Here is a 144,179-nt window from a genome sequence, read left to right as displayed (position 1 = left end):
TTTTTTTGTTTTTGTTTGTTTTTTTTTTTTTTTTTTGGTTGAGAGGTCTTAAGGACTGAAGGATCAATGCTTCAAACAGAACAAACATCCCTCATACTTAACTCTAAATGACATTTGAACTGAAGTGTTTAGCGATCCAAAGGGTATTTTGTTGAACCAAGATGCAAAGAAAGGTGTTATTGGCTTAAACAATGAATCTTGATTAAGAAAGAGAATCATATTGCACTCCAAATAAGAGTAGAGACCATACCTAGAATTCAAAAAATTTGTGAGGCCCCTTTAACTATTTCATATCCAGTAATCAAACGCATATAAAAATGTAGCATGCATATTAGGTAAAATTGGAACATCAGAAATAAAATTTTAGCATAAAACAAAATCTTATTTTAAAAAAAGGAAGAAAATACAAAGAAGGAAGTTAGGCATTCAGGCAGGCAAGCCTGACCTGCTAAGATCATGGCAGAAGATTATGGTTAAAGGTAAAGAAAATGTGGAATAAAAATAAAAGAAAGAAGTTATATGTATCAAACATATGATAGCAACTTTGTGACCAGATGTAAGCAACAGTATGCTTATTTTCTTCAATGATTTTTATGTCTATCTTTGTATGTACACATATATAAAACATTATTTATATAATATCCATCCACCCATTTTTATGCTGACTTTTGTTTGTTTATACTAAATAGTTTAATTATCTCTCCTACTTTCCCTTACTTTGTCAAAGTTTTGTTGGATGGTAAATTGATAATGCAATATATGAGGAACAAGATATTCTGCTATTTAGAATTTGAGACAAAATTTATACATTTTAGAATTTGATAATGATTGTTGGGATTTGCATCTCCTCATTTTGGGAAGAAAGTATGAATTTTATGAAATGGTATTTACATTTTGTAAGTCAGAAATATTGAACTTGTGTGTTGTTTCATGGAAATTCAAATGTGGAGGAGTGTGCAAACATGTTTTGTACCACAAGAATGCATTGTGTTAGTCACTACCTCTAAGCTTTGAACTCACTCTTCAACATTTAGCTTTTAGATAGATGTTGCAAGCCATGTCCACCATAATTCAGCCTTACCATTCAGACTTACATTGACACTATCAACAGAAATTGCTAGAACAAAATGCTAGAAGAGAAGGTAAGTGCATTGGCAAACAGGTACAATCCTAGTGATTTGGGAAACTGAGGGAGGAGGATGGCAAGTTCTAAACCAGACTGGGCTAGATAGTTAGATCCTGTTTTCAAATAAAAATGGCTACAAAATACCTCTGGATGCAATCCCCAATATTGTAAAAACAAAACAAAACAAACAAACAAACAAACAAACAAAAAACAACCACCATGATTTCATGGTTTCCTGTGGGTGTTCTGCACGCTATTAGAATGGCTGAATTCACCTTACCATTTATTCTACATCTGTCTTCATTTCTAAATACATTATCTTCCAACCAGCATCCTCCTGCAAGACTCCTCAGAGCTTACAGACACCTGTGGAGCTGAGCTCGTCCTTTAGAGTTCTGCTTTTAAGTTCTATAGGATCCCTCCTGTGAACCTCAAAATGTTAATAAGTCTAGATACTTCTTTTTATGAGGGGGTACCAGGGATTGAACTCAGGGGCACTGGGCCACTGAGCCACATCCAAGCCCTATTTTGTATTTTATTTAGAGACAGGGTCTCACTGAGTTGCTTAGTGCTTCACTCTTGCTGAGGCTGTCTTTGAACTCAAAATCCTCCTGCCTCAACCTCCTGAGCTACTGGGATTACAGGTGGCTCCACAGTGCCTGGCAATTCATATATATTTTATCCACCATTTTAACCTGACTAAACTCTCTTTTTTAAAATTATTTCAACCTTTCTTGCAGTTATTATCTTCAAGACACTGTACAGTATTCTTTTTATACTTCCAGTTACCTGGTTAATAATTTTGTACCTTGTTTATAATTCTTTATATTAAGTTTTCTTTGACCAAATAACTATCACTTTTTATGTTTCCTGGATGATATTGCTTATCAGAGATAAAATTTATATTGAGTGTCTCACTTTCCATTTATATAGACTTGGCCTTAGATATATATGGTGGCTTTCAGATCATTTATTGTTCTGCAGAAGGACACTATTGGGACAAACTCATGTTATATTTTCAGTAACCATATGACTTTCTTTGTGACTTTTGATTTTAATAAGATGATAATTTTGTTGTCTGTTATAAAACCTTCACATTATAAAGCTTTGAGAGTTGGCATAAAATTTAGGTAAATGTTATATAGTAAACTAGTAAATATAGAAATATAGGTCAGAATACCCAGTATAGAAATATAAGTCAGAGGGAAGTTGGATCTACATCTTAGGGTTTGAGCATGAATTCTAAAGGGTTTAAAATGGCTTTGAGATGGGATTATTTCCCACATAAAACTGGAAAATCTTTTGTCATTGATCCTTTCATTTGCTGCAGATACAACATTTATATTAATGTTTCCTTAACCCTCAAGAATTTTAATATTAATTAAACATCTTCAAACTACTACAAAAATTGCAGTCCTCATCATTCAATTAAATTCTTATTTGTAAATATTTTAATACATAATAGTATATAAAGGAGTTTTTTTAAAGCACTGGCACACATAATTTTTCTCCTCTAACCTGTTTTATATGTACTTTGGCCATGAGAAACATGGAAAAGGACTACTATGATCATCCAAGACCAAATTAAATTAAGAGTGGTCACATCTGTTTCAATTAATTTTCTTATTTCTTTGCACTATTTGAAAAGCTGGAGACTGTGTAAAATTGTTGTCTTATCAGTGGTGAATTTTTACTCTGTAATTCTTGAATTTGAGATGAAACAAGTTTCAACTTTGAATTCATTAGAAGTTCATTATAACTTATTATAACATTATATAAATAATCTAGTTATAAGTAAGTTTTATGAATAAAAATATTTTAAAGATTATTATGAATAATCTATGCTACTTCAGTATGTAGTTTTATTACAATTTATCATAATTAAAAAATAATTTTGAGGTATAATTCTGTTAGAACTTATCATTATTAAAGATGATGTGCTAGTTGTTATTATTTTGTTGGTCAAAATCAGAGATGTTATATATATGGCTATATATTTTTTTAAAAAAAGAAAAGAAAAAGAAACAGAAATTTAAACAAAGTATATTAACCATGTGTTTCTGATGTTTCAGCATTTGGAGTTTTGCTGACTTTGGAGTGACCACCCCTTCTAGCACAAGATGATTCCTAGAGATAGCAAATAATAATTCCCTTTAGAGAGTGTTATTCATTTACAAAATAACTAATCACAGGGTATTTACTTCCCAACTGCCTCCTTTAGGATACTATTCCCCGGCACTAACCATTCCAGTGCTCAGTAGCAGACAATTAAGTACAACCCATGAACCCTCGAGTTCAGTGATTATTCAAAGTAGTCAATCCTATATCTACCTGCCACTCTGTTCTATTCATTCCTTGCAAAATAACATGTAAGCCATTGCCCACATTTCCCTTTTTCTCCTTATGTCTCCTGACTGCCCCTGGTACTTCTCCCTATGATTCTGCATGGTTTGACATAGCATTTTGTCTCTGTGGAGTTGTAACAAACTGTTTTTTAATGGCAATCATTTACTGATCTGTTGGCCTTACCATGCCTGACTAATAATAAAACAAGTATTTTAAAACATAAACAAACAAACAAAAAATTCCTGCAGTGATATAAACAATGAGGAGTTCCTTTTACTTTGCAAACCATATACTTTCTGTTTTCCTATCATGTAATCTTAAACAATGATTCTGGTGTGTATAATAGCAGTCAGTCTAGGGTTCAAGCAGAAAACCTTAAAAAGTCACAGTGAAAGGGCATTTTTCTATAAACTTCCACCTATAACTCTTTCATTGGAAACATTTTTAATGGATCCTTCTAGGTGCAAAAGAACTCAGAAGATCAAATAATTTTAAAATTAAAAGTGTTTAAATTAAATTCTTTATTTGGAAATAAGTTTATCTTATTGCAGTTAGGACCTTTGTAACTTTTATAGTTTGTCACAATGGTAACATCTTGAAAATCTATGCTACAATAACATACCCAAATATTAGCACCAATATGATAATACACAATATTTCCATCACCACAGGATCAATTCTGATTCCTTTTTATAGCCACACCTACCCTTTCCGTAACTAAGGATATGCACTGATTTGTTCCCCATTTCTAAAATATTGTAATGAAAAAATTTTTATATAAATGGAATCATATGCTATGTAATCTTTTAAGATTGGCTTTTTGCACTATGTAGAAAACTCTTGTGATCTGAGTTACTGCCTTCATTAGTAGTTTGTTCTTTTATCTTGTTGTGTTGCATTTCATGTTAGGACTGTACCTTAGTTTGTGTTATCATTCACCCATGGAAGGACATCCAGGTTGGTTCTAGTTATTAGCTATTATGAAAAAAGTTCCTGGGAGCATTCATGTATAGACTGTATAGAAGCAAAAGTACAGATGGGCACTGAAGTGAGACTTGAGTACATTAGCTCACATTACCACATACATGTGTGTCAAACTGGAGACCAGGCAGCCACAGAAGAGCTAAATATTTCATAGTTAACAAAAAGAAGGAAAACAAAAAATTAGAGTACTACATAGAGTATTAAAATACTTGCAATGATTTTCACTGGTTGCTTCAAGATGACGCCCTCTTCACCTCTAGATGGGAAGAAATGTAACATTTTCTTAAGAATTATAGGAGGCACCACAATGTTCCACAACCCATAGTTCTACTTTCCATGATTTCAGTTATCCATGATCAACCATATACTGAAAATATAAAATGGAAAATTCCAGAAATAAAAAAATTTATACATTTTAAATAATTATTTCAGTATAGTTTGTTAATCTCTAATTTATAGAGCAAGCACCATTATATGTATGTATGCTTAGAAAAAATACAGCATACACAATTTTTGTACTTTTCCTGGTTTCAGGCATCCCCTGGAGTACTGAAATTTATTTCCTATAGATAAAGGGAGACAACTTCATTCTGACCCCTAATGTATTATAGTTTGCTACTACATAAATAATATTTTTTTAAGTTTAAAAAGAAGAGGCTGAAATAATTAGTATATGCAATATTTTGTTATTAGCATTGATTTAGCTGAAGATGGAATAAAGTATTTTGAAAATGTAAAATTTAACAAAATGGATGATCATAATAATGTTCATCAATCAAAATCAATAGGATAATCTATTAATTATTTTAAGCTTTATTAGAAAACATGCTATTACATGCATCTTTGGAAATATCAGTCATAAGGATTCTGTCAATATTTACAAAATGCCTCCTGAGAAGATAATAAAAATGGTGTTACTGTTTATTAAGTTTATTAAAATGGTTGAATTACATTGTATCAGAATGTAGTAAAAAATGAATTCTGTAAGGCTTCTGTGTGAAACAATCACATGAAGTCTAGACACATAATATTTTAAAAATAGTTGAAAAATAATGGGTAATTGTGCATTTTGCAAGTATTTTAGGAAGCTATAATCATTTATTTTGATGTGATATAGCAATTTCTCAATTTTGTACATAAATATAACTAATTCCTTCATGTAATAAAAATACATATTAAAATAATATATTTTAAAAATCCTCATTTACCATGGAAATTTATTAATTTTATTGTGTTTAAGTAGTCTCATGGATTTTTTCATGGATATTTAAAAGATAATGCCTTTTTTTTAGTTTTGCCATGCTTTTTTCCCAAAGTGCTAATCATTTTACAATGACCATAATTTTAAACCAGTCTGTATAGAATAATTCACTAAACTATTATTTAACTTGAAATTGTTATTTATTTCAAATTTATTCATTCACCCTCCTTTTGCATAATTTCTTTTATGTTCAACACCTACTTCTTGAATCAGGAGCATAAATTTTCTCAAATTATGTGTCTGGGCTTCTGCATAAAAAACAAACTGCATCCTAAGAAAAACTCATAGCATAATTTTATAGTTACTGTTCATTTATAAAATACTTATAATAGTTTTTAATCTCATTTATTTGTTTTGTAGGGACAAGTTCTGTATAATGATGTTAATTTTAACAGGAAAAGATAACTATGAGAAAAAGTATTATATATGGTAATTATTCAACAAATGACCTAAACATGTAAATAAATGCTCATCAATCATATACATTTCCATCTTCCATGTTAACATCAAAAGTAATATGCTATGTATTAAAAACAAATTTAAAAATATTAATTATGGTACAATGCTATGGTTAAGTATATAAAATATCTAATACAGTTAAAATAATAAAGTCCTTCATCATGTTAGATATTAGGTATTGAAAGTAGTGAGATTCTAGGACATTTTAACATCTTTAAGGATCTCTGTACATCCCATATTTCCATTTTATCAACTTTATACTATTTCCTTTTATGATTTTAAGATGACTATATAAGTCTCAAACATCAACTTTTCACATACCCTTGCTTTAAGCGAAAAAAGAAAAAGAAAAAGTCTTTACTCAGTCTGTTGATTCAAAGGTTAAACTCATTCAGAAACATTCACACAGACATATGAAAAATAAAATTTAACCAAATATCTAGTAGGAACCCCATGTCCCAATCAAGTTGATATATAAAATTAACCATGACAAATTTTAACCACTTAAATGCATATACTGAAGTCCTAACCTGTAGTGACTCAGAATGTGGACTTATTTGGAAAGAGTTAAGAAAATGTCCTGGAAAAAGGAAGATCATTAATATAATATTACTGGCATCCTTACAGAAGGGAAAGCTTGTCATAAACACCAAAGCAGGTAGGGAATATAAAGTAAAGAAGAAGGCAGATATTGGAGTAAAACTTTAACAAGCCAAGAAATACTTCTGATTATCAAAAAATCAGAATCTAGGAGAGATGCATAGAATATATTCTCCAACACAGCACTCAAACAAACCAAGACTGTTGATATTTTTGTCTTGCACTTTCATTACTATGAGGGAATCGATTTCTTTATTGAAGCTATTTAATTTATGGTATATTGTAAGGATAGTAGCTGAACACAAAAAAGTACACAAGGATATCGCTTCATCAATTCTGGTATTCTCTGTGTAAACTTTTAAAAAGGTTTATTTCAGCTCACATTTTTGGAGATTCCAGTTTTTGATTACTTGGCCCCAGTCCTATGGAGAGCAGGGTATCAATAATGAGAGCAACTCACCTAGGAAAATCTCATGGCAGGGAGCAAAAGAGAGAAAGAAAACAAGCTCCAAATAACCTAAAGACTGCTAACTGGTCCCTGGCTCTTCAAGATTACATTATCTCCTAATAGCACCACCTTGGGGACCATACATTTAACCATGCAGGGTCTACTTGGTCCTTTGTGGGATACTCAAGATCCAAATTACAACAACTATGAGTAAGTGTCAGGCTTCTAAGTTTTTGTTTTTAAATCATATTTTCTGTGTTTATTTTTCCTCAACAGCTTCATATGAAATGACTTACTTTGGACCTCTTGCAGAGTTTGAACCCATTTGGGATAATCTGATATGAAATATAGTCAAAGCAACACATGTAAAATTATCTCTGGAGAATCCAGCAGACACCACGGAAGACAGGTCCTCATCCTCCAAAAGCAGCTCACCCTGCCTCTGGAGGCTCGTGTCACCACGGATTGAGGGGTCTCCTGAGTGCACTTAGAAAATGACAAGGAGAAAACAGTGTCAAACAGTTTAATAATGAAAGTTCAACCAATTATTTAACAGCTGATAAATGTAAGAAACCTGAATTTTTATCAGGTCTTAAAGGAGGAGATTTTAAACCCCCAACAGGGTTTGTTTATGTTCTCAACATACATAATAGTTACAAATAAAAGTAAATGATGATTCTGAATGATTTTGTCTGGAGCAATAGGAAGAGAAATTCACTAAAATAAGAAAACATAAAATTTTCATAGTGCACAAGTCTGTGGAAACAAGGTGCTCATATTTAGACACATTGAGAAGCATATTACACACAAATATTTGAAAATTGGATGGCTAGATATTGTGTTTCAAAATGTAAGGGGAGGTGAAACAGATACTTACATTTTAATTCTGTTTAATCAATAGAAACATGAAGCAGATAAGATTACGTACAAATTGATGGAAGACAGTGAAGCAAAGAGTTTTAAAGATGTTCCATCATTTTGAAAAAGAACCAGTAAAAGTGGCTAAAATGAATGAACAGTGAAGAAAAAAAAAATCATGAGATGTTCTTGAAGTCCAAAGAAAAGGTTTCCAAAAGGAAGGAAAGATAAACAATATCAAATGTCGATCAAGAGCTATGAAAGAAATTTATCCATAAAACTTTCTCATGTAGAAGTCGAATGTGGTATTGTTACGTATACTGTTATAGGGTGAAGGAAACTTTTTTTTTTTTTTTAAATGAAGAGAATGGGAAGAAGCAAAGGCAGAAAGCAAACAGAGAGGTGGGCGCAGTGTCACACCTTTGTCATCCCAATGATTTGGGATGCTGAGGCAGGAGGATAGCAAGTTTCAACTTGCCTCCACAACTCAGTGAGACACTATCTCAAACAAAACAAAACAAAACAAAAGAAACCAATGCAGGCCACCCTACAACCCTTAAAATAATGATGAAATAAAAGGAAAAACTAAAAATAATTGCTTGAATTAAGTATAGAGTATCAAAGGAGTTATTTTTGAGAGAGAGAGAGAGAGAGAGAGAGAATCTTTTTTGTAGATGGACACACACAATGTCTTTGTTTTTATGTGGTGCTGAGAATCGAACCCGGATCCCACCAGTGCTAAGCAAGCGCTCTACCTCTGAGCCACAATCCTTAATATTTCCTAGCAAAGGAAATGGCATGAAACATGCTTTTTAAACAAATTACAAGATGTAGATTCATTGAGAAATAAATGAATTAATATGGAAAAATTTGTTGAACATATTATATTTCATTATACTTTAGATTATTCTACATAAACATATTTGTAATTACACATCATTATTCTTCATATTTTAAATTGTTATTTGAATGTTGTATTCTAAAATTATGTTGGTGATGATTCAAAGCAAGAATATATTCTTCCTATATCCAAAAATTCATTGAATACATAATAAGTTGTTAGATACATAATTATAAGCACCAAACTTATTCATTTTGAAATTCATAAGCAATTAGAACAAGTAACAACTCTACACAGAATATTTTAGAGTAGTATTACAGACTTCTGTTTTCTCAACCTAAGAAAATATCCTTTATATAATTAGGATAACTTTACATCTAATGTTTATTTAAACCTCTGTAACCCCTACCTAGGGTTTTTTCTGTGTCACCAAAGAAAAGGAGGGCTTGGTAAGGGCCGGTCAGCTGTTGATGGAATGCTGATCAGTTTTCCTAACGCTGCTCATGAATAGCTCTGTGCCTGAATGGATGAAAGCATCTCAGTTATCCTGAGCCCTTATAATAATTCTCACCAGTACCCCCTTTTTCTCCTTCTGTCTCACTTCCTTCCTCATGTGATTTCTGACATCTGTTATATAATATTCAGAAAACACATTCCCAAGTCAGGAAGTTGAAGTTTACCTTTAAAACTTCTGAATAACCATTGAAATTCCTCCCTCTTTTTTTATATGTATACAAAATTTTTTGATTTATTCAATATTAAAGAAAACCTAGATGACTGGATGCTGGTGTTTTATATTCTTTTAGACTTTGAAATTCTCCACTGCCTTTCCAATACAATATTTTCAACTCTCTAATTACCCTGTCATTCCAGTTTAAAAATACTAAATGATAGATAGTAGCCACAAATTTCATATTATCTCCATTTCCTTTAACTTGACATTTAAATACTGTTTAAATCATTCAAATTTTTTCTAGCCCTTAACTGTCAATAGTGTGAATGGTTTTGAAGAACAAAATTAGTATTGTTTGCTTGTTCATAAGCAGGGATCGTGAGAAGGTAGCAACAAGCAGATCTGGTTTGGATCACAGACTCACACAACACTATGTTCAAGCTTCATACTCCTGTGAAGCAGATATGCGATTAGCATCTACTGCAAAATTGTACATCAATATTAAAGTTTTCTTTGAAAGAACTATTATTTTTAATGATAAAGAAAACTAACTTTCCTGTGCAGTAGGACTTAGAGTTTTAAATGAGCATTATCCTGACCCACTACCATGAAAGCCAGACCAAATTAGCCTTCAGGATGATGATTAACGTAAGGCTCTTTGCCTCAGCCTTCATAATGCAAGAGATTATATTTGGACATAGACAGTTTAAGAATGTAACATGCTTGTGCAAATGCTGTGACACATTTAGATTTGAAGGAGGAATCAAAGTTCATAAACAAAGAGTGAAGAATACCAATACAAGCCAAAGTCTCAGCTTGTTCAAACACCCCTGAGATAGTCGAGAAAGTATATGATTTCCTGACTAATGTTAGTAGGTGTAGAGAAACAGGGTACAGAAAAATTTGGATATGAGCTTTATTGTTAAAAAAAAGGAGAGAACAAAATGTTTTATAATTAGAAGGATTTTTGAGGTTTTAAGAAAGTGACTATAAAGCTTGTAGTCTCTGATTTTATTTTAAACCATTTTAATTTATTTTGAGGTATAACACAGATGCATAAATGTACAATATAACAAATAATGCAGCATGCATATGTTCACCACTCAGATCAGTAAATATTGCCAGAAGTTACCATGTGTCCCTTGGAGACCATGACCTCTTTCATCATTTAGATACAACCAGTATCTTGAAATTTATGACAATTTAGTGCTTATCTTTCAAGTTTATCATTTAAATATATATTCTTAAATAGACTATTAGAAATTATACTATTTTTAGAAATTTATATAAATGAAATTTAACCATATGTAATATTTTAAATTTTCAGTAATTGAATTTTGTTGTTTGAATCATCCATGTGCTATAAGAAACTTTATTTTACTCACTCTCTTTTATGACTCAAGTATACCACAGTTTACTTAGCCATTCTTTGCAGATGGAGAGATGGTTATCAGTTACAGGTTCTAAGGCTGATACAAACATTCTTGCATATATGTGTGTAAATATATACACATAAACAATTTGAACTATGTATAGAGGGTTACAAACCTATAGGCAAATGTCATAGTTTATTCAAATTTAATATAAAGTATTTCATTAGTTTACACTTCTATTTAAAGTTGATGAGAATTAAGTTTTTGTTATAATAAGTATTGTCAGACATCGAAAGTTCTGGCATCTAATTAGTATCTATTGATATCAGTTATTTGCTAGAGAATGAATTTGAGTCTGCTTTGTTCATTATGTACTGAATACATATAACTTCTTTTATGGCTTAAAAATGGCAAAGTAGCCACTTAAATCCATTTTATCACATCAGAAAAATGAAACTCACAGATGTTCAATAATTTTTGCAAGCTCACATGACTTTAGGAATTATTTTAGTTTGTCAGGTTTAAAATAATATGTTAACAAAATACACTAAACTGGTGGATTATAAACCACAGAAAAAAATTTATTTCTTATACTTGCAAAGCCTGGGAAGTCTAAGATCAGCATGCCAGCAGATTCAGCCTCTGGTGGGGTTCATGTATGCAGAAGCCCTTTTTGCTGTGTCCACACATGGCAGAAGGGGGAATGAGCTCCCATGCCTCTTGTAAAGGAACTAAAGTCACCCTAACTGCCAAGTGCCCAAACTTTTAATCATTACTTTTGGGATTAGGTTTCATCACATGCGTGTTGAGGAACACAAACATTCAGAATTATAATATTAGCTGTTCTGTGTTAGTCAGCTTTTTGTCATTAAGACCAAAATATCTGACAAGAAAAACTTAGAGGAAGAAGTTTGTTTTGAGCTCATGTTTTGAGAGGTCTCAGTCCTCCAGCCACATCGCCACCTGCCTACAGTTACTACCTACTAGTCCATCAAAATTATTAATCTATCAAATTGATTAATCCACCAGTGAGGTTACAGCTCTCATAATCTAATAATTTAACCTTCCTTTGTTGCTTAATACATGAGCTTTTGGGGGATGTTAAAGACTCAAACCATAACAGGTATATATTAGCAATATAAATATGAAGTAAACCCAAATATGTTAAATGCAATATTAGATTGTATAACCCTGATAATCATCTGTTAAATCCAACTTTGTTGAGCTTCAAACCACCAAAAAATATGATAGAACACAGCCATGTGTGCAGAATTCTATGTTTTTTAAACATTTTACAAGCCCTTATATAAAATCATGAAGATAGGCATTTTATTATTCATTTTCCCAGAGCATCAGAATTCACATAAATTTTATTCATCATTCTAACCCAACAAGTACTCCATAAGCATTTAGTGAATAAATGAATTTGCTCATATAAAAATTCAACACTGAATAAAAATGATAGAAAACATGGTAAAATCTTAAATGTCTCCCAATGACATGCTAAATTACTCTTGGGTGAGTTTGGTATTATTCTTCTGTAAAACTATGATATACTGTGATTTTCTAAAGAAAATATCTTGAATTAACTCAGATATAAAATGCCCTCAAAAGCATAGTATAAGCTTTATTTTTATGTTTTTAATTATATTTGAAATATGCAGTTTTGACAGCATAGCATAAAATAAGTATTAAGAAAAAACTACAGATTTTACATTTTATTTTTAATGAAAACATGCAAGTTACACCATTTCACATAATGAATATTGAAAAACAAGAGCTAGTTGATATTGCATATTGCTCCATTTCCCAAAATAAAGGGTACCTTTAAAGTTTTCTGAAAGAAACCTATGCAATTTTGTTATTAAATTCATTTCCACATACACTATTGACAAGCCATTGAAAATCTTATATTGAAAGACATAAGCATACTTTAGATACATATCAGAGTATAATCTTTAATTCTGTAATAGCTTCATTATTTGATGACTGTAAGCATTTTAAAATATTAAGAAAATATTGTGCCTTATTTTTGTGCTAGATATGTGTCCACAATGGAGGTCCTAAAAACATCTTTTATATAGCCCAAACTACATAATTAAAACTAAAGTAACTTTTTGACATAGATACTCTGTATCCATGAAACCCAACACTATATGACTTAGTGTTGTTCTGAGATTGACCTAAAAAAATAAAATGTGAGAAAAATAAATTGTATGTGTAAGTTTACAGGATTTAATGTGTGTGTGTGTGTGTGTGTGTGTAAGGGCTAAGTACTAAATGGGCTGAAGTAGATATGAAGTAAAACAAATTGACTACCAGGAAAAAGGGCCACCTGGGCTAGGATTAACATGGAGTCCTTGTCTTTTTTTTTTTTTTTTAATTAGTTGCTCAAGATCCTTGTCTTGACTGAAGTTTTCGAATATATAGCGAGGTTTGCATTTTGAAATCAAAGTTGCACCCATGCTCTCTTTACCTGGTTGTAATACATACATTAACAAGGTACAAAATAGTGCCTGTCATAGAGCCATGATCAAACAGTGCCTATCACAGAGGTTTGAGCTTCTACAGTTTCCTCTGAAGTATATTTGAAATGCCAAAGATTGAGTGGATATCAAAGAAGTATCTATTCAACTCCTAGATTGATGAGTATTTTAGTAATCACAAATTATATAGAGGAATATAAAAGGCTCTGATAGCATCTTTATAATCCTTCAATCATTCTTTTTCCAAAAATTTTTTAGACCTAAAAAAAATATTTCCTTGGTGCTGGGGGCATAGCTCAGTGGTAGTGCTTGCTTAGCATATGTGAGGCCCTGAGTTCAATGCCCCAAAACCACCAAAAAAAAAAAAAAAAAAAAAGGAGGTAATTAAAAAACGTTTTCTTCATTAGCCTGTCATTTTCTCCTTGATCTTTTTTTAAACACATTTGCGATTATTAGCTTGCTGCTACCTGCCCAGCATAAACTGCATTTAATTAGCTATTTGTACTCTGCTGTGGAAAGCAAACCAGGTAGCTACATATGTTTGATTTGGTCATCAAATCTCAATAGGAAACTTTTATATTAGAACAAAAGGAAATAGTTATTTATGAAATAAATCATATTTTAATTCAGTAAAGAATGCAAAATAATGTATTTCAGGAGTTTAAATATGTAGAAGAAAAGCACTTTAAAATACTCTAGGAAAAAAAGTTTAATAGAAATCATCTAATTCATTTAAATTATCTAAACTTTAACACATATGATAGAATATTAATGGTGTCTGCAAATTATTAAATAAGTATAAAGTAACAAAATAGCACAATATTATGCTTGTTAAAATGATATAAATAATAATAGACTTAATTGATTTAAATGATTTTGTCCAGACATCCCACTTGTCATATAATGCTAAATTTTCACAAAGGAGTTAATACATATAAAAGGCTAAAAGTAATGAATGGTAAGCAGTCAAAAATTATAGCTATGCTGCTTATCCTTATTTGTGGAAACATTGTCCATAAAACTTTTCTTCCTTAAAATAATTTAACATATTTTTCCTATTTGCTATTTTCTTGATTTACCAAGATTAAAAATATATATAATTCAGCAAAAGGTTGTTAAAATATTTCAATAATAAATATTAAATAGCAATCTATGATCACAATAAAAACTGTCATATTATCTATTTAAAAAAGGAGAATTTCATAATACATGAATTATATCTTAATAAATTTGTTTTTAAAAAAGAAACATACTTAGTATGGACACCACAATGATTTTCTACCAATGTTTAGTTTATAAGACTTGGAGAGGCTAGGAAAATGAACTTCAGGAAATAAAGTAAATTCTGAAAATTTGTTAACTTTGAGTTTAATCAATATTTTAAAGTATAATACAAATATTCACTATGAAATATTGACAGCTGAAATATGTCTTAAAGCTTAAAACTATATTGAAAATGTGCTAAAATATTTTACAATAATTATGAAAGTAATAGTGTTTTATTTTTTCATAAAAATTATCTTTTAAATATTAAAATTTAAAGTGGTGAATCATTCTATCAATTTAAAAATAAACGGTGTCAATTTTAATATATTACTGTTCCCATCAACAATGAGACTAACTTTAATTGTCTTTGATAGAAGAGTTATATCTTATATTTCTTTAGGTCTTGTGCTGTTTCTCCTATAAGCCACTGAATACAATAAAATATATGGTACTCTTTAAATACATAATATAAATATTTTGAATAAATACCATTCTTATTTCCTAGTTAAAAAGTAAACCAATCACTTCTTTTAAAAATTTCATTCTCTTTAGTTATACATAACAGTAGAATGTACTTTGATATATCATACATACATAGAGTATAATTTGCCACTCTTGCAAATGAATCACTTCTAAAACTAGATAGTTTTGTAGATAATTTTACTCTGTACACAAAAAGTATTAAGACATTTAATTCCAATGATCAAACATGAAGCAATTCTTCAAAAAATAAAGACATTGACAAATATCTTAAATTATTTTGTATGTTCTATTACTTTCGTTCTGAGTAACAACCACCCTGAAGAAATGACGGACTTGAGATTTCACATATATCACAATGAATACTTTATTATACCACAAACTTTCTCCCTTCTCTCAGGAAATAAATTTTTTAAAATGGCAAAAGAAATCTAAGTCTGGGCGTGGTGGTGCATGCCTGTAATCCTAGGGGCTCAGAAGGCTGAGGCAGGAAGATCACAAGTTCAAAGCCAGTGTCACCAAAACTGAGATGCTAAGCAACTTAGTGAGACCCTGTCTCTAAATAAATACAAAATAGAGCTGGGCATGTGGCTCAGTGGTCAAATGCCCCTAAATTGAATCCGAAGTACAAAAAAAAAAAAGAAGAAGAAGAAGAAGAAGAAGAAGAAGAAAAAAAAACACCAAAATTTGAGGATTATTCTCTGTGAAATTGAAAGATACAACATGAAATTAAAGAATTGAAATATGATGTTTCAATGGTTCATCAGGAATGATACTGTGATCATCTCGTTCAGATGCAAAACTAGAAGCTAGATAGATAGCAGAGTAATAATTTCAATTGTTTTAGTAATAATGAGCTAATATATTAAGAGAGAATAGCAATTAGGTAGGGAGCTTAAGGAAACAATTACAAAAAAGCATAACTTAAATTGATGCCCTGAGCACATTACCAAGAAGAAAAAAATATATAATGTAATTATTAATCAAAGAAAATTAAATTTGTGAGAAAAAATGGAAACTGATAAAAACAGGAAGGACAGGTAGCCAATAAAATATCATTGGAGTTATTTTTATTTTCCTTCTCCTAGAACTAATGTTTATAGGGAAAAACATTTGAAATTCAATAAAATTGAAATTTTAAAACTATATTGCATGTATATTAAATGTAATATTTTAAATAATATTTATAAACAAAAGTAAAAATATATTTAATTAGTTAATAGCAATTTTTAAGCTCAATTTTTAATTTTTCTACAAAATTATTATTTTTAATTACTTTTAGCAAATGACTGGAAAACAAAATAAATAAGTTCTGGAAATCTGTTGAACAATATGGTCCCTATAGTTGAATATATTGAATTAAATACTCAGTTTTTTTATTATGAAGGTGGATCTCATGAGTATTTATACTTCAATAAAATCAAATAAAATTTCGTATGCTACTTTGAGTTTTACTGTCAATTAAATAATCTGAGTATGTTGTAGCCTGTATTGCCTCTTTTTTGTTGTTGTTGTTGTTTTGTTTTGTTTTTTTAGAAAATGTAAATTTTGAGGTAGTAGTACTTTCATACTATTGAAAAAAATGATACAACATGTAACATAAATCGATTTTAATAGGCTGTTGAGATACAGTTGTTATAGAAACAGAAATATTAATGTGTAAAATTGGATGTTTTTGGAATATGCATGTATCTGTGAATTCACCACCAAAATTAAAATTAAAAATATTACAACCATCCTAGAACTTTCCACATGTCCCTTGGTTATTCTCTCCTGATTCTGCCCCTATCACTAGGGAGCCAATGATGCACTTGTCTTACTGTAGACAAGTTTGTATTCTCAAGAATTTTATAGACATGAATCTTATAATATATATGTGCATATGTGTGTTTTGTTTGTTTTGAATTTGACCTTTTCACTCGATGTAATTATTTTGAGATTCATCTATGGTTATCCTTCATCTGCTTAAGGATGTTTGGCCTCACTCAGGTGTTATTATAAATAAAATTTCAGTGAACATATGTGTAAAAACGTTTTTGTGTGTTTATTTTGCTTTCAGTTCTCTTAGATAATACCTACTGGTGGAATGAAGTAATCATATGTAGATGTAAGTTTACATATTTTAGAAACTTTCAACTATTTTTAAAATTGGTAGTAGAATTTTACATGCAATTTCATTAATGATAGCTATTTGTATAGTTGCATGATATTTCTAATTATTCCATATCTCCATTATCAGTTGTACAGTCAGTCTTAAAGTTTAGACAACTTTCTATTAGGTGTTTAGTTTATGCCATTTGTTTAACTCATCCTTTCTAATAATTTGGTTTTAGAACATCTTTTAATTCTACTATTTGCCATTCATATATAATGTTTTGCAGGGGAGATTTAAGTCTCTATTAAAATTTTTATCCAGTTTTATTGTAATCTTTGATATTTATATTGTGTTTAACATCCTATATACATTCTGTATATTCAAAGTTTATACCTCTGCAATTTTATTTTCTTCATTATCCCTGTTCCCACAAAGATAATCACTCTTTTGCATTTGATTTTTATCTTTTCTAGGCTCCTGTATTATATTTTGTGTAAATTTTAGAATAATGCATATTTTCGTCTTATATGTTTCACTTAATTATATGTTGATACAAGTTAAATTTTGTAGAAAATTTGCTGGAACACAAAAATGAACACTCATTTATGGAGTGCACACACACATGCCCTGTTTTTGCTGTATTTGTGTGTGTGTGTGTGTGTGTGTGTGTGTGTGTGTGTGTATGTTGCTGGGGATTAACCCATGTTTTCCCACATGCTAGGCAATTGCTTTACCTCTGAGCTCTACTCAGTTGCAGCTCATTTTCCTAATTCTATGATAGTTCTCTCCTATTTTCTTTTTTGTGTGTTTTGTATGCAACATTTTTCTGTTCTTATCCTATTGTAAGTAAAAACTATATGCTTTCCTCCATTTGCATATTTATTTATTCACATATCATTACAAGGACTTAAAAATTTATTAATAGAATACATATTTATTTCTTCTTATGTTTCCATTTGTTGGTTTCCCAGAGAAACTTCCAGATGGTTCTCAGTTTTTTTCTGACAAATTCTTTCATTTGTAGAACACTTCTTTGTTTTTTTTAAATACACACATATGTATACCAAGAGAAGTATATCTATATATTGTATAGAAACAGACATACACACATTCGTTTATATTATTTGTCTTTCACTATAGAAAATACTGATAAAATTTAAAGGAGGAAAGATTTATTTTGGGTTATGATGTCAGAGGTTTCAGTCCATTCCTCAGCTGACTCCATCATTTCTGAGCCTGTGGTAAGGCTGTACATCATGAGGGAAGGGCATTGCAAAGCAAATCTGTTCAACTTTTGTCAGCAAGAAGTGGAAAAAGAGTGAGAATTTGGGGTTATAGAACAAAAGACTCACTTTCTTCAACCATGTTCCAACTCATACATTATCCACTGCTTCTCAAAGGTCCATTCAGTTATGAATCTAACAATGGATTAATCCACTGATGATTACCAGAATTTAATCACTTTCCAAAGTCTTACCTGTGAATATTATTCTACTAAAGACCAATCCTTCAACACATGAGCCCTTAGACGACATTCCAGTTCCAAATCATAACACATTTTTTATACATTTTCTTCAGTATATCTTGCCCATGTAGTTCTATTACACTACCATACATGACTGACACTCTTCCCCACCCCCCCACCTCTCTCTCTCTCTCTCTCATCTAAGGGAGATAGGGATGAAGTGCAGGAGAGTTAGAAAAGTCAATCTATATTGCTACTTTGTGTGTATGTATGGGTAAATGATAACAAATCCCATCATTATATGTAACTATAACATATCAATGGGAAACTATAACATATCAATGGGAAAAAGACCTGTAACCTAGCATTATTTATTCATAATAGTGTCTGTGTTTTATATATATGGTGCATGTTTTATATATGGGGTGTGTTAGTTATATATAGTGCAATCTTAATTTAATACTTCAGGGTATAAAACTTCTATTTTCAAATTGTTTATTATGTAGCTCCCTTTTCTCATAGTCAGATCTGGCATTTTCCTCAAAATTCTACTCATTTGTTCTTTTCTAGATACATTGAAAGTATTTTTTAAAACACTAACACACACTGTTGCGAATATATGATGCTAGTTTACAAGTCTTTTTCCACATTTTCTATTGTGCATTATAGTTGTATATAATGATAGCATGTGTTATCAGTTATCCATACAGACATACAATGTAGCAATATCATTTGTCCTTTATGGCTCCCCAGCACTTCATCCCTCCCTTCCTGCCTCCCACCTTTGGTTTCTTTTCTCTATTTTACTAACCTCTTTTTGATTTGCATGAGACCTCTCTTCCTTTCTTTTCCTTTCCTCTCTAGTTTCTACAACCAGAAAACAAAGGACACTGACCCTCTGAGTTTGGCTTATTTTTTTCTTAACATAATGTTCTCAAGTTCCATCCATTTTCCTGCAAATGAATTTTTTTTCTTTATTGCTGAATACAATCCCATTGTGTATATATACCACATTTTCTCTTCCATTCATCTGTTGCTTCTTTAGTTTGTCTACTGTGCATTGTGTTGTTATGTTTATTTGCCTTTTTAAATGAAAGTTTACAGTGAATTGCAAAAATCTTAAGTGTACAATTTGATGAGAGAATTTACTCTTGCCATTTTCAAGTATATTTCTATGCCTGTGACTATCTCTATAGTATTTTTCTGATTTTTAATTTTCATTTTTTTTAACTTTTTTACATTTTCTGTACAGTATGTCATTATATATGCACTCTTTTGTGTTCAATTTTCTTAACAATTTAGTTTAATACCTGAGATATTCATGTTGAATCTAATTTTTGTTGATAGCTAATTAGTATTTTTATTGTATGATTAGGTTGCTTCCCGCTTTCCTTTTTTATGATTTATGGTGCAGTAAATAATCTTGCACATTTGCATAAATATCTAGTAGTTTATTTGCTGCTTCCTAGGATGAGTATATATGTATCTTTCTAAGAAACTGACAAACTACAATTGGATCTGCTATTAGAAATATATGAATATTCCAACTGATTCATAACTTCATCAATATTTAATTACTGACAGTTTTTTAAATTTTCATTATTCTATCAGCTATGTCTGGTAGCTCATCATATTTTTAATTTGTATTCTCTTAGTTACTAGTGCTAAACTATTTTTAATGGTCTTTCTGGTCATTTATATATATTCTTTTAGAAAATGTCCATTTTTTTTTCTTTTAGTCTACCTTAAAGACCCTTTGCTTTTTAGTGGGTGTAAGAGTCCTTTATATTTTTCAAATAGATCTTTTGTCAGACGTGTACATTTGGCAAAAGTATTCTCTATTTGAGCTATCTTTTTTGTTGTTGTTGTTCTTAACTGTTAAATAGAAGTCTTTAATAATGAAGAATTATGGCATTATTTGTTTGTATACTTGTTTTATACATCCTGTGAAACAATTCTCAATTCCTAAGTTACAAAAATATTGTAGATTTCCTCAGCAACATATTTTATTTCTTCATTCCTGTATTTGATTTCTTACACACATTTATGTGTCAAGTGAGAGACAAGATTGATGTTCATTAATTCTGCATGCTTTCTCAGTTGGCCCCAATCTTTATCTGAGTAGTCTTTCCTTTTTCACATTGAATTCCTTCTTATGCTTTCTGAAAAATCAGTGTATCAATTCATTATATCACTGTGGGCTTAGTCCTGAACTGATATTATATTCATGTATTTTTCCATCATTGTCAAAGTCCAAAAGATATCAAAATCTATATTTCTATAATAATAATTGATGTAGTGTAACTCCTTAAAATGTATACTTTTAACACATTTAAAACATTGTTTTGGTTATTCCAGATTTGATAAATTTTTATATATACAAAAGAGAACTTTGAAAGATTTTGTCTTTAAGTAAGATAACAACAATTACTTACCATATAGTCTGTTGTTTTTACATTGCTTAGTACATTTATCTTAATACAAAAATGACTTATTTATTTACTTATGACAAAGAATAATAGAAAAATTACCTCCAACAATCCCTTTTTCTATTTTTCCCAAGGCATCAAGTGTCATAAGACATTAATCCCAATCCAGCATTCTTCTGGCATTTATAAAAACATTCTTCCAGTATTTCAAAATACTTTAGTATTTTACACAGTCATTATAGCTAGAGGTAAATGATTTAGAATAGAATTTACTTTCATCTCTTGCATTTTCATTTGGAGTGGTAATTAATATTTTTCTTTTAAATATCTTAAAGAAACACTCAAATGCATTTGTTTGAGCATATATGTTTCATAGAGTGGACTCATTTTTATCAATATTTCATTTTTCAAAATGTATTTATACTGTTTTACATTTAAAATTAATAATATTCTAGTATAAGAACTTTACATGAAGTAGATACCATTAATGTTGTTGGTTTATTTAAGATGTATCTTTATGAGCTTAAATTTTTATTTTCTAGTAGCTGAATCATTTGTCTGTATTAGTCACACTTTATTATTATTATTATTACAAAATACTTGACACAGGCTCCTTAAGAGGAGGAAGAACTTTATTGATCTTACTGTTTTAAAGATTCTAAGACCAAGATCAGGTCATACCTCTGGTTTGGCCTTTGATGAGGGTGGCAGATATGATACATCATGGTGGGAACACATGGAAAGGCAAGAAAGTGATTATATCTCAGACTAAGAGCAGAGAGAGACTAGATTCTCACATCCTTTCCAGGGAAGCCACAGTGACCTAATGACCTCCCACCAGGCCCCTACCCTTAGAGGCCCACACTACCCACCAAGTAGTGACTGTGCACAATGGACTGTTGAGAATCCTCAAACAACAGAACCAACCATTGTTACAAGTGAGAAAGGAATCGCTCTGTTTTTTTAATATATATTTTCAGTTGTAGATGGATACAATATCTTCATTTTATTTATTTATTTGATTATGTAGTGTTGCAGATCAAACCCAGTGCCTCACATATTCAAGGCAAGTGCTCAACCACTGAGCTACAACCCCAGCCCAAAATTCAGCCTTTCTGCAGAGAAAAATGATAGGAAAAAATTAAACCCAGCTTTTTAAATATAAAATTTGTATGTAAATACTAATAATCTTTATAGGGTTTCCATTAAATGATACAATATTTGTGTATTTACACTGCCATGTTTAATCATGATACAAATTATAGTTAGAATGATCATTACTTAAAATACTTGTAAATTTTCTGGTGCTATATAATCAAAAGAATTTGTTATATTAAGAGAAATTGACATTCCATGCTAAAACAGTGTGTTATTTGTCTTCAGCCGAAGGTTTCAGGTAGGAAGAAACCTATGCAAACCAACTTTGAAGCAGTCAAACTTCAGACTTTTAGTAGAATCACTACAGAGATTTAGTAATAATAAATGGCAACACCGAAAACATTAATTACTTGAAACTTACAAAACCTAGATTAGAATTTCTGTCTGATCTTTTAAGCCCTAATATTTACATTTAGGAAAAAAAATGGCTAATGCTATTTTTTTCATGGGATATGAAAACTATATTTTATCACTTTAGTACCTTAAGTAGACTAGTTGTGCATTAGGCTTCCCCCTTTCTCTTCCCTTAAGAAGGAAATTTAATAAATAATATACTGTGTACTAAGAAAAAACAAAAATTCACTCTTTCACTTGATGTAAACTTGTATCTTCTAAAGGAGACAGTAAGTGGACTTGTAATAATGAAGAAGTTTAGGATTAAAATGATTTAATTTTATATGTGAATCCATTAAGTAATGCAGAAGTTGTTAGTTCTTTAAGTTATATGCCCTGAAACTTTATATTTGCTTTAGAATAACATGGATTTTTAGTTTAGTGGTCATGGTCAAGAAAAGGAAATATAAAAAAAAATCTTAGCCATTCAATAAAAATAAATGTAATCTAATTAAGATACTTACAAATCACCAAAAGGAAAGCTGAATAGACTTTTTAACCAGGACGAGTGGGAAAAGATTCACTAGATTTTTTTACTTTAAAATAATATCACTTATTTTGTAATGTATAAGTGAAAAATGAGCTATCATAACACTTTTCTCCATTGTTTCTGCCATGGCCAACTTAAGTTATTGAAGATTGTAACTGAAGAGCATAATGAGAGTACAGCTACTTTGAACACCCATATTCATCAATACTTTAAATTAGCACTACTGGTCTCTCTTCTATTTTCCAAAACTAATACAAATATATGTCACTAGGTTAACAGACATTGGAAAAACAAGTTGGGGCACAGAAAAAATAAAGAAAGGAAACAGACTACCAGTAAAACAATCTAGTTTAGTAGGTGGGAAAGTTATTATACAAAGGCATACAGAAATATAGATTGAACTGAATTCCAAAATCATGAGCTTATTGAATAATAAATATAGCAGTAAAATTATATCATTTATTTTAAAATAATATGAAATCTGTAATTACTTCCATAGAAGATTAGCATTAATTGATGTTCAAAATATACAGATGTAATTTAATTGTAGAACCAATTATCTCAAACAGTATGTGACATTTTTCATTTACATATATAGATACATTTTCAAATAGTGAGTTTAATAAATAATATAGGGCTGAGGCTATTGCTCAATGGTAGAGTGCTTGCTTCGCTATGTGAGACTGTGGGTTCAATCCCACAGTTAAAAGATAAAAAGAGAGAGAAGGAAATAAAATAAGCAATATACAGTGTACTAAAAAAGCATAAAATTTAGTATAAATTGAAAGATATCAAGATTTCTGAAATGGCCAACATGCAATACTGTGAATAAAATAGATAATGTTTACAATAATTAAATGTAATTCAATTTAGGGTTCATTGTCATATAGATGTGACAATCACCTTTTGGGATATTTATTACCTTTCTACAGCATATTTAAGAGAAAAAATGGAACATCTATGAAATTATGTAATTTAATTCTAATTTAACTCAGTACTATGAGTGGCTGACCCAACACCAAACAGACATACAATTACTCCCTTACTAATGGAGTCCATGTCCTGATACAGAAAGTTAAAATGGTGAATCTAATTAATACTCCTTTGCACCTCAGAAATGAGAGCATAGCCAAATTCTAGAGACCTAAAGGAAAGTCCACTAGGTAGATTTTTAAGAAAATACGTGAAGAGGATCTCTTCTTCCTGCCTTGTATGAAATTTGCTGAAGATGTAAAACCCATGAGAACATCTTTATTGATCAGAGTTGGTGATTATTGGGAAATAATTCCATACACCAAGAAAGCGACACAGATTTTGACTGCTTCTTTTCATACCTGGGAAATATTTATGGAACTACCTACTCTCCAGATCCCTTGAAACATAAAATAATAAATTCACTCTTAATTTCAGCCCCTTTAAATTGGGTATTTTACTACTTTTAATACAAACAAACATGAATGATCATAGTCTTTAGAAATGGCTCATGCACCTTGTAATATTAATTGCTAGAATTTCATATCAAAAGATGAAAGATTTAAGATCACATGTATTATCTTCTCTAATAATTATTACTATACAAATAAAAGATATGGACTGTGAATAGTGAATGTTTATGAATTATTATTTACAAGCAAGACTTTGTTTTTCCTGAATCATGACTCATAACAGTAAAATAATAAAATTCAAGCAAGTAGAGAATATATGATCAGGAACAAATATATAAACACATACATATATACATGAATAGAAGTAAATTGGCATATGCATGTATACATACATATTTATATGTATATAGACATGAAGGAAAATCAATTGGCAAATTTGATTAAGAGAGTTTACTAATAGAATTTCAGATAATAAAACTATTAAGATATATCTATAATAACAAGATATATGAACATATCCACAAATTTGGAGAAAAGATATAATTAAAAAATGGGAGGAATAAATGTACTTTCTATTTACATACATAAAAATGAATAAATAGGAAATATTACATAAAAATGAATAAATAGGAAATACATAAAGAATTCTTGAAATGTTGACAAAAATTTGTCATGTGATCTCCTCATTATCAACTGGTACTTTGGCACTTAATATAGCATTGAAAGCCATAAGAAATGATTATAATAAAGACTAGGAACTTTAGTACCTCATATATTCCAGTGATATGGTGACACTGGGATAATTCTCATCAAGAAAAAGCAATTGTTTAGGATGTGACTATGATGGGAACTCTTCAGAAAGTGATCACGTTTTCACTTTAGCCAAGATTAACATAATAATGAGGACAGGAATGTTTCTGAGAGTTTGAAAAGCAAATTTAAAGAATTTCAGATAAAATAATGTATTCAGGGGAAGATATAAATATATTAATAAAATAGTAGACACTAAAATAAAAATGGTGAAACAATGAAACAATGATATAATTAGAATCTGTCAGGGTTTAGAGGATGCAATACGCTTAGACTAGACACAGAGAAGGAAAGAAGAGATGATTTTGATTTGAGATACCAATGGTTTGACCCCAAAAGACAATTCAAAGATTTGTTGACTCGTGGAATATCAGCACATTTAGTTTTTATTTTTAATGCCGTGTTCAGAAAAAAAGAAGGGAGAATGAGTTCACTGTTTGTTAAAAATAGCATGTCAAAAATTGAAAGCCAAAAATGTCATTATTAATTCATTCTATCTTTAGAGCAAAGGGATACAATGATGAAAATGGAAGGTTTATAATAATAACAGAATAAATTAAGCTTTCTTTCAAAAATTGATTTGGAAAAACATTTAACTTGACATAAAACATATCCCTTTCTTAGTTTAGAAATATTTCAGTGTGGTGAGCCGCTTCTGCAGATTATGGTCGCCATTACAAGATGGCACTGGCTCCGCTGTGGTCTGTGACAAACAACTCCTTATTTGGAAGGGTTGGCGCATGGTTTTTCAGCACCCTATGAGAAAGTTCCACGTGGCAGCTTCGCATTGGGGCTTGAGATGCTTTATTAAGGCTGGGAGGGGCATCCGAGAGAATTAGAAGAAATATCAAGGGCCTGAATAAACTGCTGAAAGAAGATTCCTGAGTTGCGTCTTCCTTGCGGGCAAGGGGTCGCGACATTTTAGAATTGTTGTCTTGGTAAAAAGCACAGTGGTTGGACTGTGATCCTGTGCTTGTTTAACCTTTCCCAGTTACTAACGTTGGTACTTGAAACAAGTTACTTATGTGTTTTAAACATTAATTTCTTTGCATGCAAATAAATGTGAAGCATTTAGCCTAGTGTGTGACAAATGGCAAGCAGTTCTTGCTATCAGCAAATATTATTCATTTAGAAATCAAAATTGAGCAGTGTCAAAACAACTATATGAAAATCAAAATTAGACAGACACAGACTTTACCTTAGAAGTTTATAGTGCAAATAAAATGACTAACAATAAATTATACCAGTGCATCCCATGTTTTAAAACATGAAATACTGAGTGAGCAATGGCAAGTTGTCTGGTAATAATGGGTAAGGAAACTTTCTTTAGAAATTTATGTCCAAGTTGATGACAAGATACAGATAAAAGTCATCTAGAAGAAACAGTGGTCAAAGACTGTGATAATTCAGGCAGAAGGTATTTGTTATACATTTGCCTGAAGGTACAAAAATTAAGGAAAAATAATAATGGAACTATGGATGTCAGGTGGGGATTGGCAAATGTGAACTTTAGGTTCCTTCTAAGTTATATAAAAAAGTTTTTCACATTTCCTTAAAGTCAGTGGAAACATATAGAAGGGTTTCAAGCAAAGAACATGGAGAGGTAAGAATTTCCATGGAGATGTGCCTGCAATAATGGTGGAGAAGGTGAAGGAAATGGTAGTATCTGTATAAGAGTCCTGTCATTCAAAATGAGGACAAATGGATGGATGAATTTCATATACTTTTAGAAAACAAATACAGGATTCTTATTTAAATATGATCAATGGTAAAAAATGATGGAGGAAAGCAAGCAGGAAATCTATGTCTTGAAGACACATTGCTAAGAAACAAAGTGTGAAAAATCAGAAAAATTATTTAATATCTCTGACCATCAGTAATCTTATCAGTAATAGAGGTGATGGTACAAAATGATAAATATTTTCCTCTTTTTTCAAATTTCTCTGATATTTAATTCAATACATGTATATATTTATCATTCAGTATGTTCTCACACTGACAAATACTACTGTGAAGCAGATCCATACAACATAATCCTTATCCTTTAGCAATTGTCATATAAATAACTAAATGTAAGAGAATAAATTGCTGAAGTTTAACTTTGAAACACAAGAAGAGAAATGTACTCCAGTGTGAAAATATTATACGGCGTCTGAGAAAGAGCAGCAGCAGTTAAGATATACCGCAAACGAAAAACACAAGTTGAAAGGTGAAATTTACTCCTTAAATATATGCCCTTAAAAGTTGGAGTTTTGAAACTGAGTAAGTACATATATCAAAGAATTCTTCGGGCTGGGGTTGTGCTTCAGTTGTAGAGTGCTTGCCTAGCATGTGTGAGGCACTGGGTTTGATCCTCAGCACCACATAAATAAAATAAAATAAAATAAAGGTATTGTGTTCATCTACAACTAAAAAAAAGAAGAAGAAGAAGATTCTTTACTATAAAACAGTAGCTCAAACTTGGAGCAAAGTGCACTCAAGTCCCTCATCCAGCACTTCCATGGAGTAGCTAAGGTATAGAGATGCCTTCTTACACCACAAATAGTTCTCTGATCCAAATACTAAAAGTGTTAAAAGTTAGAATCACTTTTCTGAAGTTACTTTAATCACGGTGAAGAAGTAAAATTTCAAATTTGGTTAAGCAGCTAGTCTCAGGGTTTTTTTTTGTTGTTGTTGTTGTTGTTTGTTTGTTTTTTCCTGTGCTTCTGCTTCGTCAAATTCTTCCTGCATAGTGTTCAAATATTTCCCCCCTCCACTGTCTTATATATTCTTTTTATATTCTTTTTCAAAGTCTTCAGTCACTGTAGTAGACTTAATGAATTAATTCTAATTATTAGCTGAATAGTCCAAGCCTTTCAAACCTGATCCAGGCAACTTCTTTTTCTATATCAATGTTTATATCATTCGTGTTGATAAATTGGTAGTTAGTAATAAATAAAACAGTGGACTTATTTGTTTGATTAGCCATTTTTTTTTGCTCCCAATAGCACAGAAAAAACAACATTTCAGTTTAACAGGTTTTATATTTACTTTATTAAATCTAACAATTTATGTTTTATAAGTATAAAATGATACTGAGTTTTTGTATTTTCCAATATACTGCTATTATTGACAGGTACATTACATCTAAGTTAAGAATTAAAAACTGTGATTTAATTGACTTTATGAAAAAATGACTTCTTTACATAGTGTATTCTCTTATATTTATTAATTCTGATAATTTCCAGTTTAATTTGTTATATTTTTATTAACAATTCACCAGCTGTGTTTAGTAGCAATATTTTTTATTAATTGTCCTACAGGGAAGTAATTTACTTCTGAAAGAACAGATGTTGTTCCATTAATGAAAATCTCTCTGTCCCTTCAGAGAGAATGAATGATGTTTATAAGCTTTAAGAAATGGATGAAGTGAATGCATATATGTTTCTAAATCATTGTTTTAAAAAGCTTCAGACTATATTTTAATATTTTAAGTGATAGCTCAAAAATAAACTTTAATGGTATGTGTTAAAATCACACATTTAAAATAAAAATGAGCAATTTAAGTTCAAATAATATATTTACATTGCCTTTATCATTATCAAATATTTTTATACTCTCACCTGCATATAACTAACTGCTAAGTATTTTTTAATAACAAGAATATTATTATTTCTAAGTTTTATTCACCTAATTATGCAATAAATAAGCTTAATTTGTACTCCTTATTTAGTAAACACATTTTTATTTTTCTGAGAAAAGAGAAATAATTTAATGTATCTCTCCCAAATCTATAAGCATCTCTGAAATTATTGCCTTCTAATTTGTCTTCAGTGCTGTTATAATGAAATACTACCTGACTTTATTTTCATTTGTCCATTCATTTATCAATATTTATAGATGTCTTATTTGCTAATATTATAAATATGAAATGAACCTATAGACAAAAATCTAAGACTTCATGAAGCATATATTCTTAGGCTTAGACAGAAAATAAACAAACTAAATGAGTAAATGTAACAATTTAGTGGATAAGAATAGGACAGGTTATGTTAATGCCCACAACCATCCTCCAAATGACAGTGGCTTAATACACAGTAAGTTTATTTATAGTCACAGCTCTACAGTCAGCCTGGCTCTTCAGAGAAAAATGCTTGTGCTAACCATTTGGGTAATCCATTATGGAGTCATCTTAATATCTGCTTCAGTAATCACCAAGTCAATGAGAAGATAATGTTGAGAATTCTGTTTGGCTATTAAAGCTACCACCCAGAAGTGACATACATAAACTCAGCTTATATGTCATTGACCTGTGCAAGCATGTCTAATGGGACCAGAAAGTAAAATCTTAGTTTTTCTGTGAGAATAGAATCAAATTTTATTATTTATGATAACTACTATAACTTACTAGTCTAGTAATAAAATATTTAATTCAGTCTCTTTTCTGATACAAAATGAAAAAAGCTTCTCCAAGATAAAAACTTAAATCCTCTCAATTTAAGGCACTGAGCCTTGAATTTGTAGATCATGGTCTATTGATCAATCATGTTTGTATGCTTCTCTATATTTATCTTGAACTAGAGATATTGCACAATTATATCCATCCTCATAGTGGTTTTCTTGATTCAAAGTTCTATGGAATTAAAATATGAGTTATCAGTAATGAACAGCCAATATCCACAAATGAGCTAAGACAAGATAAATGCAATAACAACATCATCAACAAAGGTAAGGGATTTGGGGCTATAACTCAGTGGTAGAGCACCTTCATAGCACACATGCTATGTATGAAGCCCTAGGTTCAATCCTTAGCACTGAAAAAAAAGAAAGAAAGAAAAAAGAAAGAAGTAAGAAATAGAAAATATATATAAAATTGATCAATCTAATTGAAAATTCTTACCAATTATTTAGGCCCTCTATGCTGGGAGTGGGAATATTCTTTGGCACTGATTGTGCACATGGAGGTGCCTCCTTGTATGTTGCATGATATCACTTGAAGTTCTGATCTGAGTTGCTGTCATTTTCTGTTTAGTCTCATTTGAAATAGACATTTAGAAATATCTCTAACATAAAGTATATGTATGTTATTGATGATAAGTTTGACACTAAAATCCTGGATATCTGTACATCATTTTACTTCTCAAAGGGTCACAGAGGATTTAATTTAAGCCGGTAGTTAATATACCAATAGAATTCCCTTAACTTTTTGACAGATTTTGATGTGCATGTTACTGTTCACTATCATTACATGTATTTAAATTTTTGTCAATAGCCTACCCTCTAGCCTTATTATTTAGGAATTAGATTATTATTTAGGAAGGTAATATAGGTAAGGGGAGTATAATATTGTGATTTGAGGAGCAGATTCTATTTTATTTTAACTAAGATGGTGTTCAGAAAAATTTTATATTTGAGACAACATGTGAAGAACCAATTAAATTAGAATAAAATTGCAAGCTCAAGGCCTTGACATAGGCAGTATCATAGAAAGGCAAAAGGCCAGTGCAGCTGAGTGGAATGAGTGGAATGAGTGAACAGGAGAAACGAGCAAGATCTGTGTTGAATGAAAATAGGCATAGATCATGCAGGGTTTTGTTGGTGGTTATAAAATCTTTGACTTTTGTTCTGAATAAAATAAAAGAACAATGTGCACTTATACAGAGAATACATGAATATGATATATTAATTTTTAAATTTTCTTCCCAGTGTACTGAGGTTTAATTGACAAATAAATTGTATACATTTAATTTGTATCACATAATATTTATGTACACACACACAAGTAAGCTAATTTATATGCCCATGACTCACATAGTTATTTATTTTTGTTATCAACATTTAACATCTACCCTTTTAGCAAAATTTTAAGTATAAAATCCAGTATCATTAACTGTGGTCACCATGGTGTGTGTGTGTGTGTGTGTGTGTGTGTGTGTGTGTGTTTGTGTTCTCCAGAATTTATTTATTTTTTATTTATCCTGAATAATTGAATCTTTATATTAAAATATGTCTTGTTGAAAGTGAACTTCAGTAAGGACAAGATACAAAGTAAGGACACGATACAAAGCTAGATACAGAATTTTTAAAGCAATTCCAATATTCTACATGACAGATGGTGCTGTTTATGAGACATGTTCAGAGTCTGAACATATTTTGAAGGTAAACTTAAGAAGATTGGAATGGCTTTAGAAATTCAAAACTAAGTAGGTTGAAGTTGACTCCAAACTTTTGTTGCTATTCTTGATGCTGTCATTTTACATTTGCTTTTGTGATTCCAAAGAAACAAAAGGATGAACTTCCAATTAACTAAAATTTAAAAGGCAACAGCTAGAGATGGTTTTAAAGGAAACATAAGAATTTAATTTATGAACATGTTATGTTTGGTTTGCCTATTAAAATATCAGGTAGCATTCTTGATTAGGCTGTTAAATATATAATAATAAAGACTCGAAGGAAATCTGAGCCAGGAATTTGAATCTTGAAATTAAGAGCTAAATGTATTTTTATGATTATGAAACTGAATACAGGCCAGGGAAATGAATCCAAGCATAAAATTCTGGATCACCTAAGATTCTAACACATCTGGTATTTTAGTCAGTTTTTTCACTGCTGTGACTCAAGGACCCCTACATGACAACTATAAAAGAGAAAAGATTTATATGAGGGCTCACAGTTTCAGAGGTCTTAGTTCCTAGATGTCAGGCTCCATTCCTCAGGATTGGAGGTAAGGCACAACATCAAGGCAGAAGAGTGTGGCAGAGAGAAGTAGTTCACATGACAAACAGGAAGCAAAGAGAGAGATTCCACTCTCCAGATAAAAATATATACCCATAGCCACGCCCCCACTTAACTACTCCCTCCAGCCACAATGCACCTGCCTCCAGTCACCACTCAACACTCAGTTAATCCCACCAGGGATTAATTCACTGATTAGATTAAGACTCTCACAGCTCAATCATTTCTCCTCTGAACATTTTTGCATTGTCTCACACATGAGATTTTGGGGGACATCTCACATCCAAACCGTAACACCTGGGGAAAATGGAATCTTTGGCAGAGGAGATTATACAATCAGTCAAAAAGAAATGAAAAGAGAGTTGAACCCTAAAATCCAATAAATAATATTCAGTCAGAAGGAATAAACTTCTACATTACATTATTTTGTAATCCAAAGTAAAAAAAAATTGAAAAATGACAATTGGATTGGACATACATATTAGATTTAATAGCTCTTTGTTCAAATTTGCCATGGGTGTCCTGGACTTTTCTATAATAGTCAAAAAATTAGCTGATGATCAAATTTAATAGATGGAGAAAACATGTGAAAAAGTTCAACATGATAATAGTGTCAATAAAAAATAATATAATTATCACAATTGATGTGGTAAAAAATTTTATAAAAATAAAAGCCTGAATAAGATAAATGAAAAAGGAATGTATTATATCAACACTTTTTGGGAGAAGATTTTGGGAGTGTTTTTTTTTTCTTAGAATTTATGTAAGAGAAATATGAATGTAAGGACAGGCAAATTTACATATGAATATATGTAACAGTTCTACTCATGTCAAATCTGGAAGCAATGTGTGAATAACCATCAAGAGATTTGATGGTTAACACATTTTGGTATAATCAAATATTCTTCATTAAATAAAATCATCTGCTGGTAAGTTTAACAATATGGATCAACATCAAAATCACCATTCTTTGCAAAGGAAACCAGACATGAAACATATAGCACAATGTAAACAATATAAAGAAATAGTTGGATTATAGTGTCAAAAGGCAGATTAATGATTCCCTTGATATCATTTTTCAGTGTATAATTGACATAAGAGATCTTTTCTACATAATGAAAATATTCTATATCTCAAATACACAGTTGCTATAAAAGTTAATTTTTATTAGAAAATTCATATGCAATAATATTAAAGTGGTTGAATTCCATTCTTTTTAAATCTTAGCTCAATATGGCAATATGACTGGATTTTAAAAGATAAAAATACTTAAAATAATAATTATAAATTTTTTTTTCCCTTTTAGAACAGTAGGCACTTCAGGCAATAAAAGCTAGCGTTCTTTCTCTCTCTCTCTCTCTCTCTCTCTATCTCTCTCTCTCTCTCTCTCTCTCTCTCTCTATATATATATATATATATATATATATATATATATATATATATATATGTAAAGTCTGGGATGTTTCTAATAGCAAACTTTAATTTTTAATTAAATTTTGATTTTAAATTAAATTAGTTTTAAATTTAATTTAAAAAGAAGATACTTAAAATCAGACCAGAAAGGTCTCAACCAATTAAGTAGCAGGAAGAATTTTCTATAATGTATTTTTTCTAAGAGAGAGTGAGAGAGGGGGGAGAGAGAGAGAGAGAGAGAGAGAGAGAGAATTTTTTGATATTTATTTTTTTTTAGTTATCGGTGGACACAACATCTTTGTTTGTATGTGGTGCTGAGAATCGAACCCTGGCTGCACGCATGCCAGGCGAGCACACTACCACTTGAGCCACATCCCCAGCCCCCTATAATGTATTTTTAGAAGAGGTGATCCCCAAATATTTTGCTCTCAAACAAAAATGTAATTCCCATATTTTTCAGTTGTTATAAACTGCAAATGAACACAGATCTTTCACTTTTCCTTTTAACCTAATACATGAACTGAGAAAGAACTCAAAGTTTTCCCAGAAGAAAGGAAACGTTCTTGATAGCTACAGGCTTCCATGGACTTCACGTCATCATTGGATCCACTTTCCTTTTAATATGAGTAATTCACCAAATAAATGTTCACTTTACATCCAATCATCACTTTGGATTTGAAGCTGTCACATGATACTGACACTTTGTAGATGTAATATGACTGTTCCTGGACATATTCTTTTATTGATGAGACTCTTACTTTCTTAGTATCAAGCCAGTACAACTGACTGTCAATCAAATAGTCCTAGTAAAATCTAAAAGAGAATAATTGACCTTTTAATTACTCTCATTATTTATATTATTATTGCACTACTCTTAATTTTAGTAGGATTTTGACTACCCAAACTAAACATTTACATATGGATGAATGTGGATTTGATCCAATAGGATCTGCCCATTTACCATTCTCAATAAAATGCTTTCTTGTCTCCGTTACATTTCTCCTATTTGATTTAGAAATTGTTCTTCTCCTGCACTTACCTTGAGCATCCCATACTAATAATCTTAAATTTATAATAACCCTGGCCCTTAATTTGGTCCTTATTTTAACTCTAGGCCTAGTTTACGAATGATTCCAAAAGGGCATAGAATGAGTTGAATATGGTACAGATCCCATCTAATATCATCACTACTATGCATAGAAGGAATAATATTATCTGTATTTGTCTTATGTACCCTTGTAAATTTTAATATTCACTTCTCACTATCATTTATAATCCCCTTTGTACTGTTAGTATTTGCAGCATATGAAACAGCAGTGGGGCTAGCTTTATTAGTAATAGTATCAAATATATATGGACTAGACTATGGTCAAAACCTCAATATCCTCCAGTGCTAAAAATTATTCTACCTACAATTTTTCTTGCCCCTCACATGATTCTCCAAGAACTCAATAATCTGAATTAACCCTTCAATGCATAGTTTAATTATTAGCTTAATTGTACTATTAACATGAAACCAAGCAGATGATAATGGCCTAATCTTTTCACTGACTTTCTTCTTTTCAGACTCACTATCCACCCCCCTCTTAATCTTAACAACATGGTTAATACCCCTAATAATTACAGTGAGCCAAAGTCATTTAGCTGAAGAACACTTAATACAAAAGAAATTATATATCCTTAGACTCCTCTCTCACTCTGTGAGGTGCAGTTATACTACACATATTTTAGGGATTTTTTTTTTATGTTTCCAAGGCCTGGAGGAGGAAACAACAGAAATTTATATCTAAAACCTCTTCTGTTTGATCACTTTTATTTTGAAATATTTTACTTTAAAAAAATTTCCCTAAAAGAAATACCATATCTCAAATCTCCAAATTTAAAAGCAAAGAAGAAACAACAGAAATGATCTTTTCTATTATTTGTAATATCATTGTTAATATTTTTATTTTGATTTTCTAATGTTATAGTGTGGCTCCTGACGCCCATTTCTAGGCTTAAATTCTCATCAGGCATTTCAGTGACAAGGAAGATATAAATAAGAGATAAGAACAGAGAACAAAGGTCTTCAGACCTCTATTTACACAGTACTGCAAGAACTATCTCTTCAGGGCCCTGTTATCACCTGAAACATTTAGAGCACATTATGAGTATTAAAGCAATCGTAAAGGAATGGATAGAAGACAGTTAATGGAAATACTACTACTAACTTTATAGGCACAGGTACAGATGGAGCCAGAAAAACAGAAGTCCGCCAAAACCTGGCGCAGGCATCATCTTCAGTACATTGATACAGGAGTCAAGAGTCCCAAACTTAGGTAAAGCTCTAACTTGCTAAATTAGAAATAATCACATGGGCAAACATCTTCCTGCAGGCTTTTGCTTACAATCAATTATGTTTTCACTAAGACAGGTAAAATGGGGACTCATATTTGTAAACCAATTTGTTATATAATCTTTATGTGCCTGTGTTTTAGAGTGTAAAAATCATACTTCCTTCATAATTTTTTTTATTATTACAGTTATATATTATTCATTATGTTGTACACTTCAGTTAAGTAAGGAAACTTACACCAGAACTGCTGATTACATAACTGGGATTAATAACATTATGCCTAATATCAACTTATAAATGATTTAATTGGACATTCAGTAACTTCAGTTTTGCATCATAAGATCTTTTTTTCATGTACATGCTACCATAAATAAACTCATTCTTTCTTTCGCTAAATAAATATTACCTTTGTCACATCTCTACTGGTTCAAATTCCCAGTTTTTCAAAAGACATGCTAATATTCCTTTCTATCACCTTATGTTTTTTCTACAATTCTGACCAGACATGATCTCTCAAATTACAACCCAGTTATTATTAACAATAGCTCTGAATGTTTATATCTCTTATGGAAATTTTTAAATTCTACTCTTTCCTTCCTTAATACAAAGCCCAATTCCATGAAGATTGTATTTATTTAAAGAAGTGGAGAAATATGCATATATATGTTTTTGCGTCTTTTTGTGTGTCTGCATGTAGGCACACACACAGACATTATTCATGAATTTATATGGTGATATTTTGAAAATAGTTATACTACTATATATTTATTAAACCAAATTTATGTTATTTCTATTTTTTGACATAATTCTGGAGAGGCATATGTGGTCTTGAACATGGAGTGTTCTTTTGTGTGTGTTTTATAACATTATTATATAGGAAATTAAATCTTATTTCAGATCTTATTTCCATGGTATTTTTTCTCATAGGAATTGTACTCAGTTACGAAATTTACCTTAAATTATAGCAAGTATGAATACATTTATAGATAATTAATATTGTTTAGGTACAATATTTACTAAATAAACAAAGTATAAAAAGTAGATAGGAATGGTAAAATCTCTATTCTCTATTGCTTCCTGGCAAATTAAGTGAGCATTCCATTTTTCTTTTAAGAAATAATTTAAAAACTCGTTTAAACAACCGCTGGTATTCTCAAATTCAATGCTTAAACACACACTGTGCATCTCGTTCAGTAAATTAAATCTCTGCTCTATGTCTTTGCATTATAAAGCAGAATGCACCAATGAAAACATACACAAAGACAAATGAACTAATATAGTACATAATAGAATTTCAAATCAAGTCAAAATTAAAAGTCTAATTCAATAAAATAACACTGAATAAACAAAGATATAACAAAATTTAAACAGGCCAAGTGATTTGCATTTCTTATGTGTGCGTTTTATAATATTATTCTACAGGAAATTAAATAGGCTTAATTTATCAGTTAAAATTATTGTACTATCAAGGGTCAAAGGTTTTTTTGTTAGTTTGTTTGTTTTTGACAATCCTGGGAAATACAATCAGGGCACTGAGTAGGCAAGTGTTGCATCCTTGAGCTTCATCTCCACACCCAGTTAATCTTATTAGAAAGGTGATATTTTAAAGACTTGTCTAAATGTATTTATAACTTAATGCATTCCTTAAAGTAGATCAGGAGTCAACTAAAGCTTTTAAGTTTAAGAACATTACCTTTTTATCTGCAGTAAATTTCCCCACAGTTATTATGTTGCCTTGAAGTTTCGGATTTTTAATTTTACATTCTCTTGAACACACACACACACACACACACACACACACACACACACATTTTGAGTGGGGTGTGAATTTTTGAATGTATGTGTGTGCACGCTGTGTGTTCAGGAAATTAACAGGAGATACCTGTATTTTAGGAAGTAGTTATTACATACCTTGTTTTATAGAGCATTATTGTGCTAAATTTTATTTATTTCTTGATATTCAGATTTTTTTAAACTTATACATAAAGACTAGTCAAAGTTTATAAAATTGTAACTTTGCATTTTAAGAATCAATATACTCTGAGCAATTAGATAATGTAAGTCAAAACCAGAAAATTCAATGATTCTGTGCTGTTCTATTTGAAAAGAAGTGGTGAATTATCATTATTTATCTACTATCAATATTTACCTAATATAATTTTTACATGAATGAAAATCAAGAGTAGAACAAGAGAATAATAATTTAGATTCTACCTTTTTAGTATTTATGAATCATTAAAGTTAAGTTGGGAAGTATTTAGAAAAAAATTATAATTCTGATTGTATATATGAAGCAAATAAATTATTGTGAACCTTCAAGAATTATAAAGATAAGATTAGTAATTTTTTAGGGCCTCTCAGAGTGAACAAATAAATCCAGCAACAAATAGGAAAATGGAAGAAAAGTGCCTATCTTATAAAACCCCCAAGAATAGTCACTGCAGGCTATAGTATCAACAAAATGATTCACCAAAGTCCTTGCTCAAGTAGGAATGTGCTTCAATTAGAAAGCTTAAATTTCATACATTTTAGGAAAGGAGAGCAATTTTTAACACATAATTTTTAAAGTCCAATTGAGTTTATAATTTAAATTTGCTGTAATAATGGATAGAATACTTTCTTCACAGTTGCCTTGCAGGTAAAATGTTAATTCTTACATACATGTACAAGTATGTATTTTTGTGTTGGTATATGAATATATATATATATATATATATATATATATATATATATATATACACACACATTTTTGTGAGTATATATTTACACACATAATTTTATATAGATATATTTATATTTATATAAACATGTAGCTATTGTAAATTAATATGAATTACAATAGAGAATAATGTGGAAAATATAGTATTTCAAACAAATTATGATGAAATATCTTGATACGCATATTAAATACAATCATTTGACCTTTATGTCATATCATAATTCATAATCTTATTTCATCTGAATTGTGATCTGATTTCAAAAGACAAAACTCTTAAGTTTCATAATAACCATTTCTCACAGTTTAGATGCAGTTTATGATTCAAAGTTCAAAAGTTGGAGCCCAATGTAATTATATTGAGAAGTGTTGAAATCCTTAAGAGATGGGTTCTAGTGGGTTACAATGAAGGTACAATGAGAGTACAATGCTTGTCATACAGATGTGTGTTAGATCTCAAGGTTTTGGATTAGTTACCACAAAAGTGTATTTTAATAAAGCTAGGTCAACCTATATGTTTGGTCTCTTATACACGTGCTACTTTCATGTCTCGCAGGCACTCCTGCCTGTTGACGCCATCTGCCATGATATGACACAGCATGAAGTCCTTGCTAGATATAATTGCTCAAGCTTGGACCTTTAAGTACCCAAAATCATGAACTTTGTTATTCTATTTCCTTCATAAATCACTCAGTCTTAGGTCATTGTTAGAGCAACAAAAAATGCACACAATATATTATAGAATTTCTTTATGATTTTTTAAGTGGAATAAAAATACTAAATAAAACACAAAAATCACATTTAACAGTATATATTTTAGAACACAAAATTAGAAACTTCTGTTTACTACAAGACACCATTATGAAAGTGAGCATGCAAGGCACAAAATGGAAACTGTTGTATTTAACCATGATAATTGGGAAAGGAATTGTATCTAGAATAGAGAAACCACAAGTAAATGAATAAAGAAAAAAGTTCGATACAAAATGGACAAAACATAGAATAGACAATCCATACCTGTAAATATGTGATTAATATTTGAAAAGTATTTGAAAAGGACCCAAAAAAATAGATAATAAGAAGCAAAAAGTACACTTAAGAATTATATGATGTCTTGGATACTCTATAGAAAAATTAGTATCATCACACAATCTTAGTAGAAGTATAAATTACATATTTTAAACTGTATAGTTTATATTTAGCAAATATTTATTATTATCTGCAACAGTTTACTAAGTGAATACCTCATAACCAAACAATTCTGCTTTCACTATTCTTCCATGAAAAATATGGTCCCACACATGAAAAAAAAAAGTGTATCAAGTAATCTTAATCATAATAATGAGAACAAAAAAAAAAATAAAAACAATCATCTTTCTATATATTGGATAAATTCTGATATTCTGGCAATTGTTAAAATGGAGCACTATGTAGTCATGGAAAGGAAGAATTTCAATAAAGTATTGAGAAAAATATGCCAGACAGAAGATAGTTTGGTATGATTATATTTATATAACAATAAAACTCACCATCTAGGTATGTATGTCTTATATCTAAATATGCAAAGAGAAAAGGGGGGTTTATCATGAAGTCTGACATAATTATTTGTGGAAGGAGGAAGAAGATAAGTGATTAAGAAATGACTGTTTGGATGCCATCTGCTTTAAGTGAAATATGGTCTGGACTAGACAAATAGGATTATATTGGAATAGAAATTGTGCAGCCTATTTTTGTGGTGCTGTATAAATCCCATGGTTTATCGTGATTCTAGTTGATGCCAGTTCAGGTAGCGAGCAGGACTGTGAGCTCTTAGCTGCCAACACTTAAAAATTAATTGATAAAGAGGTACATAGCAATCTAGTTAAGGGAATCTGAGCAAGATGATGTCATGAACCATAATGAGCCCAGGGCATTTATAGTTAAATATCTACAAAAGGTTTATGACACTATCTTACCTATTTTCCGAGCCAAAAATTATTTTCTGAGGTACTTGACATCTCTTTATAGATACATCAATTAACACCTCAAACCCACTATTTGCAATATTGTGCTCTCATTTTCTCTTGACAAATGTTCTTCTATTGCTGTTCTTGTAAATAAAACACAGAAACAACAACAACAACAAAACTACATCTATCCAGTTGTTCAAATTTTGAAGCTATTTTGCTACCTCATTCTGACATAACAGCTTTGTCCAATCCATTACTATCGCAGATGCTATTACTACTTACCTGTCTATATCCCCACAGTTCTTATCATTTTAGTTTATGACCTGATGTACTTATTGACATTTCTGGAACCTGTTCACTTAAGGACTTTCCCTAGATGACTCAGCTGACATACATGGCACATTAGAAGTTTAGGAATGGAATAATTGTTTTAAGCCTCAGCCCCAGACTTGGAACTGAATAACTTAAAAGTACCTTTTTTAGAGGCTGGTGTTGTGCCTCAGCAGTAGAATGCTCACCTAGCATGTGTGAGGCACTGGGTTTAATCCTTAGCACAGCATAAAAATAAATAAAATAAAGGTATAAAAAAGTTTGATTGGTGAGGTTTTATAGATTAATCCCTCTGCATTTTAATGAGAAATTTTCTATGCAATCTCCCAAAAACCCTCAGTAGAAATGAGATTCAGGGATCCACAGTGGAAAACATTCCAATATCACACCTGAACTTGAACCTTTTTATATTCTCATCACACTTCCTACCGTATCAGCCAGTCCTTCCTTGAGTAACATCTGAAAAGTACGTGCATTCAAATCTTAAGAGCATACTTCAGAAAAAAAGACTAAGAAGTTCACAAGTCTTAAAAATTTTATTGACTCAATGCTTAAAATTTCTGTACTTTCTTTTCTATTATAAGTATAGCTTTCTATCATTTCTCAGCTTGATTAACACTGTGGTAGCTTCCAAAGGATTATTTCCAGCATTCATTCCGTCTCTCTTTAAGAAATGTAAATCTGATCATATATTAAATCTATCAGATAGATTATATGACTTTAGAATTAAAAACCAACATATTTTACATAGTATAGAGTTTATTACTGTCACTCAGAAACTAGTCTTATATACCTCCATACACCTTCTGAATTGAAATGAATGGATCCGAACAGTACGTTTTCTGCATACATGAGCTTCTTAAGATATGAATTACATCCTGCCTCTAAGAGGTGTTTCTATTAATGTGGGAGAAAACCTTGAGGTAAAATACCCTAACACAACATAATGCTATAATATTGTCAAACATGTTTGAGAGATGGTATTTGTGGAGCCAGAGGTAGCATTTCTAGACTAGATGTCTATTATAGTTGAAGCAGTGGCACTTCTGACTGAGGAAACTATGATCTTCTGGTCTTCAAAAATTGTCATTCATGAAGGGGAGCTGTATAGACAGGTGGCAGTATCTGTAACTAATGCTTCTGCATTGATCCAGAATTTTGTAAGCTCCTAATTTACTATGTTAATTCTTTTTGTAACTGAAATAACTAGTCTGATTCCAATTAAATAACTGAAATATGAAGATATATATAACCTGGCATTTAATTTTTTTGTATCTACATCCCCAACTTCAACATAAAAATCTCTCCCTTTTTGAAAATTCTAGTCATCCTGAATTTGTTTTATTTTTTTATTTTTTAAGTAAATTAAATTTCTTTGTACATTGTGTCATAGGCTTCAAACTTTCTTTTTGCTTATAAACGCACTTTGCTAAACGTCATTTCAAAAATGCCTATTAGCCTGTTATCAGAGAAAGAATCATTTGTGCAGGGAACCCTTTCTTAATTCCTATTTTATTAAACTGTTAATTAAATTATCTGATAAACTAAGTTTCTTTCATATAAAAGAAGCATAGAAATGTTCCATTTTAAGTTTAATTATCAAATAGTATATTACTCATAAAATCAGATAACATGTTTCACAGCCACAGCTTTGTTTAGTCTCACTTTCCTTAGAAGTAGAAATTCAATAACTTTGGTGAACATTCACTTTTGATAAAATATTTAGAAAGTATAGAAAACTACTGATTATTGAGATTTGTAATGAAGAGTTTTGTAATGAAGAAGTTAGGAATGGGACTCATGGTATGTTCATCCTGAAGTTGGGATTTTAGCCTTGTGTAAGGACAAAGGTGCCATTAGGATAGAACTTGGAAAGAAAAATTTGGATGCAAACTTTTTAAGGTTATTTACTGTATTTCAGAAATTAAGAAGTTTATATTTTCTTCATGAAGCAGAAGACTAAGAAGTCTGTTGGTATAACTAGAGTATCAATTTAAATAGAGAACTTACTAGAAATATCTATTTTTAAAAGAGAAAGGTAGTTGATAAGGAAAATGAAAGACCAAGAAGTAAAAACTAAGACCCATTTCAGAAGAGAAATAAAGTATTTTCAGAAACACCAGTCCAGAAGTGGAATAAACAAATAGTTGCATATTTTCAGTAAAGAACAGAATTTAATTGATACAGATTCTAGATGTTATGGTATGTTCATGCTTTGTGTCATAATAAGGCAGCAATGGTGCAGTGTTGACAGTATTGGCAAAAGCATGGGCTCTAAGTGAGAGAAAGAGACAGACAGAAATGGATGATTCCTTTTTATTGTAAATTTAAAAATTCATACAAAAGATAGCAGATATTTGAGGATAAATGACCATAAAATCAGACAATGAAGTTTGAATTTAAATTCCAGAGTTGATGAAACTCGAGTATATTAGATTTCATCTTTTTCATTAGTTCTTTTTCAGCCTCAGTTACTTTGGTATGAATTGGGTCACTTGCTTTTTCCTAAACTATTCACCGTGACTTCGATTAACTCAGGCCCTGAGCATATGCACACACTCCTGATTAACTGGGAATGAATCCTGACCCCACCACTTATGAGACTGAGAGAGAAAAAAGAGAAGTTTCCCCACAGAAATTAGATTATCCAAAGAGGAAAAATTGGAAGGTGAATGTGCTTTAATCACAATAAGCCCTGTATTAAACTGAATTTATCTATGTATTCTTAGAGGAAAAACATAGACACTGCCCTTGACTATGGCATGAAAGAAACAGGTAATGTTTAATTTGTAGTAAAAATAGTAAACTGAGATGATCACGTTTTGAAAAATACAAAATAAGACAAGGATTTGATTTGCTCAACAACAAATTTTTACTCATTGCCTCCTGTGTTTCACAAACTATTCTTGATGATTTGATATATTAGTGGATAAGGTAAACATTTTTTCTGATCTTCTGGAAATTAAATTTTAGTATTAGATTGACAAAGAAGGACAAATTATACAATCAAAAAGTACATTTTATGGTAGTTAGAAAGGTTATGATTGCTATGGGGAGAATGAAAAAAGATACAGAGGTTACAAAGCACAGGTACAGGCATGTGCCTTGCCAAGTGGCACATTACATTTGTAAATAAAATGATTGGAATATGCTTTGTTGAAAAAATAAGACTTCCATGAGTGGGACAAACTGGGAAAGACGGGCCTAAGAATACCTAGGAGAGAACTCACTCTACATAAGAGATGGCAGCTGAGAAAAATCCATGACTTGGAGTGGGCCCTAGTGTTTTAAAGAAATAGGAAGAAATCAGAAAATGTGGCTGGGACAGAGTGTTCAAGTGAGAATTATAGTGATATAGTCAGAGTTGTTACCACATGTGATGTCTTGGAGGGTCTTATAGAACAGGGAAGGGCTTTGCTTTTATTTTGAGAGGAATAAAAAAATTTACATTTAAGAGGTTTTGAACTTAGGGAGGCCTTGATCTGATCTTGTAGAAAATATATTATTGGAAAGATTACACATAATTTCGAATATGATGGTATTGGTTAGTTTTAGATTAAATAGAAAAAAAAAAAAAAAAAAGGTGTCACCCGAACAGTCCATGTTTGATTGGGTTGAGTCTCAGAAAAGTTTCAGAGAGTGGCTCCTACTCTCATCGAAAGACAGTGCCTAAACCCATTTGCTTTCTTCAGAATAGCCCTTCTTCCTATTTCAGGTAAAGGGATAAATTTGTAATGTTGACACTAGGGATACACTTGCACCCAGAAATAAAAAAAAAAATCTTTCTAAAGTGACTTCTTCCTCTGGAAATATTTAGTGTTTCCCTGTGACAAAACATGTGCAGTGTGAACTATGTAGTGGGAGTCAAAAGCAGCTATCAATCAAAAGCTCCTACCAACCAAGGCTAAGCAACTTGCTTCACAGAAAGAAGTTCTAGCCCAGGAGTTGACTGAGGGCATTTGACGCTGTAGTATCTACTAGTATTATCTCAGACATCATGGCACAATAAGAAGGAATAGGTTTAGAAAAGACAAATATCTTATTGCTCACCTTTTTATGTTTTAGCTTGAATTTGTAAATAATAAAAATAAAACAAAGCGATCGAAAGGTTTTGAATGATGAAAAGTTATTACCACACAAAAAGTGGGATTAGAAATAGATGAGAAATTTAAAACTAAATCTTCACTCATTATCACATCATCTTCATAAATTAGCAGATATGGTGGCACATAGCTTTGTTCTCCAGTAGTATTTTTCATGAGTGTGTTTATATACTTAAAATTTGCTGTTATGACTTTTTCCAAAATTAGTTAGTTGCTACATTATATTTCCCAAGTTTTTTAATAGCTATATATTCAAAAAGAGGGTTTAGCATATAACTGGAAATAAAAAATTATTTTAAAATCAAGATTCTACAGAAGTTTATACATTAGTATATTATGAACATTTTATCAATAAGCACATTCAATCAAAGTTCTTTGTCTTCTGTTTCCTGATATCTATGTGGTTGTTAGTATTAGAAAAATAACATTAACTAGGTAGAGAATTGGCAATGCCTTTTTCAGTTTGTCTAAATGATTTCAAGTTAATATTACTTTTTCTCCACTAGCATATGCTGAATAATGAATATATAAATAAAGATATTGAATAATGAAATAATGAATATAATGGGTTGCTTAAAACAAGTAAGTCTTAGATCTGTTAACCTATAGATTGTATAGCTATTCACTGTTTAACCACAGTTTCCACTCCAAGGTATTTGTTTTTATTTTTCATTTTTACAAACAAATGTGTAAAGCATATAATTAAGAAGACTCTGAAGAATGATAATTGGGATCCAGTAAAATTGACAAAGATAAATTGTGCTATAACAGATGAATATTCATTTACTTTTAGAAAGATAAAATATGTCAGTCATCTGGTTTATATCAGTTATATATATTAATTTGAAATACACATTTCTATATATAAATACAATATTTACATTGAGTTTGATTTAGAAAATAGTTAAGTAAACAAAAATTTGCAATATATTTTGTGAAAGAAAAGATTTAACAATAATAAAAGCAAAACATCATAACTTGATAAACAGACCAGATGTACAAGGGGAAGTAAAGGGGCTCTGATATGATAATTATGGTTAGTTCTACATTATTTTATGTTCAATATCTACCAAATAGATACTGAATGGAGGGAAGAAGTAGGGGATAAATGGCTGTTGATGTCTCTCCTTCCTTTGTAAATAAAATATTAAATCAGATTTCATAAAATGGTTTTCTTAAATGTGTAAACATCCCACTATTTTCACTGTAAATTTTTAGGGAAGTCGAATGTGTAACCCTGACTCAGTATGTTGCCTTTTTTCACTATTTTTATTGTATATCCTGACAGGCCACATTTAATGATTTCCTACTTATACAGATTTTTCAAAAGATTGTATTTGAGAAATTTCTTAATATTTGTATATTTTGTCATCTAAAGTATTTATTGGGCATGTGTAAAATATTTCATTAGGTAACTCAAATAGCTACCATGGCAATGCCTTCATTCAAATAGCTACCACGGCACATGGTCACACACACACACACACACACACACACACACACGACATATAGTTTTTTCCATAAAATTGTATAGTTCAAAAAGACAAAAACAGGAAAAATGAAAGCCACAGATAAGTATGCATGCATAGATATTATATAGACATGTAAAGCATAGGATAGAAATATAGGAATAAAGTTTACATCAAATATTGATTCAGCTTAGAGTGATATGGGAGTGTGTGTGTGTGTGTGTGTGTGTGTGTAAAACAAATGTTTCTTAATGAACAAGAATATTTTATATAAAAAAGTGGAAGCAGGAAAATAATTTCTTTAAATTAGAATAATGTAATATACAATATGATATCTCCCAATGTACATTCATACCATTTGTACTTAAATGTGGCCAGGTTTTATCTGTTCCATATTTTTGCTAGTAGTGGCAATTTTCTTAATTTTTTTAATAGTGGCAGATTTTCTTAATTAATTTATTTATTTATATATTTTTAGCAGTCCACAAAGTTTATTCAACAATATAACTGGAGAGAACCATCATAATAGACATAAGGCAGAACACACAGGTGGGTCTTTTGGATATATTCTTTTTAAAGATTAATAAAGAACTTCAGGTTTCACAGTATGTGGCAAGTATGATCTGTTGTGCATCAACCGCCATTCATCTCCCACTTCTTCCTTCCTAAAAGAATCTTGAATTTATCAGTGGAGATGATGGCCAGGTTTCCCTGGACTCCCTTGTGAACCTTCTAGTGAGATATAAGAGGGAATCTGTTAGAAATTTGGGGGGGAAAGATTTTACTCCCAAAAAGACACTCTTGAAAAGAGAAAGATTTTTGCTCCTTACTTCCAGTGTCTGGTTGAGATTACAATGTCTGGGGCAACAACAAACCATATTATACCTATTGAAAGAATAACCATGAGGACAGAAATCAAACATAAGGATCCTAAGAAATTCAGAAAGAGTCTGGATCCTCGATAACACTGTTGAGCTGCTACATAAGCACTGGATTATCTAGTATCTTAATCTGAAAATTGTTCAGTGTCCTCTGCAATGTTTTGACAGCTCTTCCCAAGGTGCCTAATGCCAATTCTGATTCTATAATTTTCATGAATAAGAGAAGGCCAGAGTGTGAACAGCAAGACTTTCTTAGTTCTAAGAAAGATGCTTCCACTAGACTGTTTATAATTCATATAAAATCAAGCTTGGAAATTCCTTTTGACTTTAATCTCAAAATATAGGAACATTTCCATTTCTAAGAAAGGACATTTTAAGTTCAGTAACTACAAAGACAGAGTAGTGTTTGGTTATGTAGAGCCAAGTTAAAACAAAAAGGATAAAGAAGAACACTAAAAACTTCTCAAGGGAACTATACACCAACAAGGCTTAACAATTATAAATATATATGCTCCAAACAATGGAGTGTCTACGTTCATCAAAAATACTCTTCTCAAGTTCAAGAGTCAAATAGGCCACAATACAATAAATTTGGGTGACTTTAACAAACCTCTTTCACCACTGGATAGATCTTTTGAACAACAGTTGAACAAAGAAACTACAGAACTCAATAATACAATCAATAACTTAGACTTAACTGAAATATATAGAATATTTCATCCTTCAATGAGAGAGTACACTTTTTTCTCACCATGGATCCTTCTCTAAAATAGACCATATATTGTGCCACAAAGCAACTCTTAGCAAATACAAAAAAGTAGAGATACTACCCTGCATTCTATCAGATCATAATGGAATGAAATTAGAAATCAATGACAAAAATAAAAAATAAAAGCTACTCTAACATCTGGAGATTAAATAATATGCTACTGAATGAACAAGAGGTTGCAGAAGACATTTAGAGGTGAATGAGAACACAGTTACAAGATATTGAAATCTCCAGGACACTATGAAAGCAGTTCTAAAAGGAAAGTTCATTGCATGGAGTTCACTCCTTAAAAGAAGAAAAAGTCAATAAATAAATGACTTAACATTACATCTCAAAGCCCTAGAAAAAGAAGAACAAATCAACAACAAAAGCAGTAAAAGACAGGAAATAATTAAAATTGGAGCTGAAATCAATGAAATTGAAACAAAAGAAATAATTGAAAAAAATTGACACAACAACAAGTTGGTTCTTTGAAAAAAATGAATAAAATTCACAGTCTCTTAGTCATGCTAACAAAGAGAAAGAGAGAGAAAACTCAAATTACTAACATACGTGATGAAAAGGGAAATATCATGACAGACACTATGGAAATACAGAAGATAATTATAAATTATTTTGAAAATTTGTACTCCAATAAAATAGAAAATATTGAAGGCATCAACAAATTTCTAGAATCATATGATTTGCACAAATTGAATCAGGATGATACACATAATTTAAGCAGATCAATTTCAATCAATGAAATAAAAGATGCCATCAGAAGTCTACAAACCAAGAAAATCCCAGGACTGGATGGATATACAGCTGAGTTCTACAAGATCTTTAAAGAAGAACTAATACCAATACTCTTCAATTTATTTTAGGAAATAGAAAAAGAGGGAGCATGTTCAAACTCATTCTATGAGGCCAATATAACCCTAATTCCAAAATCAGGCAAACACATCAAAAAAAGAAAACTTCAGACCAATATCTCTAAGAAAAATAGGTGCAAAAATTCTCAATAAAATTCTGGCAAATCAAATACAAAAACATATCAAAGAAGATTGTGCACCAGGACAAAGCGGAATTCATCCCAGGGACGCAAGTTTGGTTCAATATATGGAAATCAATAAATGTAATTTATCACATCAATAGACTTAAAGAATCATATAATGATCTCAATCGATGTAGAAAAAGCATTTGACAAAATGCAGCACACATTTATGTTCAAAACACTAGAAAAATTAAGGACAACAGGAACATATCTCAATATCATAAAGGCTATCTATGGTAAGCCCCAGGTCAACATCATTCTAAATGGAGAAAAATTGAAGGCATTATCTCTAAAAACTGAAAAAAGACAGGAATGCCCTCTTTATCCACTTAGATTTAACATAGTTTTTGAAACACTGGCCAGAGCAGTTAGACAGATGAAAGAAATTAAAGGGATACCTATAGGAAAAGGAGGACTCAAATTTGCACTACTTGCTGATGATATGATTCTATATCTAGAAGAGCCTAAAAGTTCCACCTGAAAACATCTAGAAGTAGTAAATGCACTCACAAAGTAGCAGGATATGAAATCAACATCCACAAATCAAATGCATTTTTGTATATCAGTGACAAATCCTAAGAAAAGGAAACAAGGAAAACTTCCCCACTTACAATAGCCAAAACAACAACAACAACAACAACAACAAAAACCCCAACAACCTGGGAATCAACTTAATGAAGAGATGAAAGATCTAGATAATGAAAATTACAGAACCCTAAAGAAAGAAATCAAAGAAGACCTTAGAAGATGAAAAAAATCGACTTTTCTCCTGGATAGGCAGAATTAATATTATCAAAATGACCATACTACTAAAATCACTATACAGTATTAATGCAATTACAATTAAAATCCCAATGATATTCCTCATAGAAATAGAAAAATCAGTCATAAAATTAATCTGGAAAAATAAGAGACCCAGAATAGCTAAAGCAATCCTTAGCAGGAATAATGAAGCAGGTGGCATCACTATATCACACCTTAAACTATACTACAGAGTAATAGTAACAAAAACCATCTAGTATTGGTACCAAAACAGACTGGTAGACCAAAGGTACTGAATAGAGAACACAGAGACTAACTCCCCAAAGTACAGTTATCTTATATTAGACAAAGTCTCCAAAAACATTCATTGGAGAAAAGATAGCCTCTTCAACAAATGGCTCTGGGAAAATTGGAAATCCATATGTTAACAAAATGAAATGAAACCCAATCTCTCTTTATTCACAAAACTCAACTCAAAAATGGATCAAGGACCTAGGAATAAAACCAGAGACCCTGCATCTAACAGAATAAAAAGTAGGTCCTAATCTCCAACATATGGAAAAAAAAATTGACATATATACACATTGGAATATTACTCAGCAATAAAAGAGGATAAAATCATGGCATTTGCAGGTAAATGGATGGAGTTAGAGAAGATAATGCTAAATGAAGTTAGCCAATCCCCGAAAAAACAAATGTGGAATGTTTTCTCTGATATAAGGATACTGATACATAGTGGGGTAGAAATAGGGAGCATGGGAAGAATAGACAAACTCTAGATAGAGCAGAGTGTTGGGAGAGGAAGAGAGGGAGCATAGGGTCAGAAATGTTGGTAGAATACGACGAATGCTATTATCCAAAGTACATGTATGAAGACACAAATTGGTTTTAGTATACTTTGAATACAAACCAGAGATATGAAAAATTGTGCTCTGTATGTGTAATAAGAATTGAAATGCATTCCATAGTCATATATAAACAAAAAATGTAAACAAGCAGCATTTTTACATATTTTTGTGTAAACTATATAAGTGTTGCCTGGTAGAACGTAATTTCTTTGACAGTAAGCACTTATTAACATTATGAAGCCACACTGAGGATGAGACAAACAGAGAAAGAGGAATAAGTAGTTACATATGAATATGTAGGGGAGACCCCATACTATGTGTGTGTGTGTATGTATATATATATATATATAATACTTATAATACTTATTATATATGTATATATATATATAAATACATATATATATGTATATATATAATACTTATTGTATATACATATATATGTATTTACATATATATGTATACACACATTTATGCACACACTCATATATATCTGGAATATATCAATGGTAAATATAGACATGGGGCAATTGAGAACAATAGAGTTTCTTATTAAAATTTATTGGAAGAATCTAGAATCCAGCTATAAGGAGATGCTTTCCCACAGTTATTGCTAGAAATAGAATTATGGAGCACATAATATGGGGCCTCCACTCCAGAAATACCTTATTGTATGTCAATAATTACTCTGTATAACTTTTTAGGAGGGACAAGCTAGTTTCAGAACATCGTTTATATGGATTACTCTGGTCCTAGATGAACCAGAGGGTTAGAATACAAAAGTCATGCTAAACAAAATATGCTTAGTTCACAGAAGCAGACCCAATAATCTAAGCAGTTCCCCAAAGTAGTGACAATCTGGGTCAGATTTAGAAAGGAGGCTGGGGATGTAGCTCAGTGGTGTAGTACTTGCTTAGCATGGGTGAGACTCCAGGTTTGTTCCCTAACATAACACACACACACACACAAAAAAAAGAAATGAATTGTATTTCCATGTTCCTTGGGCTACTAGCACAAAACCCTCTACAGTCTGCATGATTTTTCCATTATAGAAGTTATTTTTTGGTCAAGTTTTTTGCTTAATGTTTATTCTGTTCTAGACAAGATCAACTATAATGCAGGGTTAACCAGCTACTCTGGAGTCATGTGTCCTTTTTCTAATCAGCAGAGGACCCAGAAGAAATGGCTGGTACATTTTTTTTAAAGGTCCACCTGGTGAGATGTTGGGGAGCCCACTTAAGTGGGAAGAACCAGGAAGAACAGGGCTTCTATTAGCAGGATTAAGAGGATAACATTCTGGGCAATAATCAGCTCTATTAATATGGTCTAAGAATATTTGGTAGCAATCATTTTCAACAAGTTCAGTTTGGTATAACCAAAGGCCTATTTCTAAACTAGGGCACCACTGCTGCCCCAAATCAGAGCAATGTGAATTATTGAAAAGTAGCTGGCTGTGTCCCTGTAGCCTGATGTTTTTTTTTTTTTTAATTAATTTTTTTATTGTTGGTTGTTCAAAACATTACATAGTTCTTGATATATCATATTTCACACTTTGATTCAAGTGGGTTATGAACTCCCATTTTTACCCCGTATACAGATTGCAGAATCACATCAGTTACACTTCCATTGATTTATATATTGCCATACTAGTGTCTGTTGTATTCTGCTGCCTTTCCTATTCTTTACTATCCCCCCTCCCCTCCCCTCCCCTCCCCTCCCCTCCCCTCTTCTCTCTCTACCCCCTCTACTGCAGTTCATATCTCCCCCTTAACAATTTATTCTTTAGGAAACTTAATCCATGAGACCAGCTATGCCATAACCTTATTATTTTCCACTACATCCCACCTCTGAAAGTTCCCACCAGCTTGAACCTGCCACACTGAGGCCAAGCTTTTCCAGTACATGAGCCTTTGGAGGACACAATCAAACCATATCCAATCCACAGTGGGTGCCAAGTATAGATTCAGAATATTTTGAAAGTAGAGCCAAGAGGACTTTCTAATGATTGAATTTGGAAAATGAGGTGACTTGGAGATGTTTTTAAGTCCTTTGGAAATAGTATGAGGAGAGGAATAGCTGGGTCAAATGGTGGTTCCATTCCCAGATTTCCAAGGAATCTCCATACTGCTTTCCAAATTGGCTGCACCAATTAGCAGTCTCAACAGCAATGTATGAGAGCTCCTTTCCCCCCACATCCTCGCCAACACTTACTGTTGTTTGTCTTCATAATAGTTGCCATTCTGACTGGAGTGAGATGATATCTTAGTGTAGTTTTGATTTGCATTTCTCTGACTGCTAGAGATGATAAGCATTTTTTAATATATTTGTTGATTGATTGTATATCCTCTTCTGAGAAGTGTTGTTCAGGTCTTTAGCCCATTTGTTGACGGAGTTATTTGTTTTTTTGGTGTTTAGCTTTTTGAGTTCTCATATACCCTACAGATTAGTGCTCTATCTGATGTGGGAGGGGTAAAAATTTGCTCCCGAGATGTAGGTTCTCTGTTCACATCACAGTTTGTTTCTTTTGTGGAGAAAAAACTTTTTAGTTTGAGTTCACCCCATTTATTGATTTTTGGTTTTAATTCTTGTGCTATAGGAGTATTAAGGAAGTTGGAGCCTAAACCCACATGATGAAGATTAGGGCCTACTTTTTCTTCTATTAGACGCAGAGTCTCTGGTTTAATTCCTAGGTCCTATAGGAACACAGCCACGTCAATGTTTATAGCAGCACAATTTACAATAGCTAAGCTGTGGAGCCAACCTAGATGTCCTTCAGTGGATGAGTGGATAAAAAAATGTGGCATATATACACAATGGAATTTTACTTAGCATTAAAAAAGAACAAAATCATGGCATTTACAGGTAAATGGATGACGTTGGAGAAGATAATGCTAAGTGAAGGCAGCCAATCCCAAAAAAACAAATGCCAAATGTTTTCTCTGATATAAGAAGATTGACTCAGAGTAGGGTAGGGAGGGAGAGCATGGGAGGAATAGATGAATTATAGATAGGGAAGAAGGGTGGAAGGAAAAGGGAGGGGGCAGGGGATTAGCAAGGATGGTGGAATGTGATGGACATCATTATACAAAGTACATGTATGAAGACTTTAATTGGGTCAACATACTTTATATACAAACAGATATGAAAAATTGTGGTATATATATGTATTAAGAATTGTAATGCAAAAAAATAAAACAACAAAGTACATGTATAAAGGTATAAATTGGCATGAACATACTTTATATTCAGAGATATGAAAAATTATTCCCTATATGTGTAATAAGAATTGTAATTCTTTCCACTGCTGTCGTATATTTAAAAAAAATACAGAAAAGAAAAATAAATTAAAAAAAGAAAAGTATCTGGACTTTGAAAGACAATACAGAATTAAAGTAACAGCAAGAGGCAAAATGACAGAAAGAGATACCCAAATAGCCAGTCTCATTACAGGTTTGGTTTAGCAATTTCTTAGTTCAACCAGCATTCCTATCAGAGGGTTTAAGGTGGCTTGCACCTCAATGCAATTCTTCTAGATGTCATTGTCTGTTTTTCACTCAGTTGCAGCTGAGTCTCTGTACTCAAGGACTGATCCAGATGTTATCAATCACTTACCAGAAGAACAGATCTTAGAACAGCTCCTTCAAATTCTACCTTCACACACACACACAAAAGAGAGAGAGAGAGAGAGAGAGAGAGAGAGAGGGCTCTAGTATCAAATAGTTATTTTTTCTTGTGCATTATCAGCTGGTGGAGGCACCACACAGAGATTTGTGGCTTATTCTGCTTTGCTGGCACTCAGAGTCTCTAGCAGTTATATGGAAATCTTAAGGCCTTGGCACTGTACAGTGCTGTAGAGGGGGCAGGAAAACCTGGCAGAGTTCTCTTGAGAGTGGATCCAATGAAATCTGTTTTGGGAGGATCTTAATCTGGACCCAGTCACAGAAGTAGCTGATGCTGAGTTGGCTGGAGGGTACTGGGAATGCTTCACATACAAGTTCTAGTGGGGATTTGAGTGATTTGTCAGTAGCAGGGGAGTTCTTCAAATGTTCCTTCTGCTCCACAATGCTGGAAAGCAGAAGGTCTTCTCAGATTTTGTTAATTTAAATGAAGATAAATTCCAGCCAGGAACAATGGCACATGCCTGTAATCCCAGCAATTTGAGAGGCGAAGGTATGAGAATCACAAGTTCAAAGCCACTTTCAGCAACTTAATGAGACCCTAAGCAATTTAGCAACATCCTGTCTTCAAATAAAAATAAAAAATAAAAATAAAAAGACCTGGAGATATAGCTCAGTAGTCAAATGCCCACAGGTTCAATCCTTAGTTCCAATAGCAAAAAGAAAGAAAAATAATTTCCCTGGCTTGTTACCTAATATTTCACAGAATCAATGAAATGGTTGAAGAATTAGTTTTATAAAGCAAGGCAGAAACAAGGGATGATGGGCACCAGGAAAACAAGCTAGTGAGGATGCTCCCTGGGGTGTCTTTATAACTCCATACAGCCAATGTAACTGGGGTCCTGCATTATCATTGCACTATTTTAAACTCTTCTGTGATTGTGCATAACTATTTTAACTTTTAGAGCCTGACTGTATCACTGTATTGGCAAATTGTGGATCACAGACATCTGTGGATGAAAGAAAGGAATTTCTGAGACCCATTTGGTGCTCTGTGTAGAAAGATAACTACAAAATGGCCATTACTAGGAGAAAGAAGAACTAGTCTTAAATGACAAATTGATTAAGTATTGAGTTCAAACTTGTATGCCATCACACACAGCTTAAACTTTCATTTGTAGGCAATAAGAATTCATAACTATGTCTTAAGCAAAATATTCTTATTAGAACTGTAACTCAGCAAAAAACTTTGGCAAAAATGCAGATGATAATACTGTAACTCTAAATATCTATTCATAGAGAATTCAGGAGACCTATAAAATTCTTGAAAACAGATGATAAGTGTCTTAACCACCATAATAATGGTGGTGAGATTGGGAAGGATGAAAGATAAAGAATGGATTTAGACATTATTTTGAAAGTAGAATTTTGGAGAGTTTGTAACTCACTGGGTGTGAGAGATAATAGAAGTGGAGCAAAGATAGCATAAATTTCTCAACAAACAAATTGAAATGCTGATAAAAGGTAATTAATTTAGTTTTGTGCCTTCCATAGTTGAAATATACTGTAGATTCAAGAATAGCCATATACTGGTTTAGAGTTTGGTGGCAGAAAAAGGAAGTACACACATAGAGACCTTACTGAGAGCTATAGGTTTGAGAGTCTTTCGAATAAGAAGTTCAAAGACTCCAGAGATATACTGAAAAGGAAGCCTATAGAAAACACAGCATTAAGTGAAAAAAAAAATAGTAAATTAGTTTTTTGGTGGAAGCTAAGAAAACAGACTGACTCAATCATTAACTTAGCATTATCCCTAACCTCCTTCAGAGTTGCAAAGAGAAATAATTATTACAGCATTGAAGAATAAATTCATGGCCATGAAGTTTAAAAAGTATTTTTTCTTTATTTTTTTAGCATAAAGCAAGTTAAATAAATGGTAACTTGAATAGGAGGTAGAGATAAAGAAAGGCCAGAGTAGAGTTATTACAATGTAGAAAATTGATTCTCTAATTCAGTTCTATTTTAGTTTAATGTGATTAACTTATTTTAAGGAATAGGTTCATTTATTATTTGAATTATGTACCAACTATTAAGAATTCATAATATATTACTTATTCATTTAGTATAAGCTAATGTTGAATGGTTAAAATTTTCAAATATTTATGTTTAACCACACATAATGCATAATGATGACTGAGAATCCTATATTTATGGGTTATTCTTGAATTTTATGCAAATACTTCTTTGCAAGCAAGCACAATATAAAATAAATTAATATATTTGAAAGGTAATTATTTGACATAGAATAAGATTTGAACTTTAGAACAAGCCAAGAGATAAGAATGTATTTGTATAATAATCTTTAGCATTAAATGAGAAATGATATTTTTGATGAAAAAATATATTTACATAAAAAAGAAAAAGTTAAAAGACACCACTAAGGGATATGGTATTATATTCAACATTTTTAAAGATAAATTCTCAACTGTTATTTCATCCTTTTTAAGTTAATGTTGAAAACCTAATCAAACAAGCAAAAAAGAAAATCATTATCCTCAAAAATATAGTTATAATGGTCCTAAAAATAATTATAATTATATAATATATAATTATATAATATGTATAATGTATAATATGTCTTAAACCATGACCAACTTTCCTACCAAAGTACAACAAACTGATGTACATGTTACCAGTGTGCCAAGGTTTGAGACACCAGCTCACTGGGTATGCTCTTGGTCTTAAATAGCCTTGTTTACCTGGTGTTTTTTCAAAACATCATTCTGGAGGTGTTCCACCATGCAAAATATTTGCAAATTACTGTTTTAGTTGATAAAATGTTTGTTACATACTAATAACCAAATGCTTTTTCCTGAAGGAGTTGAAAATGAAATATCAACTATTAATATTTTTCTTATGATGAAACCATACATGACCTGATATCAAAGTTATACACATAATGAAAATATAAACAAAATCATTCATCACTCCTCATTTTAAACAATAGAGACATTGTAAATATTTTGAGTCATTTCTTTCAAAATGTGTATAAGTATGAGTGTGTATATGTTGGTGTCTGTTTAAAAAGTCTAGATATATTTGTTGAACTCATGAATGATTATTATAGAAAGGAAAGAAGCAACAGTATAGAGAGCTGAAATTTGGAGGATTTGGAGTCTAGGATTTTAAATCTGATAATATTAGGTATACTATGGGGGGAAAATAGTTTTCATTATTAATAGGAAAGATTTTTATAAAATGCTCATTAAATGATGCTCATGTCAAAGTTTTATCCTTGCCAGAAGCACCAAGAAATGGATAATTAGAGGCAAAAAAAATCACTTAATTTATGGTTGGTATATAAAGAATTAAATTTATGTCAAGAATAAACTATTATGACAGGTGTTCATTTGTTAGCATATTTCATTTTGATTATATCAGACACAGGATATATTATTATAAAGGAATATAATAACAGGTATTGTATTTAGTAATAGTTTCTCTAAATTAATTTTAATCACTGAATATGTTTATATCCAATAAAATAGTTTTTATTTTTATTTGAATCTTGTAATTCAATGCCTTTACTATACATGCACATTTCAAGAGTTTGTGTACATAGACGTTATCTTCTAGTCTACTTTCTTGGAGAAAATTCACATAGGTTATTAGAAGAGCTCTATGTGTGCACTTCTCCTTTTTTCAGTCATCTAGTGATTTCTCTGTAGGTGGCATTTGCAGAACATGTGCTTTGATACTAATGTCTTTCATGACTTCATAATTTTAGTGAACCTTGTTGTGACTTGAAATACTTATTTTATAAAGGAAAAGAGGACTATTATGATTGTGTTAAAAGGGAAAACTAGGCATATGTATTTCATTAGATATTAGCAGGTAGATTTGTCTTTCTTAAGAACTTTTGATTTGAATATTGTTCTGGTTCCAATTTTACTCCAAATATATTATTTTCTCCTTTTAAAAATGCTTTTATGTAAGCAGAATTAGTTTATTGAATTCTTCAGTTCTGGCACACTATGTTCATTGGGTAGAGTAAGAATCTTGATATATGTTGATATCTTATTTATTTTAGAATTTCTCATAAAGATGTTATGAATATACAGATAAAGCCACTGTTATGTATTTTGTGGCTTAGATGTATTCAGTCAAGTGAATCCATAAACACATCACCCTGAAGTGGCCAATAACGTTGTATACTTTGTTTTAAGAGAAATAAATACAATCCATATGACAAAAAAAGCATTGCATTCTAAAATATTAATAAGTCTTGCAAATTCAGAGCACAAAGTTGAATATTCTAAAAAAAAAGAAATTTGCTCCACATTACTGTGTTTTAAACTTACATTTCAACACTCAAACACACACACACACACACACACACACACACACACACACCCCTCATGTTTGTGTTTCTAACAAAAACTTGCCATATATATGCCAAATACACTCTTGGGAGAGAAAAAATAGAAAGTTATAGGTAAAAGAAAATAGAAAAGTCAGTGATGAATTTTAGATGTCTTGACAATGTAACACATAATGCTTCCATGAAGAAAAAAAAAATATTTCAGGTTGTGTTGAAAACACTAAATGGTGTTTTGAGTTCATTTTGACCTTCATATGAAATAACTAAATGAAGTTAAGTAGGCAATTGGTTATACTAATTAAGTAGTAAGGGAGAGGTCTAGATTAAAGAAAAATTAGTTGGAAATGTCTAGCATTTAATTGGTATTTTTAATCATAGGAATAAATGAGTCTTTTAGGGAGAACTTTTTCTAGAGAGATAAGTACATATCTAGTTAGTCATTTCAGAGAGGAAAAAATCAAGAAACATAAGAATATGTGGAAAACATTATTTTTAAATGAAATAAATGTAAACATTTGATGAAATCCCTACAAGTTGAGTAGTAGTATTGAGTCTATTCGATAGGAGTTTAAAATAAATTCAATCCATGAGGTTATGTAATTTTTTTCCCAAAAAGTCTGCACTTGAATAGATGTAGGAATCAGAAAATTTATATTTGAATTAAAACATTTTAGGTAAGAAAAATAAGATGGGGGCAGTGGAATGGGAGAGAGAATGAGAATATTGATATTAAGGTAGTTTGTGAAGAAATACATAAAATGGCTAATCAGGTATTCTCAGCTGAGCAAAAATGATAAGGTATATAGGTAATAGTCTTTATGTTAGTGAAAAGTTAGTTCTTAGTAAGTACTTCTATGAATGAATGAATTAACTTTATGAAATATATAAAATGTATACAAGTTTAAAATACTGTCTAATAATGAACAGTCACATTAATATTTATATCTTTAGCATTAAAAAGTAAAAGGAAAATCTTTCAGTATCCTAATGAATTAACAGAGACTTTTGTGTGTGTAAAGAAATTGATAGATAGATGGTGACCACCTATCGATCTACAACAGGAGAAATTGAAAACCAATTTTCAATTCTGGTTTTCAATTCTGATCTTAGGTTTTCAATTCTGATCTTAAGATTCACCAATTGTTTTAAACCTAATGAAAATATTCTGCTGAAATGCTTGTATAAATAAATAATAACATGTTGAATTTTAGCAGAACTCTTAAGTAAATCTAATAATAATACTCATTTTATTGACCGTGATTTAAGTGTTTTAAAACACCACAAATAACTCAAAGCAAAGCCGAAGGCTATTTTATTCTGACAAATAAACTTTTTTCAATTAATACTTTGAATAAACGGTGTATGTTTCAGAAAAGCCCCCAAATGCCATGAATGAATGCACAGGCTTATGGCTTAGATTCAGTTGGCATTTCACTTGGAAGCCAAATCTTATTTTCATAATCAAGGCCTCCCACAGAAGACTCTTCTCACTTTGGAAATGTGCCTGGTTCATCTAGATGCTAGCCAACTAATTGGTGGGACAACAGATGGGTCTATTCAATTGATATGCCTATCTGCCAAATAAGACTAAAAAGCCTCAAACCAAAATAATACAGCCACCAAACTCAGTGCTTGATCAAATTGGACATACAATCATAGAAAACTTTAATTCTTTTTCATATTTCTTAATTGTAGGATATTAGAAAAAGAAAATTATCTAATTTGGGACAAAACTCTGCAGAATCCTGCTATGAGGAAGAATGTTATAAACCTATTTAATGAAAATAAATAAGTCATAAAACATGAGTGACACGGGTAATTAAATAACCATAAGGCTAGCCAAAAATTGCTTTGTATTTTTTTTTAATTGAAACTATAATACAATATGATAGCCAATGATCACAGTTGTTTTATTTGTGTTGACTCCAAATAATCTTCTTGCTGCTTTTTTTTAACTTTAGAGAATATTTTTAATATATTACAAAGATTGGGTAATTTTATAGCAAAATAGCAAACTCTTTTCAATTTGTTCATGAAATATTCAGTAAGTCAATAGGTCTGTGATTCTCATCCAATTATCCTTGAATTGCAGTAATTACCCACTACAGGGTGCAAATTCATAAAGATAAATTCTGAATTATTTCCTTGAGTTTGATGTCCATTTCCAGACTGACTACTGTGGAAGGTTATAATGGGGAGTGCTTTAAATTTGTTGAGATTTTTTTCATGTTAAGAGGGTGGGTCATAAATCATAAAAACAAATAGAAATGAATGGAGAAACTCATCCATGTATATTGGTTTAACTATCAGGAGCCAGCTAGCTATTATAATTTATGGAAATTATATGTAGATATTCATGAATCCTTCGCTGTGGACTCCTTTCACAAACAAAGTGCTTATTTTTGCTGGTTTTTCATAGAATAGGACCATCATCTCTTAGTTCTACATGGAACACAGTCCTACATAAAAATGGATTTATTATAATTCATAAATATATCAAAAGTTACCTTCTTACTCTTGGACAACCATCTTCTAACATATAAAGCCATGGCTTTTATAAATTACCAAAAATAAGCATGAGTCACTACTTTTAACTGCCACCCTAGATCACAACAGTATTTGATAATAAAAAAAATGGTGAATTTTAGAAACATTTCATGGAATATTGCATTGTAAAATCTTCTTTGTGTCACTGCCTATTTTTTTAAAATAACTGGCAATACTCTTATAAAAAGGTAAACCATGATGCATGACTAGTCTTTTCTCTGTCCATATTTCTACTATTTCTTAAACTTTATTTTAAGGAAACCTATTGCCTTATAAAAACTGAAAATAAATAACAAACTAAGAAAATAAATAATATTACATTTACAACAAGCTTTAAATTAATAGGTTTTCCATAAAGTAGTAATAAACCTAATTGAAGACAGTGTTAAAGAACAATTCAGCTGCATTTTTTAACCTTGTTACTTAATTTAAAAGAATGATGATGATTTACATTGATATAATTGTTTCTGTAAGGATTTTATATCAATACCAAGAATCAGAACTCATGAATATGTGTGTTTTATTCTGAGTGTAGAAATGCCCTTGTGGAGAGCACATGGAAACAGGGAGAGCTGTTTCATAATGCGTGCTAAAAGTGTGATCTATGGATGAAATTTACTTAAATCAGTTAATAGTAGTATGAAAAACAATGGCAGGATTTTAATAGAGAATTAAAAACAATGGCAGGATTCTGACCATATTTTGAAAGTAGAACATTCAAGATTTTCTGATTGTTGTGAGATAGGAGATCAAACATTTTCTCAACCTTTGAATTGTCTTGTTGGCTGCAGCACAACAGTCAGGAAAACTAGAGATTTCCCCAAATGTGTTTCAATTCAGAGAGGCAAAATATTAGCCTTTCAAGATTAGAGATGGGCCTCAGATATCTATTTCATTTGTATATGGCTATCATGCCCCATTATACTGAGTTCAAGTTTATTAATTGGTAACCAGTAAGTTTGAAAACAGTTCAATAGCTGTATGCCATATAAATAATATTTTCATGTTCATAACTTCATCTCTGTGTCTTCCCCTGATGCTCATGTCTCCATATCCAACTTCTAACCTAAGAGCTCTACAGATTTAATCCATTACAAACCAAGTTATATTTTCTCTCACTGTTAATATCAAGCTTCTTTCACCATCCATATATTAATAGCAGTGGCAAGAACATACTTTCAGTTCCTTAAACTAAGACATTGGGATTATTTTCTCTGTTCTTTTTGTATCAAAGGATTTTATTTCTTTAACTTCAAAAATTGTGTCAGAGTCCAGGTTCTGTTTTCCATTGTGAAAATGTAGGTAGAAGGAAGTACTGCTACTAGGCTACAAAGAAGACAGTTATCATACTGGCAGAAAAAAAACATAATCCCAAATGTCATAAGAAAGTCAACTGGTTATTACATTCATAACAGGGGAAAAGAAGGAATGCATTGGACCCTTATAATCAAATGAAAGGACTTTTGTGACTCTTTTGTCTGGTTAAACTAAAACCTACAAGGGTAACAGTCACAACATGATAAGATACTTTGATTCAGAGGTCATAATTCTCAATAATGTAGATTTGATTTTCTCCTCTTGGCCAACCAACTATAGCAAAAGTGCTCCGATCCAAGGTAAAAAACATTCTATAGTTTTGGGTGTCCGTTGGCTTAATCAACTGCAGGAATGGAATATTCTATTAATCCTGTCATCCTGTCTCTTGTATTTTTTCCTAGAAATCTACCCAACCAGAATCTTGGAGAATCTACAAGTAGATGAATTATGAACGTGAAAATTAAGTTCAACTGAGCAGATTTAAATGGGTGCCGGCAGCAATTTATCATGGTTCTCTTTTCTGCCAGCTATATCTACACAGCAGGTGCCATGAGTGTTTCCTTCTAACGATTCTCTTTCTTCTGGTGCATCCCTCTTTGAGAATTATTCTTGTTTGAAATATGCTGCCACCCCTTCAAAGAGGTAACCTTCAGTCTTTGGCAGTCTGACATGGAGTTACAAAACGTTAGTTACTATGCCTTAAAGTTAGATCAACTGTGGTACTCCATGTTATCAAACTCTCGCTAAATTGTCATGCTAGCTTAACTCTTTTGTACTTCTCTAACCTGCTTATTTCTCTTCTATTGCAAGTACTCATTCAAGTAATTCCACAAGCAAACAAATAATATACCTCTTACTCTATTTCTAGGAAACTCAAATCAAACATAACTTTCTTCATAATCTATTCTAAAATGTATGTGACAAAAATAAGAAAATGTACAAGGAGATATAGGAATTAGGGGATTGTGACCAAGGGAGAGATGGAAAAGTCTTCAGATAAGGAGGATCCATAGAAATTTGTGGAAAACAGATAGGCAAATGATATAGAAGATGCACCGAAAAACAAAACATCTAAAGTCTCTATTTTAGTGTTTATTTATGGTATATTGCTATGTATATCAAAACATCATAGTCTGGAAGGTTTATAAACAATAGAAATATGCTTCTTTTGATTCTTGATACTAGAAGTCTGAAATCCAGCTGCCAGCATGATTAAGTTCTTGGGAGGATCCTCTTCTATGCTTCAAACTGCTGTCTCCTTCTATCTCCACATGGTGGAATTTCATTCCTGCCTTCAGTGATCCAGTTTCATGATCAAATTATCTCCCGAATTCTTCACCTTCTAACATAATCATAGTGGGTATTAGGATTTTTGAGTTTTGCTGAAATGATTTATGAGTTTTGCTGAAACACATCCAGTCTACTGTAGACCCTGCATTGGACCAAGTTTTCCTTCCTTCCAAGAGGGAATTGAACCCAGGGTGTTCTGCCATTGAGCTACAATCCTAGCACTTTAAAACTTTAAGAGGGTCCCCCTGAGTTTCTCAGGCCCACCTCAAAACTGTAATCCTTCTGCCTCAGCCTTCTGACAAATTGGATTTCCTTAAATGGTGAAAATAGTAGAATTCCCAATGCATTTCATAACAAGATAACAGAACTGACCAAGCTGAGGCAGGAGAATCACAAGTTCAAGATCAGCCTGGACAATGAAATGAGACTTTATCTCAAAACAATTTTTTTAAAGGGCAAAAATGTAGCTCAATTGGAGAGTGCATCTCTAACATGGGTGAAATCATGGGTTCAATCTCTCATAACACCCTCCCCCATTCAAAAAATACAACTAGGGAAATCTAGTTGTATTTATAAGAAAGTAAGTAATGATTAACTCCAAGAGAATAAAAAGTCAATTAGGTAAGGAAAATTATAATAATGTTATGTAGCATTCAATTGTATGTAGCATTCACACCTTTATATTTTGAACTTCCTGTATATTATCTTTATGTTTTTTAGATTAAGAATTAAAATACTTTAATTCAAATAACTAATCAATTATATATTTATACTTTGATTCATATGTTCTTATTACCTAATTTTTGAGCTCAACATGTTCAGCCCATCTGTTAAGATATACTTGTGCTCATATACTGTGTTTCTCTATTCTTTATTTTTTTATTCTTCCCTAATATTTTTTCTTGGAGTAATTTTCTCTATCTTAAAGTTTTTTGAGTTAAAAATAATATTAAAATGAATATTTTTATATATTTTTAAATGGATTTCATACTTTTTAAAATAGAATGCTAGTTAGAACATTTATTTCTTTCTTGGTAACTACTGTCCACTGGTGCTGATAGTGTTATTACTTGCAAAAGTCTTTTTTTGCCAGTTTTTCACTTGCTGCCTTGAAAATAATCTTTATAGCTTTGGTAGTGTACAATTCTGCCATACATGAGATACACATTGGTTTATATTTTTCTGTTGATCTAGGATTTTTGTATACTTTGTGTATCTGTAAAGAAATAATAATAATAATGAGACACAGGGGCAAGGTGCAGAGGCAGAGAAGGTGGCAGAGTGGCTTCTTGTCCAAGTGGCCACATTTATTTATAGGTTACATTATTAGATCATTAGCACCATAACCATATTATTGTTTAGAGTATCAGTAAGGTTGCTTATTTCTGCAATTACATTTCACAGTTACAATATGCAATGTTAGGAGCTTCCTGAAGTTCTCAAGAAAATCTATTGCCTGAATTTACTGTTAGGTGGGCAGATCCAGGAGCATTGGAGCTTGGTGAAGCATTGGAGCTATATAGCAAACAAGTTCTTCTAATCCCAGGAGCTATGTGCCTGCAATCAAGGTTGAGGCTCTAACATAGAGGCATCTCAGGGCATTGCCATACCAGCTAGACATAGCACATATATTAGCTATATTATTAGATCCTAAAAGAGATTACAGGGCATTCTAAGGGTGGAAAACAGAGTGCCTGTTACACCCACCTCCAACCCCTGGTGTTTTTTCACCAGGGGGACGCTTTCCAGTACATTTCCATGATCAGAATCCCTACATGTATCCACTAAGATGTCTCTTTTATTAAGATATATAAGCATTCTCTATTAAAAGTTTCATTACCCTTATATTGGTCCTTCTTACCATATCTGCCAAATATCTTCACTTCTTCTTCAATAATTTCCATTTTTACATTTCTCTGTGTTGCATTTTGCTTCATTTCTCCAAATCCCTTCTGACTTTATTCACTCTTCTCTTCAAATGTGTCAAATCTACCACTCAAGCCTATCAATTTTAATTTTATATATTATTTTTTATTGATAGATTATCTAAATTTTGGAGTTTTAGAAAGTTTTATTGGTTATTTTAAAGAAATATGGTCTTTTTGATACTCTCATGTCATAACTAAATTTTAATTTCTTTTAAACAACAATAGTAATGATGTAAGAATCTATGATATATGATTTTTGTATCTGAAATATTTCCAAATCTGGCATCACTGCATGAGTTATTCATCTATTTTTATACAAGAAAATTTGTGTGATTTTATAATTCATGACTTTGAGAACTTTCCAATTTTTAAAAAATGTAATTATTTAAGCTCTGAATTTATACTATTTTCTTCCTCAAGACATTTGCCCTTGCTTTTGCCATGTGCCTCTGATAATTAAAACAGCAAGATAATTTACTTTTTTTGTGTGTATGAATGTGATTTTTGTAGACAATGTGAAGAGTGTAACCTAAATCCAGGCCCTCCTGAAAACCAGCCCATAACCACACAATTACAGGGAAGTATTTTTCCTTCATTTTATGCACCCTGATTTAATCCAAATGCATATTCTTAGTTTTGACTCTATTGGGTAATACTTTAATTTTCTTTTATTTTTTTCTGGTTTGTTTAGTGTCTCTTAGCATGATGCTCAATACTTGATCTCGGTTGAATATAGTTATTTCAACCATTCACCATTTTGCATATTAATCTTATTTGTCAGTTCCAGGTGGTAAATTGAATTAAATTTCTAGGATATAGTAGAAATAAACATTTCTCTCTAAATATGCACATTTACTTTTTCATTATTCTCTGACAATTTTTTTCCATTCTTATAAGACTATCTATAAATTTATTCACTGGTAAAATATATATTAAACAAAAAGTTTTTAAATTTTGTGACAGAATTTTAGCTTGTGTATTCCATCAAAATATAAGAAATCATAGTTTTCAGTATATATTTTATTAATGTTTTATAAAAAAAGAAAAAAATTATCATTAATTCCTTTTCTTTAAGGTCTTCTTTCTTCTAGTCCCCCTGTGTCTGACATTTCTTATTCCGATCTCTATCTTGCTAGCTACTATTCTTAGTCAAACAGACCTTCCTGAATATATTTTAAACTCTATATTTTCTTTTTTATTGACATATATTTACTGTATATATTAATGAGATTCCATACATGCATACATTGTGTATGGTTGAAATCTAGACTCCCTTTTTTCAACTTCCCCAATTACAGAGCATTCCCAATCTCTAGTAATTGCTATTCTACTTTCATGTTGACATTTTTTATCTTCATGATATGAAGAATAGTACTTGTCTTTCTGTATTTAGTTTATTTCTAGTCAATATTTTCTAGTGCATGAAAAAATTTTTCTCTTATATTTTCCCTCAATCTCATATAAAACTCTCAAATCCATGATCAATGCCTCACTTACAATGAAACCAAGGGATCAGAAATGGCAAAAGTTAAAGCAAGTACATGCAGCAAATTACTGAAGAAACCAACAAAATTTACATAATAGGAAGTTCAATTTTTGAATTGTCCATAGCATGTTCATAATTTTCTAATACCTAAGCTATTCACTCATTGATGTTTCTTCATAATCTTTCGAATAAACTCATATTTCATAAATGTCACATTTGCTATTACTAAGAATTAAATACAAATTATCTTGCCTGAAAAACACTGTATTTGGCAGTAATTAGATTTACTTTTTTTATCCTTAAATTGTGATTATATCAGTGAGTAATAATTATACCTTCTGTATACCATTGGACATATATTTTGTCACTTTTTACATTATATTTGTCTAATTATTTCTCTCCCTGCCCTTCTATATGTCAAAGATCTGGCCTTTCATTTATTTCTAAAGGTCAAATCACAATCAATCCCTTTTGGATTTTTCCCTCATTATTTTCGGTCAGTGTGGATGGCTTATTGTCAAAAATTCTATCCTAGACATCTACTTATACAAGAAAGCTCAGTCTAAATATCATTTCCTGGTGATGAGTTCCTTAACTCAGTATTAATCACTTTTTACCAAATGTCAGAATCTTTCAAGTTCTTCTATTTGTTCATTTCATAGAACGTAACATAGTATAATACTGTTTGTCACATATTAGATGCTAAGTAAATATGTTTAATATAGAAAGGGACATCTCCCTTTTCTAAAGGGACATCTCCCTTTTCTAAAAAGTGTAGAAAATACACTTTTATGGGACTTGTGGAGCAGGATAAACTATTGGTTCTTCAAAAACTTATTCCACAAATATACTTTTTGGACTATAACCTGAGTAGTTTGGTGGGTAGCATATGACAATGATATATTTTAAAACCATGGAGAATAGCATTCTCCCCTGACTACCTAAGTGTGGATAATAAATCCTTACATAGAATTCAGTTTTATTGTCAAAGTCTGGAAGATTAACTGCTGTTAAGAACTGGAGAGAATAAAAGTAATCAAATGAGGAAGAGATACTGCTTGTTTTATAGCCATTTGTACTTTACTGATGATATAAAAAATTGAGCAAGGCACTATTTAAGAAGAGAGTTAAAAGTCAGAAGTGTCATTGATTGATGTTTGAAGACCATCTCACATCAGTTCAACATTTCAGAGTAAGTCAGAGCTGTCTTCTAGAGCTCAGAAGGTTACTTGTATATATTGTTAAATAGAATTCACTAAAACAGGTTTTCTAATATTTCCTTAAATAAACATTTTAACATTTATTTTAGCTTCCATAATTTCTTAGGCACTACTACTAGAAAAATAATGCATAAAATATTTTGTGTTTTCTATGCATGTAGAAAACCTACAATAAAAAGCTACCTTCTCCTTTTCTTATGAAATATGTAATACGTAAGCATAATAACTGATTTTAAGATTCATTTTTGGACCCACAAAAAGAACTGTGTGTTGAGTTTCACATTCGGAGACTGTGTTTATTCTAGCAAATATTTTGAAAGTGTAACAGCTTAGCATAATCATTTTACATATATATATATTACACATAATATATATTATAGAGTATATTGCATATATAAATATATACATATATTTATATGGAGAGAGAGTTTTAAATCACAGTTTGGAGGTAAAAAACCCATTTATTTAGTTCACAGAAATACAGTTTTTTAAGTTGTAAAATGCGTAAGTTCTTCTTCAACAATCTAATGTAGTAAATGCAGCCCATTTTCTGCAGACACTTTTGTTTTCAAATGAAGTTTTCTGTTTTAACATTACTTATGCAGACAAATTAAAACAAAGTCAGTATAGAAAATACATTTAGTACACTGTCATATTAATAAGATTAGTTTAAATGACTAAACTTATGTAAATTGGTCATTTTTCTCTTTATTTTTTTCTCTTTTCTGTCTCCCTATTTCTTTCTTTTAAATTTTCCTTTCTCAATTTTTTTCCTTTCTCCCCTGCCCTTTTATTAACATTTCTTGTTGATCGGAACAAACCTGAATTAGGAACAGACAAATGTAGGGAGAAATATTCAGAAATTTCTTTCTGTGTTTCAGAAGCATCTATATTATTCATGACCAAGTGAGAAAAATAAATGCCATAAAAGAAAATATATATATATATTTTTACAACCAGTCTGTCAAATAAAATGAAGGGTACCCATATTATAGTTAGAAAGCTCTTGACTGGAAGCAAAAATATGAGTCCTGTTCTTGGTTTTGGAAGGCTGTGTGATAAAACCTGTGGGAAAGCACACAAATGCTAGCAAGTAGTTGCTTTCAACAGGAATTGACATTGCAAGTGGGAGACATATAGAAAAATCTTTGGAAAAGTATTTGGATATCACAGTGAGAAGACAACATCTAGTGTTTTGTAAGTAGAGAAGTCAAGGATTCTTCTTGGTCTCTTAAAAATCATAGGCTAGACTCCTGCAACCAGAGGTTATTCAATCCCAAACAAATAGCATGAAGATGGAGAAAGTCTGGTCTGTTCAAAATGCAGGCAACAAATATTTAAATTTGTGTATGAATATTGGCCTTACAAGAACATTCTCACAGGTTACATTTGGGAATTTCCACAAGAGTAAACTAATGTCATATTAAAGTATAATTCACAGTATAATAAAATATAATTCACGGTATAATAAAATAAAACTAAATCAAATCACAATATCTTAATTGTGATACTTAATTCTTAAATGATTGCTTTTCATAAACATTCACAATTTGTTAATAGTTCTTATTTATCTTAAAATGAATACTCAACTTACACTTAGTATTAAGTGTAATACTTAATACTAAGTGTAAATATAAAGTCATGAAATATAAGAATAGTCTTACTTATCTCACTAGGATGCCTTGATTCTCTGCTGCAAACCCTTATATTTTGATCTCCTGATTTTGATTTCTGAGAGATTTCTCAGTGATCATTATGATAAACAACCAAATCTGAAGTTTTTGTTTGAAGGCGTGCTTTCTTATTGGCCAAACTATTTCATCAATTTTTTTTTCCTGTACATGGCTAAGAGCAGGTATCGCTGCAAAGACTGAACAACTCTTTATAGAACAGGTTTGTATAGTTTTGATAACAAAATTAATAGTAAGCTTCTAATCTATTTACTTTCTTTCATTTCCAGGTACAAATAACTAGCTCCTAGATTTCTTGTTGACATAGATTTTAAGACTTATGATTCTCCTTTATTTTCTGCATTCTGTATCTGACCCATCCATTTATCTCTGTTTGAGTTGTGGTAACTGAAACTATTGAAATTATGGGGTTGGCTTTCAAAACACTAATCTCTAATGAAAAAATTTTTATTGGTTGGGTCTTCAATGTCTGACCAAGGCTGCTAGTGGAAAACTGCTTAGGAAGATTCTTAGTTGCCGCAATCTGGATGGGCACAAATCATAAACCACTGAAGCAGGAACAAACTTTATTTCTGAACTCCACCAGCACTCTCCATACACGCTTCCCAGGAACTCTCCCGAACGCCATGCGGCTCCTCCAGGAACCACCAACCGGAACTCCCTCCTCCGGCACTTCCCCAACCAATGCGAACTCTCCAGGAATCCCCACGAGAACTCCAAAGTAGCAGGCCAAGGCGGACTGTAATGGCTCACCTCTCAACCAATACTGTTGGCAAAATGCCAGGAGCCATTCCGACTCAGCTGTGGCTCTCAGCACTTAGTAAAGGTCTTCTCTTGTTTTGGAAAGTGATTCAATTGGTTTCCCCACTATTAATTTAGACTACAGACTTAGCAAAAAGTTTTCCATTGGCAGCACTTTATTTTTCCATTACTACTTATACACTGGTTGATTCTTTATTAAAATATATACTTCAACAGTAACTTACTATTATGATTTACATATGGGGTGGTTCCTTGAAATTCCTATGGAAATGCAGAGATGTTCTGAGGTGAAATGATTAAATTATGAGAGCTACAAAGTAACCAGTCCATCTTAGCTTGAAGAGACTGAGTAGTAATTGTAGACAGAGTGTGCCTGGAAGAAATAGATCACTTTGGGGCTCGCTCTGGAAGGGTTCATCTTTCTTGCACTCTCCTCTCCTTTCTCTGTTTGTTTTCTCACCACAATTAGGTGGGCAGTGCTCCTCTGTCATGCCCTTCTGCCATGATATTCTGCCTCATATTGAGCTCAGAACAACGAAGTCTGCTTACCATGGACTAAATCTCTGAATTTAATAAATGTTCAAAATTGACTTTTTCTCCTCTAAATTGTTCTTGTCATATATTTTGGTCACAGCTATAAAAAGCTGACTAACCCATTCACTAAAAGCATCAAGCAACCCAACAAAAATATGCACAAATAATTTAGATCTTTCTACTATCTCCTTTACAATTATATACTTGATAGATAGAAGGTATGTTTTCTTAGTTGTTATTAACTGTTACTAAAAGATTTTCTGGAGAATAACCAGGAGCATTTGATTTTCAGCCTGTAATATTTCTTTACTAGCTATACTTTCAGGGATAAATCATGGCATATTTAGTTTTTCTTGTTTCGTGACCCTACACTCAGATAAAATAATGTAATATTTAAGGTTTACTAAAAGCTTCTTTAATACTGAGAACCAAATTTAAATGGTCCCAATAAAATAGGAACTTATTTATTTTTCACCTGATAATCCAGAAGTACTGTGAATTCTAGCCAAAAAATTTTAGCCAAAAAATTCCAGTGGATTTTCTTGGTACCTTCTTTTCTTGGTACCTTCCATGTTGCTACTTGGTCATTTCCTAGGCTTGAGCTATAAATCACATGTTTCAATATGCCCCAATCACAGGCCTTCTATCGTATAAAAATGTAAATGTTGAAAGTTAGAAAGTTTATGTTAGGCAGTTACACATTCCTTCTAGTCATATCCTATTGCCCAAAATTTAGTTACATAGACACACATGATTGTCAAAGAGGTGACAAAGAATTCAAGGAAAGTAATCTCTTAAATGACAAAAGTACTGCTATATCAAAAAGGCAGAAGAAATGAGTATTGAAGAACAAGCAACCATTTCTGCTAAAAAGAATAATTCTAAAGAAATTAGGGAATTTAAGGAAAACATTGAGTGGTTTAACATATAATCAGTGGTTATACAAAGACCATTATATATGGTGATATGATAAAAAGCAAGCTGTAAACTCATTCTACTATGAATATATTTCAGGAAAAAGATCAAAATGTATACTTTTGTTTATGTAAAAACTGGTATAAAGATGCAAATATTTAGTATTTACATAGGAGTTACATAGTAGGATAAGAAGGTAGTGGAGGGGAAGGTATAATTAATTCCCTTCTATACCTTTTTTTTACTATATTGTTTTGTATGCTATAATAGCACTTTGCAATAGCTTCAGTTTGAAAAAAAAAGACAAATGAAGAAAGTTTTGAAAGATTCTTATTAGAAACTCTTTTAAATTAAAACTTTAGTCATTATTAAAGTTTATTATTTAAACTCATTATTCAAATAACTGAATATGCTACTCTGCATTCACCAAAAAATATTGAGAAACTATTATATGCAAGAGACTATATAATAAAGGCTAAGGATGTAACTATAAATAACTTAGGAAGTGAAAACTACATTTTAGTGCCATGTGTAAAGAAACAACCAGGCAAAAAGTGGTGGACCATATCTGTAATTCCAGCAGCTCAGGAGGTTGAGACAGGAGGATCACAAGATCAAGGCCAGTTTCAGAAACTTAGAAAGACACTGTCCCAAAATTAAAAATTAAAAAGATGTTGGAGATGTACCTCAGTTGTAAAGTGCCACTGGTTTTGATCTTTAGTAAAAATAATAATAATAATAATAATAATAATACAAAATAAAACACACAACACACACACACACTCACACACAAATAAATAAGAGTTTAAATCTGGGGTTATCCATGCTCTCAGTCAAGATAAGCTATGAGAGCACTTGAAGAGTACCAGAGGCTTTGGGGAGAAGAGATGTATCCTAAAGAATTAGTAGCATAATGAAAAAATCTTACAAGAGTTATCCAAGGAAAGAATAAATTTTTTCATTCACAAAATAACCAGTATTTATTAACACCAAAATGAAAGAGACTTGGCTATGAAAGTTTAGTGTAGTGAGAAACATCACTGGGTTTGATCTGAATATTCATATAACTCAAGTTTTTAATTTTTTTCCTTGAGATACATTTTAATCTGCTTTACTAAGACAGCTTTAAAAATTTATAAAAGAATTCTGGGAAGATAAGTTTGCACATGTACATTTCTTTTTCATTCTTCCCTTTAATTCCCTCCACAGAGTGATGTATAAAGTTTAGATATTATGGAGTATAGAGGATGAACCAGTGGAGTAGATATATGAGATTTTGAATTTTTTAGATATCTCTAGAAAAGTAAAAGTTAACATGAGATCTGACGTAAAAGAAGCATGAAAGAAGGTTACATCTTGCCAAAGGTTTGTCAGCATATTTTTCACGCTAAGATCTAAGGCTTTTTAAATTTGATTTCAACGCCTTGATAGACCACAACAGTATAAATTAAGGTATGCAAACTGAGAGAGAGTATCTTCTCCTTCTTATTTGCTGTCTGTAGTCTTGCAAGACGTAAACAACTTCTTTCACCCCATATAATAGTGGCTACACTGGTAACCTACAATATTGTTTCCATTCTTTGCCGAAGGGAACCCAGTAAGACAACCACTAAGGTACCCTCACATTCAGCATACAACTCCAAGCCCTGTTTCTGGCAGAGCATCCTATTTTCCAAATGTTACAAAGCATTGTCCTCTCCTCTGGTCTCAAGCCAATGTGCATTCAATGTCAGCATTTTATGCTTTCTTCTCCTAAAACTGTTGTTGTCAATTATTCTGGAATTTAAGATATGGCTGATTTTGCTCCTTGTTATATTCTAAGAAAATGGAGCCCTGGCAGGCATCTAGAAACATGAACTTCAGCCAATGGAAGAAAATATATTAGTTTTTTTTTTTCTTTAATTTCCCTCATTCTTATTTGACTCACAATATCAAAAATTTAAAAATACTCACTATATCTTTAAAGTATCTGTATAAACAGAAAGAACACAATTGGCTGACCCAGTGGTACTAAAAGAAAACAATCAGATGAAGATAAAAGAAATTGCAAATTATTTGACAACACTCAGTAACTAAAAGAAATAACATTAATGTTTCATAATTTGAATAAATAGTAACCAAGACGTAGTCAAAATAGCTATCTTCCTGAGTTTTATTATTTGGCAACAGATGATAGTTTAATCTATAGAAAAGATTCATTTAAAGAATAAAAGGCTTTTCAAATTCTTATTTCTAAAAAGAAGCAAATTAAAAGAACAATAGAACATATAAAAATACATTTTTTAACACTTTAGACTAAATGAATATGGATGAGAATTAAAGGCCACCAGAAAACTTCTGAAAACATCAAATTAAATGAGTAGACTGTGTAATTTGAGGAAAAATAATACCCTGTACTTCAAAATTTTTAACAATAGTTTAGAAGCTTAAGCCATTATAAGAACAAATTCCAATAAAAGTATGCACAATTGGTATAATCAGATTACAAATAAAATACATTTAAGATATATTTGTGTACTCATGAATCTCAATAATATAGAAATATCAGATTCTTACTCTTACAAATAATACATTTGTTTATTTTACCATCCATACTTTAGAAGTAATAAAAATAATTTTAAAGACAGAAACCAACCATGAAAAATGGAAAGAAAAAGATGAAATTAGCAGGTAAATTGTTTCAACACATACTTGGAAGATGGAAGGCTGATTGTAGAATCAGTGCTTGCTACAAAGTAGTCCATGCAGACAAAGATCAAGTAGGAGATCAGCAATAGCAGAAGGATGAAGCACATTTTAAGAGATAAGATCTCAAAAAAAAAAAAAAAAAAATGAGCTATCTCTGGCACAACAGAAATTTGAATGAGAATCAAGGAGATCAATGACAGGATAGGGTTCTAATCCATAGAATAGAAATCAAGTATGTGTTAAATCAAAAGTCTTGAGAAAAAGAGAAATAACAGGGATTATTAAGTCATAAGAAATCTTAGCCAGAAAGAAAGGAGAGGTTTTTGAACAATTTCCCTGGGCTGTCTTCAGCAGGACTGTGTAGCGGTTAGAAAAATGTCATGCATTCCTGAAAACCCAATGTAATTTATGATGAAAATTTGGGAAGAAGAAAGCATAAATTGCTAATGCTAAGTAGGGAAGGTTTGGATGGGCGGGTGGTCTTCAACGAGAAGGAGTTGTATCTTCATGATTGGCCGGAGCTATAAGCAGAAAGATTGTGACTACACATTGATGGTGGTCCTCTGTAGTTTTGAGTCAAGAGTTTTCACACACATTTAGGACATGAAGCAGGCTAGTTTTTGTTGCTATTGATGCTGTTGACCTGAAGCTGCTGGCTGCATTGCTTCTCTTCTTTTTCTTCTTCTCTATCCTATGGCCTTCTCATGAAATTTAAGGACACTTCTGAATTTTACTCATCATATATGATATATGTTATTTTTCCAAGAACCAAAAAAAAAAAAAAGAATAAGAGACTTTCATTCTCAGTGAGGAAAAAGGCTTGTTCTCTGAAAAAAAAAAAAATCAAGATAGCTGAAAAATATTACCTCCCCACACCAACATGGAACAGAATTTAACAACTCAGGCAGAAAATTTGTAACTTTTTAGAAAACTTCATAGCTTAAAAAACTTCCACAATTTGATATTTAGGTTGCTTAATGGCCATATTGAATAATGTCTTTTCACTGGAAGAGTGACTAAATTCTGGATGTTTTTAAAGCACTTTGTATATACTTAAAATAGGTTTTCTAAATTTGCATTTCAAATGTATTCATAAAGCTTTGTCTTTAGTGCAAAAGAGAACTCAAAAAAACCACAAAAGAGCCTAAATGGATTAATGTAAAAGTAAGAACTTTTAAAAACATTATCTCAGCAGTGTTTGCCTAAATTTTCTGCAAAAGAGGTTGGATATCCTTTGACTTTTAAATTACTGGATGATGTTTTCATTTACTTCCCAAAGCAATGATAGCTATCCAACTCTAATTGGCATCTGTCTTGTGCTCTGACTTTCTTATATTCCCTGAAGCCATTTCCAAAACAATCAGGATTCCAAACCAGTTACAAAATAGAACTGTCATATGAAAACAAGATAGATTGCTTAATTCTTTTAATGGTTCATATGATGGAAACATGGATAGTGTAAGCACAATTAGATAGAATAGTGTTTCATTTTAACCAATGCAGTTATTTAAATCCTGAGTTTCTAAAAATTGAATATTTTAGTGAACTTACTATGATTACATTAGAAGACCAGGCCAAAGAAAATTCTGGCTAAGGTTTGTCAGAGTCAAATTCATAAAACTCACAATAGTTAAGCTAAATGAGATATATATTGAAATGTAAATATTACAGATTGTAAAAGAATGTTAATCCTTTAAACCTAAACTGAAAGAAAATTTAGTTCACACTTGGTTGACATGCTTCAGTGAACAGATCTGTTAGCTCGTTTTATTTATTTTTGGATTAAAATATAAAAAGGAAGAAAATTTAATTTATATTGAACAGTTTTATATTTAAGAAGTTATAAGGAAGTTTTAAATTTATTCTTTTCCTTCTGAAGCTCCAATAATTTTAGCCTATGACATAAACTAACAATAGAGAGATAACAGAAAAAGAAATATATATATTTCATTATGTGCCTGAGCTTGGAAGACACACACATTTAGTATGAGACTACAAGAGAAATAAGATGGCTAAGCATTAGTTGGAGCTTGAAGTAATAGAGGCTTGAGTTTCCCAGGGGAAGAGAGGTACATAGGCTATGGATGGTTGTAGGAAGAAGAATAACAACATGCAAAGTTGTCTTGTTATACACGTGAAGTTTCTCAGGTAACATGTGACAATCTCTGGGCCAGATGTCAGACCTCCGATCTTTTCTTCCTGTGAAAGATATTTCCTAGACACAAAGGGTAATATTGGATAGACATTCTCTACCTGTCTGCTGAATACTTCACTAATGTAGAAAGATGGAAGTTTATTTTTATGAAAGGGCAGCTTTCAGACCCTTTTCTTTTGTCTGCAGAGATACATACCTTCTCCAAATAACCAACTCACAATATGTAAAAGAAATGTTTGGTTTGGTATGTTAGTCAACATTTTTTCACTATGACCAAAATACCTGGAAATAATAGTTTACAGAGGAAAGATTTATTTTGGCTCATGGCTTCAGAGGTCTCTCCATAGGTGACCAACACATTGCTCTAGGCCTGAGGTAGGGGGAACATATGGCTGAAAGGTATAGTAGAGAAAGCCTATCAGCTTGTGACAGCTGGGAAACAGAAGGGTAGGAAAGGGAGAGATAGACACAGAGACAAAAACAGAAGTAGAGGCCAGGAAAAAGACAAATCTTTCTAGGGCATGTCCCCAGTGACCTACTTCCTACAATTAGGTACCCTCTCTCAGTAGTTCCTCCAGCTAATAAGTTGATTAATTCATTTGATAAACTGAAATCAGAACCCTCAGGATACAAAAATTTCCTAGAAGCTCTACCTTTGAATCTTGCTGCACTGGGGACCATGCTTTCAACACATGAGCTTTTAAGGGGACATTTAATATCCAAACCATTATAGGTAGGATATTTTACTCTCCTACAAAGTCATTATGATTAAATAATTTTTGAATATATTGAATTTGAAAGATTGGTCTTCTTAAGCATTTCTTTCAATTGTATATTACTACATACTAAGTTATTCAATTTCAACACAAATGCATTACATTCTTAATTTTTTATTCAGCATTTTAGGAGATAAGTATGCATATACTGGTATGAACTAAAGTTCTTGGAAAAGTCTGAGTCTATATTAAATAACAGCCCCTGGACTATTTAACACTGGCTGCTTGGAACATGTGAATGGTAATATGGAATTTTATACATCAAGATCTGAGATTATCTTGTTCCTACACTTTAATTGCCATTAATCTTAACTTTTGCATTTGAATAATCTCCTGTTAGGTAATTTTCTCAGAATGTTATCACTAGGTTTAGCAGACCTCTAAGGTAATCTTCTCAGAATGTTATCACTAAGTTTAGCAGACATCTAGTCCCACCAACACCGAGGCTAAGAACACCATAAGATAATATCTAAAACTTGTCCAAAAAGTTTCTCACTTTGTTGGAAATCATCTACTCAAGGTTAATGGGATATGTATTGATTCATCTCTCTCTTTTTTTTTTGTTTTATGACTATTAAAGTTCATAGAACCACTTTTGCAGTGGAATATGTCATTAGGGTAACTTGAATTTATGCTCCTAGATCAATATCACACCTATTTGGCTCAGAATAAACCATTTTCTTATTTTTATAAAGCAAAAAGTTATTTTATATTAGCACTGAATACTCAAGATGTGTTCATTTAATATAATAATTAATAAGAGTAAAAGAAAGAATAAAATGTATGATAGAGAATCCAAAAATATGAACTTTTAGCAAGAGAATATCTGAAAGTTCATTTGGACTTGCTAATTCATATGAACTAGCAAAAAAGAAATCAAGTAGCAAACTACAAATAATTTAACTTCTAAATAGTACTAGAATTTTAAGCTCACCCAGTTTTTTAAATAATTATTTTATATTCATTGTAAAGACTTCCTTTGGAAATGAAAACTCAAATACTCAGAGGTAGATGAGAATATGTGACAATATTCCTCAATACACTATGTTCAGGATGACAAATAAAAACTATTTAAAACAATTTGCTTGGTAACAGATGTTTTTTATGTTTGTATTACTCTGAAGTAATCAATTTGACAAAGGAAATAAATTCTGTTTGCATTTTTTCCATGACTGAGATAAAAATATCCAAGTAAAGCCTGACTTATTTTGTGTGTGTGTGTTATTTAGCTTTGTGTTATGTTTTAGATACTGGTGTCCCCCAAAAGCTCATGTATAAGGAATTGCAGGAACAGTCAGAGGTGAAATTATTGAGTTATGAGAGCCTTAACCCAATCAGCAAACTGATCTCTTGATGGGGATTAACTGAGTGATAACTGAAGACAGATAGGGTGTGGCTGGAGGAGGTGGGCATTGAAGGCATACTTTTGGGGTATATATTTTGTATTTGGTGAATGAACTCTCTCTTTTTGCTTCCTGATTATCATGTTAGATGCTTCCCTACAACACACTCTTTCTCCATGATGTATTGCCTCACCTCTCAAGCCTTGAGGAATAAAGTTGGCTGTCTATGGACTTCTGAAACTGTGAGCCCTCAAATAAACTTTTGTTCTCTAATTATAATTTTTATGTTTTTATGTTTTTCATTCACAGTATCCAAACAGCTGACTAAACACTTGCCATCATTTTGCAAAATTCTTTGCATCTGTCCAGATGAGTTTTTAGACTAGACAAACCATCCTTTAGTTATTCTGAATTTAACACATTCTCCAAGACCTATTCAGTTTTCCTCCTCTGATATCTTCCATATTTCCCCTGAGACATAGAGATATCACCAAATCTTTATTAACATCTTATTCCTAAGATCTTGGACTTTTTGATGATAGACATTTCTTATTTTAGATTTTGAGAAGATTGGAATTATTAGCATAAAATGTGTCTCCATTTTCCTTTTTAAATTTAATAATACATTTCATTTATAGGTGAAAATAGAATTTATCACCTTAAATCATTGCTCTATTTCTTTATGATCTATTTAAATCTTTATACTATGATCTATTTAAATCTTTATATGCTATGTAATAAAATGATAAATATTGAGCTATAGATGTAGAGAACTTGTGACCTTGTATTTAATCAAAAGCAAAAAGACAAAGTGCTAATGCAGATATATACACATCTCTCTCTCTCTCTCTCTCTCTCTCTCTCTCTCTCTCTCTCTCTCTCTATATATATATATATATATATATATATATATATATTATGAAGAGGGTGAGGTGTTATTTTATGGGGTGTTCAATGGAGACTTTATTGAGAAATTAGACTGACAAAATGTTATTTGAATAAAAATTTTAAGGAAGTAAGGGGTAAAACCAACTCATTAGTTTTGGGAAACAATTTAATCCATAGCGTGGTTATGTTAATTGTTTTTATATGGCTGCAAACAAAATATTGTGCAAGATATTTCATGGTTTCAGAGGATTCATCTATGGTTGGGTGGCTCCAAGGCAGAAATTTCATCATGAAAATGCATGGTGGGGGAAATTATCTCAGTTTATAGTAACTGAAAAGTAGAGTGAGAGAGAGAAAGGGACCAGGGAGAAGATATACTTTTCCAGGGTACAACCCCAGTGACCTATTTCCTCCAAAAAGTTCCACCTTTGAATATTTCCTCTTGGTATTCAATAGATTAATCCATTTCATTAACCCACTGATGAAGTCCCGGCCCCCAAGTTTCACTCAATAACTAAGAGCCTTGCCTTTGACCTTACTGCGTTATGGACCATGATTTCAACATGTGAGTTTTTCAGGAGCATCCCAGATCCAAACCACAATATTCATCTCTGGGTAGCAAAAGTCCACACCCACCTCACAATGCAAAATGCATTCTATCTCCAAGAATTCCCATAATCTTAAGAGTTCTAGCATTGTTCAAAAGTCCAAGTCCAAAGCCTCTATGACTCAAGAAAAACACTTGGCTATGAGCCTTTGTAAAAATAAAAAGTAAAACAAGTACATGCATCCAATATACAATGTCACAAAGCAAATATTCAAATTCTAAAATGAAGAAATAGGATCAAAGCATGAATAACATCCAGAGAGTCAAGATAGGCGGTGTAGTATTTCCATGTTCAGAATCTGGGACATGTGATAGTAAGATATGACCCTAAAGGGCTTGGGCAACCCCACATCTATGGTCTTATTGATTGTAGTCCACATGGCCTAAAACCTGTTATACTGTTATATAGATATATGTTTCTGGACTAGACATTCAAGATTCTAATTCTTAAACGGTTACAGAAAGTTTGGTTATGACAGTCTCAAGTCTAATCCACACATAGACACTCACATATATACATGTATATGTATACACAGATTGAGGTAAAAAATTAAGTGTAAAGACATGACTTTGTATTAATACACAGTTATCATGTTATAGTCTATGTGAGAAACGTAGAGGCACTTAGAGACCACTGTTTCTCAGAATCTGAGACTTTTCTGGAATGCTAAACTCACCAGATGGTCTTACAACTTGGCTCCATAGTGAGAGATTGTTCAGAATACAGGTTGGCATAATGTGTGAGAACAGAATGCAAGACAAAGGGAAGTGATGTCCTGCTTACAGATATTTGCCATTCTCTTGGGAAAAGAATTATATAGAATTAACAAGATTTCTTCTCTGACTGTGGCACATATTTTTTCTGCCCAATTGCTTGATCTGGGTAAGAGCAGCCAAATGTACAAACATGAATCACTCAGTATCTCTGTTTACATGACAAAAAGCTGTTTACACACACATGTTGCATGGGAATTCCACCTTAAACATGACATACTTGGTTCATGACTCTGATAACTACTCATAGAAATAAAGTTATATGTGTATATTTTTCTCACTATTACAAAAAAAAGATTTAATAAAGATAAAATAAAAATTATTTAAATATTGCACTGAGAATCAATGTTATTCATATTATTTCTTAAATTCAGCAAATACATTTTTATATAAGCCTATGGAAAATATCTTAATATCTACAAGTGTTTATATTAGAAAATATAGGATATGGTATTACCATTGTGTTGAAATTAAGGAGGTGGTTTTCCCTTTTTCCTAGAATCTTTGGTTGTATATCTAGAGAATCTTATTAGGATATTAGGTAAACACAAAACAAAACCAAACAGTACATTATCTGGCACTGTGTCTGGCACAGTGATAAATAAGCCTTAAGTTTTTGGAGCTGAACTTATTAAATACAGTATAACTCTGAAATTTAATTATGTATGCTATAAACTTTGGCATAAAAATAATATAAAATTTTAATTAATAGATTTGATGACCTTACATTTATATATATATATATATATATATATATATATATATATATATATATGTATTCAGTTATTTTTCTTTAAAAAAATTTTGTTTTTTTTCCTTTTAAAAAAGATTCAAATACATTTTTTATATATTTAAGGTATACAACATATTACTTTGATATACATATGCATAGTTAAATGACAAGTATAGTCAACCAATTTTATAAATCTACTACCTCATATAGTTTCCTTTTAAAAAATGTTTTAGGAAATAATCATCTAAAATCTATCCACTTAATATACCATATTTCTTTATATGGTAAATATCTATATAGCAAACAGCCTTGGAAAATAAAAGTGGTATCTTGCTTCAGGGCAGAGAGTTGGTTAGTCTCTCACCCAGGATAATAGATAATATCTCCCAGAGAGACAAAATTTTGACAGGTATGTATGTAGATCATCTCCTTTATAAGATGGAAGATACAAAGTGGAGTCCTGTCAAATTCATTCAGTTTATTTTTAAGCAACTATTATAAATTCATCTTTCAAAACTAATATACTCAGGTGAAATGTTATATAATATAATGTGATAAAACAGGCATAAAGTAAGCCTTTTGTTGACAAATTAAGCAGAGGGTCATTCTAAGTAAATTGATGTTTAAAGAAAAACAAATGTAGCCACATACATTGGTGCATGCCTATAATCCCAGTGGCTCAGGAAGCTGAGGCAGGAGAAATTCAAGTTCAAAGCTAGCTAGTAACTTAATGAGGACCTGTCTCAAAATAATAATAATAATAATAATAATAATAATAAAGGGCTGGGGATGTGGCTCAGAGTTTAAGCATCCCTGTGTTCAATCCCCGAAATGAAGAAGAAAAGGAGGAGGAGAAGGAGGAGGAGGAGGAGGAGGAAGAGGAGAAGGAGGAGGAGGAGGGAGAAAAAAGTGTCTACATGTCTACAACAAAGTTATTGAAAGAGAGTAAGAGAAGCAAACAACAGAGGAATAATAGCTTATGAACATCAGGCAAAAAGTGGTCAGAGCATCATCCTAAGGATTCCAGTGACACCATAAGATCAATTTTTTAAAATATAAATTTTCCCTTCTCAGAGAAGTGATTGTAATGAGGTCAGAGTGGATCTAGGAAAGTCCAAAGTTTATTGCAAACTTTTCTTGCAAGCATGGACACACACACACACACACACACACACACACACACACAAACATTATGAGAATCTTGAAATTAAAGATTAAAGGCTGGCAGATAAAAAAGGATGCATTATAGTGATGATAATGATATTCTCATTCCAGATTAACCATGTGGAATCAAGAAATGGTTCATTCAAAGCTGTTTTTCTTGTTAAATTAACTGGAAATGTGGACATGAACAAACTCAAATTGAACTTTAGATGCCTGCTATATTGCCAGAACATTTCTCTTCTAAAAGATAAGTATTTACTCATTTTAAAAGTAAGGAAATTATTTGCTAGATTTTGTTTTAGAAAGATGAAAGAATTTTTGAAGCAACATTTCTAGCAGGGAAACAGTTATGAGGCTACTAGTATGGGCTGGGTGAGAGATAAGATGCTATTACATAAAAATACTGTGTTATAATTTCTGCTTAATGGCAAATGAGGAACAAAGGTAATGTGTTTTCTCCATCAATTCACTAAAGAAAAAATTTATAAGATGTTAAGTTCATTACATCTTGAAACCCAGATTTTCAGATTGGTATGAGATTACCTTGGGAATAAAACTATATTTTATCATTTAAGAAATAGGTCACAGAACCTGGGCTTCAGATATATGTGTGAAATATATATTTTAATTGCATAACCTAGGCAATTAATACTAGGATGAAATAAATGACAGGAAATACAAGAGTTAGATGAATCCCATTTGTTTCTCCTTAACGAAGACACAAACTTCACTTGCCCTTTTATTGCTGCAGACACAGATAAAGGCAAATCATATGAGCAGGGCTAGTGATTTGGAATGTCTGAAACTAACAGATGCAGAATGTACTGAGCAATTCTCCATGTGATGATTAAAAATTCAGTAAAGTAATGTGCCTGTCACATTTAATGGAAGACAACATTCAAGATAAACAGATTTGTGTGCACATTTGTAATACATTTCTTCTCTTAAAGAAGGACTGGTAGCACACAATCTTCACATTAAAGTAAGCGTAATTCAATGAAAGTTCACACTTACACTCATAAATAAGAGTTCTGACCCACAGGCCAATTTCCATAGACTTTTGGAAAGTCTATGATGCTAAAATAAGCAAAATATAATTAGAATGTTGAAAAATATCCAATTTAATTAGTGAAAAATTTTGGAACTGCCAGCTTTAATTTGTTTGTTCAATATAATTTTATCTGATATGAAGAGTTGTGATAATCACACTTCAATAGGGTCATAAAGTAAAATTTAAATTTGACCAATTTTGATGAAGATTCAGAATGCAATCATATAATAAAATCAAAGGACTTCACTGTTTCAATAAAATAAGAATTTTAAGGTTATCTGTAAAAATTTAAATATTTGTTCTTTGATTCTTTATTGAGATTTACTTATAACCTATCAATTTAAGACAAAGAATTGTTACTAATGGAAGAGATTTTTTAGGATTTTAGGAGGACCCCAATTCAAAAAAAGAAGAAAAAAAAAAACTTTAGAATTCTTAATGGTACCTTTATCAATAAAAGAGTGAATTTCCAAGTACTAAAGGAGTTCAAACTCACAATCATAGCATTATAGCATTATAAAAAGAACCAGTCTAACACTTTTTAAAAAGCTTCCAAATAAGTTGACTTTAATGTTCTGGGGAACCTAGGCTTAGAACTCTATTTGTTCCAGAATCACAGAAAGATTCAGTGATGAAAGATGTACTATCTTCTAACAGGTTAAAAGACTGAGATCTGAGAAATTTTAAGACTTTCAAGAATAATTGTTTTATTTTGCACCGTCCCCAGATTTGATGAAGATTTATTTGTAAAAATACAGAATAAAACAAAAAATGAATTAAATGTTTCCAAGAGTAATTATAGCATTTATTTTCAAATAATGTGAATCTTAGCAATTGAATTAAACTTTTTTCTCTGCAAGTAAGCTTTTTGTTATTTAAAGGACTGCAGCTCCTTTGCAAATGAGATGCCAGTTGGGAGATAGCAAACAGGGCTGAACCTAAACGCCTCACCTTCCCATAATTGAGTTTGTACTGACGAGAGCTTTCCACCTATAACTTTATTTATTAATATTTTCTAGATTTCCTTGAAGTTTTGTCATTTCATCTGTAATTTTTCTTTCAAGAACCAAACAAATGAACACATTCATATATATACACATATTCTTACTGTCATTTGATTTACTGGAATTGGTAAAATGGATTTTTTTTTTTTTTTTTTTTTTTTTTTGGTAAGAGCCCTCAATGTGCCGTTATAAATTGTCAAATAGATGAATAATATATAGTGAAAATGTAAGAGTTCCTTTATATGAGGAGGTAGAGGACTTAATGGGGCCATAAGATTTACTAAAATAATGATTAATTCAGGTATTTAGAAAAAAATATTTTTTTGATGTTTTATATTACTAGAAATGACATTTTGGAAGAACATCAAAAGTTTAAAATTTAATATATTTTAATGTAGTTATTATAGACTACGGTTTAGTTAGACTTTAGAAGCAGAAATTTTATTTTGTTACTGCACAAAGTGGTCTCCTATTCACAAAATTCACATAAATAGAGATATATCTGAGTATGTGTGTTTATTTCTCTGTGTGTGGTATTTGAGCAACTACAGCCACATTTATTTGATAACTCAGCTCTCTGTTAAAAATCCAGCAACATATTAACATTATTGAGTATTCAGTCTTGATCCTTCGGAATCACTTTTTAAAAAATTATCTCAGCATGTATTCTTTTTTTAAGAATTTATTTTTTTTAGAGCATCTTAGGTTCACAGAAAATTGAATAGGTATAGATATTTCCTATATATAGATATCAGATCCCACACAGACATAGTCTGCTCATTCTCCAAATCCTGCATTAGGGCTTTGCATTTGTTAGAATTCCTGAGCCTATATTGATACATTGTAATCACTGAAAATTTTTAGTTTACATTAGAGTTCTCTTTGGGGGCTGTAAATTGGATGGATTTAGCCAAAAGTATAACGATACATCTATTATAGTGTATCCCATATAGAGTATTGTCTTTGTTTTAAAATGTGTGTTCCTGTGTGTTCCCCCTGCTAATCCCTCTTCCCATCCCCAACATTTGCAACTACTGATCTTTTTACTGTGTGCATACTTTTGCCTTTTACAAAATTTTGTGTAGTTGGAATCATATCATTTGTGTACTTTTAAGATTGACTTTTTTCACTTTTAAGTTTCCTGCATGTTTTTTTCCATAATTTGATAGGTCATTTCTTTTTAGTGCTGAAAACTATTTGATTGCATGGATGCACCACAGTATTTAGCCATTTAGCTACTGAAGGTCATCTTGATTGTTTCAAGTTTTGGCAATTACAAATAAATATCTCTGTGCAGGGTTTAGTGTGAACATAAATTTTAAATTCTTTTGGGCAAACACCAAGGAGCACAATCACTGAATCATATTAATTTTATCTTTGTGTGAAACTGCCAAACTGTGTTCCAAAGTGCTGTACCATTTTTCATTCTCAAGAGCAATAAATTAAAACTCCTGTTCTTGAAAATACTTTCCAGAATATTTTATTGTTGTTGTTAGTGTTTCAGATTTTGGCAATTCTAATGGGTGTGTAGTATTATCTTGTTTAGTTTACATTTTTCTGATTACCTGATAAGAAGTAATTTTCATATACCTCTTAGCATCCATGTATCTTTTATAATGGGGTATCTTTTAAGGTCTTTGGCCTGCTTGTTATTCTGACTGATGATTTTCTTTTTGTTGAGTTCTAAGAGATAGTGTGTATTTTAAACAACAGTCCTTTATCTGATGTAACCTTTTTATAAATATTTTTCCCAATGTGTCTTTCTCTTTTCATTTTTAAAATACACAGTTATCTATGTGACATTATATAAAAAACTTCAGGGACATATTTCTTCTAATCATCAAAAGTTCACTAATGCAATGAATACTATAAGCACTATAAGGAGAAGAGTTAAAAATCAAAGATCATATAGCAATATTTTATTATTCATTGAGTATATTTCTATGTACCTGGTACTATAGCATATGTATACTATTTTCTTTCTTTCATTACACCTATAATTTTATTGCTGCTGAATCAAATAATTATTAAACTTTTGAATGTGTAATGTGAAGTGTTTTTTTTTTTCATGTTTCTATGAGAGATTAATTGCTTTTTATGCTCTTGAATACTAAGAGATTATAATTCAAGCACTGGCTTTCTTCTTTTTGACTTTAGATATTACTAAGATTAAATGAAAATGTTTATTACTTCTATGAAAATTGGAGGAACATAGAAGAAAATTGTGTAATAAACATAGGGCCAAGCCTCTGCACATCATCCAGAGGCTGAGATTCACATGAATGTGGGAAGATTCCTGAGTGTGCACCACACCACAGGGACCTGAACCAACCACATCATTGTTTTTCATGAACCCTATCATATCTGTTTTAAGAATTCTACTATAAAATATCTTGTCTAAATAATGCTATAAATTTCACATTTTCAGCATAATATAAACTTGTGTATTTGGGTGAACATGTTTTCTACTAAAATTTTTAAAATATTGTTAAAAAGATACAAATTTTCCAAAACACTGAATTAAATGTGCTAATACACTAAGAAATAGGAAAAAATAAAGAAGGCAATCTTTAAAATCCAAAAGGCAAATACATTCTCTGGGGAGAAGTATACAAAGGAGAAAAATATAATGTAAATATCACACAATACAACATCAACCTGCAAAGCACATTGATATATGAGGCTTGAAAAGTGGTTGTGAGCTTGGAACTTTGAAGACAATTATTTGGAATTTATAGCTTGGACTTTAATAGTGATAGTGTCAAAATAAAACTTGAAAGAATTCTTTCTGCCTGGTAAGTATGATAAAAAAATATGAATTCCGAAATAAATTTATGACTATGCATCATTTCTGATGTATCTTTCTAGTTAATGTTTCCTTGGATGCAATGTTATTTTGAAACCTCTCAACTGAAGGCCCATAAATTGATAAAAATGTCAAATAATGTTTTTTGAAACAATATTCTTAAAAAGAAATTTATGTTCTGAATGTAGTCATTTACTTTTCAAAACTCATTGTTATTTTGCTTGAGTAATGTAAATCATGTTAATTCTCTCGAGTATTCCATTCAAATAGCCATTTTAGTTTTATTTATTTGTTTCTAAAAATATTCTTACAAAAGCTTGTTTAGTACTTTTTATCAAACATTTATATTGTTCCTATTGTTTCCATAGGAGTGAATAAAGGCAGAAAAGATTGTGAAATAGATTAAGCTTTTGTAATCTAAAAAAAGAAATATTAGTTATATGAACGTAGTATATTTTCTTGATTTCTCTTCAACATCTTGGCATATGTTATGCAAGTGCAATTAAGAAAAACAGAAATTTATATTGATATAATTTTTAATAATATAAACTTTTATCTCATTTCATGTGAAACATTTAATCAAAATCTTGCTGATGATTTTTAGTCTAAGTTCTAAAGAATAGGAGGTAACTTCCAAATGCAATTGGTATTTTTAAAACTGTGGTCTCTAGTTATCCTTTATATTTTGTGGATATACCCAAATGCTATAGTAATTCCATCTGTTGAAACTCTTTCTTGTGTTTGGTCATGTTGTTATCTTTTGAATAGAAGTAGATATTAAACTGTATATTTTTAATTTGCTGTACATTTCTTTCAAGGTAGCATTACATTAATATATTTAGGGCACAAACTCTCAGGTAGCACAGGCATTAAAAAGTTAAGCCTTGCAGAATGTGTAAATAACTTGCAAAATAGTTATAGTTTATTAAATATAAATGATAAAATTATTTTATGCTATCATTCATTTTGTGATCAGTAAGATCTTAATGTTCATCAAAAAAATAAAGGTACTTACATTTCTGCCTACTTCTTTTCTGATACATTTACTATACTCACCCTTACTGGAAGAATAGAAAAGCAATTACTCAAAGGAATACATTGTGGGAAAGAATGCTAAGAAGAGGGTTTTCTGATATAACAACATGGCTACTCTTTCTGACATTCTTATTTGATTCTTAAATAAGGTTTTCTTAACTGGTAATTTTTACATTTACCTAAAACTCATGCCTGTGAACCTCTCTGCTACTGTATGCTTGGTAGATCATTATTGGATAATATGCAAAAAAGTTCAGTAGTAAATCTAGAGCATGAACTGTAGATGCAGGCTCCTTGAGTACTCTTGCCAACTTCATGACTTGTTGCTGTACAGCTTTGGACAAAGACATTAAACAATTTTTATATCAGTTTCATTATCTGTTTAACATTATATTATATTTTTCATAAGACTCTTAGGTGGATTCAATGAGCCCATCCCAGTGTTATATTTTCTGTTGGCCATCATCATCATTGTCACCTTCACCACCTTAATTTTATGCATGCTGAAACAGTGAAAATACATAACAATCACACGTACTGAGGCTTATTTTGAACAATGTCTCTGTATCATGATTAGAGTACACATGTTTAATAGAAATTATAAAATCCCTAAGGCTTTTGCAAGGTAACATGTACAAACCATAAAATCGCTCATCTTAAATATACAGTTGTATGAATCTTGACAAAAATAGAATCTTGAAAAAAAACTCATCACAATCAAGTTGAGGAACATCTCATTGTGTTGAAATGTTCTCTTATATCCTTTGCATCACTTTCCAACTTCAGCCCAGGCCGCAACTCAACTGTGGAAACAGAATTTCACAAAATGGCATTATGCTGTATGTATTCTCATGTGTTACTTCTTTTTCCTAGCTCAATAGTATGGGGATCCATTCATATTTTTAACAGTACTTCATTCATTATTATGATGGAAATTTCCAAGTATGTGAATGTTATGGTTTAGATATGAGGTGTTTCCCAAAAGCTCATGTCTTAGACAACTCAAGAATTTTCAGAGGTGAACTAATTCCTAAGGAGACCCTTAACCTAATCGGTAGATTAATCCAGTGATATGAATAAACTGGGTTGTAACTGTAGGCAGGATATAATTGAAGAAGATAGGTCACTTGGGGGCATGACTGGGTTTGTATTTTGTCCCTGGTGAGTGGAGTTATCTCTGCTTCTTGTTGTCATGTCCTGAGCTGCTGTCCTCTGCCAAACCCTTGCTATGATGTTATACCTCACATCATGCTCAGAGCTTTGAAGTTGTGTATGGACTGGGTCAAATACACATTTTCCACTCTAATTGTTCTTGTCAAGTCCCTTGGTCACAACAATGAATAAACTGATTAATTCAATGAATGTACTTCTTTTTATTAATCATTTTTCAGTTGATAAGTATGAGATTGTTCCAGATTAGAATTATTCTTTGACTGGAAGTATTTGTGAGGAAATATGTTTCATTTACCTTGATTGGAAAATCAAGAAGTAGAATTGCTGGTTTGCACAGGAGGGCATGTTTACAAAATGTTTTCCACTGTGTCTCTAATATTTTCAACTTCTTCAGCATTGAATGAGAGTGTTTAATTGGTTACATCCTTTCTAAATCCTTTGAAATGATCACATTTCTAAGTGAATTCTGATGCATATGTTTGGGCATTTAATTGTGGATATAATTGTAATTTTAAGTTAGCTAATATCAACTCTTTTAGTCCTTGCTTTCTTTCACGTGTCATATTTAATAAAATATTGTTCAAATATTTTACTTTTTAATATATAGTTTTTACTCTGTATTCTGTACTTAACCAATAACAACCTCAATTATTATAGCATTCAGAAAGGTTTTAATAACCATTAATTATGGTCCCCCAACTTTTCTTCTTCAATATTGTCTCCTCTATTCTTTGCACTCTTACTTCCATAAAATTTCAGAAAGAATTTATAAATTACAAAAATGCTGAGATTTTTACTGAAATGCATGAAATTTATTACAATTTAGGTACGGATTAATTGTACTATATTCAGCATTTCTGAACATGAGCACAATGTGTCCTTCCTTTATTTTTGTTTCTATTTATTTCAATTAGTAATGGATTATAGCTTTAGTTATATAATAATCACATCAAAATACACTGACTGCCTTACAACAACCATCATCTGCTATTTTATGTGTCAGACTGGTCTGATCTTGGCTAAGCTTTCCTATGCACCTGGGATCAGCTGATAAATCAACTATATACTACTTCCTCTAAAATGGCCAGTCTAGGACAGCTTTTGTTTGCTACATGTTTTCTCATCCTCAAGCTTCTTTATATGGCAGTTGCAATATTCGGAGAAACAGGAAACACATGTACAGACTATTAGTTACTGTTCATGAGACACATTTTGGCGCCACATCAAGTTACAAGACCACACCAGGTTAAAATAATATGGAAGCAGTTTTTACATCTTGATGAGAGACAATGAAAATCACAGTGCAAAAATATAAATTCAGAACAGATATGGTTATGGATGCTTTTCCAGTTATGTATCACATTTGATAATGTCAGAACTTTTAACACTTTAACTCCATCTTTCCACTTGCTACCTTTCATGCAATTTGCATCCATCTATTTCTATGTTCATTTAACTTTTAAGACTCTTTCATCATTGTGTTGAATAGTGGACATTCAACCTGTGTGGTTCACAGAATTTTGCCATTATCCACTCTGCTCTTATTTCTTTCTCATATCTACTGTTTGCCCTTAGGCTTACAGATTCCTTTTAAAATATTTAAGGTATTATGTAAAATAAAAAGCACTCTCATATATTTTAAATTATATTTTATTTGTCTTTATTTGTAAAGTCATTTTAAATCAGGATAGAAATAAAAGGTTTAATTTTTTTTTCAAAAATTTAAAATTTGAACATTCTGTTTTCTTCATTACATGGTTTCTGTTGACAAGTCAGATGCCATTTTTATTGTTGTTCCTTTGAAGACTTTCTTCCTCTGACTGCTTTAATATTTTCATTTATTTTTCTTTTTGAAAATTTAACTCTGATTTGCCTAGATGTAGCTTTCTTTAGTTTAAAAGAATACTTCTGGAAACTATTTTAGCAATGATATCTTCTATAATTCTAACGTCCTCTTTTCTTCTTTCTTTTTTTAACTTCTGGGACTTTAGTTGAAAGTAGTTTTGTTTTTCTTTTTATCTTAATACACATTTATCTTATTTATTTTACTTATTTTTTTCTCTTTTTTATTTTGAAATCTTTATTTTTTTTATATATTTTCCATTTTATTTAGTGGTTCATAATAGGAATACATGACATTAGGATTCATTTTAACATAATTATGAATGCATGGAATATAATTTGCTTCAATTAAGTCCCAAGTACTTCCCTTCCCCCTACTCCCATACCCAATTCCCTTTACTCTACTAATTTTTCTATGTATTTAACTTTTTTTTGGTAAAATTAGTGCCTTGTAAATGTACACAATGGTGAGATCACTGTAGTATATTCACATATGTATATAGCAAAGTTAGATCAGATTCATTCTACTGTTTTTGACTTATCCCATCCCTCCTCCCTCACCTTCAATCCCTTTCTACTCTTTTTTACTTTAATGGAATTTCACACTTTATTTCCTCTCTCTCCCTCTCTCTTTCCCCTTATTTTTGGACTAATTTCTACACACCAGAGAAAACATTCAACATTTGGCTTTCTGCATCTGGCTTATTTCACTTAGCATTATAGTCTCCATTTACCAGCAAATGACATAATTTCATTCTTTTTCATGGCCAAGTAATACTCCATTGAGTACATATGCCACATTGCTTTATCCATTCATCTCTTGAAGGACACATAGTTTGGTTCCATAGTCTGGTTATTGTGAATTATTCTGCTATAAATATTGATGTGACTATGTCCCTATAGCATGTTGATTTTATATCTTTGGGATATATGATGAAGTGTGGAGCTGGGACATATGGTGGCTCCATTTCTTGTTTCTTGAGGAATATTTATATTTTTTCCAGAGAGGTTTGTACTAATTTGCCATCCCACCAACAACATATGTGTACCTTTCCCCCCGGATGCTCATCAACAATTATTATTTTTTGTATTATTGATGACTGTCATCTGTCTGAAATGAGATGGAATCTGATTTGCATTTCCCTAATTGCTAGAGATGTTGAACACTTTTTTTTAATGTGTTTGTTGGCCATTTGTATTTCTTCTTTTGAGCAGTGTTTAGTTTATTTTGCCCATTTATTAATGGTATTATTATTTTCTGATCTTAAGGTTTTTGAGTTCTTTATATATTTGGGATATTAATTTCCTCTCTGAGGAGCAGTATCCAATAGTTAACTAAGATCAACCATTTGATAATATCTCATTATTATTTTCACCCAATCAATGTATTTTTTTATTCTACCCCATAGTCAGTTTCCAAGAGAAACATAACTAAACTCATGTGTTAAAAAAATCATCTTTAAGAGCACTCAACGACCTTCAATATTAAATTAAGACATACATTTCATAGTCTTGACCCTTGTACCAAAAGTACAGCATAAAATCTCAACATTGAAGTTTTTCTGTGATTATTGTTCTCATGTAAACCTAGTTAGGGTGATTAAATTTCAAGGTCACATGGAAGCAGTGTTTCAGCTTATAACTTTATTTTTATTTCACTTTTAAAAATGTTTCACCTATGTTTACAGCAAATAGATGTATATTAATCAAATTTACAAGAATATATGCTTAAAATTAATACTGAACATCAACATAGATGTTGAAGTAGATGCAGATTTTAATTTCCTATGAGGTTTGTTCATGCCATTTTTAATAACTAAGAGAAAAGCCATGTTTGAAAACAATAGCCTTTTTATTGACTTAATGAAATCTGCAGGTTACTACTGAAATTATTGATCATTAAAGGAAAACAAAACATACTTTTTAAAAAATATGTAAATCTGCTTAGAACCTAAACAAAATTGTAAAACTAACTAAAATGCCGTTCTCATGACACAAAATACCTCTCTTACGATTCTTACCAATGTTCTATGATATGTTCCAACAAATTTCAATTTTTAAACAAACCCATTCATTCCTGTTTTTGTTTTCATTCTGCAAGCTTGTTCAGTTTTTAAATAGTTTGTTTCTAATGTAAAAATGTGCATGTTTTAGGCCACATTGTTTTATTAAACTTTACTTTGCAAAATGACTGCTATATTGGTAAGAGGAAGACAGACGAGAGTGGTGAGAACATGAGGTTAAGGAAATAATTTTATACAATGGGCCCACTCTACTGACCCCCACATGATTTATTTTCCATGAAGCAATTTACCTGCAGCTCTGCCCAGCTTTAGTGTACAGGCAATATCACATTTCTCAGCAAACTACTTCTTATCCACAGCATAAATGCCAATAAATAATATCAACAAGAGGAACCCAAGGTACCCTGAAGGGGAGACTTTTGTCACCGTTTTCACAGACCAGATCCTAAAACTCAGAGAAATAATTCCTCCTAACCAAAAAATCTGTAAGAATTTAGGGTTAAGAATTTAATTACAGAGCTGAGGATATAGCTAAGTTTGTAGAGTGTATGCCTCGCATGCACAAGGCCCTGTGTTCAATCCCCAACAGCATCAAAAAAAAAAAAAAAAAAAAAAAAAATTCAATTACAGCCAGCCTATGTAGGCCAAAGTGACCCAGAGTTGTCATGGCAGTGGGAACTTGAAAGTCTTATGTCATTCTACTGTCAATCAAAAGTCAAGAAGTAGATGTGGGTGGAACTTTCTGGAAACTTCTCTGGGATCCCCAGTAAAACTGGAGTGCAGGAAAGTCATGCTGTCTCTCTTATGAGAGGACCCAATCTATCCTTTGAGAGTGTCCCCTTTCCCTTTTCCTACCTCTTCTACAATCTCATTGCCTGTTACTCTGAGCAAAATGTCTGAAATTATTCTGACTTGATTGCAAGAATCAGAATGTGAGTACAGGGTCTTGATGCTGCCTCCGTTTCAAAGAAGGCCCCAGCCATATAACAATATGACCTAAAAAGAATGATACATTTTCATTTCATTGTTCCTGGCTGACAACTGACATTTGCATCTCAAATAACCTCCTAGGAGAACATTCCTGCCATCTTTAATACTGGCAGAGTTGCTCTTTTCACATGATTAATTTTAATTTAGAGAAATTTTTGCCAGAGTATTTTTAGAAATTCTCTGAAGTAATGCAAAGTGTGATAACAATACTAAGAGAGGATTTGAAACCAATAACAAAATTTGGCTTATTAGTATTAGTTTCAAGTGAATTTTACTCTTCATAAAAATTAGTATAAAGTATCTGCAACTTTTAATATAGATTATGATATATACAAAGATACTAACTTTAGCTAGAATAATTAACGACATCTGGACTTGTACATATAAACAATCTACAAGATATTTCACATTCATGAAAAATTAGTCAAATGTCATTGTTGTGCATATCATATATGAAGGAAAAATAAATGACTGATGATAATTCTGCTCAAATTCAATAAAAACTCATCTCAATTAAGAAGTAGAAGACAATGTTGAAACAATGCAATTAAAACAGTTTTCTTTAAAAGGGCAATTTATAAGATGGGTTAAGGGGAGCACAAGTAGTCCAGTAACCTCAAACTAGTAGTATCTAAGCCATCACCATTTTTAAATCTGATTAAACAAGTATTGGAGTGGTCAGCACCCCAATAGAGCAGGTCCCTGTTCAGGAGGTGTGAGCCGCCCAGGAAAACAAAAAGTTTTCAATAATCAATAGGAAATAAAGACAAAGTCAAAGATTAGATTTATAAAGCCCAGCAGCTGATCGGTCTTCCAGTCCTGATGGGAACTGGAACTGAACAACAGAAAAAAGGCCTTGATTCTGAATTTAAGGGGGAGCAAATCAAAGGCAAGGATAAGGTTTCAATGGGAGGAGTGCTTCTCAGTGTGGCAGGGGTCTTGTAGTAAACTGGTTGATTGGCATTTGACAATCTACACCCATCTCTGGCAGGCTATGCTTGAACTTGAGCAGTCAGCTAGAACAGGCCAACATATGATTTAAGATTTCTCAAACCATTGGATTCCTACTGGGAGTTCCCAGAACCAGGCTTCCCTGCCTAATGGCTTGAACATTGCTCAGTCTACTCATGGCTTAGTTCACATATGGGTCATGAATGGCTTCCAGCCACAAAGGGAGAAAAAGTTCCCAGAATCTGGATGTGATGAGGAAGTCATGTGAAGTAGGATGCTTTGAAGAAGAGGTGACCCTCTCGAGTCCACCTCAGACTGAAAGGACTGAAATAAAAGGATTAAATATATGACTTTACTCTGTAAGTCATTACAAAAGGCTACATATTGACAAACTGATCAGTGAAGCCAGAGCATGGTTAATCAATGGAGATGAGTTTCCCAGTGCTGAAACAGCATGAAGAATGGCAAAGAATGGAATCGGAGAAGCAAACATTAAAATAACAAGTAAAAAAAGTAAGTAATTTTTTTGTGAAATTATTGTGACTAATAACAAAATGAAATTTGGCATGTCAATATTTTTCTTATCAAAATTTTATGAGTGGAAATCCCTTTGACCAACTATATTAGTAAAATCAATTAAGATTAGTTGGGGAATGCATCCTCGCTTTAATTCATATCTAATGCTTAGGTTAAACATGAGTTTTTAATATTGAAGCTCAATATACTCAGGATGATATACATAAATTTCATTAAGCATAAGCTGTCAATAATTTCAAGAGCATGAGTCTTTCATATTTTAAATTAATCCAGAACAAGTAATTAAATTTATCCAATAAAGTGTTTGATTAGATAACACCACCCATTTTCAGTTTTGCACATTCTTTATAAAAGTTGATCGATACTAAATACTAGAAGTGTCAGGATGATGAAGAATTTTATCCCTGTGGCAATCTACATTTACCGTTCTAAGATTTTCTCCTCCTTTCCAAAATACAGAGATTCTTTTTTTTTTTTTTTTTTGGCAAAGTGGAAGTAATATAAACAAATACTAAAATCTCATGTGTGCAACATTTTGCTAATTAAAGCAATAAATGTTTGAAACTAATATTGATTTAAATTATTCCAACCTTACAATGACTAAAAAAATGTAAATCATACCCAAATGTATAACATGTTCAAATACCCTTGCATCTGCAAATATCTTGTAACTTAAGGTTTTTATATATAGTCTCATTTCTTAAACTATTTTCAAGTGCCATCCTTTAACTTTTATGATAGCTCATTCAGGACAAGAGTTTACATTTTCTCTTTCTATGTACCAAATCATACCTTATTCTTCCTCCTCAAGAGAAATTCCTCCCAGAGATTCATTCTGTACCTGAAAACTGATACAGCCACAGAATGAATATCAGTGACTCTTTTTTTCTCTTCTTTTTTCCACTCAACTCTGCTTTCATTCTATAAAGAAGTTATGTTAAATACATAATATTTCTCATCCTTTTGATCTCTCCACAATGTCATGAATAATTCCTTACATAGGAAACTCTACTTGTGACCTCTCTCAGATAGACATCTTTCACTAGTGATAAACTCATCCAGAAAAACTTAATTTTTGAAATACCTTGTAAATGCTGCCAATTACTTGAAATAATCAAAATCTCAATATTAAACCATATTTTAGATAACTCACAGAAATGTCTTACATTGAAAGTTAAAAAAATGTTGTGACAAAAGTTTTTTTTGGGTAAAAATTATTGCATTTAATTTTAAAGTTACCTTCCTGAATCTTAGGAAGCATAAATTGTGCCTAGTGAGTAGAAAACCCTTCTTTAAGATGCTTTCTTGTATCTAATAAGCAACTTTTTAAAATGATTAAAGACTTTGTAAAATGTTATTTCATTATTAAGTCAATAAAATAACTGGTGTTAAATTGTTGCTTTTGTATAATACATTTTTATTTTATTTTTTGAAAAGATAGTAATAAAAATGTTAGTATATAATATTTAATTGTAACTACATTGGTGAACTTATGTAGAATTGAGAAAGATGCTCAATTTTTACTTGAAAGTCACCAACTCTATATCTTTTAACTCTTATCTTTACATAAGCTATATTGCAAAATGGGAATGATTAGTTGTTCCTCAGCTTCTCATACTTTTAGTTAGATATTTAATAATTTACCCTGCTTTCAACTCCTAGTCCTTCCAGAAAAGTAATGTATTGAATTTCATCATTTTGAATTATTAAATATTTCCTCATCTATTCATCAAAGAGAAACCTGAAGATTTGTACACATGATTTCTCATATTTAATGGAATAGATCAGAATCAATGGAAAATAAATAATTTAATATGAATTATATAAAAGCAATAAACCGATAATCATTTAGTTACTGGAATTGAGAACATAAATTGAAAATGGAAAGTCAGGTTGTATATGAGAAGATTTTGGATACTTATGTTGAATTACTTGATAAATCAAGTAAAATGCTAAGATTAATATTCCCAGTATCTCATTCTCTAACATATGAGTCAAATCTTGTCATATATAATGGAATACTAATAGTGAATAGTATTTTAAGCTTTCCTAAGTGTTGCCTATTCACCTCTGATCTGTTTACTTAAATTTATTTCAAAACCTCTATATGCTTGATACCTTTAAATGTCTTTAAACAAATGAAAGTATTTACTAACTGGAATACTAAAATTTTAGTAAATTCATTCATCACTTAACATATTATGGTTGAATAATTTTTAAATAATAAATAATTTCATGCATAAAAATTTTAGAACACTGTACTTCCATTTCTCCTTTCCTTTGTGCTATATCACTCATACATTTTACTTATTTCATAAACTACTATATCAATCTAATTATTTTGCTTTAAAAGTGTGCAATCTTTTCAAAGATTTTTATTTTATTGGAAGAAAATGTAGTGTCCTATTTTCAGTTCTCTTTATCCCTTTTGTAAATCCAAATTTTCCCCAATATTCAAAATTTATGTGTATCTGAAAAATGTCTTAATTTTGAAAGAATATTTTTGCTAAATAAAGATTTCTAGTGTTTTGGGGAGGCTCTTCACAAAACAAACAAAATTCAAACAAAAGAGAACTTTATTTACCTGGCCAGGAACTGTCTCCCACCCGTAGAGACTGGTGCTCTGTGGGAGAACAGCAATTTTCTGGCCTGTGTCTTGGGAATTTAAGGATGTAAAAACCACAAATCAGAGTCCTTTCTCAGAGTCATGCAAGCAAGCAAATTACAGAAGCTAAAAAAGGCAGTTAGCTTTATCTCATTTTCAGTCTGAACAAGTGTTAGACCACCATATCCTGAGTTTCAGCTGAGCAGGGGAGATAATCTATTTTGAAGTCATGTAGACCCATAAATGTACTCAAACCCAGGATGCAGCGGCTCACTACTACCACCATTATATTCTGAGTTGAGTACATTCTGTAGGGTACAAAGTACAGTAAATCAGTTTTTTTTTGTTGTTGTTGTTGTTTTGCTTTTTTTTTTTAAGAAGACAGCTTTCATTTCTATTTCTCATAAATGGGTCATGAAGTTCCTTCTTCATAGGAGCAGTAACAGAAAAATTCAGATGGAGTCTTACAGCCACACTTTTTGTTCACATAGCCACAGTGACTCTATTCCCACTATTTCATTACTGGTAGCTTATTTTATTCTTGCAGCTATCTCATTTACTCATCATTTTACTATTGATATCCAAAAGCCTTATGTCTACATGATCAAGCTAATACAATTGTTCACAACTATATTGATTTAACCTTGTCTATATCTATATTAACCTCTCAGCCTATATTTATCTATAACTATACTGGGCTACTGCTTTATACTTATCCCCTTACACTGTTCTATATCTTATTTCCTGTAGCTTAAATACTATGTCTTACAGTTATATAATTATCCTGCTATTACTTATGCTTACTCCTGATGAACTTATGCTCTATGCTTACTTCTTATTACTAGGGCAGTTTAACATTATGCAGCTGATAATACTTGTTTTTATTATCCTATTTTATCTTATCTTATTCCCATAATCTTTAACCTATGTCTATGACTTATTGATCATATAGATCAGTTCACACCACAACCCAAGTTTTAAAGAGTTTTTGCCCAATTTTTAATTTCAATTTTTTATGGTAATGCAGATTAAAACAAGGGACACTCTTTCACTGAACTATGTCCACAGCACTATTTTATTTTCCAATTTTGAGACACCATCTAACTAAACTTGCTTAGGCTGCCCTCCAACTTGTAATCTTGCAACCTCAGCCTCTAAAGTGGCCCATTTGGTAGTTTTTATCTCAACAAATTTAAAACATTTTATCACACAAAAATAAAAATAAATAAATAAATCATTAATTAAGATTTGTTTAAAACTTCAACTTATGATTTTAACTGAATAAAAATGCAAAAAAATGAAATACCAGGAATATTTATAATGCTGATTTTTAAAATTTTCTTCAAATTTGTAAAATAAAATTTCAGAAAGTATTTTGCAGATAACAATCAGCATATTAAAATAATTTCATTGCAAATTTTGATATAATTGTTATTGTTACATTAAGGAGACTCTGAATGTAATAGTGAAAGTCCAGCGTAAGGGAAAAATTATCTGACTTATGAAGAGTTGAAAAAAAAGACTCATTAAATATTAACAGCTAAAATATACTTGAGAATCTAAAGATATGACTTATTTTAAAATTTGATGTATTTTTTCAAGACCATCACCTTGAAAAAGAACATGCCTCTATTAAAAAAAATAGATTTTTAAGAAACATACATACATTTTTTAAGGGAATTAAAGGTTTTATTTTCAAAGTTCTTTGGAATAATTTGATTTCAGAATTGCTTAATGAAATAAAAACAACTGCTCTTATTATGAGTCATAACTCTACCCAATAATTATTTAATATGTATATCTTCTAAAAGAATGAATGAATACAAATAAAGTCTTACCAAGATTGTAATGTTTTTCTAACTTATTATAACAAATCAAATTCACAATAATGCCAACAGCAATAAAAATTGGATTTTGAGTGTATGCTTATTCAGGATTATCATCCCTGCCATCTTAAATTAAATTCAAAATTATATTGCATTCTAAATATTATGCTATATATAAGATAAAAAGTTAGAGACATGAGTACAAAAACTAAATTTTGCAAAACTTAGGACTTGCACTTGATTAAATTTATATTTTTGGTCAATGAATTCAAAAGTTCAAATATTCATTTTTTGATATTAATTAATTATATTTAATAAAATTTAATAATGTTGCAAAGATTTGTTGACCCAAAGAAAATTGAACTTTCTCACTATCTTTTTATATCAATCATACTGAAGTATCTTATATCTATTATTTATTAATATGATATTTTAATCTGAATTTAAAAATATGAGACAGAAATAATATCATTGCACAAACTAGTGATCAAAAAGTAAGTACATAGCAACTTATAAAAGAACAAACCTGATTAGTGATAGTTTGGATAAAGTTTCATTTTTAAAGAGATTTCATATTCAATTCATTTCTTGCAAGTAATTATGTATATAAATCTGGATCGCTTCATTTTTTTATTGATTGTGATTGACCAAATAATGCCTTTACAACCCCTGATACTCCCATCTTAAGCCTCCCAAATCTGTAAATGTTGCATTATTTACAAAAAGGGGTTCTGCAAAGATAAGTAAATTACTGGTCTTAGTATGGGTTGATTTTATTCAGTTACCTTGGTAGGCCCAATGTTATCACAATGATCCTTTTAAGAGGGAGAAAAGAGGATAAGACTGGCAAGAGTGGGGAGAGGATTTATTGATAGAACAGAGGTCAGAAACAAATGGAAAGGTAAAAGTCGTTACACTGCTAGTTTTCAGATGAAGGAGGGGTCACCAGCTAAGAAATGCAAGCAGTATGTAAAAAATAGCAAAAGCAAGAAAATCAAATTTTTCCTAAAGCATTCAGAAGGAATGCAAACCTGACAGAAATCTTGATTCTAGCCACCTTCAGAAAAATAAAATTATTTTTACCTTTGTTGAACTCTCAAGTTTGTGGTAATTTGTTGTGGAATAATTAGGAAACTAAAGCATAGTTAGGTACCACAAATTGAGGGCTATTCTGAAAAGCACCAGGAATTGTGGAAGTGAGCTTTGGAGGTATTTAGCATGCAGAGAATGGAAGATTTATGAAAAACATGATAGAAAAGCCTAAACTGCCTTGAGTTGTTAGAAAAAAAAATGTGAAGGTTATTTTATTCATATAGATGCAGACTAAGGATTCAAAAGAAAGTGTAGACAATAGTAGGGAAGATCTATATGATCTTAAAGAATAAATCATCACAACAGACTTCATAGAAATACAGATCTTAAAAAGGATGCTGGGGTGGGTTCAGACGGAATGAGGATCATGTCATTGGAAACAGGAGAAAAGAGCATACTTGTTATACAGTGGCAAGAGCTTAGAATTTAATACATTGAATTATTCTACAATTATGTGAGAAGCACAACTGTAAGTGATGAAGTCAGATATTTATCTGAGATTTCCAAGCAAAGTACTGGAGGTATGAATTTGATCATACTGCTTATAATAAAATGTGAGAGTAAAAAGACAAATTGAGAAGTGTTAAGCAAAAGTAAAAAGGATATGATAAATTGGAAAATTCTCAGGCTATCTAAAATGCAAAAGGCAGTAAAACTAGGATATTTTCTGTCAGAAAAAAAAAGTGATCTGGGAAAAAGCCCAACTTGTGACTAGATAGCTTCTGCTATTCCTTTGGGGGTGGGAGAGTCACAACATTCACTCATAGGGAGGGTCCTGTGAAGAGATTGGGGATCTGTCTCATAAATGTACTCTGCCATCCCACCAGAAGTCAAAAATAGAGCTGACATTATCTAGAAAAGACCCGTGGAGGAGACTCTTGCACATTGAGTGTATTCCTATAGCATATGAGACATACGTGAGAAAACTACTAGGATCTTGGGAATCTTACAACAACAGAAAAGCTGTCAACACGGATCCCAAAGGGTGGCAGGAATGAAATAAAAGAAGGTTGCTGCACTTTATAAACATTCTAAAGGCAAGAAAATTGGTGATGAATCTAAATCTACTTCACAGCATAAGTCTGAAAAAATTTCTAAATTAAAAAAAAAAAGGATGATTTCTTGGGTGCAGATGGGATCCCTAATGTCAAGGGATTATTCTCAGGTTTTGAAACATAATAACTCTGTTTTTGAAATTTGTTAGGACTAATGAATTATTTTTTCTTCCCATTTTCAAAAGGGAATATCTGTGACTGGTAGCCTAGGCCTGTACAGTCATTTTATTTTGGGAGCAGATGACTTGAGTTTCACAGGTTCATTGATATAGAGGATATTGACCTCAAGTGAATTACAAGCAGAGCCTCCATTTTAGTCAGGTTTTTTCACTGTTAGGACTAAAGAAGCTGACCAGAAGAATTATAGAGGAGGGAACGTTTATTTGAAGGCTCATGGTTTCAGATATCTTAGTCCATAGAAGGTCCACCCAACATTTCTCAGGGCTCAAGATGAAGCTGAACATCATGGTAGAGTATGTGGCAGAGAAAAGTCACAGATCAAGAAGCAGAGTGAGAGACTCCAGCTCCAGATACAAAATATATACCTCATAGGCACACCCCCACTTAACCACTTCCTCCAGCCACACCCCACCTGCCTCTAGTTACCACTCAGTTAATCGCACCAGGAATTCATTCACTGAATGGGTTAAGACTCTCACAGTCCAATCATTTCTCCTCTGAACCTTCTTGCATTGTCTTACACATGAGCTTTTGGGGGATGCTTCATATCCAAACTATATCATCTTTACATTTATCTAATTTAGATCTGGGACATTGAAGCTGAAGACATATAATTGAGAGTTTGGATTTTAAGTTGATACTGTTGCCACAGTCCAGCTGGCTGGGCAAAATAACCAGGGGGGTGACAAGCAACTTGTGTAAATTGATACAGCAGGAGTGGGAGCCATTTATTGTAGGACAGGAGTGGTATATATACATTCCACACAGCTTATCTTAATTAACATAAACTGGATACAGCAGTCAACCAATAAGGAATCTCCACACTTAATGGCTTGCTGGAGTTACTTCACAAACCACTCTCCCTGGCAAAATGCCAGGCGCCATCCAGACTTGTTTACAGACTCTAACATTTGCCAGGAGCCATCCTGACTTGTTTACAGACCCTAACATTTCCCCCTTTTGTTTAATTTAAATAACGACCATAGTGGTTTTTACACAAACACTATAAATAATCTGCTACAAACAGAAAGGGAAGATACAAAATGCCACAATACCAAGCCAATTGATGGCTCCATGCAAGAATCCCTTGGAAAAATCATACCAGCAATGACACCCGTTAGCAAAGATACTGAGTTACAATTTATTGTAGATTACAGTTTGTTGTCTCAGTCCAGGTAAAGCAGTGTCTTAATAGATTAACTCACAGTCCAGGTAAATCATAGTCCAGGTAAGTTCTGTAGGCAGTTAGCTTAAATCACAGTCCAGGTAAGTTCTGCAGGCAGCTAGCTTGATCCGATGTCTCGTCTGGTTCTCAGCAACACTGGAAATTCTTCCACTCTCGTCCTTACGGGCACAGGGATGAAGGCAGGAACTCCGGATGGCTAAAGAAAATCCTGTAGCATTCCGCTAAGAAAACAACCTTCTGAACAATTTAGTACATTATCTCAAGGTTTTTTACATTTGAAATAGGCCTTAATGGCACTCATAACTGGCCTTGGAAATGATCAAACTTCAGGTTCATGGGCCATCTTCCGCCTGCAGCATCCTGGGCAGCCCCAGATGGCCCCGGGGAGAGCCCAGGGAGTGTTCTGGACTCAAACTGCCACCGGGCACAGGGAGCAAGAGCCTAGGAGACTGTGCCTACAGGTCAGGTCTGGATTTGGGCTCGCGCAGTGGCGTGAGGAGCGGGGAAGGCTGCCACCGCTTGGAAAGTCCTTGCTGCGCCATGACCGGCTTGCACATGTGGCAGCTGCCGCTCGGATTCATGCACCCTCCGGTAACGAAAAGTATTTAGTAATAGCCTTTTTTTTTTTTTTTTAAATTTTTATTGTTGGTTGTTCAAAACATTACATAGTTCTTGATATATCATATTTCACACTTTGATTCAAGTGGGATATGAACTCCCATTTTTACCCCGTATACAGATTGCAGAATCACATCAGTTACACATCCATTGATTTACATATTGCCATACTAGTGTCTGTTGTATTCTGCTGCCTTTCCTATCCTCTACTATCCCCCCTCCCCCCCTTCTCTCTCTACCCCCTCTACTGTAATTCATTTCTCCCCTTATATTTTTTTTCCCTTTCCCCTCACTTCCTCTTGTATGTAATTTTGTATACCCCTGAGGGTCTCCTTCCATTTCCATGCAATTTCCCTTCTCTCTCCCTTTCCCTCCCACCTCTCATCCCTGTTTAATGTTGATATTCTTCTCATGCTCTTTGTCCCTACTCTGTTCTTAGTTACTCTCCTTATATCAAAGAAGACATTTGACATTTGTTTTTAAGGGATTGGTTAGCTTCACTTAGCATAATCTGCTTTAATGCCATCCATTTCCCTGCAAATTCTATGATTTTGTCATTTTTTAATGCAGAGTAATACTCCATTGTGTATAAATGCCACATTTTTTTTTATCCATTCCTCTATTGAAGGGCATCTAGTAATAGCCTTTTGCTGCAACTTTTTTCCTGATAATCCTTCTTCTTTTGAACTTTCTTTTTCTTTCTGACTAGAGTTCCTGGGCTTTTATCAACATATGCCCTAATTGCTCTTGGTTCCACTGGGGTGCCTTCTTCCCTTAATAATTTACTTCTCACCCCTTCCATATTCTCATCACAAAGACAATACAATACACCAAGACAAAACAAGACACAAACATACTGTATCAATCTTCTCCATTTTCTCAAAATGGCCATTTTTCCTCTCGCCCTATCTGTCTGGGGACAAGCAGATTTGCTCCCGTCCTATCTATGGACTGGCAGCTTTTTTTCGTCACTTACCTCTGAGTGTCCCGGGGCTCCCCATAAGGGGCCACCATCTGCTGCAGTTTGGCTGCAGCAAAATAACCAGGGGGTGACGAGCAACTTGTGTACATTGATACAGCAGGAGTGGGAGCCATTTATTGTAGGACAGGAGGGGTATATATACATTCCACACAGCTTATCTTAATTAACATAAACTAGATACAGCAGTCAACCAATAAGGAATCTCCACACTTAATGACTCGCTGGAGTTACTTTACAAAGCACTCCCTCTGGCAAAATGCTAGGCGCCATCCAGACTTGTTTACAGACTCTAACATTTGCCAGGCGCCATCCTGACTTGTTTACAGACCCTAACATACTATAATGAATTAAAAGTTTTGAGTATAATCGGATGGAATGGATATGTTTTGCATGTGACTTTGATGTAAATTTTTAGGGGCCAGAAGGAGGAATATGGTAGGTAGAAAAATGTATCCCCAAAATACAAACATCCTAGTCCCTGAAGCCCATGAAAACAAAGTGGACTTTCCAAATAAAAGCTGAGGATCTTGAAATGAGGATTACCATATATTTTCTGGATGGTACAATGTAACCACATAGACCCTTATACAAAGAAGGCAGGAGTGGCAAAGTCAAAAGTGTGATGACAAAAGCAAGGATCTATAAGATACTGAAATTTGAAGATATTATGTACTTTCTGAAAAATAGAGGAAGGGGCCACAAGCAAAGAAATGCCTCTAAAATTTAGAAAAGACAAGAAAAGGTATTCTCTACTCTATCTAGTACCTCCAGGAGGAATATAGTCTGACCAACAAATTGACTTTAGGACTTTTGATTTTCAAAACAATAATGTAATAAATTTGTGCTGTCTTAGCCACGAAGTTTGTGGTAATTGATTGTGCAAACATTATGAAACTACTACAATAATATAAAGAACATGAATTGCAGTCTACATAATTATGATTCTCTTTTATAATGAAGAAAACAACTAATTTCTCAATGTAAAACTGCATTAACATCATCCAAAAGAAAATTAGCTCTTTATCCATTAATTTCTATACTCATAAATTAACAAAACCAAGTTATCACAAAACAAATAGCTTCAGTCTAATACTTAATTGAGATGAAGCTTTTAAATGGACATTAAAAAAATCTTTAATTAAGCAGCTGTTAACTTCCTTGATTACATGTAAATAAAAAAGACATTTCTGGAATTGATTGATTATGACTATATTTTTATAAATGTAGAAACCTGTGATGCACATTGATGAAACTTAACCTTTTTTTTTAGGAGATAAAAGTTATTCTTTCAATCTGATATTTTTTAATTTCATGTTTTAAAATATCAACTTTAGTTTGAAACAACAAAAATTATTTTTAAATCAGCAAAATAAAATTTAGAAAAAGAGAAATGCAAAAAGCCAAAATATAATTGGAAAACTCCAGTCAATCTAAAAATGAAATATAAAGTTTCATATGTGCTAACAAATTGAAAAAAGTAGTTTTTCTTTAGTTATTTATTTTTTAGTTTTAGATGGATATAATATATTTGTATTATTTTTATGTGGTGCTGAGTATTGAATCCAGTGCCTCATGCATGCTAGCTGAGCACTCTACCACTGAGCCACAATCCCAGCCCCCAGGAAGTCATTCTTCATTCATTGTTTCACCAATTATAAAGAAACAATTAGGTTTCAATTATTAGCTAGTAAGACAGCTAACTCCTTTTAAACTCTAATTTTTTTCAGCCTTTCAAATTTTAACTTAAGTTATTAAAACCTCCAGGGTGAAAAAAGAAAATCCTTCCATTACCTCCCATGCCAACTGATTTGTATTTTTAAATCATTTCTATGAATTTTCAAAAAATTTAGGAAAACCTTTGTTGTGAAACTTTTTAATTTATTTTTGTTGTTTTCTCTTAGTTTGAATAAATTTTTATTCTAAATATATTTTTCCATCTAGGTCTAAATCATTAGCTAATTAAATAAAATATACCTTGAGATAATAGTTCTACAACATTGATAAAAATAAACAAATAAATAATGTAAAGGCAATGTTTTTCAAAAGGCATATTGACTAATATATGTAATGATTTTACAGTCTTTCAAAATTTCATCTTTACACTTTCAGAAACGTCAGTGTGTAGTATTCCTATATGTAGTCCCTTTACCAAGGTAAACTCTCATATTGTGGATGCACATTGGTAATTGTTTATAAATAGCTAAAAGGTTTATCTTTCCTCACATATTTGCTTGGTTTTGTTTTTCTTTCTGTCTCTGTATTGAATATATTTATTTGTTTTAGCACATTCAAAAATATCCTTGTGTTTGCCATTACTCTGGTCATGTAATTGCCCTATCATTAATTTATACCCATAATAAAATGTTATTGAATAAATTTTTAAAAAGTAATTTAAAAAGCTTAATCATGCCACTTTTGGAAATATTATTTATTTAATGTTATTTAAAAGTCTACAGGAATATAGGAGAAAACTCTCTGTCTAAGGCTGTATTGGTACCTATATTATACTCTAAAAGGATCCTTTCCTCGCTAATAACTGTAAAATCATATTTTAGTAGCAATACATGCCAATCTAATATACTTTCAAAGTATCCCTCCATGGCCACAAAATTCAGAAAAATAGCATATTTTAAAACTTGGCTCATGACAGTAGCTCTCCACTAAGAGCCAATTATTCTGGAATATTCTAGTACTAAAACGAATCGCAAATATTTCTCATCCACTGGAGTCTCATGAAACACTTTCAGGGCAACAATGCAGTTTAGTTGAAATAACAGATGGAATAAATGTCCCCCCTGAACCCAATTTTGCAAATATTGTGGTTGCCATCCTGCTAATGATACTGCTTTGCTCTGAAAAGCTTTTCTTAAAATTTTCATAGTATTTAGATCTAACATGTTTGCTTATATTAAACTAGAAATACAAAACCAAGAGTTTGAGATTTAATTTATACCCAAACTTTGACTTTCAGATGACAACTCTTGAGAAAAACTGTCACAAATTGTCAAGTCAAACCACTCAGATTCATTCATTTTTTTTTTTTTTTTGCCACTTACATTCTATAAGTCTGATATTACAGTATTCTTAATGGCTACTCATGGTTGATAGTTATACTGTATTTTCTCTCATATGCTTTATTAACTATGTTAACCTATTTTACATATTCTTCACTAATGGGGGTTATTTTGACTTTAGCATATTAAATATACATTTCAGAATAAATAATTTCTCAAACTTGTTCTTGTTTCCTTAATCATTATTTTTTTGTAATAGATTTTTTAGGGAAATTATGAGTCAGACAAGTAAATTGTATATAAAATCTTTCAAGTGTTCAGTTGCTCTATATCCGTCATTTCAGTATATGTTTATATTCAATAATGTAGATAATAAGTTCTTAGGTTATATAAGAAACATGAGGTTCAAAAATCTCTTTTTAATTTTTTTCTTTTTGATTTACACCAGAGTGGAGTGTATTTTAACACATTATACATATGTGGAGTTGAAGTATAACTAATTCTGATTAGGATCCTATTTTTGTGATTGTACATGATGTGGAGATTCACTGAATGTGTATTCATATATGAACATAGGAACGATTATACAATTCGTTCTACTATCTTTCCTATTCCCATCCCACCTCCTTTCCCTTCATTCCCCTTTGTCTAATCCACTGAATTTCTGTTCTTCCCTCTATTCACCGATTGCTATGTTAGTTTCCACATAGCAGAGAGAACATTAGGCCTTTAGTGATTGGGAATTGGCTTATTCCACTTAGCAGGATAGTCTACAGATCCATCCATTTACAAGCAAAAGTCAGAAAGTTATTCTTTTTATGGTGAATAATATTCCATTATGTATATATACCACATTTTCTTTCTCCATTTATCTGTTGAAGGGCACCTAGGTTGTTTCCATAGCTTAGATATTATGAATTAATCTGCTATAAACATTGATGGGGCTGTGTCACTTTTGTATGCAGATTTTAAGTCCTTTGCATATATAATGAGGAGTTGTTTAACTGGGTCAAACTGTGGTTTTCCAGTTTTCTGAGGAATTGCTATACTGCTTTCCAGAGTGCTTGCACAAATTTGAAGTCCCACCAGCAATATTGGGTACAAACTCTTGTCTTTGTTTACACTATGCCAAAAAGAATAATGAGCAAGGATTAAACCCTCTTTGGATACTTTACTGTCTCAGAAAATTCATATTAGAACAATTACAATTCTTATTTTGAAATAAAATTAATTTGTAAGACTTTTCTTTAAAAATAGATTTCAAAATCATTTTCTGCGGACTGAATTTGTATTCGTATTTTTTTCTTTTCTCAGTACTTTCAAATCATGACCTGCATTTAAGTGAGAAAAATATCATTCCATTTCAGAACCCAAGACTGTCTTGAAAAAATAACGTATGACAACATAAGACAACAGCTGATGCACATCATCAGATAACATGTGTGATCTGTCATTTGCTTCACTCAGCATCTACTTGTACATTTAGTATAATCCTGCATATTTCTTTTGAGCATCAATTTCTTTTTATCGTTGTATATACTTCTTTTGCTTCCTCTAGAAATCCTTTGCCCCACTCCCACCAGATGGCAGGTTATGCTTACTTCCCTGACTGGAACATGGGAGAGAAACTGGAAGAAGTTTATGATCTTTAAATTTAAATACGAAGCACAGCGATCCAATTTAGCAGCGTATTGGCATTATCTCCATGTTCCAGGTTGTGATGTATAACTTTGGAACATAGATAATTCTAATTTTGTTTCCTCTGTGGTCACAATCTCCAATTCTTTGGGACAGCCATATTGAAAGAAAGGAACCAATTAAAGAAAAAAGGGGGAAGAAACCAGAAAATGGAAATAAAAGGATAACAAAAAGATCTAACATGCAAACCCTTTCTTGTTTAAAGTTGTCTCACAAGCTACCATCCTGAGGTTTGGTGATTTGAGACCATTCAAATAATTTCATTAAACTGAATTTGTCGTTTGTAAACAAAAATATTAACAAATATGTATATAAATGCACCTTAGGGAAGTTTTGTCTAGGGTTCTACATCAGGGGACTGTCTAAACATATCAAAACATAACCAGTTTATCAGTATTGTCAATTCAGTTAGTCAAACATAAATTTGACTAGCAAATACCATATAAAATGAAGGAGAGAATTGCTCTTAATACACTCACTATTCTCTATAACTGTTTAATGAAAACCTTGTTATCAAACAATATGCTCATGGTTATAATGGCTAATATAGATCTCAGATAGTTTTTTTAAGTGTGTTGTATGTTTTAATTAATTTTCTCTTTACAAAATTATATTATTATCTCTATTTTCCTGTGAGAAAAATAACAGTAAGGAGTTCAAGTGTAAGTCCACAGGTATTGAAGGTAGAAGACAGCGGAATTAATCTATTACTTACTAGCTGAGGAGCCCCTGATGCTAAGTACTTCATTCTGTTACTTATTGTGATTAACTTCATCTTAAAAAACGCATTTCTAAACAGAAATAAGGACTGGAGTTATTATATATCAAAGATTAAATATTATTAGCATTAATATGTTAAACTATAAGTAGCTTTTATCGTGTGTGTTTAAACATATTTACTAAAATGTTATAATCAGCAGCAACTAATCACAGCATGTTAAAGATAACAGACAGAAATTTTAAATAAATACTTTTAGAATTCTCTAATAATGTTTCCTATTTGGAAAGTTATAAGATTTCTGTTAATATCTATAGAGTCAGTAAATATTCAATAAATAAATGGGCAAATGATCAAATAACAATACTCTTTCAGAGAGAGTATTAAACTGATAATTTTGAAAATTTGAGCCAGGGGGCTGGGGATACGGCTCAAGTGGTAGCGCGCTCGCCTGGCATGCTTGCTGCCCGGGTTCGATCCTCAGCATCACATACAAACAAAGATGTTGTGACCGCCAACATCTCTCTCTCTCTCTCTCTCTCTCTCTCTCTCTCTCTCTCTCTCTGTTTCTGTCTCTGTTTCTCACTCTCTCTTAAAAAAAAAAAAGAAAAAAAAAAAGAAAATTTGAGCCAGTACTTCTGAATCTTAGTTGACTTCATTGTTTTATAGTAAATGTGCTACTGTTTGAAAATAAAAGCCCTCTCATGGTCTAGATTACATTTAAGTATAAAATTGTATTATTGCTGTTATTGAGCTGTATTCATAAAAGGCTTTATATTGACTACTTTTAATGTATTTTTTCTCATGGCATTAAAGAGAAGTGGAGATCAGCATTATTTCATCTTGCATTAATCTGTTGTTGAGTGAAGATATTTTCTCTTATTAAGAGGAAATACCTTATCACCTCTTTATTAGCCAAGTTATTTTCACCTTAAGAATTCTATATAATTAGGCAGACATGGTGGTGCTGTTCCATAATCCCAGTAGCTCGCCGGTCTGATGCAGGAGGATCCAGAGTTCAAAGCCTGTCTTAGCAAAAGCGAGTACTAAGCAACTTAGTGAGACACTGTCTCTAAATTAAAAAAAAAAAAAAAAAATTGATAATAGGGCAGGGAATGTGGCTCAGTGGCACTCAGTTCAATACCCAGTACCACCCCCACCAAAAAAAAGTCTATATAATTATATGGTAAAGGACTATTTTGCCCTTCATAGCTTGCTTGTTATTAAATCATATTTATTATAATCAAACCTATAGTTTGCATTATAATCTGTTTGTAGTTCTATACTTCAAACATACACATATATATATGTATATATCTTTCAGAGTTCTAAATCTTTCAAATATTTATGAATATATTAAATTATGAATATATTATAATTGATTATTTCTATCAGGCATATAATAGAGAATCAAAACACATTAAATTATAGTTAAAATATGACTTATACGAAATAGCATTTTATACAAAAAATTGTTTAAATAAAATTCCTTCAAAATACTGTTACCAAAAATCTGTGTAATAAATTCTTGGGAAATAGAAACTTCTTTTGTTTAGTCGATTACCTTCCCAGTTTTAAAAATGAGACACCCTACATTTCTTTTTTTTATGTTAATTATACATGTATTGTGTCTATCATGTTCATATAACAGTAAAAATTGTTAATACTATTTAAGAAATGTAATTCATGCTATTAATTCCAGCTTCTTTACATTTTAAAACACTTAACTTACTTTTTTCCTTGGGAATACTTCTGCCAGACTGAGTCCATTTATCTAAATTAAATTTAATTTACTTCTAATATTCATGCCTCTAAGTACAATATTATTATATTGTACTCAGATTTCTCCTACTTGGAGAAACCACAGATTTAATCTTATAAATTTAAACTCAAAATGAGTATCAGGGTGCCCAGTCACATTTGAGACAGTCCATTTGAGAAATTTAAAATATAATTTAAAACTATTAATATATCAGAAACATTGCAGTTCAGTGAACAACATACAAAATTGGTGAAATATAAGAGAATATCTTTATTCTTTGAGCACATAGTGATCAATAGAACTACAGTTTTACAAATATTCACATTTCTTTTGTTCTTCAAATGATACTTAGAGCAATATATTTTATAAAATTAGATAATTAGGATCAGTTTAATATTGAAGTAGTGAACTTCTTCAGCATGTTGGTTTAATCAACTCCAAATCAAACTTCCAGGTATCAAAGATCTGTTATAAAATTATAGTAATGGAACTAATATGGGGTTAGAGCAAAGGGAGGTAAACTAAACAAAGGAATGGAGTAGGGAGTTGAACAATAAACCCACATATGTATATAAGTTTTATATATACAAACCAATGATGAAAAAAAAAGATTTTCTTTCTTTTTTTTAAAGAGAGAGAGAGAGAGAGAATTTTTTTAATATTTATTTTTCAGTTTTCAGTGGACACAACATCTTTTTTTTTTTTTATTTTATGTGGTGCTGAGGATCCAACTCAGCACCCCGCGAATGCTAGGCGAGTGTGTTACCGCTTGACCCACATCCCCAGCCGCCATAAAAGATTTTTTAAATTATAAATGATTCCTTGAGTAACTATAGCAGACATAGCACAAGCTTAATTTGAAAATAAAAGTAGTTTTTAAAATATATTTCAATAAATAAATTGGATTATAGTCACATGCTTCCACAACTCTAGAGACCTCATTTCATGGTAAAACTTTAGGAGAAATTCACTATAAAACGTTCTTAATAATTCATTTACTGTAACATAAAAGTCAACATGTTTGTGTGCCACTCAAAGTAAAAAAAGAAATATCTGAGGAAAAGAAAGTGCATTCAAATAACAACTAAGTTTTATTGTTTGAAGTTCTTCACCTGGATAATTAATTCATTTAATTCTTAAAACTTTAAGGAATAGTTTCTATTACTATCCTCATCATACAAATGATAAAACCCAGACTACATAAATTGACCCACTCTTAATTGTTAAGGCTATAGCACACACCAAGGTAGGACCCTTCCAGAATCTGTGGTTGTAAGACCATGCATTATTTTTTTTTTGCCTTACAAAACTCATTAATTATTAAAAACAAACATTCATAACAGAGGCTAGGAATGCTGTAGGACATTCCTGCTATAAGCAAAAATCTCTGTTATCTTCCCAAGCTGATGAAAAGCAAAGAAAATTGAAAAATAGAGATGGGAGCAGGATAGCAGCAAACAAAAGTTGCTAAGGCCCGGCAGACCTAAACACTACCTCTCACAACCAGAATTGGACTCTGGCAAGGCCAACACTCACAGTTAATTGACACTGAGATAGAATTAATAATAAATTAACGTATGCAAACCAGATTCACTAAAGTCTAGTGTATTTGTTCCCTAAAGCTGCCAAAACAAAATACCTCATTTTATCTATCAGGCGACTAGAAGTCTAAATTCAAGGTAAGAGGAGGGCCATACTCTTTCTGAAGACTCTAAAGCATTGTTCCTTGCATCTTCCTAGCTTTGGGTATTTTCTGGTAATATTTGGCACTCTTTGGTTTGTAGAAATATCACTGTAATCGTGGCTTCCATGCATAGTGGACTTTTACTTGTGTGTCTGTATTTATTTCTCTGTATTTCTTTCATATAAGGATGGCAGTCATTGGATTTAAGAGCCCGTTCTAAGACAGTATGGCCTGATCTTAAGCCCTTATTTGCAAATAGAGTCACATTCACAGATACTGGAAGGAAGGATTTCAAAATAACTTTTTGGGAGATGAAATTTAATTTAAAATACTTACCTTCTCTACAATACACACCCTGTATATAGTGTACCTGTGTCTATGTACATGTGGAAAAGAATTTTGTGTTAGTGGGAAGTAATTAATGAGAAGTAAATATATATCACTGAAAATACTGAATCTGTACAATACCTATAACCACAGAGAATAGAAGACAGATATTATTATTTAATCTATTATTCCAAGGGTATAGCTTAATTAAACTGTAATTAAATGGGAAACAGCTATTAATCATATTTAAAATATCTCAATGCCTACCATATGTAAATTAATGAATTTGACACTGTACTCAGTTTTACTAGAGAAAAATCCTTCAACCTGGCTATTACAACAAATTCTTAGATTAGCAATCTAAAATTACTATTAATAAAGATTAATTAGGAAATTAATAGTAAATTAGTAAAATTACTAATTAATATTAGTGAATTAATCTAGTAAAAACTCAGCCTTATGTTATACATGGAGTTAGCTAATGTCTTCTACATTCCCTTTAAACATTCTCCCCTGCCCTAAATCAGGTAATGGTCTTCCCTCATAAATAATCATTACAGACTCTTTCCTCAAATGCCTGGTAATCCTAAGTTGCCTATTCATTTTTAAGAGTCAGGAACTTAAAAGCTGAGCATAAAATTCCATGTTCCTGGAGGGACTTGGTTGTATGTTAGGCTTCACTGTGGTTTGGCAAGATCCATTCATTTTATTGGAGAACTGAATGTTAACATTTATGGATCATTTCCTTGAGTTGTTAAGTTGCCTCAGGAAAGAACCTTCTAAACTTTATTTTGAAAAGATCAGGGCAGAAGCAGCCATGGGCATTTCAGGCATAATTATTTGTACTAAGTGAAATTGAAAGACTACTTGTGGGGGATACATGGTTTTACATAGTGCCTCAGTTTTCAATGTGGCATTCCAACCTGTTGCAATGCATATAGTGCCCAGACCTACATGTTCTCTTGTGCACACTTTTCAGACAATATATTTACTTTTTTTTTCTCTTGAGAGAAGGAAAGGAGTCAACTCTGTCTATAAAAAGTGTGAAAGTTGATCTATATATAAAGTGCTTTTTTATACTGAACTTTAGCAAATCCCCACCAAAACTTACATGTTCAGGACAACCTCGTATTTTGTTGCCTATAGCTTTCTAAAAATTGACTTGCTTCTTGATCTCTATTATATAGACTGTAATTTTTAGCTTATTCCTGTCTGTTAATTTGCATTTTTATTTATCATTCACAGATCTTCCTTCCTTCCTTCCTTCCTTCCTTCCTTCCTTCCTTCCTTCCTTCCTTCCTTCCTTCCTTCCTTTCTTTCTTTCTTTTTTATATTCAGCAGGCATTGAACTCAGAGGCTTAACCACTGAGCAACATCTCCAGACTTCTTTATTTTTTATCTTGAGACAGGGCCTCCTTAAATTGCTGAGGTTGATTTTGAACTTGTGATTCTCCTGCCTCACCCTTTTAAGTCATTGGAAAATTGAGCATGCTCCATGGTATCAGGCTTGGAGATCTTTCTTTCTGATGTCTTTCTATTAATCTCATTGTCTTTGAATAATCACAAGTTTTCCTCCAAAATGTCTGTATTCAATGTGGTATTGTAACTCTATTGTATGAATAATAAAGAAAATTCTAGAGTTATATACAACATAGGGCTCATCACCAGTCCAAATTTAGTTGAGATACATCATAAAATCTTCAATACTAAGAAGTAGCTTGAGTATTTGGAAAGCAATAATATGGAAGATATTTCCTTATGTCTAATATGTTCATGATGACTAGGAACTCCTCAAAGTCCAAGAATTTGTCTTTTTTTTTTAATTTTATGAGACAAATTTTGAAATTGCTAACTTTGAATATTGAGAGACAAAAACTATTCAGTTATTCAACATACAATTTGAAACTGCACTGCAAGGACAGAGATAGTTTCGAGACAGGTTTGGTACTTAGCACATAAATGGTACAAAATATAAATACAAATTACAATTATTTAGGATGCTGCATGAGTTGATAGTTAAAATAAGATTGTTATAGAAACTTAGGGACAAAAACATTACGTCTTTAGAGAGAAAATAAATTGTTGTGATGCAATGATCTTCTGAGCCAAGTTTTATTGTTACATTATGTGTATTGTAGCAGATTAATACTTACACACACTAAAAACTGTTCTAAATTGGAGCATCATACTATTGATAGTATGCAGCATCAAATTTAGGAAAATATTTTAAACTAATATACTATATAACAGTTGGTAAATTATTTTAAGAATTACTGGTAAACTGCTTAAAGCAATACACAAATTGTTAAGTGGTAAGGTAAATGTATTATATTGGAAAAGCAAAACTCCATGCCTCAATCCTTTTCAGTATGGACATCATAGTTTCTGAAATTCATCAACTCTTTAAATGTATCATATAAATAAAAATATCACATGAATGAGTCTGTCTGAATAATAAAATAGATATTTTTCTTAATTAAGACTAGACATTTAGATGTCTGTGGTCAAAACCCCTGGAAAATTTCTAATCATTGTAACTGAATTAAGTCTGAGTATGACTCACATGTAAGGTAAGAGAGAGACTACATTCTGATTTTATAATTCTCCCTCAATGGACATGTGAAACCCCACAAATCTGGTCACCCTGAACATGTGAGACAACACTTAGGCTGTGACCTTCCGTAAGCCCAAGACCCTTATGAACCTCATAAGCTCTTTGCCCAAGCTGACAGTAGAACAATTCCTTCCCCAACCTTCTTCCCCCAATGCAGCGCCTTTTAAATATTACTCCAAGGGACACGGTGCTATAATCTAGACTGAGAATTAGGTTGCCTTTATATAACTGAGGCAGTCTCCTTTTGAAGTTAGAGTATACCAGATCTTCCTTATATATCCCTCTCTTAAAGATGCACATCTAAATTAGGTACTAAATGCTTTTTAAATTTGATCACCCAAGTTTTATACTGTTTGTACTAATTTTGGCTGAGGTGGCAAAATAATTCTCAATTTTTTTAGAGCATAAATGCTAAATCCCTACCAATTAAAAATGATCATAGAAAACCTCATCCAAGCCAACATGATGGAAAGTTGGGCCTACAGTTTTTTCTAGATGTGGGGTCTCTGGTATAATGCCTAGGTCTTTGATCCATTTTTTGTTGAGTTTTATGCAGGGTGAGAGACAAGAGATATTCAATTTCATTTTGCTACCGTTGGATTTCCAGTTTTCCCAATACCATTTGTTGAAGAGGCTCTTTTCTCCACTGTATGTTTATGGTGCTTTTGTCTAGTATCATATTACTGTATTTATGTGGTTTTTCTCTGTGTCTTCTATTCTCATCTATTGGTCTTTATGTTTGTTTTGGTTCCAATACCATCTTGTTTTTGTTGCTATAGCTATATAGTATAATTTAAGCTTTGGTATTGTGATGCCTCCTGCTTCACTTTTCTTGCTAAGGATTACTTTGACTATTCTGGGCCTATTATTTTTCCTAATGAATTTAATGACTGCTTTTTCTATTAAATGAAGAATGTCTTTATAATTTTAATAGGAATTGCATGAAATCTGTATAGTGCTTTTTATGTACATTTTGACAATATTAATTCTACTTGTTGAAGAACACAGGGGGTCTTCTCATCTAAGTTCGTTTTCAATTTCTTTCTATAGTGTTGTGTAATTTTCATTGGAGAAATAGTTTACCTCTTTTGTGATATTAATTCCTATTTTTTAAGGCTATTGTGAATGGAATGGTTTTCCTAATTTCTTGTTCCGCTGATTCATTATTAGTGTATAGGGCTAAAATTGACTTATGGGTCTTAATTTTATGGTGAAATTATTTATGAGTTCTATAAGTTTTCAGGTGTCTTCTAAATATAGAAACATGTTTTGGGCACATAAAGATAGTTTGAGCTCTTCTTTCCTATTCCTATTCCCTTAATTTATTTCTTTTGCATGATTGCTTTGGCTAGAGTTTCAAGGACTATGTTGAATAGAAGTGGTGAAAGACAGCATCCCTGTCTTGTTCAATAAGACTCCTAAGGTGCAAGAAGTAAAATCAAGAATCAATAAATGTAATGGTATCAAACTAAAAACTTCTCCACAGTAAAGGAAACAATCAAGAATGTGAAGAGAGAACCTTCAGAATGGCATAAAAATTTTTTCCACTTGCACCTCATATAGAGCATTAATCTCTAGGATATACAAAGAACTCAAAAACTTAACACCATAAAAGGGGAAAGAAATTGAACAAATGATTCACAGAAGAAGAAATATGAATAGTCAACATATATATTTAGAAAAATGCTCAATATCTCTAGCAACTAGAGGAATGTAAATTAAAACTACAATGAAACTTCATCTCACTCTACTCAGAATGGCAATTATCTATAATACAAGTAAAAATAAATGTAGGGAAGGATGTGGGTGAAAATGTACACTTATACATTGCTGGTGGGACTTCAAATTGGTGCAACCACTGTGGAAAGCAGTTAAGAGATTTCTCAGAAAACTTGGAATGGAACCACTATTTGACCCATATAACACTCAGTATATGAACCCAAAGGAGTTAAAATCAGCATACTACAATGACACAGCCACATTGATATTTATAGCAGCTCAATTCACAATAGCTAAGCTATGGAATCAACCTACGTGCTCTGCAACAGTTGAATAGATAAAGAAAATGTGGTATAATGAAATATTACCATAAAGAAGAATGGTCTTATGGCATTTGTTGGTAAATAAATGAATCTGGAAACTATCTTGCTAAGTGATATCTATGCCAATTTCAAAACACCAAAGACCAAATGTTCTCTCTTAACAGATGCTAAAATACAAGAAGAGATGGAGGGAAGAACAGAAGTTCTTTGGATTAGATGAAGTGGAATGAAGGTAAGGGATATGGGATGGGATTAGGACAGACAATAGAATGAATTGGACATAACTTTCCTATGTTTATATGTGAATACAGCACCAGTGAAATGTCACATCATGTATAACCACAAGAATGGGATCCTAATTAGAATAAGTTTTACTCCACGTATGCATAATGTGTCAAATTACCCTCTACTGTCATGTATAGCTAAAAAGAAGAACTTAAAAAAAAATCTCATCCAAGCTTCCTTTATAAGTTCTAAAACAATAAGAATTAAAAAAAAAAGTGTAAAGAAGTAAAGAAGTTTGATCAAAACATTTATGAACTCTGACCTTTCAGTTAAGAAATCTCATGGGCAAGATTATGGTTTTATTAAGAATCATGGAAGTGATTATTATTCCTAATTTTCTGGTTGTTACCTCTAAGAATATGATTCTTTCCTACGTACTTTAAAATTATCTTTATTTTGTTGTGATAGAATTCTGTTCATCTTTCTTTACTATAGCTGCACGTTCTTTTTTAAATGGCTATTATTAATTTTTATTTTTTATTTTTTTATTGATTTAAAAAATGACAGCGGAATGCATTACATTTCTTATTACACATATATACCACAATTTTCATATCTCTGTATGCTGCACTTTTTAAAAATCAATTTTTATTTTCAGTTTACTTTCAGTTGAGAAAAATCAGCAATATCCTTGGATAGTCATGTCACAGGGTTGAACTGTATTCCCCGTGAAGCACCATTATGCTTCTCTCAGTGTCTATATAACAGCTTGAACTATCTTTTATTCAAAGGAGGTAATAACACTCCTTGAAATATGGATGATTAAATGCTTTATTCATCCTCCAAGGAAGTTTAGTAGGAATATCACTTTAACTTCTTAAACATTGCTGAAAAAATATTGTGCCTCCAAAATTAAATATAAATTTTGCAAATCTTTGGTCCATGATGTGCTACATGGCATCTGTTATGTAAGCAGTTGTCCATTGATTGTTTATGGGTCACTGAAAATATGTTCTGCCTACCACCAAGAAGGAAATACAGAGTTTGGGGAGTTATAGGATTTAGTTACCAGGAGGTAACCATTTTCCCTGTAATAGCCTTTCCTAAGTTAAGGTACTGAAACATAATCATGTTTCACACAACATGCTATAACTACAGTACCTTTAGATTTTTCCTTGTTTTCCACCATTCTAGGGCTTCCTGGTTTTTCTAAATTATTTCCTTTGTACATAAAATACTTAGATAAGCATTTGCATTATTCAGTACAAAATAAAATGAGATAACAGACTACAGCATACTACAGAATAATTTTTGAAGGCTATAGCTATGACTTCTCTATTCTCCATTGGCAGTGGTTTTTTCTATACAGTTAGCAGAAACTTCTGGGAAATATTTTAGATTTGTTATTGCCTGATAGTTTCCAAACCTTACTTTAATTGATAACACACAACCTTCTTCTGTCAAATTGTTGACCTTTTATGTTATAGAAGACTCCATCTTCTCATATTACTTATGCAACAATTTCAGTTCTGCCACTTTGATGCAAATTCCTGATGAAATAACACCTGGTAGGACTCACTATAAGCTGACTATTCTTCAACTCATCTATATCAAATTAATGTTTTAAAAACAATATTTGACTATTCCATTTTGATTTTCTGTGTAAACTTGTCTAACTTCAAACAAAGGAAAAAAAATACCACACTGGATATATTATTACTGAATTACAATGGATTTAAAACTTCATGGTCTCACAGACAATAAAACACAATGGCACTGTTAATAACTCTTACTAGAACTTGTCAACTTGTCAACTCTCTATATAGAGGGTAAGCATATATCAGAACAAATATGTTTTTAGAGATGTGCATATTTTTTGAAAAATACAAGCAAATAATATTTTTTAAATTTATTCTAATTTGTTTTATATGATAGCAGAATGTATTACAATTCACATTACACATATATAGCATGATTTTTTCATATCTCTGGTTGTACACAAAGTAGAGTTACACCATTCATGTTTTCATACATGTAATTAGGGTAATGAAGTCCATCTCTTTCCACCATCTTTCCTACCCAATGCCCCACCTTCCCTTCACACCCCTTTGCCCTATGTAGAGTCCATCTAATCCTCCCATGCTCCTTCCCAACCTCATTATAAATTAGCATCCTTATATCAGAGAAAACATTCACCATTTGATTTTTTGGGGATTGGGTAATTTCACTTAGCATTATATTCTCCAATGCCGTCCATTTACCTACAAATGCCATGATTTTATTCTCTTTTAATGCTAAATAGTATTCCATTGTGTATATATACCACTTTTTTTATCCATTAATCTACTAAAGGGCATCTAGTTTGGTTCCACAGTTTAGCTATTGTGAATTGTGCTTCTATAAACATTGATGTGGCTATGTCCCTGTAGTATGCTGTTTTTAAGTCCCTGTAGTATGCTGTTTTTAAGTGATGATTGATTCCATTCCCAGTTTTCCAAGGAATCTCCATACTGTTTTCCTTATTGATGGCACCATTTTGCAGTCCCACCAGCAATATGAGTGTGCCTCTCCCCCAACATGCTTGCAAACCCTTATTGTTGTTATTTTAATACTGATTATAGCCTTACTTCCTAAAAACTGAAATTCATATTTTAGAACTACTTCATGCTATGACACTTAAAAATGGAATAGTTGTGATTAAAATAAGCACATGTGCTAAGCAACACACATTTAAAGCTAGAGGACATGCTTCTGTGCTAAACAGGTCACAGTGGCCAAATTCATTGTTTCATAAAGGATCCAAATTGATTTGCCACATAGCTTTAATTGACATCTAATAAAAATCTTGAAAAGTGGAATGAGTTCATTGGTGATATTCAGAATATTCTGAAAACTAGGGTCATTTAATATATCAGGATCACCAGAATATGATTCCTTCTGAAGATATCAAGTCACCTGAAACAGGATTTGGCAAAATTTTACATGCCATTGCAGAGCAGATAACTTGAAAATTATCCTAAATCATCACTGATGGGAAAATATGGAAAAAAAAATGTTTGAGGATGTTCCTAGTGCATTTCCTACTGGTGAAAATCATCATGTCAAAAGAATCTTGCAAATTTGAAGCAAGAAGAGAAATCTAAGACTCAAAAACCTCTGGAAATTTTGCATATGGATACTGTCCAATTTGCATTTCTGAGATGCCAATATATTCCAATAATTGTTGGTTTGTTTATCCCAATGATGCAGGCATATATTTGAATCCAGGGATTAAGATGCTACTCTTAATCCTAGTGGCTGCTAATTTCCTATACTTGCTGTTTCTATGCTTTTTGCTGGAAGATACACAAGATTAGGAGCAAGTATTCAAATCCTTGAATCTAACATTTTCCAAACATATATGATGACATATTATAGTGGAAAGAAGACTTATGCAGCATACTCTGCTTTGTAATCATTAGGTGAAAGTTGGGATTCTTAAAAAAATTACCATAGATGGAATCCTATCAGGATCATTTTTCAAAACCCATATAATTTACAACATAGTGAGGTCTATTGTGATTTAAGATCTTTGGATGATAATAATGGGTCAATGCAGGTTCATCAATTGTTACAAATTTTTAGAATGTTAATGATTTTTAGGGGGGCAAATTGTGCATAGATGAAGACAAGGAGTGTGTGGTGAAAGGAAAGTGAAGAATCTGGGAAACAGGCAAGCGAGAAATGAAAGATGGAAACCAGGTAGAGATACACAGGAGAATTTATTTGGCAGAGCTGACAAATAAAGGCTATCTCTCTATAGTAGAGAGAGGCAACACAGGCTTGGGGTTCGAGACTTTTATGGGGCAGGCTCAGGGATTAGAGCCAGGCAAGTCCTAAAGCAGGCAGTGAAGGGTTTGGTTGGTATGAGGGACTGGTGAGCCTTTCTTAGAATGGCCCTTGGGCAGAAAGCAAAATTCTTCTTAAACTGGTGACTATCACTTAAGATGGCCATCCAGATGCTAAGCAAGGACCTTACATTTGAGAACTCTGATTTTCTGTTTGATTTGACTGTAACACTAAAACTACTCTAAAAATAAACCTAATGCATTAAAAAAATGAATAGATGAAATTATTCTAGTTGACCGCAAGCCTCAGAGATGAAACAGATCTTGTTCATGTGAACTCTCAGAATGATTCCCATCATTATGCTCTTGTATTGATGTAGAAAAGCTATATAGAAGGATGGGGAAAAAAGTAGAAAAATAATGTCACTATAAAACACTCCTAAACTTCTTTCAACTGTTGCTTCCACTAGAACAGGTGTGACAAGGTCAAAAGTGGCCATTCAAGCAAGACATTGAGTGTGGTAGTCTGGTAAAACTGTTTTGAAACTTTTTAAATTTTACTACTTAAATATTAAAAGAGTTGTGAAATAAGTTGAATATAAACATTTGGTATTATAGGAAAATGCACTGATGTTATATGCAATAATTATCCATCAAAATTACTTTTTGAAGATAAATTATACTTGTTTCCATGAGGTTGTTACCAAATCCTCCACATTATTGTGAAAGTAGACAATTTTGGGGGTTGAATTCTGTGCCCCTTGAAATATATATTGAAACATTATTGCACTCTATCTCAGAATATGAACTCATGTGAAAATAGGACTCTTTATAATCAAAATAAAATTAAGTAATTAAAGAGGGTTTTAACCCACTTAATGACTGGTATCATTATAAAAGGGAAAATTTGGTCACTAATAATAGACATGCATAAACATAAGATGATGTGAATAGACATGGGGAAGAGACAGCTATCTACAGGTCAAGAAGAGTGATATTCAACAAATACTACTCACAGTTCTCAGAAGGAACATATCCTGGGGTCACCTTGGTATTCAACATACAGCCTCAAGAATTCTGAGAGTAAATTTCTGTAGTTCAATTCACCCGGTTTAGGATACTTTGTTATGGTAATACTAGCAAACTAATATAGGTATGTGTTACATCATTGATTAGACGTGGGCTAAATTTATCAAAGATTGATATTAAACAAATAAGCAAATAAAGTGTGAACCTATCACACATAAACATGTTCTGAAATGAAAGGAATAAAATGTTTGGAATAGCAATGCGGGAAGAAGCAACTGATTTTAGATAATCAAGCATTTCCAATCCTTTTTTTCCTTCTTTTCACTGATATTCATGGTTCTTCTGTTACCTCATTGCCTATTTCTCCTGAGCTTTATTTCCTTTTGCTTTTTTTTTCTCTGCAACCTCTGTATACCCTAGAGTTAAATTGATATCTTTTTTTCTCTGCTTAATGATAATAAAATTTTATTGTTTCCAAGTTTATATTTATACAACTTACGTATTCATTTCTCCATTAGCAAATCCAACCTGATCCTCTGCTTCACATCACAGTAAATGGAACCTCTGTATTTCCAATTACAAAAGTCTTAGTTATGCCTTAACATTTCCCTCTCTTCTCTTCATAGCTTTCTGTCAAAACATCCCTCAGGTTATTCCTTCAACTATATCTTTATTCTGATAGGTTCATATCACCATCATGTTGCATAAATTATTACAGTGACTTTCCAACTGGTTCTTCTATGTCTATGACTGTCCTTCTGGAGTCTTTTCTGTCAAAATACCACAAACTATTACAGAATATGAAGTAGATTATGACACATTAGTGTTTAAAATATATATATTAATTTTTATTTTCTGCATACTTTAAAAAGCTGTATCCCTATGAGGATCTATGATGTCCACATCATCTGAAACCTGTGTGATTCACTGATCTCATAATCTACAACTTGCTCTTTTCTCTCCCTGAGCATTGTTTCCCAAGATAATCTACAAGACCTATATCTTCAGGACCTTCATATTTTAACTAAAATCATTTAATAAATGAGACTTTCCTAAACCACACTCCATAAAATATTTTCCTACCTCCAATAGAAACAATTCTACATAAATGCACAAATTTTCTTGAGTATCTTCCAATGTAAGTTAATGTGAATTTAATATTAAATACATTAGAAAAAGTGTTTGATAAGTTATTTTATACAAGGAGTATCATCAAAATAAGAAATATCTATATACCTATTTATTTATTACAATTCCTAGAGTATCCACAAAAGGTCATGAAATTTATATTCCTCAATCAGTGGATAAAAATTAGCAAACCTAAAGAGTGTTTTTTATCCAAGTATCTAATGGAAAACATTTTGCGAATATTTTAAAATACCTATTCTTCCTTTTCGTAATTTTACTGTGAAAATTACAATCTTTAACAAAAAGTACTAGTACAGAACTAAATTTCTTAACTAATGACATTCACTTGTTAAAAATATACTTTTTAAAAAAATTGTGTCTACATTTGTGGTTTTCCACAACTGTTGCTATAGTTTTATCTTTGTTAAAGAAAACCTTTATAATTTGTAGAGTTTAAATTAATCAACAATCTCAAATCAATATACTTCTATATTTAAAATATTTTTAAAAATAAGAAATGGACTAGAAAAAGAGGTAAAAAAAAAACCATACTGAGTGGCATTCATTATTTAAATGACCCTTAAAACTACTGTAACAACAGAGAAAATCTAGAAAGATTAATAATTTGTCTTGTTCAGGATCCATTTATCCAATAGCCAACAAATTACTTTAATTGAGCTTTTTAAGGAAAAGAAGTCCATTATAAAAATGAAAATGGTATCTAAATGTCAAGTTCTCTGTTTCACACAGATATTTCTTAATCTCTTACTGTGACAACTTCCTACATTGTTGAATTATTTTCAGAAAGAGAAGGAAGAAAAACTTCCCCCAAATACTTCATGATAATTAGAATTTATTTTTAATTAAACAGAATAGAAACTTTACTATTCCCCTATACTATTTTTTACATCCTTTTTTGTTTATTTGTTTGTTTCTGCCTTTGTAACAATAGTTTAGGGTCATTCCCTCATAGCATACTTACTAATAAGTTAAATTTCATACCTATTGAATGCTAATCTTTAAATCAATTCTTTAAGGTATCTTATTTAAAAAGATAACCTCTTCTGTAACATGTAATGTATTAAATATTTCATTACATTAGCTAATATGAAAAATGATTTATTATGATTCATGTTTTTGGCTACTCAGAAACTAATATTTTGTTAATTATTAAGCCAATGTTATTTTAAGGTAACATATTTCCACTTTGATTACTTGTCTTTTATTTTCTTAAATGTTTTGTAAATTTTGCCACTGTATATTCAATGCCTTTGCATATAATATTGTAGGTATTCTGTGAATCCTTGTTGAATTTATTTACTTTGCAGTAGAATTATTTGCAGACTGTAATGTGATTTGTGGATGAAATTCCATGTATGAGCCATATTGCGTACCATTAGAATTGGTATCCACATAGGACTTTTGCTTTGAACAAAGGATAAATTAAATGTTCTGGTTAATTGAAAGTAGTGTGGATCCTTTGAATGAAAAGAGGAGTGAAAAGAAATTATAGATTGCTTGAAATATCTGAGACTTTGAACAATAAATTCTGTTAAGCATCTATTTGTATTACCAATGATTTAACTCCTCTGCTCCATATCTCCTGTAACCTTTAATAGAACTTCAGTTTAATTTTGTTATTTTGTGAATATGTGTGTGTGTGTGTGTGTGTGTGTGTGTGTGTGTGTGTGTGTGTTTCTGGGAATACTTCACTAAATCTTACTTAGAAATGAATACAGACTAAGAACATTTTATTCTCAATGGGGAAAATCACATCTTCGTTGTATTTATTACTAGTGTAATACCAAGCTGGATTGTTGATAAGATTTAACAATTTAAAAATAGAATGAGTTTAAATAATACAGAATTGTCATAAACCAATAATCACATGGAGCTCTAAATTAAGGAATACCAAGTATCATCTGTCAAAAGAGAATGTAAGCACTTGCAGTTGTTGCTTTTTAAATTTATTAGTAGTTTTATATTTGTTTCATTAGCACAACTTTAGGTTTAAGGACAAATAAATGGAAAGTCCAGTCACCGTATACCCTTTTCTAATGGTAAGAAGTGACCCAAATTTAAGCTAAAATTACACTAAAACCTCATTCCTCTTTCAGTCTCACTGATTGTACCTCCTTATGCCATATCTTCACTAAGAATTACCCCTCAAAATAGTTTTTGCCCATGTTTCTTCCCCACTAAAATCTTCAACATTGGATTGCTTTACGCTGTTTGCATATTCTTACAGTGTGCTTCAGATTTACAATTGCAATAAGTTGTAATTTCCTGAGAATAAAGGTGGAATTTACCTATTTAGACATTTCTATCTATCTGACATCTAGATAACACCAATCTGCTTATATAACCATTGACTTCCTATATATGTATAAGTATTTTCTAGCAGTTAAGAATTTGAATTCTGTGGTTCAACAAGTTGAGTTTGAATCTGTATTTATTGATAATATTTGTTCAGGCAAGACTTTTCCTTTTTTAATCTTCCATTGGTGTCTGATTTTTTATCTATAAAATGTAAGTAATAATATAGAAACTTTGATTGTGTTAATACTTCAAAAACACATGGGCATATGCCTAGGGTATTTACTTCTGGGGTGACTCTGTATACAGTTCATATTTTTTGACATAGTTTTAATAGCTTGTTTTTAGAATAATAACTTGAAAAACAGGTTTTGAATCATTGAATTGTAATTAAGGATATGATGAATCTGATTAAGGATGCATTAAAACACTCATAATCATAGTTATTTTCCTCCTTGAGTGTAAATTAACCGGGAAAATGAGTGAGTTTGAAAAATTGTATTATCTTGAAAATTATATGGCTATTTTCAAGTGGGATCATTTTACTCCTTAGTTTTCTTCATGTTTTATTTTTTATCTTGTTCATTTTAAGGTTTGTATTGCTCTGTAGAATATTTAGAGATATATTCAAGAATCCTCACCTTATGTGGTTCATATGCCACACATATTCTAATGTCTGAAACTAAACGTTAAACTTCAAATACTGTTGTGAAGACATTTCTAGAAGAATCTTAACATACACTTCTTTAAATACCTTACCTATACAATATCCTAAAACAATGTTAATGGTACTGTCTTAGATTTAAGCTGTAAAGTTTTCAATAATTTTGAACCTGTTTTTCTTACTTTCCCTATCACACACCATCCCACTATTTGGCATTTTTGAAGTAGTTGTTAATATCATTATTCTTGGCTGGGGTTGTAGCTCAGTAGTAGAGTGCTCACCTGGCACTGGGTTTGATCCTCAGCACCACATAAAAATAAATAAATAAAATAAAAGTATTGTGTCCATCTACAACTAAAAAAAAAGTTTAAAAATATCATTCTTCTATTTCCAAAGAAACCTTTGCTTTTGGGCTTCAATGATTGCATTTGTTGGTTATGCAGTTCCCCAGTGAGTTTAATTCTCTTCATACATTAAAGAAATTCAAGCAATTTGCATAGGCCTGAAAGCAAGATTAACAGCAACATAGCAAAATCACACAATTCTTAAACCATTCTGTTTTCTCTATGATGCACATGTTAGGTTAAAAATCTGAAATCAGTAAAGCACCCCACAAAAGTGGTGGGTTAAGAAGCCAATTATATCAAACAGCTATTAAGAGTATGGTAGCAATGTTTTTGGTCAACAACTTTTCCAGAGTCATATGACAAGTCTGAATAGAAACATCATCCTTGGATAGAAAAATCTTTACTTTGGGGAGTTAATTGACATGATCAAAATGAAGAATAAACTTCATTCTGCTCGAAAACTCAAGCTTACCATATTTGCAAATAGATCAATAGATGTGAATTATTTTTCCTGTTCCTCTTCTCCAGTAATTTTCTTTCTTTCACACATGATAAAAAAAGAAGCTTCAATTCTTTTTAAGGAAACAAATGAATTATAGATACTTTCATATTTACACAGATTTGAATACTGTAAACAACATCAAATTAATGTCTTGATCTAAGAATGTGCTCTCTCTTCTAAGAACTCGGATAGTTTATTCAATAAGACTAATTATACCAATAAATTATTTTAAGCCCATAACTAATTTAACTTTCAATGGCTATATTAAAAACTAACATGTTCTTTGTATATAAAAAGATACAAATTTCATGGAAATATATTTTTAAATATTCTAATATATTTTAGATATCTCGTTAGCCATGCCTTAGGTAGAGAGGACTTTATTATTAATGTGTATGCTTCTGCCTCCAGGGAAATAAGGTGATAGTCCCTAATTCATTTAGCAATATTTTGAAAGTATTTATTATGCAGCAGTAACTATCATGCATTTGGTACTGGGAGAAGAAAATGACAATATTTTCAAGGAGTACCGGTAACTTACCCTCCAGTAATTTGTCAAAATTAACATTTGGGTGATTCTTGCTAATTTATGGCTCCAGGTGCTTCTTTCCAGATGAGCTGATCCCTGATGAGAATCTCTACTACTTGCCTCTCTGGAGTTTAAGATTGTTTTCCCTGAAATGTCTGTTCTCAGAGTAATATGAGAAAGAGTTAATTTTCAGTTTGTTGAGCTTTTTCTTACAAGCATGAAAGTAACAATTTTCAACTTTTAACAAGACAGAGTTAAAAATTGAATTCCAGAAATATGTATGTGTGTCTATGTACAGTTTTCATTCCTTTTGAACTATTTTCTCTCATATTCACTACCACTCACCTAGTTGGCATTTATTAACTTGTTAAATATTCTCTTTCATTTTTAAAGAAACCTTTTCTTTTGTTTCAAATTGATTGTATTTGCTGGTTGTTCAGTTTCTGAGGGCGACTGTTTTTCAATGGTCTAAACAATATCCTATTATCTTCATAATTTCTTTTGTACACAGAATTGAGAGGCACCTGACCACTGAACCACATGCCCAGCCATATTTTGTATTTTATTTAGAGACAGGGTCTTGCTGAGTTGCTTAGCACCTCCCTGTTACTGAGGCTGTCTTTGAACTCACCATTCTCCTGTCTCAGCCTTCCAAGCCATTGGGATTACAGGCATGTGCCGCCATGCCCGTTCAGAATCTTCATAATTTTTCTAAATAAGAATCTTCATATTTGGTAATACAAGTTCTTCAGTTTAGTCTCTTCTCATAATGATCATCTTGGCCAGTTTGGTCACTTATATTACCATATAAATATTATACCTTTCATAATAGTGATGGAATTTTAGTGCAAATTGTTTTGATAATTTACAGAAATTTAGCTGTCACTATAACTAAATTCAAGAGACCTTTCCATGATCACACAGTGAATCAGAATGATGGGGAATTTGATGTAATTGTTAATTTTTCGAATATGATTCAATAGCTGCACCCCATTTGTTATAGTATGACACAGCAAGTCATACTATAAATCTAATTTGGAAATTTCAGCTGAACTACTGATAGCAAGGAAAACACTTGTCATAGGGATATTAAGACTTAAGTTTACCACAACCAATTAGAGACCTATTTCCTAAGTTTCTGTTTCTAGGAGTTCTAGGAAGAGCCATTTCTCCCACTAATTTTTATTCAAAGAAATAGCACTTTTCAAATGATATAGAATCAGATATGTATGTATATATAAAATTAGATATAGCTCAATTTTGAGAATTGGAGAAAAACTGTCTTGATCTGTTGTATGTATGTTCATTAGCTACTGGGCATAAAGTCTCTGTTGACTGTCAGGATCAACAGTTAGAAAAAAAAGATGATTAGAAGTCACAAAAAGAAGGACAAAATGGAACACATGAGAAAAAAATATGAAATCTTCTGCTCTTACTATGTCCAATTTCCAATAAAGTTCCCTGGAGGAGAAGGAGACAAGGTTCATACTCCTAGCAGCACATAGACATGATCCTGCCATAAAACAGGATAAGTCAGCAGTTGAGTGACATAGTGCCTGACCATAGATCTTGATACCTTAATCAGTATTCAGAGAAAAATAACCACAGCCTTACTTTTCTATCCTGAATCCCCCACAATTAATCTGTACCTAGCCATAAACCAGACACATAAAGTCTATTCAGGTCGTAGCTCCCACTTCACTATGTTGAAACAACACAACACACAAGCAATCTTTTTTTTCAAAATTAATTCTCAGGTATTTAATGTCATTTGGAGGCTAGTGAAATTTTTATGTATTGTATACTCTTTGGTTGCTGGCATATTGAAATACAAATAATTTTTATAATGACTTTTTTACACAAACCTTGTTGTATTCTCTTAACACACGGACCTAACTGTGCAGTCTTTGAATTTTCTGTGCATCTAATTACATCATCTAAAATTCTGTGTTTTGATTTTCTCCATTTTGTACAGTATACTTATTTTTTCTTCTCACCTTTTTGAAAATATCTGTATACTGTTAAATAGCAGTGTTGACAGAGGGCATCCTTATGTTGATACCAATATTTCAATAATTCTTCATTATGTGTCATGATTGTGGTATGGATTGTTTTCATCAGGTTAAGAAAAATTCCTTCAATTCTTAAAAGTTTGACAGATAAATGAGAGTTGCATTTGTTCATTTGTTCATATAGCTTTATGATACTCTTTAATGATCATAACACATCTCTCTTTTATTAATGTAGTGAATAGCATTAATTGAATTTCAAATATCATACTAAGCTTGAGGTTCTATAGTAAATGTCTCCTGATTATAATGTATTATCCTTTTATATAATCTCTGAATTATATTTGGTAATACATGGTTTAGTATCTGCAATACATATAGTATATTCATTATATTGACAAACAGTAATTCTCATATCAAATTTTGCTTTCTTAATCAGTTTTTCTTTCTTTCATTCTCTTTTTTTTTTAACCAGGGATTGAACCCAGAGGTACTTAACCACTGAGCCACATGCCCCGCCTACTTTTGTAATTTATTTAGAGTCAGTGTCTCACTGATTTGCATAGAATCTTGCTAAGTTTCTGAGGCTGGCTTTCAACTTGAAATCCTCCTGACTCAGTCTCCTGAACTGCTGGGATTACAGATGTTCACCATTGCAACCAGCTAGTTTTTATTTTCAACAGCATTCAAGTCTTTTAAAACAAAGTAAGGTTAAATTTCATAAAATTTTTTCTTGACTGCATAAATATTGCACATCAATGCCAATTTATTCTCATGTTTTTCTAAATGCTTTTTTTTGGTATATAAATGGATACCTGTACTTAACATACTTTTCCTTGTTGTAATTTAACTAAGTTGAATTGTATGTGGTGCATGCTTAGTACTGGTGATTGAACCAGGGACTTACATATGAGGCAAGCACTTCACCACTGAGCTACATCTCTACCCTCCTAAATTGGATTTTCATATAAAAATTTGAATTTATTGACAAAATATTTGTTATATCCTCACTATTTTAAATTATTATTGGGATCTGTAGTTATGAACACCCTTTCACACACACACACAAAAAAAACTGCTTTATTTGTTTCTTTACTTTTTTTTTTTTTTACTTCTCTTAGGGTAATTTTGTGATTTATATTAACATATGTTTTTTTTTTTTGTTTGTTTGTCTGTTTCCAAAGAATCAAAGTTTAATTTTGTCAGTTTATTTTATCTTTATTTAAAAAAATAATATTAATTCCTGTTCTTTTTTCTCTTTCTTTTTACATAGTTGAACTAAATACTTAACAAAAGCATAGATGGTCATTGTTTGCTTTTGAAATATATACCTTTATGGTATTTATTTTTCCTGCAATAGTTGATGTAGATATATCATATATTCAATAAGATTTTGTATTTATATTTCCCCTCATACTTCAGTTCAAATTGTATTCAGGTTTCCCATTGTTATTTTCTACTTGAATAATTATAATTCTAATTTTAATCATACTTTAAATTTGATAATCTGTGTGATTTTTCTGTATATTTTGATATCATAGCTGAATTCCATCTTAGTGTAGAACTAAATTTTTCAACATTATCTTACTGAAGCCCTGCTTTGTAGTACATTATAATGTCAGTTTTGTTAAATTCTGTACTTAATGTATGTTTACTCATTAATGCATCTACTGTTCATTATCTATCAGGTAATACTGGATAATAATACATCATTACCAATAGCTCTTTGCTAGTATTTCCTTCAACTGCATATTCTTATTTTTCTCCTTTTTATTTCTTTTGAATCAATCAAATGTATTTTATTCTTCATTTTTTTCTCAGCACAATTATCTAATCACTATTAATTCTTTTCCCCATCTTTTCTGTAACTATCTTAAATTTCAATAGACATTTTTTCATATTTACATTATAATATTTTTTAGTATTTTGAATAATTTCCTAGGATTTACTTTAAGCTTAGAATGCATGATTTCAAATATTCAAATCATAACATTTTTGTTCAATGAAAATTTTGAATTCATACATTACATAGGAATTGATAACAAAAGGGAAATTACTTCTGGAAAAAATAATGTTTTTTTACAGAAATAAATATTCAAGATTATAAATGGACATGTTATCCTTGAATATAAGTTGTATGAAATAAGTCAAAAGTTTATTCATATCTCTTTGCACTACTAACATTGGGAAGTAAGAGGACATTTTATTTATAAATTATGAGGGGACATATTTCAGCAGGGAGAGGGTAAGATACTGAAATGTGGAGGTGATGTTGGTAATTGTCCTAGTGAGAAAAACTAAGATTGATTTTACTGGAACAAAGTAACAATATCTTTGCTGAATTGTGAGGAGGAAATATTGGAGATTTGTATATTAGTATCCATTGAGAAAAAAATATTTACATCAATTTGGGTAGGAAAAGCCCTGTACAAATGAAGGAACCATTCAGTGTTGTGTGTGGGATTTAGGGAGGCCTGGGATCTTAATAACAAAGTACCCAAAGAGTTATAATATGGCTCCCTAAGGTGAGAATGTGAAGGCAACTGTAATAGAATATGTAAAGTGAAGCTGTAGGACAGGAATAATAAGAAAAGTTTTAACAACCTGACAGGGTCAAGCTAGGAAAATAAATACGTTTCTCTTTTTCTATAATCCTCCAATTTCTTCCTCCCTGCTGTTGGTATAGAGCAGCTAAAAGAGAGGAAGTAATGTAACCTTCTGATTCAGTTTGTTGATGCCCTGAGTAGCATGCATAATGAATGCATCTGGATAGTAATGAAATAAAAAAACAATCTAGTACAATTTTGAATCTCACACTTACCTTTTAAATTTTGCTATAGTTGCTGAACCTCTAAAATACAATGTTAAATCTGAATAATCTATGACTTGCACTTAATATGGTAGGTACAACAGGAAGAGATTATTAGTTTTCTGAGATGTATTAAGTTTCTCCTTATGTGGTGAAGGGGATGGTGTTAGGCTTTCGATGTCTCTTTCATGTTAAATTCCAGACAATAAAAGGACAATTAAGCAAAGTGGTTATCCACGGCAACGAACTGAAATAGACTGATTTGAGATAACAATAATGTACCACATTTTACCTCATGTACTGGAAGGTCTTTATTAGTTCCTTACTCTTTATGAAACTTTTCTTTCCAAATTGAAGATATCTTGACAAGTAATTCTTTAGCTTACACGAGGAGATAGCAAGATACAATTTTGAGATAGTATGACATCTGTAATAGAATATTCACATGAATGGGTCTAAATGGGTTTCAGAGAATGCCACTATATAAAATCAATGTAACAGGCAGTAATCTTCCAAATCAAAACTATTTGCAAAACACTGATAAATATAGGAAGAAAGGGAGTAAATATATGCTAGGTTAAAAAATATATTCATCCTGTACTCTTTTCCTATGTATAGAGCAATATATCCAATGTGTAAGAACCTAGTGCCATGGTGTCAGGGTTTGGTTCATTATTAACAGATCTTCCTTTCATAACTTTTCACTTAGATAAGAATGATACCTCTTTCTGGTACTATACTTTCTCATAGATAATGCAGTGAGGAAATGAGAATAGGTACTTAAAATTTATGAATCTTTACCATAGCAGTCCCTTTGTAAATTGATGGTTAATGGTTATAGAACATATGTTCTCCAAGGTGTTGGCAATATGAAATTGCCGCAGTCTGGCTGGGCACAAAATCACAAGCCACTCAAGCAGGAACAAACTTTATTTTTTGAAACTGCCACCAATACCCCGTAGGCGCCCAGGAAGATTGCCAATCCACGCACAAGGCATTCTCCCGGATCCCAAGAGGAAGTTCCTCCTCCGGAATTCCCTCCCACCGCATTTCCCCAACCAATGGGAACTCTCCAGGAGTCCCGTAGCAGGCTGAGGTGGACAGCAGGAGTCCAATATCCATATGAATGCAAATCTTAACATAATCATATCATCTCAATGGCTAGCTGGCATCACCTTTCAACCAAAAATGCCATGCATCATATTACTTGGCTGTGGCTCTTAGCATGAAAGGATGACTGCTTTTACTTGTCACTGGCAACTTTGAAAATACTTGACAATCACAGGTTAAAAAGGGAATCATGAGGCAAGGGGCTGTGGCACATGCCTGAAATCCTAGTGGCTTGGGAGGCTGAAGCAGGAGGATCATGAGTTCAAAGCCAGCCTCAAATGGTGAAGTGCTAAGCAACTCAGTGAGACCCTGTCTCTAAATAAAATACAAAATAGGGCTGGCTGTGTGGTTCAGTGGTTGAGTACCCCTGAGTTCAATATCCAGTACCAAAAATAAAAAATAAAAATAAAAATAAAGAAGGGGGGAGGGCAGAGAGAGATAATAATCTTCTCACCTAGCAAAAAGTTTAAATGGACTAGGCACAGTGGCTTGGGAGATTGAGGCAAGAAGATCTCAAGTTCAAAGCCAGCCTCAGCAACTTAGTGAGGCTCTGAGCATCTTAATGAGACCCTATCTCAAAAAATATAAAATAATAATAAAAAGGCTAGAATGTGGCTCAGTTTAATCCCTGGTACCAGAAAAAAAAAAAAAAAAGTTACACAAAACAATTTTCCTAATTTTCACTTCAAAAAAAAAGTGACAAGAACAACAAAATTTAAATTTATGCAACAAAATGTGTGTAGTTTTTCTAGAAGTAAAACTTACTTCCTTGGTTATCCTATAAGCAATTTACAAGCTTAAGGAATAACAGAAATACAAGGGCATCTTGAGAAAACAGCACATGATTTCAAAGACTCTCAGTATGTTTGTTTTGTATTCATTTTATATTTATCTTGTATGTCTTTCTGGTGGTTCAGAATTTAGAAAATACTGTACTGTCACCCTATAGAATCTATAAAGACCTATTATTTTCTGTACAGGTATTATTAGAGATAATTTGAACCTTATGTGTGAAATGAATTATGGAGAATATCTGAGCTCATGGGAAAGAAAATATGTCAATAGTGAACTTTGTGATTCAATTCTATGTTAAAAACTTACATGAATACACTTGCTTTTTTTTCTGTTATATGAAGTCAGGCAATCAAAGTAGCACAGGCCCAGCTGAAGAATTAGGCTCAAAGCTAAGCTGGTAGATTTAGTATCAAAAATCTTGCTAAAAAATGAAAATCTTTCTCAGAACCAATGGGCATTGTATTTCACAATTTGTACTACTGGCTTTTCTGTATAAGGAACTTGAACTTGCTATAAGCATTTATTGCCTCTGGCACCATGGCTATTTCTCTGTCAGATATTACATATTTACCTTTACCTTACCTTTATTTCAGGTTCATCATTTGCATTATTTTTTTTTTAAAGAGAGAGAATTTTTTAATATTTATTTTTTAGTTTTTTGGCGGACACAACATCTTTGTTTGTATGTGGTGCTGAGGATCGAACCCAGGCTGCATGCATGCCAGGCGAGCGCACTACTGCTTGAGCCACATCCCCATCCCTCATCATTTGCATTATTGGTACTAGTGTGTGGTGATGGAGGTGTTTGAATATTTGCGTGATTTTGCTTTTAACTGATTTTGTTCTTGATAAACTCTGCCAGATTATAGATTGAAATTGCAACATGAGCAATTCAGGTTTCTTATTACAAATATAGAAAAACATCAAATTATAAAGTGATTGTCAAAAAACTGTCCTACTGAGTTCTGTGGCAGTAACTTCCATCCTTCTTTTACTAGAAATGTAGTCATTTTCATATAATAGGTGCTGTCTTTGTTGCATCTCATATCCAATTCAAAGCTTTGTTCAAACTGTTGTTATTAACTTGTAAACATAGTACTTTTCCCTATAATCTTCCCAACCTTTACAATGAGATTATTGGTTTGCTGTAGGATCTAGTCCTCCAAAAATTATGAAGAATGAATCATTGAGTTCTTCTAAAATCTTTAGAATGTACAGCTTATAGTAAGATCAGAGAGTACTGCTTCCTATATATCTTTAAGTTACTGTGTTTTCAAAAAAGAACAGATAATAAAAATAAACAAGAACATACTCTTGATCTGTGTCTTTATTCCCTTCAACATGATAAACATCTGTTGAATAAAATTTGACATTTCAGAAGAGACTTAAACAAAACCTAGAATTGTTTAAAATGACAAAATATTTAGCATAGAAAGAATTGTTTGTGTTATCTATGGTAAATGATAGTTTTCCTGTTCTTGAGACCTCTTTATCAATATAAAAGTGAAAAGTGATAAAGTGGTCTCAAGAACAGGAAAACTATTATTAGCCATTTCAGATTCCAAACATTGTTTAATTTCTATTTAACTGGAGTTGCATAAAACATGGTTGATATACGTAAATAAGAAACAGATGAATTCTACTTGTCTTATTTTATTTGAAATAGCAAGGTTTTATAATTTAAAATCCTAGATATCAGTTATTAAGGTTATAGAGTTGTATCAAAGAGATAATGCATTTACAAAAACTATAAACTTTTTTTTTCTTATATATTTTTTTTATTGGTTATTCAAAACATTACAAAGCTTGCAGAATCACATCGGTTACACATCCACATTTTTACATAATACCATAATAGTAACTGTTGTATTCTGCTACCTTTCCTATCCTCTACTATCCCCCCTCCCCTCCCCTTCCATCTTCTCTCTCTACCCCATCTACTGTAATTCATTTCTCTCCTTATTTTTTTCCCATTCCCCTCACAAACTCTTATATGTAATTTTGTATAACAATGAGGGTCTCCTTCCATTTCCAAGCAATTTCCCTTTTCTCTCCCTTTCCCTCCCACTTCATGACTCTTCTTAATGTTAATCTTTTCCTCCTGCTCTTCCTCCCTGCTCTGTTCTTGGATGCTCTCATTATATCAAAGAAGACATTTGGCATTTGTTTTTTAGGGATTGGCTAGCTTCACTTAGCATAATCTGCTCTAGTGCCATCCATTTCCCTGCAAATTCCATGATTTTGTCATTTCTTAGTGCTGCGTAGTACTCCATTGTGTATAAATGCCACATTTTTTTTATCCATTCATCTATTGAGGGGCATCGGGGTTGGTTCCACAGTCTAGCTATTGTGAATTATGCTGCTATGAACATTGATGTGGCAGTATCCCTGTAGTACGCTCTTTTGAGGTCTTCAGGGAATAGTCCGAGAAGGGCAATAGCTGGGTCAAATGGTGGTTCCATTCCCAGCTTTCCCAGGAATCTCCATACTGCTTTATTGGCCTCACCATTTTGCAGTCCCACCAGCAATGTATAAGAGTACCCTTTTCCCCACATCCTCGCCAGCACTTGTTATTGTTCGACTTCATAATGGCTGCCAATCTTACTGGAGTGAGATGGTATCTTAGGGTGGTTTTGATTTGCATTTCTCTGACTGCTAGAGATGGTGAACATTTTTTCATGTACTTGTTGATTGATTGTATGTCCTCCTCTGAGAAGTGTCTGTTCAGGTCTTTGGCCCATTTGTTGATTGGGTTATTTGTTTTCTTATTGACAAAAACTATAAACTTTAAAACATTAAAATAAACATTCGGGTTACCATTTTTGCACATTAAACTAAATAATCTAGTGCAAGCAAACTATATCTAATTAGGAAAAGATCCATGCCAGCTTTAGAAAAGAAAAATGTTCCCACCTTCTACTTGCATTTTATTTTCATTTTTCTAATTATTTTATAAATTAAATAGTATGTTTGTTTTGAGTTTTATAGCTAGTTCTTAAGCAAATATTATCTAATATTAATTATACTGGCCCACACCAGCCTGCACAAGACCCAGACTCACAGTAGGCCTTGGTCCACCACTCCACCAGCAGGGCAGATACCCATCAGAGCCCATCTCTGGCATAGGACCGCCCCTTCTGACCAGTAAGACTACCATGGGAGATCAGGCCCAGAGATGATCTGCCCTCACTCACTTGCACAGGACACTGTCCAGGGTAGGTCCAAGTTTGCTCACTCCCACCTGGAAGCCCAAGCTTAACCCACTTCCATCTTGGGGCCCTGCAGTCATCACTATAGTCTTCTCCACACAGTAGCCCCTAACTTTTTTACAACAGACAGGGCCTAGAAGCAGCTGCATTTCAGAGCAGGCATCCCAAAGAAAGTGTGAGGCCCACCCTTTCTGCCCCATCTCGGTGAGACATTGCTTCAATCTTGGGGGCACCTCCACTATTATCTCAAGTTACCTAGGCTATTGTGCCACCATCTTTAGTTGCAGTATTATACATTGAAGGACACCAACAGGGACTGTAAGCCCAACATCAAGTTGAGGTACAGACAATCTGCACGGTTAATACAAGAATATAAGGGAAGAAACTATAATATCTGAGATCAACATGGTAAGAAAGGAAGACACATAAACAACATGAATAAACAAGAGAGAAAAGTGCCCCAAACAAACCAGGATACTACAATAACAACCCATGGACAGCGAAGTTGATGAAACATCAGAGAAGGAGTTCAGAAGGTTTATAATTAAAATGATCTGTGAATTAAAGAATGATGTAAATGAGCAAATACAGGCAAAAATTGATCACTTAATGAGATAAGAGAGCAAATACAGATAGCAAAAGATTACTTCAAGAAAGAGAGACTCTTTGAAAAAAAGAAAAAGAAAAACAGTCATAAATCCTTGAAATGAAGAATACAATAGACCAAATGAAAAACTCCATAGAAAGCATAACCAACATTACATAATGAAGACAAAATATACAATCTGGAAAATAAAGTGCTCACAAAGTTAAGATAGTAAGAAATCATGAACAGAATATCCAAGAATTATGTGACAGCATCAAAAGACCAAATTTAAGAATTATTAGGATAGAGGAAGGCACAGAGCTTTAAACAAAAGGAATGCACCTCTTCAATGAGATGATATTCATAAAATTTCCCAAGCATGAGGAACGAAATGGAAAACCAAATATAAAAGGCTTACAGGACACCAAATATACAAAATCATAACAGATCTACACCAAGACATATTATAATAAAAATGCCTAACATGCAGAATAAGGATAGAATCTTAAAAGCCCCAAGAGAGAGAAATCATATCACATATAGGGGGAGACCAATTTTTTATATCTCAGCAGATTTTTCAACATAGACCCTCAAAGCCAGGAGATTGTGAAACAACATATACCAAGGTCTGAAAGAAAATGGATGCCAACCAAGAATCTTATATCAAATAAAATTAAGTTTTAGATTTGATGATGAAATAAAAACCTTCCATGATAAACAAAAGTTAAAAGAATTTACAACTAGAAAGCCTTCTCTACAGAACATCCTCAGCAAATTATTCCATAAAGAGAAAATAAAAAACAATGATGAAAATCAGCAGAGGGCGGTATTACACTAAAGAAAAATCTACTCAAAGGAGAAAACAAGTCAAGGTAAATACCAAAAATAAACAAAAATGGCTGGGAATCCAAATCATGTCCAATAACACTGAATGTTAATGGCTTACACTCACCAATCAAAAGACACAGACAAGCAGATTGGATCAAAAAATAAAGTACCCAATAATATGCTGCCTCCAAGAGATTCATCTCATAGGAAAAGATGTCCACAAACTGAAGGTGAAGGATTGGGAAAAAATCATACTATTCATATGGACTGCAGAAGCAAGAAGAGGTTTCAAGCCTCATATCAAATAAAGTAGACTTCCAGCTAAAGTTAAAAAAAAATAGGTAAAGAACAACACTACATACTGCTAAAGGGAACCATACAACAACAAAACTTAATAATTATAAATACATATGCCCCAAACAATGGAGCATCTATGATCATCAAACAATTTCTTCTCAAGTTTAAGAGTCAAATAGACAATCCAATAATTTTGGGTGACTTTAACATACCTCTTTCACCACTAGATCCTCCAAACAAAAGCTGAACAAAGAAATTGTAGAACTCAATAATACAATCAATAACTTAGACTTAAGTGACATATATTGAATATTTATTCCATCAATGAGTACACTTTTTTCTCAGTAGCAAGTGTATCCTTCTCTAAAATAGACAATATATTATGCCACAAAGCAACTCTTAGCAAATATAAAAAACTAGAGATACTACCCTGTATTCTATCATGTCATAATGGAATGAAGTTAGAAATCAATAATAAAATAAAAAATAAAAGCTACTCCAACACCTGGAGACTAAATAACATGCTACTAAATGAACAAGGGGTTGCAGAAGACATCAAAGAGGAGATTTAAAAAATTTTAGAGATGAATGAGAACACAGATACAACTTACCAAAATCTCTGGGACACTATGAAGGCAATTCTAAGGAAAGTTCATTGTATAGTGTTCATTCCTTAAAAGAAGAAAAAGTCAACAAATAAATTACTTAACATTATATCTCAAAGCCCTAGAAAAAGAACAAATCTACACCAAAAGCAGTAGAATACAGAAAATAATTAAAATCAGAGCTGAAATCAATGAAATTGAAACAAAAGAAATAATTGACAAAATTGACAAAACAAAAAGTCAGTTCTTTGAAAAAGTAAATAAAATTAACAAACCCTTAGCCATGAAAAAAAAGAGAGAAGGATAGAGAAAATTCAGATTACCAACATGCATGATGAAAAAGGAAATATCATGACAGACACTAGAGAAATATTGAAGATAATTAGAAATTCTTTTGAAAACTGTTATCCAATAAAATAGAAAAAATCAAAGGCATTGACAAATTTCTAGAGTCATATGATTTTCACAAATTGAATCAGAATGATATACATAAGTTAATCAGATCAATTTCAAATGATGAAATAGAAGATGCCATTGGAAGTCTACAAACCAAGAAAAGCCCAGAATCAGATGGATACAAAATGGAGTTCTACAAGTCCTTTAAAGAAGAACTAATACCAATGTCTTCAATTTATTTCAGGAAATAAAAAAGAGGCAGCACTTTCAAACTCATTCTATGAGGCTGATATCACCCTGATTCCCAAACCAGGCAAAGATATATCACAAAAAGAAAACTTCAGATCAAGATCTCTAATGAATACAGATACAAAAATTTTCAATAAAATTCTAGATGCAAATCAAACACAAAAACATATCAAAACGATCATGTACCACAATCTTGTGGGATTCATGCCAGGAATGCAAGATTGTTCAACATATGGAAATCAATAAATGTAAGTCATCACATCAATTGGCTTAAAGATAAGAATATGATCATCTCAATAGATGCAGAAAAGGCATTTGACAAAATACAGCACACCTTCAATG

General features: G+C 31.8%; 1 pseudogene; it reads right to left on the bottom strand.

Annotated features, from left to right (window-relative positions):
- Positions 1 to 51,768: 51,768 nt before the first annotated feature.
- LOC143405644 (torsin-1A-interacting protein 2 pseudogene) lies at positions 51,769 to 105,460 on the bottom strand (annotated as a pseudogene).
- Positions 105,461 to 144,179: the final 38,719 nt, after the last annotated feature.

This window comes from Callospermophilus lateralis, chromosome 8 (assembly GCF_048772815.1).
Source record: "Callospermophilus lateralis isolate mCalLat2 chromosome 8, mCalLat2.hap1, whole genome shotgun sequence".
Lineage (NCBI taxonomy): Eukaryota > Metazoa > Chordata > Mammalia > Rodentia > Sciuridae > Callospermophilus > Callospermophilus lateralis.
The sequence above is the reverse complement of the archived record's forward strand: the minus strand, read 5'-3'. Positions and strand labels throughout refer to the sequence as shown.